Source organism: Scyliorhinus canicula, chromosome 16, assembly GCF_902713615.1.
Source record: "Scyliorhinus canicula chromosome 16, sScyCan1.1, whole genome shotgun sequence".
Classification (NCBI taxonomy): domain Eukaryota; kingdom Metazoa; phylum Chordata; class Chondrichthyes; order Carcharhiniformes; family Scyliorhinidae; genus Scyliorhinus; species Scyliorhinus canicula.
In genome coordinates, this window is record NC_052161.1 from 84,012,009 (window position 1) to 84,156,187 (window position 144,179).

Here is a 144,179-nt window from a genome sequence, read left to right on the forward strand (position 1 = left end):
AACTACAAAGGATCAGAAGCTGAGTCTACTGCACGCGAGGGTGAGCCATAGAATCTCAACGCAACTAAACTTGGCCAGTTCATATACTGCGACGCTAGCAGTTCTCGAAAAAATGTATATAAGGCCAATTAATGAATTTTACGCTCGCCATATGTTTACGACTCGCCGTCAGCGTCCTACGGAATCACTCGCCAAATTCCTAAGAGAACTTAACAATTTGGCCAATGACTGTAATTACCAAGCGGTTACCGCAGCTGAACACAGGGAATTGGCGGTACGCGATGTTTTTGTAGCAGGCCTCAGGTTTAACTATGTGCGCCAATGACTGCCGGAAAAGGGGGCCCAGGACTTGGAAACGACTGTGGAAGCTGCGACCACGATAGAGGTCTCCTTCGGCAGCCTTAACTCGTTCCCCGCAGACCCCGCGACCCCATCATGGGCCCCCGACCAGCGACTCCCCCAGGCCTGTGCTACGTGGCCGCCCAGCCACCATGCTGCCCCAGCCAGCCACCATGCTGCTCCAGCCAGCCACCATGCTGCTCCAGCCTGCCATTTCTGCGACCAGAATCAGCACCCGCGGCAGCATTGCCCGGCCCGCAACGCGACCTGCAGCAGCTGCGGGCGAAAAGGGCATTACGCTAGAGTGTGCCTCGCAAAAAGGGCCCCAGCTTCCAACTCCCCAGCGACTCGCAGTAACCGCTCCCCGCGCACTCAGCCCCGCGGGGCCCGATACGCTGCGGCCTATGCCCTGACTCCGCCCCCTCCAGCCACGTGCGACTCATGGGGGTCACCATCTTCCTCGCCGCCCACCATGTGCGATCCACGGACCCGATTGGCATCTCCGCGCTCGGATAACTCAGCGGAGGAATTCAAAAAAGACTACGAACTCAGAGGGCAGTCATCACGGGGTCACTCCAGCACAGCTGATCGAGGTGCCGACTACCCGCAACTCAGCACGGTCACCCTAGACCAATCCCGACCAAAGAATCTGCGAAACTCGATGGCAGAGGTCCATATCAATGGGTACAAAACGCCATGCCTCTTCGACTCCGGAAGCACAGAGAGCTTCATACACCCAGACCTGGTAAGACACTGTTCGCTCCCCGTTTTCCCCGCGCAGCAAACTATCGCGCTCGCTTCAGGCTCCCATTCGGTCCAGATCCAGTGGCGCACCGTCGCGACACTCACAATCCGAGGCACTAATTACTCGAAGTTTAAACTCTACGTGTTGCCCGAACTCTGCGCGCCACTTTTATTAGGCCTAGACTTCCAGTGTAACCTCAACAGCCTCACCCTCAGCTTCGGAGGGCCCCTGCCCCCACTCACTATCTGCAGCCTCGCTACGCTGCGAATACCCCCCCTCCTCTCTTTGCCAATCTCACTAAGGACTGTAAACCCGTAGCCACCCGTAGCAGGCGGTATAGCCTGCAGGATAGGGTATTTGTCAGAGCAGAGGTCCGAAGGCTACTCAGTGAGGGGGTTATAGAGGCCAGCAATAGTCCCTGGAGATCTCAGGTGGTGGTCGTTAAGACGGGGGAAAGATTCCGTATGGTGGTCGACTACAGTCAGACTATAAACAGATTTACGCTCCTCGATGCGTATCCCCTCCCCAGGATTGCAGATATGGTAAACCAGATCACCCAGTACCGGCTCTTCTCCACGGTGGATCTGAAGTCTGCATACCACCAGCTCCCAATCCGCCCGGAGGACCGCCAGTACACGGCATTCGAGTCCGATGGCCGCCTCTTCCATTTCCTCCGGGTCCCTTTCGGCGTCACTACTGTAATGGGGTCTCAGTATTCCAACGAGCAATGGACCGAATGGTGGACCAGTACGGGCTGCGGGCCACGTTTCCGTACTTGGACAATGTCACCATCTGCGGCTATGACCAGCAGGACCACGACGCCAACCTCCACCGTTTTCTCCAGACGGCACAGAAACTGAACCTCACGTACAACAAGGAGAAATGCGTTTTCCGCACATCCAGACTAGCCATCCTCGGCTATGTCGTGGAAAACAGAGTCCTGGGCCCCGACCCGGACCGTATGCACCCCCTCTTAGAACTCCCTCCCCCTCATTGTCACAAGACCCTCAAACGGTGCTTGGGATTTTTTTCTTACTACGCCCAGTGGGTCTCTCAATATGCGGACAAAGCCCGCCCACTCTTCAGGACCACACGATTTCCCGTCAGCCGAGGCACGCCAGGCCTTCGACGGCATCAAGGAGGACATCGCCAAAGCGGCCATGCGGGTGGTGGATGAATCCACCCCATTTCAGGTAGAGAGCGACGCCTCAGAGGTAGCTCTTGCAGCCACGTTAAATCAGGCAGGGAGACCAGTTGCATTTTACTCCCGTACCCTCTCCGCTTCAGAACTCCGACACTCTTCAGATGAGAAGGAAGCACAAGCCATTGTGGAGGCTATCCGTCACTGGAGGCACTACCTCGCAGGTAGGAGGTTCACCCTCATCACCGACCAAAGATTGGTTGCCTTCATGTTCGACAACCCGCAAAGGGGCAAAATAAAAAACGATAAAATTCTGAGGTGGAGGATCGAACTCTCCACCTACAATTACAATATTAAATATCGACCCGGGAAGCTCAACGAGCCTCCGGATGCCCTATCCCGCGGGACATGCGCCAGCGCGCAGATCGACCGATTAAAAAGTACCCACCTCTGCCACCCGGGGGTCACCCGGCTCGCCCACTACATCAGGGCCCGAAACCTGCCTTTCTCCAACGAGGAGGTAGAAGCGGTCACCAGGGACTGCCCGATCTGTGCAGAGTGCAAACCGCACTTCCATAGACCAGACAGGGCCCACCTGGTCAAGGCTTCTAGGCCCTTTGAACGCCTCGCGATTGATTTCAAAAGGCCACTCCCCTCAACTAACAAGAACATTTACTTCATAAATGTCGTAGACGAGTTCTCCCGCTTTCCATTCGCTATCCCGTGCCCCGACATGACCTCCCACACAGTTATTAGGGCCCTGCATAGCATCTTCACCCTGTTTGGTTTCCCCAGCTACGTACACAGCGACCGGGGTTCGTCCTTCATGAGCGACGAGCTGCGTCACTACCTGCTCGAAAAGGGCATTGCCTCGAGCAGGCCTACCAGCTCCAACCCCAGGGGGAACGGGCAGGTGGAAAGGGAGAACGCGACGGTCTGGAAGATCGTCCTACTGACCCTCCAGTCTAGAAAGCTCCAAGTCTCCCAGTGGCAGGAAGTCCTCCCAGACGCGCTCCACGCTATTAGGTCCCTCTTGTGTACGGCGACCAACCAGACCCCTCGCGAGAGGCTCTTCATTTTTTCCAGGGGCACTGCCACGGGGGTCTCACTTCCGGCATGGCTGAGGACGCCAGGCCCCGTGCTCCTGAGGAAACACGTCAGGGGCACAAAACCGACCCCCTTGTTGAGAAGGTGCGCCTGCTCCACTGCAACACCCAGTACGCATTCGTCGAGTTCCCTGACGGCCGTCAGGACACTGTATCCCTCCGGGATCTGGCACCCGCCGGATCCAGCACCCCCTCTGCCCCCACAGAAGGATCTCTCACCCTACACCCCATGCTGCCGCCCCCTTGCACTCCCGAGCCCACGAGCTCGCTCCACCAGTCCCGCGCACCCGCGCCGGCCAGCCCCCAGCGCCCCCAATCCCCGGTCGAACCACGAGAGTATGAAGCTCGAATACAACCCTCCCTGGAGTCCGCTATCGTACCCCAACACACTGCACCCGTCCAGCCACCGCAAGAGGCTGCAACCCCGGTGCTCCGTAGGTCTCAGCGGACAATCCGACCGCCGGACAGACTGACGTTATAAACTAGACCACCACCACCCCCGGCGGACTTGATTTTGTTTTGCAGGGTGTGAATGTGGTGAACGTAATATATGAATATATACTAATTCACACTGTTATTGTAAGCGCAGTAGAGCCATCCTACCACTAGGGGGAGTAGCGCTAGGAGCACTTAGGAACTTGTACTGGGCTCCACCCTTGGTTCCGCCCACGACTCCTGCCCCTAGTGCAGCTGTATAAGTATCTATGTCCAGAGTCAGCCTGGGTCACTACGACTTCATCGACAGGTAACAGGCTGGCTCTGAAGTAAGTCGATTAAAGCCTAGATTCACATCGGAAACTCGTGTCTGGTGAATTGATGGTTCCATCACCTGAAGCCCTCCCTCCTACATCATTCCTGCAGCCACGTGTTCAACTGCACTCTCTCCCTCTTCCTAGCCTCACTATCATGTGGCACCGGCAACAAACCGGAGATGACAACTCTGTCTGTCCTGGGTTTTAACTTCCAGCCTAACTCCCTAAACTCGTTTATTACATCCACACCCCTTTTCCTACCTACGTCGTTGGTATCAATGTGCACCACGACTTCTGGCTGCTCACCCTCCCCCTCAAGGATCTCTGTAACTTCTCCAGCTCCCAACAACCCTCCATTTCTCTGTAACCTCCTCCAGCAATGAAACCCCTCTGTATCTCTGCAACATGCTCCAGCCCCGACAACCTACCTATCTCTGTAGTCTCCTCTAGACCATACAACTCTCTCTATGTAAAAACCCTCCAGTCCCTACACTATTTATCTCTGTAACATGCTCTAGCCCCTGCAACCCTCCTTTACTGTGCCCTCCTCCAGCAGCTGCAACCCTCCCTTACTGTGCCGTCCTCCAGACCCTACACCCCTCCATATCTCAGCTACCAACAGCCTTCCTTATCTTTGTAACTTCCTCCATCCCCAAAAATCTCCATATTTCTCGAACCTTGTCTAGTCCCAACCACCCTCCCTATCTCTAACACCTCGTCCAGTGCCTACGCCCCTCGCAATCTTTGTACCTGTTCCAGGCACTGTAACTTCCTCCAGCCCTGACAATCCTCCCTAGCTCTGTAACCTCTTCCAGCCCCTTACTACCCTATCTCTGTAAACTCCTCCAGCCTCTACACCCCTATCTCTGTAACCTCCTACACCCCCTACACTCCTCCAATCCCCATAACCCTTGTCCGGGCCCTACAACTCTCCCTATCCCTGTAACCTCCTTCAGTCCCTACAACCATCACACCTCTGTAACTTCCTCCAGCCACTACAAGCCTCCCTATCTCTGCAACTCCCTCCACCCTTCCAGCCGTCTCTCTGATGTCTGGGGCTCCACAGTACTGGCCCTCCGAGACTCCGGCGCTCCCTCAGTACTGACACCCCCCCCCCCCCCCCCCCCGAGAGTGTGCTGCTCCTTCACTACTGACCTCAGTGCTGGGCACTGCTACCCCACAGTGCCAGGGACCCGGGTTCATCTCCAGTGTCAGGTGACTGTGTGTGGGTTTCTTCCGGGTGCTCTGGTTTCCTCCCACAGTCCAAAGCAGTGCAGGTTAGGTGAATTGGCCATGCTTAATTCCTCCTTAATATCCAAAAGGTTAGGTGTGGTTACTAGGTTACGGGGAGAAGGTGGGGCGTGGGCCTAGGTAGGGTGATCTTTCCAAGGGTCGGTGAAGACTTGATGGGCCAAATGGCCTTCTTCTGCACTGTCGGGATTCTATGATTCTATAACCATCCGAGAGCGGAGTGCTCCCTCAGTACAGGCCTTCCCACGTTGCTCTCCCTTAATCCTGACCCTCCAACAATGTAGCGTCCCTCAGCTATGGCCTTTCAACAGTGTGGCACTACCGCAGTGCTAACCCTCTAACAACGTAGCGCTCCCTCAGTGGTGACCCACTGATTGTATGGCAGTCCCTCAGTACTGACCCTCCGATAGTGCAGCATTCCCTCAGGCCTGACCCTCCGACATAGCGCCTCTCCCTCAATCCTGACCCTCCGACATTGTAGCGCTAACTCAATGCTGACTCTCCGACAGTGCAGCACTCCCTCAGTACTGACCCTCCAACAGTGCACGTCTCCATCAGTACTAACCCTTCGACAGTAGTGCTCTCCCTCAGTACCAAAGTGATGGCTGCACGCCATGAGATAAGAGCAGCGGGAGCTCCAGGCTAAGTCCAATTTTAGCATGTTTGTCTGACCATAAGTTGTAATGCAACAGTTTGCACAGGCCCAATCGTCAACAAGAATGGCTTTACTCCAGGGGGAGGGTGAAATGAGTTGAGCAGCTACTTCTGTGTGGTGAAATGCTCCTTTATTTCAGGAAAGTAGCGTGGTGCATACAAGTGAAGAGCGCAACCCCAGGGCCCCCTCAGAGGCCATAGCTGCTCAGCCCAGTTGGGTAAAGGCCGCAGTCACTTCAATCGCCACTCGGCCCCCGGCTGACTGGAGGAGGTCAGAGGTTATCGTCCGACTTCACCTCATCTTCTGGGGGATCCAATTTCCCGCTACATTGCTCCCACAATTGCCCTCATGCCACAAAACATATTTTCTACTCAAGCGCCCAACGGGGGAGGGAACCTACGGATGTAACATTATCAACACTTTCTGCTCTGATTTGCCCAATCCCTCGTGGGTTGTGCACGTGCAGGTTCACAGGCTCATGGGCGGTTTCTCGGCTTTGCGTTTGCAGATCCAGTGGTAAGCCTGGTTACAGGCAGCATTGGCCCAGGTTTTGCTCCGGACCAGGCCACAGTTCTTGAACTCCTCCAGATCGTAATCAAAGTAGTTGTCTGGGTAGTCTTTGTCCCAGTATCTGGAGATGGGAAGGAGGCAGACCAGTGATGCGTCGGGTGCAAAATGGGAGGGGGAGCGAGAGGAACAAATGGTGCAAAGCGGGACATAGAGAGAGAGAGAGAGAGACAGTGAGTTAGAGAGAGGGACAGAGAGAGGGAGAGAGTAAAATATAGAGGGAGAAATGAAGGAAGACACAAAATAAGACGGTGAGCATAAGAGGGGGAGAGAGACAGAGATAGAGTGACAGAGAGACAGACATTGGAGAGTGTTAGAGAGAAAAACAGAGAGAGAGAAAGAGAGGCAGATAGAAGGACAGATAGAGAGACATCAAGAAAGAGAGTTAGACAGAGGGGCAGAGAGGATGAAAGAGATTGAAAGATAGAGGGAGAAATGAAGGTAGAGAGAGAGAGATAGAGACAGGGAGAGCGCGAGAGAGAGAAGAGGGGGAGAGTGGAAGACAGGGAGATATAGATAAAGAGAGACAGGTAGAGAGAAAGCCAGATGGGGAGAGAGGGAGAGAGTCAGAGGAGGGTGATGGGGAGAGACAGAGGAGGAATGGCGAGCGGGAGGGAGAGAGAGGAAGTGATACAGGGAGAGGACATTGGAGGGAGGGTGAGGAAGGTAGAGAGAGAGATAGATTGAAAGGGGTGGAGATCGAGAGGGAGAGATGTGGGTAGAGGGGGAGAGAGAGGGGGATATACACGGGAAGAGGGAGGGAGAAGGAGAGGTGGAGTAGGAATGATGGAGGGGAAGGGAGAGAGCGAGAGATAGATGACAGAGAGAGTGAGATCAGTTCTCTAACATTAGAAACACAGCTGTCCAGTTAATGCCTGAGCAGATCACAGTCACCAACAACACAATCATCATTGAATATTCCCTATTTGGACCCAGGACAGAGAAGGGAACTTGCTCTTGATCTCCTCAAAGCTGCTCCTGCCGCCTTTCCCCGCATCTGACAGTCCATTCAGACAGGGACAGAGAGAAAAGGGAGGGAGAAAGGGAGGAGGTGGGATAAGGTAGGGGGAGAAAGGAGGGGGAAAGGGAGGAGGGAACGGAAGGGCAAGGGGGAAATGGAAGGGGGAAAGGGAGCGTCAAGGGAGGAAGGGGGAAAGGGAGGAGGGAACGGTAGGGCAAGGGGGAAATGGAAGGGGGAAAGGGAGTGTCAAGGGAGGAAGGAGGGGGAAAGGGAGGGGGAGAGGGAAAGGTAGGGGGCAAAAGGAGGGGGAAAGGGAGAGGGAAAGGAAGGAGGAGAGGGAAAAGGGAGGGGGTGAAAGGAGGGGGAAAGGGAGGGGGAAGGGAGAGGAAAAGGGAGGGGCAAGGGGGAATAGGGTGGAGGAAAGGGAGGAGGAGGGGGAACAGGGGGGGAACAGGAAGGGAAATGAGAGGAGCAAGGGGAAAAAAGGAGGGGGAAGGAGCATGATGAGGGAGAGGGGAAAAGGGTGGAGGAAGGGGGAAGGGAAAAGGGGGGATGGGGAAAGGGGGATGTGGGAGGCGAAAAGGCGATGTGGGGGGGAAAAGGGGAGGTGGGAGGGGAAAAGGGGAGGTGGGAGGGGAAAAGGGGAGGTGGGAGGGGAAAAGGGGAGGTGGGGAGGGGAAAGGGGAGGTGGGAGGGTAAAAGGGGAGGTGGGAGGAGAAAAGGGGAGGTGGGAGGAGAAAAGGGGAGGTGGGAGGGGAGTCGGGGAGGTGGGAGGGGGAAAGAAGAGGGGGGGAAGGGGAGAGGGGAAGGAGGAGGGGGATGGAAGGGGAGGGAGAAGGGGCAGGAGAGGGGGAGGAGGAGAGGGGAAGGGGAGGAGGAAACGGAGGGGTAAAGGGAACAGGGGAGGGGGAGAACGGGACAGGAGAGATGGGCAAAGGGGAGAATGAAAGGCGAGATGGGCAAAGGGGAGGGTGAAAGGTGAGGGGGAGATGGGGAAATGGTGAGGGGAGGAGAAGGGGGAGGAAGAGGGAGAGTGGGAGGGAGAGAGGGAGAGTGGAGGGAGAGAGGGAGGGGGAAAGGGAGGGGGACAGGGAGGGAGAGAGGGAGGAGGAGAGGAGGGAGGAGGAGAGGGAGGGAGGAGGAGAGGGAGGGAGGAGGAGAGGGAGGGAGGAGGAGAGGGAGGAGGAGGAGAGGGAGGGAGGAGGAGAGGGAGGGAGGAGGAGAGGGAGGGAGGAGAGGGCGGGGGAGTGGGAGAGGAGAAAGGGGGGGGGGAGAGGGAGGGGGAGGAGGAGAGGAAGAGGGAGGGGAAGAAGGAGGGGAAGAGGGAGGGGAGGAGGAGGGGAGAGGGAGGGGTAGGAGGAGGGAGAGAGGGAGAGGGAGAGGGAGGGGGAGAGGGAGGGGGAAAGTGAGGGGGAGAGTGGAGGGGGAGAAAGGAGGGGGAAAGGGAGGAGGGAACGGAAGGGCAAGGGGGAAATGGAAGGGGGAAGGGAGCGTCAAGTGGGGAAGGGAGGGGGAAAGGGAGGGGAGAGAGAAAAGGGGGCGAAAGGAGGGGGGAAGGGAGAGGAAAAGGGAGGGGCAAGAGGGAATAGGGTGGAGGGAAGGGAGGAGGAGGGGGAAGAGGGAGGGGGAACAGGAAGGGAAATGAGAGGAGCAAGGGGAAAAAAGGAGGGGGAAGGAGAGGGGGAAAGGGTGGAGGAAGGGGGAAGGGAAAAGGGGGGGAAGAAGGGGAAAGGGGAGGTGGGAGGGGAAAAGGGGAGGTGGGAGGGGAAAAGGAGAGGTGGGAGGGGAAAAGGAGAGGTGGGAGGGGAAAAGGGGAGGTGGGAGGGGAAAAGGGGAGGTGGGAGGGGAAAAGGGTAGGTGGGAGGGGAAAAGAGTAGGTGGGAGGGGAATAGGGGAGGTGGGAGGGGAATAGGGGAGGTGGGAGGGGAATAGGGGAGGGGGGAAAGGGGAAGGGAGGAAAGCGGAAGGAGGAGGGGGATGGAAGGGGGAGAGAGAAGGGGCAGGAGAGGGGGAAGAGGATGGGGGAGGGAGGAGGAAACGGAGGGGTAAAGGGGACAGGGGAGGGGGAGAAGGGGACAGGGGAGGGGGAGAAGGGGACAGGGGAGGGGGAGAAGGGGACAGGAGAGATGGGCAAAGGGGAGGGTGAAAGGTGGAAACGGTGAGGGGAGGAGAAGGGGGAGGAAGAGGGGGAGTGGAAGTGGGGGGGGAGTGGGAGGGAGGAGGAGAGGGAGGGGGAGAGGGAGGGGGAAAGGGAGAGGGAGGGGCAAGGAAGGGGGAGGGGGAGAGGGCAAGGAAGGGGAGGGGGAGAGGGCAAGGAAGGGGGAGGGGGAGAGGGAGGGGGCAAGGAAGGGGGAGTGGGAGGGAGGGGGAGGAGGAGGGGGAGGGTGGGGAGGGGGGAGGGCGGAGAGGAGGAGGGGGAGGGTGGGGAGAGGGAGGGGGAGGAAGGGGAGGGCAGGGGGAGAGGGAGGGGGCGGGGAGGGAAGAGGGAGGGAGGGGGAGTTGGAGGGGAGGAGGAAGGGGAGGGTGAGGGGAGGAGGAAGGGGAGGGGGAGAGGGAGGGGGAGAAGGAGTGGGAGAGGGAGGGGGGGAGAAGGAGTGGGAGAGGGAGGAGGAGTGGGAGGAGGAGTGGGAGAGGAGGAGGCGTGGGAGAGGGAGGAGGTGTGGGAGAGGGAGGGGAGTGGGAGAGGGAGGTGGGTGGGACTGGGAGGGGGAGAGTGAGGGGGAGTGGGAGACTGAGGGGGGAGGGAGGGAGGGAGGGAGGGGGAGGGAGGGAGGGGGTGGAAGGGAGTGGGAGAGGGAGAGAGAGGGGGAAAGGGAGGGAGAGTGAGGGGGAGCGGGAGAGGGAGGGAGAGAGGGAGGGGGAGAGGGAGGGGAGGGGGTGGAAAGGGAGGGGATGGAAAGGGAGTGGGAGAGGGAGGGGGAGAGAGAGAGAGGGGGAGGGGAGAAGGAGGGGGAGAAGGAGTTCTCCTGAGCTGCCATTCTACCAGCTGCAGTCAGAGGATTAACATCTCACTGTAATAAAGCCTCTTTTGTACCGATTCGAGTCTTTAAGTGCAATTGCTAGCGCATCAGGCACGGTAGCACAGTGGTTAGCACTGTTCCTTCACAGTGCCAGGGTACCGGGTTCGAATCCCGGCTTGGGTCACTGTCTGTGCAGAGATTACACGTTCTCCCAGTGTCTGCGTGGGTTTCCATCGGGTGCTCCGGTTTCCTCCCACAAGTCCCGAACATTGTGCTGGTTAGGTGAACTGGACATTCGGAATCCTCCCTCAGTGTACCCGAACAGGCGACTGGGGGCTTTTCACAGTAACTTCATTGCAGTGTTTAGTGTAAGCCTACTTGTGGCAATAAAGATTATTATTATCTAGTTGGTCCCAGTTCAGTTTCTGGCCAATGCTAACCCCCCAGAATGTTGACAGTGCGGGGGGGGGGGGGGGGGGGGGGGGGGGGGGGGAGGGCAAGGAAGGGGAGGGGGAGAGGGCAAGGAAGGGGGAGGGGGAGAGGAAGGGGGAGTGGGAGGAGGAGGGGGAGGGTGGGGAGAGGGAGGGGGAGGAAGGGGAGGGGCAGGGGGAGAGGAAGGAATGCCATCTTGTCGGAGATGGACATTACTTGGCACGTGTGTGGCATGAATGCAACTTGCCACTGGTCAGCCTAAGCCTGGATATTGTCCAGATCTTGTTGCATTTGGACATGGACTGCTTCAGTGTCTGAGCTGGACATTGTGGAATGATCTACGAACATCCCCACATCTGACCTCATGATGGAGGAAGGTCATTAATGAAGCAGCAATTCAAGATGCCGGCTCACCACCACTTCCTGAAGGGGCAATAGGAATCTGTGATAAAAGCTGGCCTTGCCATTGACTTCAAGAATAAACCAGGTCTGGTTCTTGCAAGGAAGCCCGTCCAATATACAATTATAACTGATTTTCGTTCCCATCCGAACTCTATGCAAAGTTATAATTAAACACTCACTTCAGCTCATCTTGGAGTTCAGTCCCATCGACCCACTTCCACCTCCCCCCTTCAGGGACCTCAGTCAATCCAATCCAGTACACTTTATGCAGATCATGGCCAGAGATGAACTTCTGAAAACCAGAACGGGTTAAGGTAGTGAGTAAATCAGCAACTACACGGTCCCCATAAAACACTCCCAGGACATGTACAGCTCGGGGTTAGATACATAGTAAATCTCCTCCACAGTGATCCCATCAAACACTCCCAGGACAGGTACAGCACGGGGTTAGATACAGAGTAAAGCTCCCTCTACACTGTCCCCATCAAAAACTCCCAGGAGAGGGACAGCACGGGGTTAGATACAGAGTAAAGCTCCCTCTACACTGTCCCCACCAAACACTCCCACGAGATAAGGCTGGTGCGTTTCAGGCTGTGCCGCCACCACCCGACTCTCTCACAATTGCTCACCTGCTCCTTCTTGTTGCGAATCACCAAGAGCTCAGAACCCTGAGAGATACAGTTTTGGCGGCTCTCCTCCCAGTCCAGGACATTGGTCGAGAAGTAGTAGCAGTTGCCACCGTATGGGGTCCAGAATCTGTGGCACAATTCACTGCTGCAGTCTTAGTATGTGCACAGGGTGGGAGTGGGGTGGAGGGTAGAGAGGAGAGATGGAATTAATTCATGAAATTCACTGTTCGAGTCTTTCCTATTTATTTCCTTTGTTCTCATTTCCTTTAATTACTTCGGTCCGCGGACCCATAATTCAGATGTACCTTTGAGCAGAAGACTCAAGGTTGAAGCAGTCTGCTTTGCCAGCACACTGCGTTCCCAGCATTTTTATTTTGGAAGGGAGAAGCCAACTGGGCACTGAGTGGACCTTAGGAACCAGGTGTGGAGGAAGTCGGTTTGGTGGTTAACTGGAAACTGGTGGGTTGGCAGGGACAGTGCTCTGCCTGACAACAGTCAGTGATTGGCTCCTGCATGATGCTTTCGGATTGAACTTAGCAGAGGCGTTTAGACCTTGGAAGGGGGAGAGGGGTATTATTGATCGAAGTTTAAGAGCTGGTAGGTTTAAAGGGGATGTGCGCAGGGCAGGCATGGACGCAAAGGACGTTAAAGAGCTGTTGGATCAGAAGGAGGCCTCAGGGGGACTTACTGACGAACTTGCAAAAGGAGGTCAACCAGCTGAGGAAGACATCTTGGAACTTGGCGCAATTGCCTGCGTTGTCCTGCTCAGCCATTTGGGTTATAAGCGAGTTTTTCTCAGATTCCATGCTCGCGGCAGCCGCCTTCTGCAGGGTCACTGAGCGCTGCACATCTGAGCCTGCGGAACAATCAGAGGGTCAGAGTTGAGGCAGAGCCGTACCGTCAGAGTCAGTAGAGGGAGCACCGCACAGTTGAACAGTCAGTACGAAGGGAGTGCTACACTATTGGAGGATCAGTTCTGAGGGAGTGCCACTCTGTCGTACTGAAGTAGTGCTGCACTGTCGGAGGGTCAGTACTGAGGGAATGCTGCACTGCCGGAGGATCAGCACTGAGGGAGGGCCGCACTGTCGGAGGGTCACTACTGAGAGTGCGCTACATCGTCGGAGGGACAGTACTGAGGGAATGCTGCACTGCCGGAGGATCAGCACTGAGGGAATGCTGCACTGCTGGAGGATCAGCCCTGAGGGAGCGCCGCACTGTCGGAGGGTCACTACTGAGAGTGCGCTACATCGTCGGAGGGTCAGTACTGAGGGTGCGCCGCATCGTCGGAGGGTCAGTACCGAGGGAGTGCCGCATCGTCGGAGGGTCAGTACTGCGGAAGTGCTGCACTATCGGAGGAACAGTACTGAGGGAGCGCCGCACTGTCGGAAGGTCAGTACTGAGGGAGCATTGCACTATCGAAGGGTCAGTACTGATGGAGAATGGCCACGTTGAAGTGACAAATACAGTGAAAGCAAGACCAGAAGTTGGGGGTGGAGCGGGAAGCTGTCGAGATGAGATAGTCGGTGACAAAGTCAATACAGGGAAATACGTGAGAAACCTCTCACGTACAGAGAATTGGGGGGGGATATGAAACTCACACCCACAGGGAGTGAATCTTTGTGGTGTGTTTAGTGGGTGTGGGGGGGGGGGGGGGGGGGGGAAAGAGTCGGATAAGGAGGTCGGAGGAGGGGATGGGTGGAAACAGGAACAGAAGGAGATGTTGATGGGGGGTAGATGCAGAGGGGATGGGCTGAGGACGTTCGTCTGCAGCACAGGGCATGGGGCCTGTCAATGGCCTCTCCTGTACCAGAGACCAGTTGAAACGTATGCAAGTTGAATTCTCACCCTCAAAGAATAACACCAAAGTCGTGACAGCTAACACTCCAGCGATTGCGAGCAAGGCCAGGGCCAGTTTGCTCCAGTTCGACCCCAGACCCTGGCGATTCTTCAAACCTGTAATGAACGTGAGGGGCAGAGAAAGCAGACAGGGTCAACAGGAAGCTACCCCGCCCTCATCCCATCCTACTGCCAACGCTTTCACATGGCAGACACCCTCCCCAAACCCCACAATCATAGATATCATAAAATTTACAGTGCAGAAGGAGGCCATTCGGCCCATCGAGTCTGCACCGGCTCGTGGAAAAAGCACCCTACCCAAGGTCAACACCTTGACCTTATCCCCATAACCCAGTAACTCCACCCAACACTAAGGGCAATTTATCATGGCCAATCCACCTAACCTGCACATCTTTGGACTGTGGGAGGAAACCAGAGCACCCGGAGGAAACCCACGCACACACGGGGAGGATGTGCAGACTCCACACAGACAGTGACCCAAGCTGGAATCAAACCTGGGAACCTGGAGCTGTGAAGCAATTGTGCTATCCACAAGGCTACCGTGCTGCCAATGAACTGGACCCCCTCCTGTTCCACTTGGATCAGAATCAATCTCCATGTAACCTCCCACACCCGCAGCATCCCTCCCTATCACACCCAAGGTACTGGACAAGAGTAGCTGGGTTACAGTCAGGGAAAAGAAAACTAACAGGCACACAGTGCAGAGATCCCTTGTGGCCGTTCCCCTTCAAAACAGTTTTGGATGCTGTTGGGGGGATGACCTACCGGGGGGAAGGCCCTAGCGGCCAGGTCTCTGGCACTGAGACTGGGGTTCAGAAGGGAAGGGGGGAGCATAGAAAAGCAATAGTAATAGGAGATTCAATGGTTAGGGGAATAGATAGGAGATTCTGTGGTCGCGAGCGAGACTCCCGGAAGGTATGTTGCCTCCCGGGTGCCAGGGCCAGGGATGTCTTGGATCGTGTCTTCAGGATCCTGAAGGGGGAGGGTGAGCAGCCAGAAGTCGTGGTGCACATTGGTACCAACGACATAGGTAGGACAAGGGGTGTGGAGGTAATAAACAAGTTTAGGGAGTTAGGCTGGAAGTTAAAGGCCAGAACAGACAGAGTTACCAGCTCTGGTTTGTTGCCTGTGCCACGTGATAGCGAGGCTAGGAATAGGGAGAGAGTGTAGTTGAACAAGTGGCTGCAGGAATGGTGTAGGAGGGAGGGCTTCAGGTATTTGGATAATTGGAGCGCATTCTGGGGAAGGTGGGACCTGCACAAGCAGGACGGGTTGCATCTGAACCAGAGGGGCACCAATATCCTGGGCGGGAGGTTTTCTAGTAGTCTTCGGGAGGGTTTCAACTAATTTAGCAGCGGAATGGGAACCGGATTTGTAGTCCAGCAACTAAGGAAGCCGATATTCAGGACGCCAAAGCGTGTAGTGATGCAGTGGGGAAGGTAACACTGACAAAGGAGAGTACTTGCAGGCAAGAAGAAGGGTTGAAATGTGTATACTTCAATGCAAAAAGCATCAGGAATAGGGTGGGTGAACTTAAGGCATGGATCGGTACTTGGGACTATGATGTGGTGGCCATCACGGAAACTTGGATAGAAGAGGGGCAGAAATGGTTGTTGGAGGTCCCTGGTTATAGATGTTTCAACAAGATTAGGGAGGATGGTAAAAGAGGTGGGGGGGTGGCATTGTTAATTAGAGATAGTATAACAGCTGCAGAAAGGCAGTTCGAGGGGGATCTGCCTACTGAGGTCATATGGGTTGAAGTCAGAAATAGGAAAGGAGCAGTCACCTTGTTGGGAGTTTTCTATAGGCCCCCAATAGCAGCAGAGATGTGGTGGAACCGATTGGGAAACAGATTTTGGAAAGGTGCAGAAGTCACAGGGTAGTAGTCATGAGTGACTTCAACTTCCCAAACATTGAGTGAAAACTCTTTAGATCAAATAGTTTGGATGGGGTAGTGTTTGTGCAGTGTGTCCAGGAAGCTTTTCTAACACAGTATGTAGATTGTCCGACCAGAGGGGAGGCCATATTGGATTTGGTACTTGGTAATGAACCAGGGCAGGTGATAGATTTGTTAGTGGGGGAGCATTTTGGAGGTAGTGACCACAATTCTGTGACTTTCACTTTAGTAATGGAGAGGGATAGGTGTGTGCAACAGGGCAAGGTTTACAATTGGGGGAAGGGTAAATACAATGCTGTCAGACAAGAATTGAAGTGCATAAGTTGGAAACATAGGCTGTCAGGGAAGGACACAAGTGAAATTTGGAACTTGTTCAAGGAACAGGTACTGCGTGTTTTTGATATGTATGTCCCTGTCAGGCAGGGAAGAGATGGTCGAGTTACGGAACCATGGTTGACAAGAGAGGTTGAATGTCTTGTTAAGAGGAAGAAGGAGACTTATGTAAGGCTGAGGAAACAAGGTTCAGACAGGGCGCTGGAGGGATACAAGATAGCCAGGAGGGAACTGAAGAAAGGGATTAGGAGAGCTAAGAGAGGGCATGAAAAATCTTTGGCGGGCAGGATCAAGGAAAACCCCAAGGCCTTTTACACATATGTGAAAAATATGAGAATGACTAGAGCGAGGGTAGGTCCGATCAAGGACAGTAGCGGGAGATTGTGTTTTGAGTCTGAAGAGATAGGAGAGGTCTTGAACAAGTATTTTTCTTCAGTATTTACAAACGAGAGGGGCCATATTGTTGGAGAGGACAGTGTGAAACAGACTGGTAAGCTCGAGGAGACACTTGTTAGGAAGGAAGATGTGTTGGGCGTTTTGAAAAACTTGAGGATAGACAAGTCCCCCGGGCCTGACGGGATATATCCAAGGATTCTATGGGAAGCAAGAAATTAAATTGCAGAGCCGTTGGCAATGATCTTTTCGTCCTCGCTGTCAACAGGGGTGGTACCAGAGGATTGGAGAGTGACGAATGTCGTGCCCCTGTTCAAAAAAGGGAATAAGGATAACCCTGGGAATTACAGGCCAGTTAGTCTTACTTCGGTGGTAGGCAAAGTAATGGAAAGAGTACTGAGGGATAGGATTTCTGAGCATCTGGAAAGAAACTGCTTGATTAGGGATAGTCAGCATGGATTTGTGAGGGGTAGGTCTTGCCTTACAAGTCTTATTGACTTCTTTGAGGTGGTGACCAAGCATGTGGATGAAGGTAAAGCAGTGGATGTAGTGTACATGGATTTTAGTAAGGCATTTGATAAGGTTCCCCATGGTAGGCTTATGCAGAAAGTAAGGAGGCATGGGATAGTGGGAAATTTGGCCAGTTGAATAACGAACTGGCTAACCGATAGAAGACAGAGAGTGGTGGTGGATGGCAAATATTCAGCCTGGAGCCCAGTTACCAGTGGCGTACCGCAGGGATCAGTTCTGGGTACTCTGCTGTTTGTGATTTTCATTAACGACTTGGATGAGGGAGTTGAAGGGTGGGTGAGTAAATTTGCAGATGATACGAAGATTGGTGGAGTTGTCGATAGTAAGGAGGGCTGTTGTCGGCTTCAAAGAGACATAGATAGGATGCAGAGCTGGGCTGAGAAGTGGCAGATGGAGTTTAACCCTGACAAGTGTGAGGTTGTCCATTTTGGAAGGACAAATATGAATGCGGAAAGTAAGGAGGCATGGGATAGTGGGAAATTTGGCCAGTTGGATAACGGTAGGGTTCTTGGCAATGTAGAGGTGCAGAGAGATCTTGGGGTCTATGTTCATAGATCTTTGAAAGTTGCCCTCAAGTGGATAGAGCTGTGAAGAAGGCCTATGGTGTGCTAGCGTTCATTAACAGAGGGATTGAATTTAAGAGCCGTGAGATGATGATGCAGCTGTACAAAACCTTGGTGAGGCCACATTTGGAGTACTGTGTGCAGTTCTGGTCACTTCATTTTAGGAAGGATGTGGAAGCTTTGGAAAAGGTGCAAAGGAGATTTACCAGGATGTTGCCTGGAATGGAGAGTAGGTCTTACGAGGAAAGGTTGAGGGTGCTAGGCCTTTTCTCATTAGAACGGAGAAGGATGATGGGCGACTTGATAGAGGTTTATAAGATGATCAGGGGAATAGATAGACAGTCATAGACTTTATCCCCGGGTGGAACAAACCATTACAAGGGGACATAAATTTAAGGTAAATGGTGGAAGATATAGGGGGCATGTCAGAGGTAGGTTCTTTACCCAGAGAGTAGTGGGGGCATGGAATGCACTGCCTGTGGAAGTAGTTGAGTCGGAAACGTTAGGGACCTTCAAGCGGCTATTGGATAGGTACATGGATTAGGGTAGAATAATGGAGTGAGATTAATTTCTTCTTAAGGGCAGCACGGTAGCATTGTGGATAGCACAATTGCTTCACAGCTACAGGGTCCCAAGTTCGATTTCGACTTGCGTCACTGTCTGTGTGGAGTCTGCACTTCCTCCCCGTGTGTGCGTGGGTTTCCTCCGGGTGCTCAGGTTTCCTCCCACAGTCCAAAGATGTGCAGGTTGGGTGGATTGGCCATGATAAATTGCCCTTAGTGTCCAAAATTCTATGATTAACCTAGGACAAAAGTTCGGCACAACATCGTGGGCCGAAGGGCCTGTTCTGTGCTGTATTTCTCTATCTCTATCTCTGTAACCTCCCCCGCCGCCTATTATCCTCCCTATCTCTGTAACCTCCTCCAGCATTGTTGGAACCAACAATTCTACGGACACGTGCTTGTAGGATTAGAATAGCGGTTTTAATATACTCACAACAGAGCCAGCCTATTAGCCATTGAACTTTCGGTGAACTGGCCGGCTGACCATGTGGCACTGATCTTTTATACAGCAGCTTCCGGGGGAGGAGTCCTGGGCAGAGCCAAGGGAAAAGCCCCGTACAACTCGAGCATTCCCAGAGCTACTCCCCCTGGAGGACAGGTAGTGCAACTGCACTTACAATACAGACACATGTATATACAGATTATAATCCGGTGTGAATCACATTCATCACATTCACCCCCTGTGAAAAAATCGATCCCAGCGGGGGTGGTGGCTCACAGAGTTATTCTGTCCGGTGGATGAATTGTTCTTTTCGATATGCGGAGCATCGGGGTTGCAGCCTCTTGCGGTGGCTGTGTGGGTGTTGAGAGCTGCGGTACGATGGCAGACTCCGGGGCGGGTCCCGTCCGAACTTTATACACCTCTGGCTCGACCGGAGACTGGGGGCGCTGGGGGCGGGCTGGTTCTGGCGTGTGGAACCGGTGGGGTGAGCTTGCGGAATCGGGGGCGCGAGGGGGCGGCAGCATAGGGAACGGGGTAAGGGGTTCCTCAGCGGGGGTAGGGGGGGGCTGGATCCAGCGGGTGCCAGGTCCAGAAGGGATACTGTGTCCTGGCGACCGTCCGGGAACTCCACAAATGCATACTGGGGGTTGGAATGGAGGAGGTGCACCTTTTCAACAAGGGGGTCAGTTTTGTGCCCCCTGACGTGCTTCCTCAGGAGGACCGGGCCTGGTGTCCTCAGCCACGCCGGAAGTGAGACTCCCGTGGTAGTGCCCCTAGAAAAAATGAAGAGTCGCTCGTGAGGGGTTTGATTGTACCTGTACAGAGGAGGGATCTGATAGCGTGGAGCGCGTCTGGGAGGAATTCTTGCCATTGGGAGACTTGGAGTTTTCTAGACGGGAGGGTCAGTAGGACGGTCTTCCAGACCGTCGCGTTCTCCCTCTCAACCTGCCCGTTCCCCCTGGGGTTGTAACTGGTAGTCCTGCTCGAGGCGATGCCCTTGTCGAGCAGGTACTGACGCAGCTCGTCGCTCATAAAGGACGAACCCCGGTCGCTGTGCACGTAGCTGGGGAAACCGAACAGGGTGAAGACACTATGCAGGGCCCTAATGACTGTGTGGGAGGTCATATCAGGGCATGGAATGGCAAAAGGGAATCGGGAGAACTCGTCAATGATGTTGAGGAAATAAATGTTCTTGTTAGTGGAGGGGAGTGGCCCTTTGAAATCGATCGCAAGGCGTTCAAAGGGCCTAGAAGCCTTGACCAGGTGGGCCCTGTCCTGGTCTATAGAAGTGCGGTTTGCACTCTGCACAGATCGGGCAGTCCCTGGTGACCGCTTTTTACCTCCCGTTGGAGAAAGGCAGGTTTCGGGCTCTGATGTAGTGGGCGAGCCGGGTGACCCCTGGATGGCAGAGATCAACGTGGATGGCTTTCAGACGGCTGATCTGCGCGCTGGCGCATGATAGGGCACCCGAGGGCTCGTTGAGCTTCCCCGGTCGATATTTAATATCGTAACTATAGGTGGAGAGTTCGATCCTCCACCGAAGGATTTTATCATTTTTTATTTTGCCCCTTTGCGAGTTGTCAAACATAAAGGCAACCGATCGTTGGTCGGTGATGAGGGTGAACCTCCTACCTGCGAGGTAGTGCCTCCAGTGACGAACAGCCTCCACGATGGCTTGTGCTTCCTTCTCGACTGAGGAGTGTCGGAGTTCTGAAGCGGATAGGGTACGGGAGGAAAAATGCAACGGGCCTCCCTGCCTGATTTAAAGTGGCTGCTAGAGCTACCTCTGAGGCGTCGCTCTCAACCTGTAAGGGAGTGGATTCATCCACCGCCCGCATGGCTGCTTTGGCAATGTCCTCCTTGATGCAGCTGAAGGCCTGGCGCGCCTCAGCTGACAGGGAAATCGTGTGGCCTTAAAGAGTGGGGGGGCTTTGTCCGCATATTGAGGGACCCACTGGGCGTAGTATGAGAAGAACCCCAAGCACCGTTTGAGGGCCTTGGGGCATGCGGTCCGGGTCTGGGCCCAGGACTCCATTCTCCACGACATAGCCGAGGATGGCCAGTCTGTTTGTGCGGAAAACGCATTTCTCCTTGTTATAAGTGAGATTTAATTTCTGTGCCGTTTGGAGAAAACGGTGGAGGTTGGCGTCGTGGTCCTGCTGGTCATAGCCGCAGATGGTAACATTGTCCAGATACGGAAACGTGGCCCGCAGCCCGTACTGGTCTACCATTCGGTCCATTGCTCGTTGGAACACCGAAACCCCATTAGTGACGCTGAAAGGGACCCGGAGGAAATGGAAGAGGCGGCCATCGGCCTCGAATGCCGTGTAGTGGCGGTCCTCCGGGCGGATTGGGAGCTGGTGGTATGCAGACTTCAGATCCACCGTGGAAAATAGCCGATATTGGGCGATCTGATTAACCATGTCTGCAATTCTGGGGAAGGGATACGCGTCTAGGAGCGTAAAGCGATTTATGGTCTGGCTATAGTCGACGACCATGCAAAATTTTTCCCCGGTCTTGATGACCACCACTTGAGCTCTCCAGGGACTATTACTGGCCTCTATGATCCCCTCACTGAGCAGCCGTCGGACCTCCGATCGGATAAAGACCCTATCCTGTAGGCTGTATCGCCTGCTGCGAGTAGCTACTGGCTTGCAATGTGGAGTTAGATTGGCGAAGAGCAGAGGGGGGGAGATGCGCAGCGTGGTTAGGCTGCAGCTAGTGAGTGGGGGCAGGGGCCCGCCGAAGCTGAGAGTGAGGCTCTTGAGGTTGCACTGGAAATCCAGGCGTAATAAGAGTGGCGCGCAGAGGTCGGGCAGGACATAAAGTTTAAATTTAGAATAACTAGCGCCTCGAATTGTGAGCGTAGCAACGGTGCGTCCTTGGATTTGGACTGAGTGGGAGCCCGAAGCGAGGGCGATAGTTTGGCTCACCGGAAAAAATAGAAGCGAACAGCGTCTTACCAGCTCTGGATGTATAAGCTCTCGGTGCTCCCGGAGTCAAAGAGGCATGGCGTGCTGTACACGTTGATCTGGACCTCCGCCATCGAACTTCATAGGTGCTTGGGGCGGGATTGATCCAGGGTGACTGCGCTGAGTTGCGGGTAGTCGGCGGCTCGATCAGCTGTGCTGGAGTGGCCCTGTGATGACTGCCCTCTGAGTTCGTAGTCGTCGAGGTGAGTTTCAGAGTTTTGAAGGGGATGGATCCCAAGATGGCCGCCCCCATGAGTCGCACATGGCCGGCCGCATGGAGGAGGATTGCCAAGATGGCTGCCCCCATGAGTCGCACATGGCCGGCCGCATGGAGGGGGATTGCCAAGATGGCCGCCCCCATGAGTCACACATGTCGGGTGGGGCCGGAGTCGGCATACAGGCTGCAGCATTTCGGGGCCTGCAGGCCTGTGAATTCAGGGAACGAGTGCTTTGAGCCGTGGGAGGGTTAGAGGCTGGGGCTTTCTTCGCCAGACACACTCTGGCATAGTGTCCTTTTCGCCCGCAGCCTGCTGCAGGTCGCGTTACGGGCCGGGCAGTGCTGCCGCGGGTGCTGGCTTTGGCCACAGAAATGGCAGGCTGGAGCAGCCGAGTAGCTGGCTGGGGCAGCAGAGTAACTGGCTTTGGCAGCGCGGGTAGCTGGGAGGCCGTGCGGCACAGGCTTGGGGGGACTGTGGTCAGGGGTCCACGATGAGGTCGCGGGGTCCGCGGGAAACGATGTGAGGCTGCGGAAGGAAACTTCCATAGTGGTAGCCGCCTCCACCAGTAGTGTCTAAGTCCTGGGCCCCCTTTTCTAGCAGTCTTTGCGCACATAGTTAGACCTAAGGCCCGCCACGAAAACATCCCGCACAGCAAGGTCCCTATGTTCAGACGCGGTGGGGTAACGGCTTGATGATACAGTCATTGGAAAGATTGTTCAATCCCTTACAAACTCGGCTAGCGTTTCTGTAGGCCGCTGACGACGAGTCGTAAACACGTGCCGTGCATAAACCTCGTTAATGGGCCTAACATACATTTTGTCCAATATTGCCAAGGCTGCGGTTGTAAGAACCGGCCGGATTCAGCTGTGTGGATATCTGTGGCTTACCCTTGCGTGCAAGTAGGCTGAGTTTTGTTTCCTCCGTTGTTCCGGCGGTGCTGGCTTCTGCCAGGTAGGCTTTTAAAACATCTCAGCCAGTGGGAAAAAATTTCCTTAGCCTCTGCATCCTCTGGGTCGAGTTCTAGGCGTCCGGGCTTGAGGGCTGCTTCCATGATTTCTTCGACTGTTTCCTGAGTATATTAAATTGTTGGAACCAAAAATTCTACGAACACGTGCTGTAGGATTAGAATAGCGGTTTTAATATACTCACAACAGAGCCGCCTATTAGCCATTGAACTTTCGGCGAACTGGCCGGCTGACCATGTGGCACTGATCTTTTATACAGCAGCTTCCGGGGGAGGAGTCCTGGGCAGAGCCAAGGGAGAAGCCCCGTACAACTCGAGCATTCCCAGAGCTACTCCCCCTGGAGGACAGGTAGTGCAACTGCACTACAATACAGACACATGTATTTACAGATCTATAATCCGGTGTGAATCCACATTCACCACAAGCATCTACACCCCTCCCTATCTCTGTAGCCTCCTCCAGCCCCTACAATCCCCCCTATCTCTGTAACTCCTCCTGTGCTACAACCTTCGTGTTGTAGATGGAGGCAAAGGACTCCACAAGAGGCCAGGCTGACAGAGTACAATCTCACTTTATTCAACTCTATTCACAATAATCACTCCTCTCCACATTCCACTCCCCACAAGGTCTCTTTCCCAAGTGCTTCCAGGTGGGGCTTATATCCTGTATCCAGCTCCTCCAATTAGGAGGGAGCTCCGTCCCCTAGTCACCTGAGTAGATAATTCTAAGTTATGTAGGAGCGGATGCAAATGTTATACAGCTCTGTCCCTGTTAGAGGGTCGTAACATCTCCACCCCCCCCCCCCCCACCCCTGAGAAATGTCCACTGTCTTCAGGTGGAAAGTTCCATGGCCACCTGGGTTGCGGGCGGAGTTCCAGGGGCAGTACAGCCACGTCTGGACAGCTGTGTAGAGTACCGGGGATGGAGCTTCATGTAGTTACGAGGGATGGGAGTTGGGCGAATCGCCCCGCACCTTTTCCTCCACTGGATGGATGGCCTCTGCTATCCACCCCAGTAACCGCGATACGTGTCCTCCCGACCACGTGGAAAACCACACTTATCCCTCCGGAGGCGGACCCTGGCCCAAGCAAACCGCTCGAGGACCCTCGGTTAGGTTCTCCCACGTGTTCTGGTGCGACAGTCTCGGTATCTGAGATATCGTCCAGGTAGACGGCCACCCTTGGCAATCCTCGCAAGCTGTCTCTCATAACCCTCTGGAATATCACACAAGCCGAGGAGGACTCCGACCAGCAACTTCATATACAATCCCCGATGGGTATTGATTGTCACATATTTCCGGGAACTTGTCTATTTCCGGGGAACTTGTCTCGAGCACGGCTACAAAGTACGCATGACTCATGTCCCGCTTAGTGAACGTTTCTCCGCCGCTGTGCCAGACGTGAAGATTTCTCGATCGAGGGGACCAGGGTAACGGTCAAGGTGGGATACCTAGTTCACGGTCATTTAATAGTCACCAGAGAGCTACAACGGCTTCAACACAGGGACCAAGGCGTGGCCCAATCGACATAGTGGACATGGGCGAATAATCGGCAGCTGCTCCAAACGGTCTAATTCCTGGTCCACCTTGGTGCGAAACTGCGTATGGCACAGGGCAGGCGCTGAAATATGTGGTTGAGTGTTTTTTCTCATTTATGTGGCCATAGCGCCTATAATGAAATGAAATGAAAAAATAAAATTAAATCGCTTAATGTCACAAGTAGGCTTCAAATGAAGTTACTGTTAAAAACAAGGTCCCGAGGCCTTGACGAAAACCGACCAGAACTTGGACAGAACTCCATCTGGTACACAGGGCTACATCGGGCACGCGTTGCAATACCAAATGTCGGTGACATAGCCAATCGTGCCCCAGGGAGGACCCGTTGCCTCGAACTACCACCAATGGTAGGCACGCGGACTGGTCTATGTATGGGTGGTGCCCTAGATTTCGAATAGTTCCCGGGATATGTGGCCAGTTGGGCCCCCGGGTTGCGAACCTCTCGTGGCTGAAGACCTGTCGGCAGGTGGTAAACGTTGCAAAGACTGACGACCGGGGACTGAGGCTCCATTTTCCAGTTCCATCTCGGTCGGGTGTCCAGTTAACAGCAGTGTTACCCGGGATAGGTGTCGTTTCTGGGGCCAGTCACACAGAGCAGCGGTAGGGTTGGCTCCTCAGTGCGAAGTCCTCCAGGAAATGTGTGCGGCCCTCTTGGGGGGAAATGGCAGCTTGTTCGTTGCCAGGGACGATGCTCCTGCGCGATTGTCCGGAGCTTCATTCCTGGCCTTGGTTTCCCACTCGATACTGGCGTCCGTCATCCTGGGAACGGTGAGCCGGAGGAAGCTCCGCGGTCAGTACCTGATCAAACAAAGGCATCGCCTCGATCAGGACTACAAGCTATAACCCGCAGGGAAACGGGCAGGTGGAGAGGGAGAACACGATGGTATGGAAGGCCGTCGTTCTTCTTGTCCCTTAGATCTAGAAGTCTCCGAACCCCCACTGGGGGTTTCTCCCCGATGCCCTCCACTCCATTAGATCGCTCCTCTGCACAGCCACGAATGAGGACCCCTCACGATCATTTGTTTATCTTCCCCAGGAAGTCCATCTCCGGGGTCTTGCTTCCAGCTTGGCTGAAAACTCCGGGACCAGTCCTTCTCGGAGGCACACGAGGAGCCATAAGAGCAGCCCCCGGTTGAGAGGGTCCAGCTGCCTCCATGCTAACTCCCAGTACGCTTACATCGTGCACCAGGACGGACGGCAAGATACGGTCTCCCTCCGGGACCTGGCGCCCAGCTGGTTTCCCCCAACGTGCCCCCCCCCCCTCCTGCTGCCCGGCGCCACCCACAGTGCCCCGTACGCTCCCTGGGTCTCCTGTATTGTACCGCACCGACACTGCCGTCACCCCCCCCCCCCCCCCCCCCCCGCACCCCAACCGCCTCCGACTCGCGGACTGAGGCTCAAGCTCCAGGCACAACGCCCCTGGAAACCCACCTGTGACAACTGTGCCCGCCGCACCGTCAGAGCTGCGGAGGTTCGAACGTGAGAACGATCCGGCCTCCAGATATGACTGAATAAGTAATTACACCACGTTCACCCCCCCCCCCCTGGATTGATTTTTTTAACAAGGCGTGAATGTATTCACCATATACATGCACGATACTGTAACATGTGACCATGACCTGGAAGTCGGTGATATGAACTGCTCCAGGTACTGCACTGTAACCCCGGTATGGCTGCGCCTCTGGCTCCGCCCTCACCAGGGCTATATATAGACCGGCCGCCTGTGGGCTGCATTCATTTGTACTACATACTCTGGCTAGGCAAGTTCATGATGAATAAAGCCTAATGTTCACTCGCTCTCTGTGCTTCAGTGAATCGAAGGCACATCACCTGCGCACCTCCGCGAAGCGGTATGGAACCGGTACCGGCAGGCCATAATCGGTGGCTGTGGATTTAGGTGACAACAAGCCGGTCGAGCAGCGTGGTGAACAGCAACACGTCCGGCTGTCTGGGTAAGACAAGTTCCTGATTAGTGCATACGTTGGTCCGCCCTGTCGTCTGTCAATCGTCACTGGTGATGGCGTTCGTGTGGAAAAAAAGTTGAAATCGTGCAACATTCTGGGTCCAATCGTCCGAGTCGGTGTCAAAAAGCTCAAGTTTACCGATGTATGGCGGTCGGACAGCGGCCTCCCGAAGTAGTCGAAAACGATCCAAGGTCGCAGCACTTACGGCAGCTCAACTTGGACTTCATCGCCAGTGTTACAGAGGAGGCAAGGACTCCATTAGAGACCAAACTGACAGGGTACAACTCACTTTATTCTACACTATTCATAATAATAAATCTCCACACTCCAATCCCCACAGGGTCTCCTTCCCCGAACTGCTTCCAGTTTGGGGTTTAGATTCTTGTGGGGAGCTCCTCCAGTAGCTAATTCTCAGGTGTGTAGGAGGGGTGTCATGTGAGGAGTACCTTTAAGAAAGGATGTTTAAGCACTGTCCCTTTAAGAAATGGAGCAGCTCAGACTACTGAAGTGATGTCAGAGTGTGGGTGGAGCTGGGTTTTTAGCTCAGCCATTTTGCAGTTGTTTAGGTTTCAGTTTTGAGAAAAGAGCAGCTGAAAAGGCCTGGCTGGTTTGCTGTGAGCCGTTTGAAAGGAAAAGCCAGTTTTGAGGGAAAATAGCTTGGGTTGTGTCTGTGTTTGCAGTGAGCTGGGAATCTGCGGTGATCTCTTGCCATGAAAGATATTCTGAATCATTTGGGTGACTTAACTCATAATAGTATGTCTTTAACCTGATGTGTTTCTGTTTAAAGGTGTTAAGTCTTTTGGATGTTTGAAGGAACATTGTGAGGAATATTTAGTGTTGTATTATTTTCGGGGTTATCTTTGAAGTAAGGGGTATTGAGGGATCCAATGTTATTTAAAAGATTAAGTTGAATCATGGAATAAACATTGTTTTGTGTTTAAAAAACCCACGTGTCCATAATTGTAGTCCACACCGGGGGAACAAGCCGTGTGCTTCAAAAGCAACAATCCATTAAAGGGAGAGGTTGGTGAACTCCATGGACATTTGGGTTTCTTGAAAACGCCGCTCCCATAACAATTGGGGGCTCGAGGGGGATAAATGTTATCTATTGGATTGGCTTTTGTGAACTTAAAGACAGTGAAGGATGTGTTGCTCTTCCGGTGTGGTATTTAGATTAAGGGGGAGACTGTTGTGAACAATGGCTCTTTCAGAGGCCGAGACGTTTTTGGGGGTGGAGAATGTCACACGCAGTACCTTACGGACAGAGACGAAACGCAGACTGTTAGATTTGGCAAAAACATTGTAGTTAACATTACCTGACAAAATGTGAAAAGGTGAGGTAATTATGGCGGGGTTAAGCATTTAAGGTTGCCTGAGATAGAGTCTGCCTCATGGAAATGGCAAAAATTCAGTTCCAAATTAAACAAATGGAACATGAGAAGAATTAAAGCGGAATGAATACGAAAGAGAGAGTGAGAGAGAGGAAAGAGAAAGAGAAGAGACAGAGCGAGAGTGAGAGAGAGAGGAAAAAGAAAAGGAGAGAAGAAAGGAGAAAAAAGAATAGCCCAAGCAGAACAAAAAGAAAAGAAAGGGAGATACAGATCAGGGAAAAAGAAAGAGAGAGAGTTACAACTTCAGAAAATGGCCATGAAACATGAAAGTCAATTAAAATTGGCAGACATAAAGGGGAACGTACAGTTGGATGATAGTGATGAGGATAGTGAGAAAGAGCATCATAGTCGAAGGCTGGTGGGGATCTATTTAAATATGTCCAAGCATTGCCAAAGTTTGATGAGAAGGAAGTGGAAGCTTTTTTCATTTCATTGAGAAGGTAGCTAAACAAATGAAATGGCCACAGGACATGTGGGTGTTACTGATTCAAACAAAGCTGGTAGGTAGAGCTAGTGAAGTGTTTGCATCACTACCGGAGGAGTTATCTGGAACGTATGAGGAGGTGAAAAATCCATCTATAGTGCATGAGCTAGTGCCTGAAGCTTACAGACAAAGGTTTAGAAATAAGGAAAGAATTTGGTCAAACGTACATGGAGTTTGAAAGGCTCAAACAGAGTAATTTTCATAGGTGGATAAGGGCTTTGAAAATAGATCAAACGTATGAAGCTCTCAGAGAAATTATACTTTGGAGAGTTTAAAAATTCAATTCAGATGTAGTGAGAACTCATGTGGAAGACACAGAGGGTTAAAACCTGCGAGCTTAGCAGCAGAATGGCAGATGATTATGACTTTGTCATAAATCAAAGCTTGGTTTCCGACATCAGTTTCAGCCGGTGAGGGATGAAACTGGGGCCATGAGAAATACTCAAGTGGGTAAAGGTAAAGGTGATCTGATGGGAGAGAATAAAGAGTGTGTGCCTCACATTAAAAAAGAAATCCAGGAGGGTGGAAAAGAGATGAAAATTTTCAAATGTTTTCACTGTAATAAACTAGGCCATGTAAAGTCACAGTGTGGTGGTGAGAAAAGCATTGGGAAGGATGATGTGGTAAAACAGGACAGACAGTGAGATTATTGGAGTGGTTTAAAGCAACGCCAGGGAAGCGAAAGGACGGTTGCAAACGATTGTACAAGAGTAATTGTTAAGGTGTCAGATGTCTTTCAAGAATTTACTTGTGTGGGTAAAGTTTACTCATGTGTATCAGGAGGAGCAGGTAAATAAGTCACAATTTAAGAGATACAGGGGCTAGTCAATCTTTAATGGTAAGTGATGAGGAATTATGTAGTTTGGGAAGAATGTTGCCAGAAAAGGTGGTGATATGTGGAATTCAGGGAGAGAGGAGTAGCGTTCCATTATATAAGGTACGGTTGGAAAGTCCAGTGAAGAGTGGTGAAGTGGTAGTAGGAGTAATAGATAAACTGTATTGTCCAGGAATACAGTTTATCTTGGGTAATGATATAGCTGGATCGCAGGTGGGAGTGATGCCTACTGTGGTTGATAAGCCAGTGGAAAATCAGACTTCTGACGTGTTGAAGGACGAATATCCTGGGATTTTTCCGGATTGTGTAGTTACCCGGTCGCAAAGTCACAGGTTAAGACAAGAGGAGAAATCAAAGAGTGAAGATGAAGTTGAAGTTGAAGTGCAATTATCAGAAACGATTTTTGATCAGATGGTTGAAAAGAACAAGAGCAGGTGGAGGATGAGGTGGATATTTTAGTTCAGGAAAATTGGCGGAGTTACAACAGAAAGATGTAGAAATAAAACAGATATCAGAAAGCATATACGGAAGAGGAATCTGAGAGTATACCAGTGTTATTACCGTAAAAGTGATGTCTTGATGAGAAAATGGAGAGCTGTACATATGCAGGCGGAGGAAAAGTGGGCAGACGTTCATCAAGTAGTATTGCCGGTAGGGTATAGAAAGGAGGTGTTGCGAGTTGCACATGAGGTACCAGTGGGAGGTCATTTGGAAATAAGGAAACTCAAGCTAAAATACAGAAACATTTTTATTGGCCTGGTCGATATAAAGATGTAGTTATATTTGTCAATCAGGGAAACCTCAAGCAGTGATAAAACCAGCACCCTTAATGCCCATGCCCATTCCAGCAATTGAGGAACCTTTACAAGGGTCCTAATCGATTGTGTAGGACACTTCCTAAAACAAAAAGTGGGAATCAAATCTTTTGACTATAATGGATGTGTCTACTAGGTTTCCAGAGGCCATTCCAGTCCGTAATATACAGCTAAAAGGATTGTGGAGGAGTTACTTAAATTCTTTACTAGATATGGAATACTGACAGAAGTTCAATCGGATCAAATTTTACTTCAAAGTTATTGAAAGAACATAAGAACTAGGAGCAGGAGTAGGCCATCTGGCCCCTCGAGCCTGCTCCGCCATTCAATGAGATCATGGCTGATCTTTTGTAGACTCAGCTCCACTTTCCGGCCCGAACACCATAACCCTTAATTCCTTTATTCTTCAAAAAACTATCTATCTTTACCTTAAAAACATGTAATGAAGGAGCCTCAACTGCTCACTGGGCAAGAAATTCCATAGATTCACAACCCTTTAGGTGAAGAAGTTCCTCCTAAACTCAGTCCTAAATCTACTTCCCCTTATTTTGAGGCTATGTCCCCTAGTTCTGCTTTCACCCGCCAGTGGAAACAACCTGCCCGCATCTATCCTATCTATTCCCTTCATAATTTTAAATGTTTCTATAAGATCCCCCGTCATCCTTCTAAATTCAGAGTACAGTCCCAGTCTACTCAACCTCTCCTCATAATCCAACCCCTTCAGCTCTGGGATTAACCTAATGAATCTCCTCCAGTGCCAGTATGTCCTTTCTCAAGTAAGGAGACCAAAACTGAACACAATACTCCAGGTGTGGCCTCACTAACACCCTATACAATTGCAAACATAACCTCCCTAGTCTTAAACTCCATCCCTCTAGCAATGAAGGACAACATTCCATTTGCCTTCTTAATCACCTGCACCTGTAAACCAACGTTCTGTGACTCATGCACTAGCACACCCAGGTCTCTCTGCACAGCGGCATGCTTTAATATTTATCGTTTAAATAATAATCCCGTTTTCTGTTATTCCTACCAAAATGGATAGCCTCACATTTGTCAACATTGTATTCCATCTGCCAGACCCTAGCCCATTTACTTAACCTATCCAAATCCCTCTGCAGACTTCCAGTATCCTCTGCACTTTTTGCTTTACCACTCATCTTAGTGTCATCTGCAAACTTGGACACATTGCCCTTGGTCCCCAACTCCAAATCATCTATGTTGTAAATTGTGAACAATGTGGGCCCAACACGGATCCCTGAGGGACACCACTAGCTACTGATTGCCAACCAGAGAAACACCCATTAATCCCCACTCTTTGCTTTCTATTAATTAACCAATCCTCTATCCATGCTACTACTTTACCCTTAATGCCATACATCTTTATCTTATGCAGCAACCTTTTGTGTGGCACCTTGTCAAAGGCTTTCTGGAAATCCAGATATACCACATCCATTGGCTCCCCGTTATCTACTGCACTGGTAATGTCCTCAAAAAATGTCACTAAATTAGTTAGGCATGACCTGCCCTTTATGAACCCATGCTGCGTCTGCCCAATGGGACAATTTCTATCCAGATGCCTCGCTAGTTCTTCCTTGATGATAGATTCCAGCATCTTCCCTACTACCGAAGTTAAGCTCACTGGCCTATAATTTCCTGCTCTCTGCCTACCTCCTTTTTTAAACAGTGGTGTCACGTTTGCTAATTTCCAATCCACCGGGACCACCCCAGAGTCTAGTGAATTTTGGTAAACCATCATTAGTGCATCTGCAATTTCCCTAGCCATTTCGTTTAGTACTCTGGGATGCATTCCATCAGGGGCAGGAGACTTGTCTATCTTTAGCCCCATTAGCTTGCCCATCATTACCTCCTTAGTGATAACAATCCTCTCAAGGTCCTCACCTGCCATAGCCTCATTTCTATCAGTCGCTGGCATTTTATTTGTGTCTTCCACTGTGAAGACCGACCCAAAAAACCTGTTCAGTTCCTCAGCCATTTCCTCATCTCCCATTATTAAAACTCCCTTCTCATCCTCTAAAGGACCAATATTTACCTTAGCCACTCTTTTTTGTTTTATATATTTGTAAAAACTTTTACTGTCTGTTTTATATTCTGAGCAAGTTTACTCTCATACTCTATCTTACTCTTCTCTATAGCTTTTTTAGTAGCTTATGAATAGTTTAGGAATAAAACAATTTAAATCAACTGCGTTATCATCCAGAATCGCAGGGAGCGTTAGAAAGGTGGCATCAGACATTAAAGACAATGTTGATGGCTTATTGTCAAGATTATCCAGAGGATTGGGATAAAGGAATTCCATTCGTATTGTTTGCAATTAGGGATGCACCTAATGAGTCTACCAAATTTAGTCCTTTTGAACTAATTTTGGTCATGAGGTAAGAGGACCACTTAAATTGATTAAGGAAGAATTGGTGGGTGAGAAATCGGAAATTACACTATTGGATTACGTGTCAAATTTTAGGGAACGATTAAATAGAGCAGGTGAATTGGCTGGACAACATTTGAAAGTTGCACAAATGTGATGAAACGGGTAGAGGACAAGAAATCCAAAGTTCGTAGTTTTGTCAGTGGGGATAAAGTTTTAGTGTTGTTACCAGTGGTAGGTGAGCTTTTAAAAGCTAGGTTTTGTGGACCGTATCAGATTGAAAGGAAATTAAGTGAGGTGAATGATGTGGTAAAAACACCAGATAGAAGGAAGACTCACCGGGTGTGTCATGTGAATATGCTTAAAAGGTACTTTGAAAGGGAAGGAGAGAAAAATGAAGTTTTAATGATTCTAACAAACCAAATCCAGATGACTTTGAATTTGACATACCCAAATTAAATTGGAAAATGAGGATGTTCTTAAAATTGGGATGAATTGTTAAATTACCTTCCAGAGGAAAAACAAACTGACTTGAAAGAGTTATTGATATCACATGGGCAAATTTGTAGACATAAATTGGGAAGTACTAAAATGGCTGCACATGATGTAGATATGGGAAATGCTGTTCCTATCAAACAACATCCATACAGACTTAATCCTTTAAAATTGGCACAGGTTAACAGAGATTGAGAGTATGCTGAAAAATGGCATAATTGAAGTGGGTTGCAGCCAATGGAGCTCACCCATAGTGAATGTGCCTAAACCAGACGGTACCCAACGGTTGCGTGTGGACTATCGAAAGGTGAATGCAGTTACAAGAATGGACTCTTATCCTATCCCACGTCTGAAGAATTGCATTGAGAAAGTAGGCAATCTGATTTTATTTCCAACTTCCAGATGTGGAAGAACATTTAAAACATCTGAGGGATTATTCGATCGACTTCAGGAGGCGGGTTTGGTGTGAAACCTAGCCAAAAGTGAATTTGGAGAAGCCTGAATCACTTTCCTTGAGGGGTTTCCGATACCCTCAAGACGAAGGGAAATAATGCGATTTCTTAGCATGAGTGGATTTGATCGAACCTTTGTGCAAAACTTTTGTGGGGTGATTGCTCCACTGATGGACTTGCTAAAGAAACGTCAAGAATTTCAACGGACAGCGGACTTTCAACAGGCATGTGACTGCTTTTGTGACTCAGTTTTAGAGAGAGCAGCTGAAAAGTGCCTGGCTGGTTCGCTGTGAGCTGTTTGAAAGGAAAAGCCAGTTTTGAGGAAAAGAGCTTGGGTGTGTCTGTGTTTGCAGTAAACTGGATCTGCTGTGATCTCTGCCATGAAAGATTATCTCTGAATCATTTGGGTGATTTAATCTCATAATAGTCATGTCTTTAACCTGATTGTTTCTGTTTAAAGGTTTAAGTTTTTTTAATGTTTGAAGGAACATTTTGAGGATTATTTAGTGTTGTATTATTTTCGGGGTTATCTTTGAAGTAAGGGGTGTTGAGGGATCCAATGTTTATTTAAAAGTTTAAGTTTAATTCATGGAATAAACATTGTTTTGTGTTTAAAAACCCACGTGTCCATAATTGTAATACCACACCTGGAGAACCAAGCCGTGTGCTTCAAAAGCAACAATACATTAAAGGGAGAGGTTGGTTGAACTCTATGATACATTTTGGGGTTCTTGAAAATGCCGCTCCCATAACAGGGGAAGCGGACATTAGACAGCTGTCCCTGTAGGGCGTCGTAACATCTCGCTATCTCGGGAAACTCCTCTAGCCCCACAACCCTTCCCATCTGTAACCTCCACCCGCGCCCACAATTTCCCCTATCTCTGTAACTTCCTCCCCCTATAACCCTCCCTATCTCTGTAACCTCCTCCAGCCTCTACAACCCTCCTCTCTCTAACCTTCCCCATCTACAACCCTTCATCTCTGTAACCTTCCCCACTACCTATACCCTTCCCTATCTCTGTAACCTCCACCAGCTCCTACAACCCTGCCCATCTGTGAAACCTTCACCAGCCTCTGTAACACTCCCTATCTCTGTAACCTCCTCCAGCCCCTGCAACTCTCCCAATCTTTGTAACCTCCTCCAGCCCCTACAACCTTCCCTTTTTCTGTAACCTCAGGCCTACCTGTCTCCTCGTCGGTGGGCGACTTGTCCTCTATCCGATGGCGCTCCCTGAATCCAATCTGGTCCAAGAACCTTGCTTGCATGCCCATCATGGCCTTGGCCAGGCGCTCTGAGTCCCGCCTGTCCAGTGCACCGGGTAGCCCGGATGTCTGCTCCTTGCCTGTCATTATGTGCATCCCGACCATGGTGCCCTCATACTCCTCCAGGTTGACTGAATTGGGGCGCCGGATATTGTCAAATTGTCCTCATCCAGCTCCTCATTGTCTTCCCTCTTCCCTCCCTGAAACACCTTCTTCAACTTATTAAAGCTGGCAGTAGCCATTTTCGCTCAATGATCTGAAGCAATTCTATCCAAGGTTTTAGTGTGAAATATTTTTCAGTTTCGCTGCCCAGAGGAATCTCTGATGATTTGGCCGATTGTTTAATGGTCACGATAAACAATCCAGTGCCAACAACGGGACTTGATGACAAGTTGACCAGCGAGACAAAATTTGCGTGGCGTTGCCTCATCTACAATAGTCTGCTGATAAATGAGCTCATAAGTGCTGAATCAAACTCCAATCCAATCCAAACAAATAATATCATTTTGATTATTGAGCAACAATTGAACGATTTTGCAACGGGAAAATCTTTGCAACGTTGAGCTAAACCTTCAGGAGAAAACCATTTCTCTTGAGTAGTAAAGTTTAGCCGATGTCCTGGGTTAAAAAGTCAAATCATTTCAATTGCATCTTTCAACACATTTTACAATTCAATAAATTCAATTCGAGGGCTGGGATTCTCCGTCTCCCAGCCGCGTATTTCTCGGCCGTGCATCGTTCGCTTGCGGCGGGATTGTATCTTCCCAACGCTTGTTAATGGGATTTCACTTTGGGAACCACGCCACCCCGCCGGGGAACCCGTGGCAGAGCCGTGCGCCAGCGGGAAAAGTAATCCCGCTGGAGAATTCTGGCCATTTCATTGACGAGATAGCTGATCGAAACAGGACTGGTCATTAAACGCGACAATAAATGTGTTAGTCATCAATTATTTCTGTCAATTACTGTGAATGGGACTTTTAGATTCATTCCAAAGTATAGTTTAAATTATATTATATTTCGGTTTAAATTAAAATTTAAACAACATACTCATTTAGAAAGTAATTCAATCGTTTCTTCTTTTTTAATTATGAACGAGTAATTAGTCATTTTTAAAATAATTTTCCAATTAAGGAGCAATTTAGCGTGGGAATCCACCTAACCTGCACATCTTTGGGTCGTGGGGGTGAAACCGAGACAGACACGGGAGAATGTGCAAACTCCACACGGAGAGTGGCTAATAACTAGTAAGTGATGGCAACTGCCAATTTATTATTAATGACTTAATTATTTGTCGATTTGCCAAAGGCAATAAATTAATCACAGGATATTTAAATAAATGTTGCATTTGAAGAGTCAATTGAAAAACATTATAACAATTGATGATATATTAAATATGGAATCAAGTGAGGGATGAATTCACCATAACCTATTAGGTAACATTCTCTAACAATTAAATTTAGTTAATTATTTATATCAATGTGAAAATTTATTTTGTTATTCTTCCAGCGATTGATTATTGATCAAGTATATTAACAACTGATTACCAAGACCAGTAATGCAAATGAATTATAATAATAGTTAATGTGTTGAGATATTGATTAGGTATATTAATACTGAATTATTGATAACAATAATATATCGTACGGAATGGGATGAGATCATTAATGATGAAGAATAATAATTTGGGTTTATTCATAATTTGGAGACTGAATTGTGGATTAAATTAGTTCATAACATTGGACATTAATATGTATTAAGGTTAATTAATATTAGGAATATTAATAGCAGATTATCATAAAAATAATGATTGGTTATATTGTAGTTGGATTGACAATTTGGTCAAATTAATTACTTATATATTCAATGTTTTGAATATGGTACAATACTACTGGATCTACTAATGAATTAATTAAATATATTTTTATGTTTTACATTAAGTTAACAAATATAAATAGAAATTGTGATTAATGAACTATCAGGTACGTAATGAAAAATTGATTACAACAGATTCAGTAAATATACATCACCATTTTAGCAAGGAGATCAATAAATAATGAATGTTGAAATAATGGATTAGTAAACACATTAATGATTAGCTTACTGATTAATTACTTATGGATAGAGTGAATGGGCAGGCGCTCCGTTCCAGAGTGGAGGGCTCAGTCACCAGGGGCATAGATTTAACGTCAGTGGGGCAAAGTTTAGAGGAGATTTGCGGGGCAAGTTTTTTTTACACAGAGGGTGGTGAGTGCCTGGAATGCATTGCTCGGGGAGGTTGTGGAAGCTGGTACATTAACGCCTTTCAAAAGACATCTCAGCAAATCATGGATAGGATGGGTCTAGATGATACGGCACTAGGAAATGCTGAGGGTTGGCAAAGGTTGGTATCATGACCGGTACAGGCTTGGAGGGCCGAAGGGCCTGTTCCTGTGCTGTATTGTTCTTTGTAAAGTAATATGCTGAAGTATATTAAAATAGATTACTTGTTCAATTAATAATTTATGATCAATAATGGATACTAAACTTAAAAATATGGCTAGGTTAATAGTAGACTGAACCTGAGAGAGCACAGGTGGACTGCTGCCTCACAGCACGAAGGGCCTAGGTTCAATTCCGGCCTCGCATGACTGTCTGTGTGGAGTTTGCACTTTCTCCCAGTGTCTGTGTGGGTTTCCTCTGGGTGCTTTGGTTTCCTCCCAGTCCAAAGATGTGCAGGTTAGGTGGATTGGCCATACTAGGTTGCCTTAGTGTCCAAAAGGTTAGGTAAGCCGTTGGAGGGGATGGGGGAAGTAATGCAAATCTTGGGGAATTTGGCAGTTTTTTCGGGGTATAAATTGAACATGGGAAGAGCGAGGTGTTTGTAATCCAGGCAAGAGGGCAGGAAAAGAACTGGGAAGCTGCCGCTTGGAATGGTAGGGAAGAGCTTTTGATATCTGGAATCCAGGTGGCCCGGAAATGGGAGGTACTACACAAGTTGAACCTATCCCGTTGGTAGATCAAATGGAAGGGGACTTTAATAGATGGGACATGCTCCCGCTATCACTGGCAGGAGGGTACAGACCGTGAAGATGATGGTCCTCCCCAGATTTCTATTTGTCTTTCAGTGCCTCTCCATCTTCAATCCCTAAGGCCCTTTTCAAGCGGGTGAATAAGATTATTTCGGGCTTTGTGTGGGCGAGTAAAACCCCCGAGTGAAGAAAGCGTTGCTGGAGCGCAGTGGTGGGGGGGGGGGGGGGGGGGCGGGGGGAAGAGTGGGTTGGCGCTGCGAACTTCTGCAATTACTACTGGGTGGCTAATATAGCCATGATTAGGAAGTGGGTAGTGGGGGAGGGGTCGGCATGGGAGCGGGGGGAGGGGTCGGCATGGGAGCGGATGGAGGCGGCGTCATGTAAAGACACTAGTCTGGGAGCATTGGTAACGGCACCTTTGTCGTTCTCGCTGGCCCAATACTCCACAAATCCAGTGGTAGTTGCGCCTCTGAGGATCTGGGGGAAATGGAGGAGGTAAGAAAGCAGAGGGAGCATTGATTTGGACCCGATTATAACAACCACAGGCTTGTTCTGGTAGGCTAGATGGCGGGTTCTGGAGGTGGCAGGGGGCAGGAATCAGAAAAATGGGGGATCTATTTATAGATGGGAGCTTTCTCAGCTGAAAGCTTTGGAGGATAAATGTAAATTGCCACCAAGGAATGGTTTTAGGTATTTGCAGGTGCGAGACTTCCTGAGAAAGCAGGTGCCGGCCTTTCTCCTGCTGCCGCCACAGGGGATACAGGAAGAGTTGTTTCCAGTACCTGGGTGGGGGAGGGGAAGTTATCGGATATTTACCAGGCGCTTTCGGAGGCGGAAGAAACTCCGGTGAAGGAGATAAAGGACAAGTGGGAGGATGAGCTAGGTGGAGAGATAGAGGCAGGTCTATGGGCGGATGCCCTACGCAAGGTTAATACCTCCTCATCGAGCGCCAGGCTTAGCCTGATACAATTTAAGGTAGTCCACCGGGCACACATGACATGGCTAGGGGGAGCAAGTTTTTCGGGGTAGAGGATAGGTGTGTGCGGTGCACAGGAAGCCCAGTAAATCATGTCCACATGTTTTGGGCATGCCCGAAGCTTAGAGGGTTTTGGCAGGTTTTGCTAAGGCAATGTCCATGGTGCTAAAAATACGGGTGCCGATTCTGGAGGTAGCGATCTTTGGAGTGTCAGAAGATCCGGGAGTTCAGGTGGCGAAAGAGGCAGACGTTCTGGCCTTTGCCACCCTGGTAGCCTGGAGATGGACATTATTAATGTGGAGGGACTCGAAGCCCCCCGAGTGTAGAGACCTGGGTTAGTGACAGTCTCGAGAAAATAAAGTTTGCCTTAAAGGGTCAATGTTAGGGTTCTCCCGGAGTTGGCAGCCGTTCATCGACTTTCTCGGGAAAAGTAAAATGTCAGCAGATGCAGTATTCCACAGGGGTGGGTTGTTGTTGTTGTTTGGTTGTGGTGCGTGAAAATTGGGTTGGGAGGGGTGGGGGAGGAAAATGTTCATTTTGCCATGTGGATGATATTGTTTTTGTTCATGTTATAAAATTTTCAAATACCCAATAAAATATAATTTTAAAAAAAGGTTAGGTGAGGGACAGGGCAGGGAGGGTGAGCCTGTGTGGAATGCTCTTTTGGAAGGTCGGTGCAGACTCGATCAACCAAATGGTCTCCTTCTGCACTGCAGGGATGCTATGATTGATTGTCAGGTATACTATCAATATATTTTTAAGTTTATCTAAAAGACTAATTAATAAAATGGTTTCAAGGAAATAAACAAACAATACTTACACATATGAAAGATAAAGTAATTAATAAAGAGCCAAATTAATGGATTGTTGACAATATAAATTGTTGATAATATTTAGACTGCCTCATGTTTATCCTATCATTAATAATTAGATCAATAGATTATTGAGGTGCACTAATCAGGAAACATCTTGATGATAGATTAAGATGAATTAATACTAAAATATACAAATGATCAAATTAGGACTCTTTAATATTCAAACAGATTATTGATAATTGAGAAATTGATCACTAGATGAATTAATAGCATCTCCTGATAATTGACGATTCAGATGAAATTGATTTTATCTGAAGTAATCGCAATCTCAGAATATTTAGATTTACTGTTTAGATATATTGATGGTGTATTAAGATGGAATAATAATTAGCTACATTAACAATGGATTACTGATATTTAATATTGAGACAGATAAATCATGGATTGGTAAAATAAATTAATATTTATTTTATTGAGGCAGGTTAGTTATAAATTAATTAGTCATGAGATAAAGATGTTGTACATTAGGGAGATTAATATTTTAAAAGATTACTAATATTCATTAATAATTAGATACATTAATGAGATTGGTGATTGTATTAAATATTTATTACTGATAGTTTAATTGATAATTAGATATATTAATATATTTAACATATAAAGATTAGTAATTGATAAAGATTAATTATAATTAGATATATTATTGATAGGTTTATTAAATATCTAAACACATTAATGATTTTTAATCAGGATTAATTAATACTCAGATGCATTATTATGGATTTATTAAATATTCAACAGGTTAGTCATAGATTAATATTTATTGATAATTAGATGTATTAATGGTGGATTATTGAGATTATTTAATATTTAAACAGATAGATGATCAGGATTTTCACATTTTGATATAATGATGGGTTTTCAAATTAAATATTTAAACAGAAAAATTGGATTAATTGATGAAATATTAATAGACTATTGAGATTTAATATTTCAACAGATGAAGATTATAGATAATTAGATATATCAGATGGATAACTAAAATTATATAATATTTAGACAGAGCCAATTGGGATTACTGATAATTAGACATATTAATAATGGATTATCGAGATTATTAATATTTAAACAGAGATCATTAGATTATTGGTAATTAGTTATATTAATGATGGATGATAACTTCTTTAATATTTAAAGAGATAATTATAATTAATAATTAGATATATTAAAGGTAGATTTATATTGCTAAAATATGAACAGATAATGAAGATCAATTGATAGATATATTAAGATGGATTATTAAGATTTACTATTTTAATAGATAAGATTAGTCAGATAAGATTAGTCAATAATTAGGTATATTAATCCTGAATTAGGAATTATTTGAGACATAATTACACTGATTGATACTTAAATTCATTAATGATGGATAATTGCGATTCTTTAATATTTAAAGAGATTAGAATTATTGAGCATTAGATATATAAATGGGATTGAGATTATTTAACATATAGACAGATAAATTGATAATTAGATATATCAATGATAGATTGAAATTCAATATTTAAACATAGAATGAAGATTAATTAGATATATTAATGAATTATTGAAACAATTTGCTCGATTAGAGCGAATATTTCTGATAATTATTAAAATTTGATGGATTTGATTATTAATATTTAATTTCAGATTTTCTCTGATTCGAGACACGATTTGAATTGAATTTTGTTAATAATCTATCATTCTGGGTTAACCTATCCACAATGACGATCATTAAGGGGTTAGAATGGGTTGTTTTTTTTCCAGCTCGGGGTAGGGACGTTTGCCGGGCAAAGTTGCTGATTTGGGGACTCCAGTTCTTCTCCTAGGCCCGATTTGAAGCCTCGGCCACTAGCAGCCTCACCGAGGCGCGCTCGAATGACCAGCTGCTGGCGGTGAGAGTCAGCACTTCCGGCAGGCGGCATCAGCCATTTGAGAAGAAGGCGCTAACCGGAAGTGATCTGCGTTGCCAGCGACTGCCGGACATCATCACTGGGAGGTCACCGTTTGAGGGGTGGGGGGAGAGAGAGAGAGAGAGAGACGCGTTCTCTCGCGCCTTCAAGCGATCACGTGATAGAGGCCTAATGGAGCAGAATAGGGAACAAATCAATATTAATATATTTAATAATCACTGCTACTCAATGGAGCAGAATAGGGAACAAATCAATATTAATTATTATTTAATCACTGATACTCAATGGAGCAGAATAGGGAACAAATCAATATTATATATTTAATCACTAATACTCGGAGAATAGGGAACAAATCAATATTAATATATTTAATAATCACCGATACTCAATGGAGCAGAATAGAGAACAAATCAATATTAATATATTTAATAATCACTGATAATGGAGCAGAATAGGGAACAAATCAATATTCAATAATTAATAATCACCAATAGACTCAATGGAGAGTGGAGAACAAATCAATATTAAATATTTAATAATCACTGATACTCAATGGAGCAGAATAGAGAACAAATCAATATTAATATATTTAATAATCACTGATATTCAATGGAGCAGAATAGAGAACAAATCAATATTAATAATTTAATAATCACTGACACTCAATGGAGCAGAATAGGGAACAAATCAATATTAATATATTTAATAATCACCAATACTCAATGGAGCAGAATAGAGAACAAATCAATATTAATATATTTAATAATCACCGATACTCATGGAGCAGAAGAGAGAACAAATCAATATTAATATATTTAATAATCACTGATAATCGAGGATAGCAAATGTGGTCCTCTTGTTCAAGAAAGGGGAGTAGAGATAACCCCGGTACTATAGGCCGGTGAGCCTAGACGTCTGTGGTGGGTAAAGTCTTGGAGAGGATTATAAAATATTACGATTTATAATCATCTAGATAGGAATAATAGGATTAGGGATAGTCAGCATGGTTTTGTGAAGGGTAGGTAATGCCTCACAAACCTTATCGAGTTCTTTGAGAAGGTGACTGGACAGGTAGACGAGGGTAGAGCAGTGATGTGGTGTATATGGATTTCAGTAAAGCGTTTGATAAGGGTTCCCCACGGTCGGCTATTGCAGAAAATACGGAGGCTGGGGATTGAGGGTGATTTAGAGATGTGGATCAGAAATTGGCTAGTTGAAAGAAGACAGAGAGTGGTGGTTGATGGGAAATATTCAGAATGGAGTTCAGTTATGAGTGGCGTACCACAAGGATCTGTTCTGGGGCCGTTGCTGTTTGTCATTTTTATAAATGACCTAGAGGAGGGCGCAGAAGGATGGGTGAGTAAAATTTGCAGACGACACTAAGTCGGTGGAGTTGTAGACAGTGCGGAAGGATGTTGCAGGTTACAGAGGGACATAGATAAGCTGCAGAGCTGGGCTGAGAGGTGGCAAATGGAGTTTAATGTGGCGAAGTGTGAGGTGATTCACTTTGGAAAGAATAACAGGAATGCGGAATATTTGGCTAATGGTAAGATTCTTGGTAGTGTGGATGAGCAGAGGGATCTCGGTGTCCATGTACATAGATCCCCTGAAAGTTGCCACCCAGGTTGATAGGGTTGTGAAGAAGGCCTAGGTGTATGGCCTTATTGGTAGAGGGATTGAGTTCCGAGCCATGAGGTCATGTTGCAGTTGTACAAAGCTCTAGTATGGCCGCATTTGGAGTATTGCGTACAGTTCTGGTCGCCTCATTATAGGAAGGACGTGGAAGCTTTGGAACGGGTGCAGAGGAGATTTACCAGGATGTATGCCTGTATGGAGGGAAAATCTTATGAGAAAGGCTGATGGACTTGAGGTTGTTTTCGTTAGAGAGAAGAAGGGTTAGAGGTGATTAATAGAGGCATACAAAATGATCAAGGGTTAGATAGGGTGGACAGCGAGAGCCGTCTCCCGTGGATGGAGGTGGGCTAGCACGAGGGGACATAGCCTTAAATTGAGGGGTAAAGATATAGGACAGAGGTTAGAGGTGGGTTTTTTACGCAAGAGTGTGAGGCCGTGGAATGCCCTACCTGCAACAGTAGTGAACTTGCCACATTGAGGTCATTTAAAAGTTTATTGGATAAGCATATGGATGATAAGGGCATAGTGTAGGTTAGATGGCCTTTAGTTTTTTCCATGTCGGTGCACATCGAGGGCCGAAGGGCCTGTACTGTCGCTGTATGACGATATGTGCTATGTTCATGGAGCAGAATAGGGAACAAATCAATATTAATATATTTAATAATCACCAATACTCAATGGAGCAGAATAGAGAACAAATCAATATTAATATATTTAATAATCACTGACACTCAATGGAGCAGAATAGGGAACAAATCAATATTAATATTAATCACCAATACTCAATGGACCAGAATAGAGAACAAATCAATATTAATATATTTAATATTCACCAATACACTCAATGGAGCAGAATAGAGAACAAATCAATATTAATATATTTAATATTCACCAATACTCAATGAAACGGCACGGTAGCACCGAGGATAGCACAGGTGCTTCACAGCTCCAGGGTCCGAGGTTCAATTTCCGGCTTGGGTCACTGTCTGTGCGGAATCTGAACGTTCTACCCGTGTCTGCGTGGGTTTCCTTCAGGTGCTCTGGTTTCCTCCACAGTCCAAAGATGTGCAGGTTAGGTGGGTTGGACATGCTAAATTGCCCTTAGTGTCCAAACTGGTTAGGTAGAGTCACTGGGATGGGGTAGAGGTGTGGGCTGAAGTAGCGTGCTCTTTTCAAGCAGACTCAATGGGCCGAATGGCCTCCTTCTGCACTGTAAATTCTATGTCAACATCAAAGCAGAATAGAGAATAAATCAATATTAATGTATTTAATAATTGAATAATGATAATTCGATGTATTGATTTGTTTTAATTTTGCTCCATTGAGTATCAGTGATTATTAAATATATTAATAATGATTTGTTCTCCACTCTACTCCATTGAGTATTGGTGATTATTAAATATTAATATTGATTTGTTCTCAATTCTGCACCATTGAGTATCGGTGATTATTAAATATATTAATATTGATACGTTACTTACAACTTGCCAGCCCAAACCTGGATATTCTCCTGCAAAATGGCTTCGTAAGCCACTCAGTTCAAGGGCAATTAAAAATGGGAAGAAATGATGGGTCAGTCAGCCACACTGAGGTCCCATTAAACAATAAAGAAAAACAAAATGAGATAATGCTCTCCACGTTTAAAATGAGTGGATGCGCTGGATTATTTTATTGTTGTAAACGGTTTTCCTGTGAAAATTACTTCCTGACACTGACACCTGAATTTACCTCGGTTCCTGTGGTAGATGTGGCAGTGCTCGTCACCTTGTTGCAGGCACACTCATCCCTGACACGAAACACAGCCTTTCTGATCGACGCCTCTCAGATGTGATTAGAGGATGCAGTCTCCAACTGGGGGCAGCATGAATCTTCGATAGTGCGGCACTTGGTCAGTGCTGACCCTCCAACAGTGCTGCACTCCATCAGTGCTGACCCTCCAACAGTGCAGCACACCATCAGTACTGACTCTCTGACAATAACAGCGCTCCCTCATTACTGACCCACTGGCAGTGCGGCACTCCCTAGTACTGACGTCCAACAAGTACAGCACTCCCTCAGTACTAACCCCCCCCGACCAGTGTGGCACTGCCTCAGTACTGACTCTCCAACGGTGCTTCTCTCCGCCCGTACTGACCCTCCGAAAATGTGCACGCCCCAGTACTGACCCTCCGCCAGGTACCAACGCTTCCTCAGTGCTGACCCTCTGATACTGCGGCGCTCCCTCAGTAGTGACCCTCCGACAGTGTGCCACTCCATCAGTACTGACTCTCCATCAGTACGGCACTCCCTCAGTACGACTCTCCATCAGTACGGCACTCCCTCAGTATGACCCTCTGACAGTGCAGCGCTCCCTCAGTACTGATCCCTGACAGTGCGGCGCTCCCTCAGTACTGACTCTCCATCAGTACGGCACTCCCTCAGTACTGACACTCCGACAGTACAGCGCTCCCTCACTTATGACCCTCCAACAGTGAGGCGCTCCCTCAGTACTGACGTTCCAACAGTACAGCACTCCCTCTGTACTGACACTCCGACAGTGTGGCACTCCCTCAGGACTGACACTCCGACAGTGTGGCACTCCCTCAGTACTGACCCTCCGACAGTGCGGCACGCCCTCAGTACTGACTCTCCGACAGTGTGGCACTCCCTCAGTACTGACTCTCCGACAGTGTGGCACTCCCTCAGTACTGACACTCCGACAGTGTGGCACTCCCTCAGTACTGACTCTCCGACAGTGTGGCACTCCCTCAGTACTGACTCTCCGACAGTGTGGCACTCCCTCAGTACTGACTCTCCGACAGTGCTTCTCTCCCTCAGTTCTGACCCTCTGACAGTGCAAACCCTTTCAATAGCCCCAAATGAATACAGTCACTGCAGATCAGATCAGTGAAGTTTTATTGCAAACAATGAACGCTGACATTTGATACTCAGGATTAAATACAAAATATTGAGGCATCTTTCCTTTACAGGCTGACAATTCCACCCCCCCCCCCCCACTCCCACCCCCACCCCCCATAAAACTACGACCTACGCCTTGCTGTCAACAGGGACGCACGTTAGGCGGACCACCAGGGAGTGGGGCGATGGGACACAAAGAAAGGTTTCAGTTGTGCCCCTGGAGCCCCAGTCCACCGATGGATGCATCGAGTGGTCACATGTTGTCGACCGCCCTGCATCGCCTCTCCACTCCCTCTCGCCCCCACGCTGGGAAAGGGCGCAAAACGTCAATCTATGACCCGAGGGCCTACACCCAGCTGCTTAGGAGAACGTGCTCCTTCTTTTGGTTGGGACCTGGGTTTTGCCCATTGGGTACCAGGCTCCACACTCCTGCCCTGCGACATCTCAGCTGCGTCACACCAACTCCAGGGATTCCCGTGCGGCCCCACTCTCCGCACCCCCCCCCCACCCCGCTCGTGATACAACCGCTCCTCGGGCTCAAACCGCAACCCAGCGAACAGAAACGCGGGCAAAGCTTAAACAAACGTTGCGCTCTTGCGCTCTTCAGCGCCCTCCAAGGCCCCCGGGGGTCCTCCGACTCCATTTCATAGTTTGATCGGGATTGGCTCCGACCTCCGTTTGCAGATCCAGTAGTGTGGCGAGCTGCACACGGCGTTGGCCCAGGTAGTTTTGCGCAGCGTGACGCAGTTCTTGAAAGCCTCCAATTCGTAGTCAAAGTAACTGTCAGGATTGCCTTGGTCCCAGAACCTAAGAGAACCAGGTGGGGAAAAGGTGGAACAAATGGCTGAATTTGTGAGTGATCGCCAAACTTTAATCCAATCTTTCCCAAACCCTCATGCGCTGAGAATATAGAATTACAGGATAAAGCTCGCACTACACCGTCCCCATTAAACACTCCCAGGACAGGTGTAACGCGAGGTTGGATATAGAAGCAATCCCTACAGTGCCGAAAGAGGCCATTCAGCCCATCAAGTCTGCACTGGCCCTTGGAAAGAGCATTCTACTTAAGCCCACACCTTAACCCTATTCCCGTAACCAGGTAATCCCATCTAACCTTTGGACTTTACGGGGGCAATTTAGAATGGCCAACCCACTTAACCTGCACATCTTTGGACTAAGGAGGAAACCAGAGCACCCCCGAGGAAACCGACACAGACACGGGGAGAAACTGCAAACTCCACACAGAGTTACCCAAGCTGGAATTGAACCCAGGTCCTGGAGCTGTGAGACAGCAGTGCTAACCACTTTCCACCATGCCGCTCATTTGGCTTCTTCTACAAGATCCCCATCAACCACTCCCAGGACAGGTACATCACAGGGTTAGATAGAGAGTAAAGTTCCCTCTATTCTGTCCACATCAAACACTCCCAGGACACGTACAGCATAGGGTTAGATACAGATTAAAGCTCCCTCTATATGTCCACATCAAACACTCACAGGACACGTACAGCACAGGTTTAGATTCAGAGTAAGCTCCCTCTACACTGTCCCCTCAAACACTCCCAGGACAGGTACAGCACGGGGTTAGAGTCAGAGTAAAGCTCCCTCTACACTGTCCCCATCAAACACTCCCAGATCAGGTACAGCACGGGGTTAGATTCAGAGTAATGCTCATAACGACTATTGGACACAGGAGCAGAAAGAGGCCATTCAACCCATCAAGTCTGTTGCGCCATTCAACGAGATCTTGACTGATTTGATGTGCTAATTCTCAACTCCACTTTCCTGCCTTATCCCCACTACTGTTGCAGGCAGGGCATTCCACGCCCTTGCTACTCTCTGAGTAAAGAACCTACCTCTGACATCTGTCCTGTATCTATCTCCCCTCAATTCAAAGCTATGTCCCCTCGTGCTAGACATCACCATCCAAGGAAAAAGGCTCTCACTGTCCACCCTATCTAATCCTCTGATCAACTTGTCTGCCTCAATTAAGTCACCTCTTAACCTTCTTCCTCTAACGAAAACAGCCTCAAGTCCCTCAGCCTTCCCTCATAAGATTGTCCCTCCATACCAGGCAACATTCTGGTAAATCTCCTCTGTACCCTTTCCAATGCTTCCACATCCTTCCTATAATGCGGCGACCAGAATTGCATGCAAGACTCCAAATGCGGCCGCACCAGAGTTTTGTACAGCTGCAACATGACCTCATGGCTCCAAAACTCAATTCCTCTACCAATAAAAGCTAACACACCGTATGACTTCTTAACAACCCTCTCAACCTGAGTGGCAACTTTCAGGGATCTATGTACATGGACACCGAGATCTCTCTGCTCATACACACTACCAAGAATCTTACCATTAGCCCAGTACTCTGTCTTCCTGTTATTCCTTCCAAAATGAATCACCTCACACTTTTCTGCATTAATCTCCACCTCTTAAATATATTTAATATTTTTAACATCAACTACTTCCTGTAGAAATGAATTCGACAGTCTCACCACTCTTCGGGTGAAGAAATGTCTCCTTATATTCTGTCCGAATGGTTTACCCTGAATCCTCTGACTGTGGACCTCTGGTTCTGGACACACCCATCCATTGGTACATCTTCCCTGCATCTACCCAGTCTAGTCCCATTAAAATTTATAAGTCTCTATGAGATCCCCCCCTCAGCCTTCTCAACTCCAGCGAGAACAATCTCAACCTAGTCAATCTCTCCTCATATGACAATCTCGCCATCCCTGGAATCAGTCTGGTAAACCTTTGCTGCCACTCCCCTCGAGAGCAAGAACATCCTTCCTCAGAGGAGACCCAAAACTGTACACAATACTTCAGGTATGGCCTCACCAAGGCTCTGTAAAATTGTAGCAAGGCATCCCTGCCTTCTATACTCGAAACCTCTTGCATGAAGGCCAACATACCATTAGTCTTCTTTACCACCTCCTGCACGTGCATGCTTACCTTCAGCCAACTGGGCACAAGACACCCAGGTCCCGCTGAACACTCCCATCTCCCAATTACAACCATTCAAGTAGGAATCTGCCTTCCTGTTTTGCTTCCAAACCTATTGCTTTAATGAGTTATAGTGTGCGTTCAAGAAACATACAGAACAGCCCTATCCAACATGGTGAGTGATGCACGTTCGGTCCCCATTTTCTTCACATTATATTAATTATATTAATCAGCCATTTGCACCTGAAACATTGCATAATTCTCAAAGCACAATTAAATAACATTCAGCTCTTTTTATTCTGCCTACCAAAGTGCATCACTCCACACCTTCCCTACATTACATTCCTGCATTTGTCCTCACTCATGTTTTTCTTTTTATATGTTGATCAAAGATTTTACAGACTGCTTTTGTGTTCTTTGCAATTTTATCTCATACACTGCTTTTCCCCTCTTAATCAATTGCTTGCCTTCCTTGCTGACTTTGAACCATGTACCTATTCCTCAGGCTTGCTACCTTTTTCAGCAATTTTATACAACTCTGAATACTATCCTTATTTCTTTGTGAGTCATGATTGGGCACTTTTCTTATTGTGTTTTTCACCAGATTTAACAGTCACAGGCACACAATCATTTCTTACATATAACTGTTGTCTGTCCACCATCATGCTTTTTAATGAAGATCCCCAATCTTTCTCAGCCAACTTATATAGTTGCAGCTAACCGCGCGGCTCTTAAAATCAAGCTCCCTGTTACTAAACGCTAACACACTATAAGCCTTCTTCACGGCTCTATCCACTTGAGTGGCAACCTTCGGAGATCTAGGACAAGAACCCCAAGATCTCTCTGTTCCTCCACATTCTTCAGAACCCTGCCGTTTGACTGTGTAATCCGCATTCAAATTTTTTCCACCAAAACAAATAACCTCGCACTTAGCAGGGTTAAACGCCATCTGCCATTTTCGGCCCAGCTCTGCATCGTATCAATGTCTCTTTGCAGCCTACAACAGCCCTCCACCCTCATCCACTACTCCACCAATCTTGGTGTCATCAGCAAATTCACTGACCCACCCTTCTGCCCCCTCTCCAAGTCATTGATAAAATCACAAATAGCAGAGGACCCAGCACTGATCCCTGTGGTACACCGCTGGTAACTGGTCTCCAGTCTGAAAATTTTACATCCACCACCACCCTCGTCTTCTATGTGATAGCCAGCTACTTATCCAAATTGGCCAAATTTCCCCTTTACCCCACACCTCCTTACTTTCTTCATGAGCCGACCATGGGGGAACCTTATCAAACGCCCTTACTAAAATCCATGTATACGACATCAACCTGCTCTACCTTCCTCTACACACTTAGTTACCTCCTCAAAGAATTCAATCAAATTTCTGAGCAAGACTTACCCTTCACAAATCCGTGTTGACTATCCCGGATTAAAGCTGCATCTTTCCAAATTGTCATAAAATCCTATCCTTCGGACCTTTCCATTAACTTACCGACCACCGAAGTAAGACTAACTGGCCTATAATTACCAGGGTCATTCCTATTCCCTTTCTTGAACAGAGGAACAACATTCGCTACTCTCCAGTCCTCTGGCACTATCCCCGTGGACAGTGAGGACCCAAAGATCCAAAGCCAAAGGCTCTGCCAATCTCATCCCTTGCCTCCCAAACAATCCTTGGATATATCCCATCTGGCCCAGGGAACTTGTCGACCCTCAGGTTTTTCAAAATTGTTAATACATCCTTCCTCAGAACATCTACCTCCTCAGCCTACCGCCTGTATCACACTCTCACCCTCAAAACATGGCCCCTCTCCTGATGAACACTGAAGAAAAGTATTCATCAACACCTCTCCTATTTCTTCTGATTCCATGCACAAGTTCCCACTACTGTCCTTGACCGGCCCTACCCTCACCCTGGACATTCTTTTATTTCTTACATAAGAGTAAAAAGCTTTGGGGTTTTCCCCTGATCCGACCCGTCAAGGACTCCCCATGCCCCCGCCTAGCACTCCTAAGCCCTTTTTTTTAAGCTTATTCCTTGCTACCTTGTAACCCTCAAGCGACCCAATGAACCTTGTTTTCTCATCCTTACATATGCTTCCTTTTTCCTCTTGACAAGACATTCAACTCTTTTGTGAACCATGGTTCCCTCACAGGGCCATTTCCTCCCTGCCTGACAGGGACATCCGTATCAAGGACAGCAGTATTTGTTCCTTGAACAAGCTCCACTTTTCATTTGTGCCTTTCCCTGATAGTTTCTGTTTTCCATCTCATAACTTTGTAGTTTCCTTCGCTTAGATTAAGGAACCTAGAATCAGATTGGACTTCCTCACTTTCCATCCTAATGAAGAACTCTATCATGTTATGATCACTGTTCCCTAAAGGACCCTGCACAACAAGATATTAATGAACCCCTTCTCATTGAATAATATCAAATTGAGGGTAACATGTTCCCTATTTGGTATCTCGCACATGCTCTAGGAATTCACCTCCACTATATTATTGCTAATTTAGTTTTCCCAGTATATATGTAGATTAGAGTCACCGATGATCACTTGTTACATGCATCTCTAATTTTTTGTTTAATGCCATCCCTGACATTACCACTAATGTTTGGAGGCCAATAGACAGCGTCCACTTCATGCTTTTCCACCCCTTGTTTTCTTAGCTCCACTCAGGACTGATTCTACATCTTTGTTCAAAATTTTCTGAGCCAATACCCAGGCTGGATTCTCCATTCTGAAGACTAAGTCCCCATGCCAGCATGAAACGGTGGCGTTTATGCCAGAAAAACTGGTGCAAAACGGCCACCGACTCCCTGTTCTGGGGGAGTGGGGACTAGCAGCCAGGCAGCGTAGAGCTCCCCGTTCTAGCTGCCGATACGGCCTGGAGAGTTGCCGGCTCTGTGGCCGCGCATGGCAGCGGCCTGGCCGTGATTCATGGGGGATGCCGCTCGCGGACCTGACCCGCGAAATAGTCCCCCCTTCAGCCAACTCGCATTCTCCGCACCGCCCCACCACAGTGCCCCCAGCCCGAATATGGTACCCCCCACCCATGGATTTGCCTTCCGCCGACTGTGGCAGTGCTGGACTGGGTCAGCAGCCGCCATGCTGAGTTCCCGACGGGTTAGACCACACGTGACCCACGTCGTTGGAACTCAGCCAGTCGGGGACGGAGCATTGTGGGTTCGGAGGCGTGGAGACGGTGTGCACTGTGCTCTTCGAAGTTCGCCGCTTTTCAGGGGGACAGAGCTCCCGAAAGCGGCGCTGCCCCCGATTTCAGCGTCATCAGGGATTCTCCGCCCGTCACCGAAAGTGATTTCGCCGTCAGGGATCAGAGAATCCAGCCCCTATCTCACCATTGCTTGGATTTTTGCCCTAAACCAAACAATGCCTCCTTTCCCTTTTTCCCTGTCCTTCCTAAATATCAAGCACCCTTGGATATTTAATGACAGGCTGGTCACCTGCAGCCATATTCCATAGTCGCAATCATATCATGCCGTGTATTCCAATTTGCTCTGTGAATTTATCCACCTTATGCAAATGATCCATGCATTCAGAATCGGTGACTTTAAATTAGTCTTTGTAACATTTTTACACTTTGGCTCTACTTGCTGCTAGCTCTTTGCTTTCTCTGCCTTCCACCTGTGCTTTCTACTTTTCTGTCTTTTCTGTCAATCTTTGTTCCATTCTCTTGTGTCTTCCCGCCCACCCACGAGGTGCACGACCAGTCACGGTCTGCCTGCTCCCCCAGACTTTGGTGTACTCACGTCTCGTCTTTGTGAAAAATGTCCCATCACCCCACATCCACGACGATTCCATGGATTATCATTGATTCCAATCCAATATGCTCGGCTCAGGTTGAACCCAGCCACAAATCCTGAAAAGGAAAGCAACCAGTGAGAATCATGCTCGCCACACAAGTGGCAGGCAATGACCATTTCCCTACAAGAGAGGATCTAACATCTCCCCCTGACATTCAGTGGCATTACATAAGAAGTTTGGAATGAGGAGCAGCAGTAGGCCTGCTCTGCCATTCAATAAGATTATGGCTGACCTTTTTGTGGACTCAGCCCCACCTATTCGCTCGCTCACCATAATCTTTAATTCCTTTACTGTTCAAAAGTCTATCTTTGCCTTAAAGATATTCAACGAGGTAGCCTCAACTGCTCACTGGACAGGGAGTTCCACAGATTCACAACTCTACGGATGAAGACGTTTCTCCTTAACTCAGTCCTAAATCTTCTGCCTCTTATTTTGAGGCTACGGCCCCAAGTTCTAGTTTCACGAACCAGGGAAACAACCTCCCTGCTTCTACCTTATCTATTTCCTTCATAATTTTATGTTTCTATAAGATCCCCCCTCATTCTTCTGAATGGGAGGACATGGTAGCACAGTGGTTAGCCACTATTGCATCACAGCGCCAAGGACCTGGGTTCCATTCCGCTTGGGTTCACTGTCTGTGCGAAGTCCGCATATTCTCCCTGTGTCTGGGTGGGTTTCCTCCGGGTGCTCCGGAGTCCCACAAGTCCCGAAAGACGAGCTTGTTAGGTGAATTGGACATTCTGAATTCTCCCTCTGTGTACCTGAACAGGCGGCGGAGAGTGGCGACTCGGGGCTTTTCCTAGTAACTTGTTGCAGTGTTTAAAGCCAAACTTTTGACACTAATAAAGATTATTATGATTATATAAATTCAAATGAGTATAGTCCCTGTCTACTTAGTCTCTTCTCATAAGCTAATCCTCTCAACTCCGGAATCAACCAAGTGAACTTTTTCTACACCCTGTCCACTGCCAGTAGATCCTTTCTCAAGTAAGGAGATCAAAACTGTACACCGTACTCAGATGTGCCTCACCAGCTGCAACATAGCCTCCTGTTTTTAAACTCCATCTCTCTCGTAATGAACGTCAAAATTCCATTTACCTTCTTAATTACATGCTGCACCTGCAAACCAGCTTTTTGCAATTCATGCACAAGGACGCCCAGGTCCCTCTGCGCAGTAGCATGCTGCAATTTTTTACCATTTAAATAACAGTCCAATTTGCTGTTATTCCTCACAAATGGGTGACCTCACATTTACCAACATTGTACTCCATCTGCCAGACCCTTGCCCACTCACTTGAACTATCTACATCCCTCTGCAGACTTGTCTTCTGCACACTTTACTCCACCACATCTTACTGTCATCTGCGAACTTTGACACATTACACTCAGTCCCCCAACTCCAAATCATCTATGTAAATTGTAAACAATTGCAGCCACAACACTGATTCCTGAGGGCACCACTAGTCACTGATCGCCAACCAGAAAAACACCCATTAATCCTCACTCTGCTTTCTGTCGGTTAACCAATCCACTATCCATGCTGATACATTACCCATAATGCCGTGCACCCTTAACTTATGCAGCAGCCTTTTGTGCGGCACCTTGTCAAATGCCTTCTGGAAATCTAGATAAACCACATGCACCGGTTCCCCGTCCACTGCACTCGTAATGTCCTCAAAGAATTCCAGTAAATTAGTTAAACATAACCTGCCTTTCATGAACCCAGGCTGTGTCTGCCCAATTGGACAATTTCTATCCAGTTGTCTAGCTATTTCTTCCTCGATGATAGATTTAAGCATATTCCCACTACAGAAGTTATGCTAACTAGTCTATAGTTACCCACCCTTTGTTACCTCCTTTTTTAAACAGTGGCATCACATTTGCTCTTTTCCAATCTGCCAGAACCACCCAGAGTCCAGCGAATTTTGGTAAATTACAGAGTGCATACTATTTCCCCCGCCACCTCTTTTAATGCCCTGGGATGCATCCCATCAGGGCCAGGAGACTTGTCTACCTTTAGCCCCATTAACGTGCCCAATATACCTCCTGAGTGATAATGATCATGTCTTGGTCCTTACCTGCCAAAGCCCCTTGGCATCAATTATTGGCATGTTATTTGTGTCTTTCACTGTGAAGACCAAATCAAAATACCTGTTTCAATGCCTCAGCTATTTCCTCATTTCCCATTATTAACTCCCCCTTCTCATCTCTAAAGGACCAATGTTGACCTTAGCCACTCTTTTTCTTTTCATATAGTTGTCGAACCCTTCGCTATCTGATTTTATATTCTGAGCTAGTTTACTCTCATCAGCTATCTTACTTTTCTTTATAGCTTTTTTTTGTTTCTGTTGACTTTTAAAGATTTCCAAATGCTGTAGTTCCAACTAATCTTTGCCACTTTCTATGCATTTTCTTTCAATTGATATCCCCCCTTTATTTCCTTAGATATCTCTAGCTGATTATTCTTTTTATTACAGTCCTTCCTCTTCATTGGTAGATACTTTTGCTGAGCACTCGTTCGTCACCCCCCAAGCAATTATCAACACCCTGGGGGGTTACCATCAACCAGAAAGTGAACTGGGACCAACTGGATAGAGAGAATCTAACCATCTCCGCATTTGACATTTAATGGCATACCATCACTGAATTCAGAATCTAGCATCTGCAGTAATTTGCTTTTATCCATCACTGAATCCCCCCACTATCAACATCCATTGACCAGGAACTGATCTGGAACCAGCCATATAAATACTGTGGCTACCCAGCAGGTCGGAGGCTTGGAATTCTCAGAAGAGTAAAAACCAGAGTCCCAAATGAAATGAAATGAAATGAAAATTGCTTACTGTCACAAGTAGGCATCAAATGAAGTTTACTGTGAAAAGCCCCTAGTCGCCACATTCCGGCACCTATTCGGGGAGGCTGGTACGGGAATTGAAACCGTGCTGCTGGCCTGCCTTGGTCTGCTTTCAAAGTCAGCGATTTAGCCCTGTGCTAAACCAGCCACAGGACTGCTTTCCGCTTTGAGGAGGAGAGCTGACTGGTGGTGATTTTAACCTGAGGATCACACCTCAGGTGAGGGGCAAGGTTGAGAAGGCAGGGGCTTCATGAATAACGTCAGCCAGCACAGGAATTGAGCCCACTATGTTAGCCTTGCTCTGAATCACAAACCAGCCGTCCGACCAACTGAGCTAAACCGGAGGACACTAAATGACATCCTGAGTTCCCACAAAACCTGTCCACCATCTGCAAGGCACAAGTCAGGAGTGTGATGGGATACTCCCCACTTGTCTGGAGGAGGGCAGCCCCCAAGAAAACTCGAGAAGCTCAACACCATCCAGGACAAGCAGCCCCGCTTGATCAACAAGCTAACCAAAAACGTTCACTCTTTAAAGTACTGATACACAGGGATTTCCAAAACAGGTACAGTATAAACAGGTAATTCATTTTGGTAGGTCTAACACAGAGGGGAAATATACCGTAAATGGCAAAACTCTTCGGAAATAGAATGTGAGAGAGATCTGGACATACAGGCCCACATATCTTTGAAAGTGGCAACACATGTGGCAAGGTAGTCAAGAAAGCATACGGAATACTTGCCTTCATTGGACAGGGCATCGAGTATAAAAACTGGCAAGTTATGCTGCAGTTGTATAGAACCTTGGTACGGCCGCGCTTGGAATATTGCGCACAATTCTGGTCGCCACACTACCAGAAGGCTGTGGAGGCTTTGGAGAGGGTTCAAAGGAGGTTTGCCAGGATGTTGCCTGGTTTGGAGGGTATTAGCTATGCGAAGAGGCTAAATAGACACGGACTGTTTTCATTAGAACGACGGAGGTTGAGGGTGACCTGACAGAGATCTAGAAGATTATAAGGGGAATGGATAGAGTGGATTAGCAGGCACTCTTTCCCATGGTGGAGGGGTCAATCATCAGGGGGAAAAGGTTGAAGGTTCGTGGGGCAACGTTTAGAGGAGATGTGCGAGGCAGGTTTTTTTACACAGAGAGTGGCGAGTGCCTGGAACGCGTTGCCAGGGGAGGTTGTGAAAGCAGATACATTAACGGCCTTCAAAAGGCATCTTGACAAATACATGGATAGGATGGGTATAGAGGGATACGACACAAGGCAGTGCTGAGGGTTTTGGCAAAGGTTGGTATCATGACCGGTAGAGGCTTAGGGGGCCGAAGGGCTTGTTCCTGTGTTGTATTGTTCTTTGTTCACGCAGTTAGATACAGATTAAAGCTCCCTCTACACTGTCCCCATCCAAACACCCAGGACAGGTACAGCACGGGGTTGGATTCAGAGTAAAGCTCCCTCTATACTGTCCCCATGAAATTCTCCCAGGACAGTACAGCACAGGGTGAGAATTTGCTTACCTGTTCCTCCTCACTGTGAATCACCAAGAGCTCGGAGCCCTGTAGGATACAGTTCTGTCGACTCTCCTCCCAACCCAGGATACTCCTTGAGAAGTAGTAGCAATGGCCCTTGTAAGGAGTCCAGTATTTGTGGCACAGGTCACTTGTACAGTCTGAGGGTGGCAGAGAGAGAATGTATACTGAAACAAGACATGATGAGGTGAAGGGACAGACATTATCAGTTTTAAATGGAGGTAAACATATCATCGCCACACCAAAACTAACCACCCTTCATCAATGACCAACTAATGGTGCACAATCTTAGTGTGTATGTAGGCGAGACGAGAGAGAGTGTGGGCGAGAGAGAGTGTGGGCGAGGGAGAGTGTGGGCGAGGGAGAGTGTGGGCGAGGGAGAGTGTGGGCGAGGGAGAGTGTGGTCGAGGGAGAGTGTGGTCGAGGGAGAGTGTGGGCGAGGGAGAGTGTGGGCGAGGGAGAGTGTGGGCGAGGGAGAGTGTGGGCGAGGGAGAGTGTGGGCGAGGGAGAGTGTGGGCGAGGGAGAGTGTGGTCGAGGGAGAGTGTGGGCGAGGGAGAGTGTGGTCGAGGAGAGTGTGGTCGAGGGAGAGTGTGGGCGAGGGAGAGTGTGGGCGAGGGAGAGTGTGGGCGAGGGAGTGTGGGCGAGGGAGTGTGGGCGAGGGAGTGTGGGCGAGGGAGTGTGGGCGAGGGAGTGTGGGCGAGGGAGTGTGGGCGAGGGAGTGTGGGCGAGGGAGAGTGTGGGCGAGGGAGTGTGGGCGAGGGAGTGTGGGCGAGGGAGAGTGGGAGTGTGGGCGAGGAGATTATGGGCGAGGAGATTATGGGCGAGGAGAGTGTGGGCGATGGGAGAGTGTGGGAGACTGTGACCGATCATGTGTGCGTGAGAGCGATCGTGTGTGTGAGAAAGAAATTGTGGGCGTGTGAAGGATCTGTGCGAGAGATAGATTGTCTGCGAGAGAGAGATCGAGTGCAAAGAGAGGATCGTGGTGCGAATGAGAAGATTGTGTGCGAATGAGAGATTGTGTGCGATAGAGAGATCGGAGATAGTGTGAGAGAGTGGTAGAGAGTGGGAGGGAGAGCATGTGTGAGGGAGAGTGTGTGAGAGTGAGTGAGAGCCTGCACGAGAGAGTGCGTGGGCAGCAGTGGTTAGCACTGTGGCTTCACAGCGCCAGAGTCCCAGGTTCGATTCCCCGCTGGGTCACTGTCTGTGAGGAGTCTGCATGTTCTCCCTGTGTCTGCGTGGGAGGGGTTATTGGGTTATGGGAATTGGGTGGAAATGACGGCTTAAGACTCGACGGGCTGAATGGCCTCCTGCAGCACTGTATGTTCTATGTTCTATGTAAGAGAGTGTGAGTGAGAGTGAGTGTGAGGGAACAAGTGTATGGCATTGAGTGTAAGCGTGAGCGTGTATGTGAAAGTGTATGTGAGTGTGTGTGCGAGTGTCTGTGAGAGTATGAGAAAGACAGAGTATGATAGAGCGGGTGTGAGAGAGGGCGTGAGAAACAGCCCGTCAGAGAGAGCCCGTGAGAGAGTGCGTGAGAGAGCATATGTGAGATCACGTGTGAGAGGTAGCATATGAGAGAATGCATGTGTTAAAGAGTGCATGTGTGAACATGTGTGAGAGAGAGCATGTGAGAAAGAGAGTGTGAGAGAGTGTATGAGAGGGTGACAGAGAGCGAGTGTGAGAGTATGAGAGAGGGACTGTGTGTGAGAGGCAGTGTGAAAGTGTGAGTACAAGATAGAGTGTTTGAGAGGCAGTGTGTGAGAGTGATTGTGTGCAAGAGTGACAAGAGAGCTTTTGCAAGAGATTAGATTAAGAGAGAGATTAAGAAAGAGAAAGAGAGCGCGGCACGTTAGCGCAGTGGTGTGCACTGCTGCCTCATGGCGCTGAGGACCCAGGTTCAATCCTGGCCCTGGGTCACTGTCCGTGTCAAGTTTGCACATTTGCCCCATGTCTGCATGGGTCTCACCCCACAACTGAAAGGTGTGCAGGTCAGGTGGATTGGCCATGCTAAATTGCCCCTTAATTGGAAAAATTAAAAGATAAATAAAGAGAGACTGTGTGTATTTTAGTTAGAAAGAGAGTTTGTGTGAGTGTGCCAGTATGTGAATGTGTGCACAGGACTGGAATATAAAGACACAGGGTTATGCTGCAACTATACAATATCCTGGTTAGACCCCACTTGGAGTCACTGTGAGCAGTTCTGGGCACCACACCTTCGGAAGAATAATAAATAAATAGCCTTTTATTGTCACAAGTAGGCTTACATTAACACTGCAATGAAATTACTGTGAAAAGCCCCTTGTCGCCACATTCCGGCTCCTGTTCAGGTACACAGAGGGCGAATTCAGAATTCTCAGCTGGTATGGGAATTGAACCCACGCTGCTGGCCTCGTTCTGCATCACAAACCAGCTGTCTAGCCCACTGAGCTAAACCAGCCCTATTTTGGCCTTGGAGGGAGTGCAACATATGTTTACAACAATGATAACTGAGTTAGCAGATACAATAAGGGAGGGGGCGGTGGGGGAAGGAGGGTAGGGGGAGATAGTTTAGGCATGATCAGTGAGTGGAGGAGGAGGGACTGGGGAACTGTGTGTGTAAGCCATGTTGGCTGGGGGGGGGGGGGGGGGGGTTATTTACTGTGTTATGCTTACATTTGAAATTGTTGTTAAAAGAAAAATCACAAGTGCCTTAATGAAATGTTTTTTTTTTAATGGTACCTGGGTTACAGGGTGTTGAGTTACGAGGAGAGATTACTCAAATTAGACCTGTTTTCGTTTGAATTTGAAGGCAAAGGAGTGATCTGATCAAAGTATTCAAGACAGGGAAAGACATGGTAGATAAAGATAAACTATCTTCACTGGCTAGAGATTCTAAAACTATGGGGCAGAGTCTAAATATTAGGGCCAGACTGTTCAGGAGAGATATTGGGAAGAACGTCTTCACTCAAAGGGTGGCAAAGGTTTGGAACTCTCTCCCACACACAGCAGTTGAAGCAAGATTAGTTGCTGATTTTAAATCTGAGTTAGATAATTTTGTTAAGCAAAGATATTAAGGGATATGGGTCAAAGGCAGGTATATGGAGTTAGGTTACAGATCAGCCATGATCTCACTGAATGGTGGGACAGACTCGAGAGGCTGAATGGCCCACTTCTGTTACTATATCCTATGTTCCAATATGAGTGTATGGAGATGTGTGTGTCCTTGTGATGCACATATTTGATGAGCTCAGAACAAGCTGTGTAGCCTGCTCGAGTACAGCATGGTGTGAGCGATGTTTAAAAAATGGTTATTTTCTTTTTACAGTAATTTTCATAAAACCTGGGTCAACATGCATGCAGACACTATGGCTGCTGAAACTGTGATTAAGGGGGTCATAAAAGTGAGGTAATCACTGATTTTGCAGCTGAAGCTGTTAATAGATTGGAGAACCATTTATTTATGTACAGCTAGGTAGCTAATGGAATATTATTTACTTTTAAAGGAAAACTGGGGTGTAGATAGTTTATGCGTTTGGTCCTGGTGAAATGGGTCCTGGGTGTTAAGTAATGGGTTAAGAGACATTCCAATTAGTTGTCTCATTTATGTTGAGTATCCAATAATTGACACTGATATGTAAAGGGGCTTTAGGTGGCCTTTGTGTCAGGTGATGTGATGTTAGAGTTTGTGCAGAGTCTGTTATCGTAAATTAAAGGTGTTTGTGAAGAGGAGCAGAATCTTTGACTCTTTATACAACAGCAGCTAAACGTCTAACAAATGGGAGCAGAGGATGGTTGCTGTGCAAATGTGAAGGGTTGAAAGATACAACTTTTCCAGACCAAACCAATGAGTGAGTGAGAATGAAAAAAAAAAGATATATGGCTGAACTAGGATAAAGATGTCCGGATATGACTATTCCCCCCCCCCCCCCCCGCCCCCCCTTATTTTCTGAAAGGGGATTGTACAACCAATGGAGAAGTGCAGTAGTTATGTGGACTAAGGTAACTGCTTTGGGAAAGAGAAAACAAGGTATGGCATTGGCTCTTTCTCTATCTTATGACAAAATCCGAAGCAAAGTGTTTTCTCAGCTGTAATTGGAAAAGTTAAATTCAGAGGAAGGTTTGGAGACTCTATTACGTTATATGGATAAGATTTATAAAAAGGATGACTTGTTAAGTGCGTATGAAGCATAGTCGGATTTTGAAAGGTTCCGGGTAATAGAGGATTTATCCATGGAAGACTATATAATGGAATTTGGCAGACGAGAGAAAAGGCTGCAGAAACACAGCCTGGAATTTCCACAGTCTGTGTTGGCCTTTAAATAACTTGACTGTGCTAGAGTGTCCAACATGGATAGGCTCCTGGTTTTGACAGGAGTTCAGTTTGCGGATAAGGATACCGTATTCGAACAGATGACAAAAGCTTTAAAAAAAGTTTCTGGGGAAATATTCGATTCCGATGGCTCTAATGACCCAAATAGGTCAGCCTGCAATAAGGTAGAATATGGAAGATACATTACTAACAGGATGGCGAAATTGTGCAGCTATGAACAGGTTCCAAGACTATAGAAGGAGATCAGGACGTGGAAATTATGAAGGCAGCAACCCAGTTGGAACCTACAATAGGAAGATGAAACCCAGAAATGCATGGGGTATAATAAACCCGTGTTTTCAATGTGACTCTCAATACCATTATGCTTTCAACTGTCCAACACGTTATAATAGTGCTTGAAGTGACGCATGACACGGAAGAGTCAGAAAAGGAAAAAGATAGTGACCAGAAAAAAGGCAATGTCCTATTAATCAACAGTTTTACCCCAGTAATTGAGGGTGTAGGTTGCAGAATCCTTCAATTGTGCTGTATTGGACAGTGGCTGCACATCTACTGTATGTGGAATTGACTGGTTAAAATGTTACCTGGACTCCTTGAATGCTGAAAATTGTAACAAGGTTAAGGAACTTGAAAGTTCCACAAGTTTCAGGTTTGGAGTTGATAATACTCTGAAGTTGCTGAAAAGAGTGGTGATCCCTTGCAAAATTGCCGGAGTGAATCATTTTATTAGCACAGATGTTGTATCAAGTGAGATACCTTTGCTTCTGAGTAGACCGTCGATGAAGAAAGCACACATGAAACTGGATATGGAACAGGATAAGGCAACAGTTTTTTGGAAAGACGGTGGACTTGCAGTGTACACAGTCGGGACACTATTGTATTCCATTACTGACAAATAATATTTCAAGTACAGTTGTTAAAGATGTATTAATGGCAGTTTAAAATGGGACTTTAGCAAATAAAAAGCTTGTTGTATTAAAACTGCATAGGCAATTTGTGCATCCGTCTCCTCGGAGGCTGAAAAATTGATTAAAGGATGCAGGGATAAGGGATGAAGAGTATACTAAGCTGATAGAACAGGTTAGTTATCGCTGTGAAGTTTTTAGGGAGTACAGAAGGACACCAGCACGGCCGATAGTAACCCTATAACGACATTGTGGCCATGGACCTTAAGACCTGGGATAAAGCCAATAATATATTTATTTTTCATTTGTAGATTTAGCAACCAGATTTAGTCAATCAACGATTACACGAAGTAAAGAAAAGAAATCGTGGAAAAATGGATAGGGACAGGAATGGACCCACCGGCAAAATTCCTTATGGACAATGTGGGAGAATTTGCTAATGATGAGTTTAGGGATATGTGTGAAAATGTGAATATCACAGTGATGAATACGGCTGCAGAAAGCCCATTTAGTAATGGTGTGTGTGAAAGAAACCATGCAGTAATAGATGACATGTCCCAGAAAATTTTGGCAGATAGAACAAACTGCAAGTTAAATTCAGCTTTAGCATGGGCGGTACATGCAAAGAATACATTGCAGATAGTTGGGGCTATAGTCACTATCAATGGTTTGGTAGAAATCCTAAAATTCCATCCATTTTGAATGACCAGACTCCAGCTTGGGAAGGGACTACAATTAGCTCTGCCTTTGTTCAGCATTTAAATGCCTTACATAGCAGTAGAAAAGCTTTTTGGAAGCAGAAGTCTCTGAAAGAATTCGCAGAGCTTTAATGCATAATGTACGGCCATCAAATACCGTTTTTCAGCAAGGAGACATAGCATACTATAAGAGATGATTTTAATGAATGAAAAGGTACAGGGAAGATCATAGGCATAGATGGCAAAACAATTATTTTGCAACATGGCAATCAAACTGTTAGGGTACATTCATCAAGGGTAATGGGTACAGATTACAAATTTTCAAATTTAGACAGAGCAGACAGACATGACGAGGAACCAGGGTCATCTGGTACAGAACTATGAGGACCAGTTAACTGATATAGACAGGGTTTCTGTAGAGGAACACACTTCTGATGAATTAGAACAGGCCATTTTTCCAAAAGGACAACTGCCAAAAGTTGGAACAAAAGTGACATACTTGCCTGAAGGGTCTAGTCAATGGAAGGATGCAACTGTTATTAGTAGAGCAGGGAAGGCCACTGGAAAGTATAAACATTGATTGAATGCACAGCATTCAGAGGAGGGAGTTAAGACAATGGATTGGGAACACAAAGTTCAAAAATGGAGGGCACAAAAGCGCAGTGCCAGTTCAGATAGTACACTGGAGTGAACAGGTCTGCAGGAAAAGGTCGAGAACTTTTGAAAGAACATCCACAGCAGAAGGGAAAGATCAAGCAGTAGAGAGTGGACGGAGATTATCAAGATCTCGGAACATGAGTAAGACTACGAATACTAATAAGAGTAGAAGCCTACATGCACGTGAGATTTTGGTGGTTTCCAATAAATTAGATGAAAAAGTTATCAAAGATGCCAAACAGCAAGAACTGCATACTTGGAGTGAATTTGGGGTATACACGAAAGTACTGGATAGGGGACAAAGAGCTCTATCCCACAGATGGATTTGCATGGAAAAGATTCTTCCGGATGGAACCTACAAGGCAAAGGCCAGGCTTGTGGCAAGGGGATTTGAAGAAACCTTAGATGATCAGGATTTAAGGGTAGATTCACCTACAGCAGGAAAGGTTATTTTAAAGATTTTCTTGGCTCTATTAGCCACAAAGGCATGGGAATGCAACTCTATAGATATAAAAGCTGCATTTTTCTCCATCCTCCTAAAGAGGCAGCTAACACAGAAGGGGTACTCTGGAAGTTGACCAAATGTGTATTTGGATTAAATGATGCGTCTAGAGTCTGTTATTTTTCGGTAAGGTCAGACCATTACAAGGGAACATAAATTTAAGGTGAATGGTGGAAGATATAGGGGGATGTCCGAGGTAGGTTCTTTACCCAGAGAGCAGTGGGGGCATGGAATGCACTGCCTGTGGAAGTAGTTGAGTCGGAAACGTTAGGGACCTTCAAGCGGCTACTGGATAGGTACATGGATTATGGTAGAATAATGGAGTGTAGATTAATTTGTTCTCAAGGGCAGCATGGCAGCATTGTGGATAGCACAATTGCTTCACAGCTCCAGGGTCCCAGGTTCGATTCTGGCTTGGGTCACTGTCTGTGTGGAGTCTGCACATCCTCCCCCATGTGTGCATGGGTTTCCTCCGGGTGCTCCGGTTTCCTCTCACAGTCCAAAGATGTGCAGGTTAGGTGGATTGGATATGATAAATTGCCCTTAGTGTCCAAAATTGCCCTTAGTGTTGGGTGGGGTTACTGGGTTATGGGGATAGGGTGGAGGTGTTGACTTCGGGTAGGGTGCTCTTTCCAAGAGGCGGTGCAGACTCGATGGGCCGAATGGCCTTCTGCAGTGTAAATTCTATGATAATCTATGATTAATCTAGGACAAAGGTTCGGCACAACATCGTGGGCCGAAGGGCCTGTTCTGTGCTGTATCTTTCTATGTTACAGAGAGACATAGATAAGCTGCAGAGCTGGGCTGACAGGTGGCAAATGGAGTTTAATGCAGAAAAGTGTGAGGTGATTCATTTTGGAAGGAATAACAGAAATGCAGAGTACTGGGCTAATGGTAAGATTCTTGGTAGTGTGGACGAGCAGAGAGATCTCGGTGTCCATGTCCATAGATCCCTGAAAGTTGCCACCCAGGTTGAGAGGGTTGTTAAGAAGGCGTACGGTGTGTTAGCTTTTATTGGTAGAAGAATTGAGTTTCGGAGCCATGAGGTCATGTTGCAGTTGTACAAAACTCTGGTGTGGCCGCATTTGGAGTTTTGCGTGCAGTTCTGGTCGCCACATTATAGGGAGGATGTGGAAGCATTGGAAAGGGTGCAGAGGAGATTTACAAGAATGTTGCCTGGTATGGAGGGAAGATCATATGAGGAAAGGCTGAAGGACTTGAGGCTGTTTTCGTTAGAGAGAAGGAGGTTAAGAGGTGACTTAATTGAGGCATACAAGATGATCAGAGGATTAGATAAGGTGGACATTGAGAGCCTTTTTCCTCGGATGGTGATGTCCAGCACAAGGGGACATAGCTTTAAATTGAGGGGAGATAGATATAGGACAGATGTCAGAGGTAGGTTCTTTACTCAGAGAGTAGTAAGGGCGTGGAATGTCCTGCCTGCAACAGTAGTGGACTTGCCAACACTAAACGCATTCAAATGGTCATTGGATAGGCATATGGACGATAAGGGAATAGTGTAGAGGGACTTTAGAGGGGTTTCACAGGACGGCACAACATCGAGGGCCAAAGGGCCTGTACTGCGCTGTAATGTTCTATGTTCTATGTTAGGCTGTTGCCAGTTGAAAGCAGATCCGGCAATGTTTTACTGGCACTATAAAGGAAATCTTTCTGGCATCTTTATGATGCATGTCGTTGATTTTTTGTGGGGTGGGGCTAGTGATTTAGAAGCTACTGTAATCTCTGGTTTGAGGAAAGAATTCAGGGCTGGAAGTCAGGCTTCCGGTGCATTTAAATATATTGGACTGGAAATCAGACAGACTAAGTTAGGGGCAACTTTACCTCAGCAATCTTATTTGGAAAGCATCAGCCCAATCGCAATTAGTCGTGGCTGGGTTTCACAAAAAGAGGCAGTGGTTTCAAAGATGGAAAATGAGCAACTGTTTAATTGGGCAACTGAATTGGTTAGGTAGATGGACAAGACCGGACGTGAGTTTTGATGTCTTAGAGTTTAGTACAAAAATGAATGATCCCAAAGTGGAAGACATAATAAGAGCAAATAAAGCGCCGGTCAAACTAAAAATGCAGGAGTGTGTTTTGAGGTTCCCGGTTTTCGGTGACCTTAGGCACTTGAAACAGTTTATAGTGATGCGTCCTATGCAAATTTATGTATGGGGTTTCAAGCGCAGGAGGTTTTAGGGAACAATGGTAAATGTTGCCCTCTTGTGTGCGAAACAAAGAAAATAAGGAGAGTGGTCAAAAGCACTTTGGCTGCTGAGACGTTAAGCCTTGTAGAGGCGGTGGTTATGGCCTTTTATATATATCTCAGATATTGACAGAAATTTTGGGATAATGGGATTTTGGGAAATATACCTATTGAATGTCACATTGACAATAAATCCCTGTGGGAAAATGTGCACTCTACGAAAAGTGTCAATGAAAAAAGGTTGAGGATAGACATCACAAGTTTGAAGCAGATGTTGGACAGAGGGGAAATAGCAAAAATTAAATGGGTCGACAGTAGCAATCAATTGTCAGACTGTTTTACAAAAAGAGGGGCTAGTACACAGAAACTTTTGGATATTGTTAATGAAGAGCGCCTGTTTCTGTGACTGTTATTTTTCTTCCCTTTTTTCTTCCAAAAATGAACTAAACAAAGGGGGGAAATTGCGTGTGTTTTTGAGTTTCTTGTAATTTTGTTTTCACCTAATCATTTTTTTTCTCCAAGGAAGGGGAGACTGTTAAGTAATGAGTTAAGAGACATTCCTCATTATTGTCTCATTTATGTTAAGTGTTCTATAGGCCCCCCAATAGCAGCAGAGATGTGGAGGAACAGATTGGGAAACAGATTCTGGTAAGGTGCAGAAGTCACAGGGTAGTAGTCATGGGCGACTTCAACTTCCCAAACATTGAGTGGAAACTCTTTAGATCAAATAGTTTGGATGGGGTAGTGTTTGTGCAGTGTGTCCAGGAAGCTTTTCTAACACAGTATGTAGATTGTCCGACCAGAGGGGAGGCCATATTGGATTTAGTACTTGGTAATGAACCAGGGCAGGTGATAGATTTGTTGGTGGGGGAGCATTTTGGAGGTAGTGACCACAATTCTGTGACTTTAACTTTAGTAATGGAGAGGGATAGGTGCGAGCAACAGGGCAAGGTTTATAATTGGGGGAAGGGTAAATACAATGCTGTCAGACAAGAATTGAAGTGCAGAAGTTGGGAACATAGGCTGTCAGGGAAGGACACAAGTGAAATGTGGAACTTGTTCAAGGATCAGGTACTGCGTGTCTTTGATATGTATGTCCCTGTCAGGCAGGGAAGAGATGGTCGAGTGAGGGAACCATGGTTGACAAGAGAGGTTGAATGTCTTGTTAAGAGGAAGAAGGAGACTTATGTAAGGCTGAAGAAACAAGGTTCAGACAGTGCGCTGGAGGGATACAAGATAGCCAGGAGGGAACTGAAGAAAGGGATTAGGAGAGCTAAGAGAGGGCATGAAAAATCTTTGGCGGGTAGGATCAAGGAAAACCCCAAGGCCTTTTACACATACGTGAGAAATATGAGAATGACTAGAGTGAGAGTAGGTCCGATTAAGGACAGTAGCGGGAGATTGTGTATTGAGTCTGAAGAGATAGGAGAGGTCTTGAACAAGTATTTTTCTTCAGTATTTACAAATGAGAGGGGCCATATTGTTGGAGAGGACAGCGTGAAGCAGACTGATAAGCTTGAGGAGATACTTGTCAGGAAGGAAGATGTGTTGCGCGTTTTGAAAAACTTGAGGATAGACAAGTCCCCCGGGCCTGACGGGATATATCCAAGGATTCTCTGGGAAGCAAGAAATGAAATTGCAGAGCCGTTGGCAATGATCTTTTCGTCCTCGCTGTCAACAGGGGTGGTACCAGAGGATTGGAGAGTGACGAATGTCGTGCCCCTGTTCAAAAAAGGGAATAGGGATAACCCTGGGAATTACAGGCCAGTTAGTCTTACTTCGGTGGTAGGCAAAGTAATGGAAAGGGTACTGAGGGATAGGATTTCTGAGCATCTGGAAAGAAACTGCTTGATCAGGGATAATCAGCACGGATTTGTGAGGGGTAGGTCTTGCCTTACAAGTCTTATTGAATTCTTTGAGGAGGTGACCAAGCATGTGGATGAAGGTAAAGCAGTGGATGTAGTGTACATGGATTTTAGTAAGGCATTTGATAAGGTTCCCCATGGTAGGCTTATGCAGAAAGTAAGGAGGCATGGGATAGTGGGAAATTTGGCCAGTTGGATAACAAACTGGCTAACCGATAGAAGACAGAGAGTTGTGGTGGATGGCAAATATTCAGCCTGGAGCCCAGTTATCAGTGGCGTACCGCAGGGATCAGTTCTGGGTCCTCTGCTGTTTGTGATTTTCATTAACGACTTGGATGAGGGAGTTGAAGGGTGGGTCAGTAAATTTGCAGATGATACGAAGATTGGTGGAGTTGTGGATAGTGAGGAGGGCTGTTGTCGGCTTCAAAGAGACATAGATAGAATGCAGAGCTGGGCTGAGAAGTGGCAGATGGAGTTTAACCCTGACAAGTGTGAGGTTGTCCATTTTGGAAGGACAAATCTGAATGCGGAATACAGGGTTAATGGTAGGGTTCTTGGCAATGTGGAGGAGCAGAGAGATCTTGGGGTCTATGTTCATTGTTCTTTGAAAGTTGCCACTCAAGTGGATAGAGCTGTGAAGAAGGCCTATGGTGTGCTAGCGTTCATTAGCAGAGGGATTGAATTTAAGAGCCGTGAGGTGATGATGCAGCTGTACAAAACCTTGGTCAGGCCACATTTGGAGTACTGTGTGCAGTTCTGGTCACCTCATTTTAGGAAGGATGTGGAAGCTTTGGAAAAGGTGCAAAGGAGATTTACCAGGATGTTGCCTGGAATGGAGAGTAGGTCATACGAGGAAAGATTGAGGGTGCTAGGCCTTTTCTCATTAGAACGGAGAAGGATGAGGGGCGACTTGATAGAGGTTTATAAGATGATCAGGGGAATAGATAGAGTAGACAGTCAGAAACTTTTTCCCCGGGTGGAACACACCATTACAAGGGGACATAAATTTAAGATAAATGGTGGAAGATATAGAGGGGATGTCAGAGGTAGGTTCTTTACCCAGAGAGTAGTGGGGGCATGGAATGCACTGCCTGTGGTAGTAGTTGAGTCGGAAAATTTATGGACCTTCAAGCGGCTATTGGATAGGTACTTGGATTAGGGTAGAATAAGGGAGTGTAGGTTAACTTCTTAAGGGCAGCACGGTAGCATTGTGGATAGCACAATTGCTTCACAGCTCCAGGGTCCCAAGTTCGATTTCGACTTGGGTCACTGTCTGTGTGGAGTCTGCACATCCTCCCCGTGACTGCGTGGGTTTCCTCCGGGTACTCCGGTTTCCTCCCACAGTCCAAAGATGTGCAGGTTGGGTGGATTGGCCATGACAAATTGTCCAAAATTCTATGATTAACCTAGGACAAAAGTTCGGCGCAACATCGTGGGCCGAAGGGCCTGTTCTGTGCTGTATTTCTCTATCTCTAAGTATCCAATTATTGACACTGCTATGTAAAGAGGCTTCAGGAGGCCTTTGTGTGAGCTGAAAGGAGCAGAACTTTTGACTCTTTATACAACAGCAGCTGAACGACAAACACTGGGACATCTTGTGGGAGGAAACAAAAGAATGCCTTATGTTTTGGATACAGAAGATGTAATTAAGGGGATGATCCAAGTCGGTCTGAAAAGCATGTGGGTATTGTTGATTCAATCAAAATTGGTAGCTAGAGTATCATTGTAAGCGGAGGTATCTAGGAATTATGATGAGATAAGAAAAGCCATTTTAAGTGCATTGAACTACTGCCAGAGACCTATAGATAGAAGTTTTGAAATGTAAGGAAAGAACCAGGTCAGACATATATAGAATTTGAAACCATCAAAAAAATTGACAGGTGGCTAAAAGCATTAAAGATAGATACGTAGCTCTGAGGGAAATTATTATTCTGGAGGAATTTAAAGATTTACTTCATGCAGTAGTGAGAACTCATGTGGAAAAACAAAGGGTTAAAATTGCTAGACTGGCACCAGAAATGGCAGATGATTTTGATGAAGTTCATATATCATGTTTTGGGTTTTAACATCGATTTTAACAACTGTGGAAATGAAAAATCCACAGGTGATCAAGGAAAAGGAGGTATAGTTGGAGGTATTCAAGAGATTTTGCCTCAGGATATAAAGGAAATTTATGAGGGTGGAAGAGAGATAACAAAACTTAAATGTTTTCATTGTAATAAAGTTGGATCCACAACGTCACAACATTGGCGGCATAAGACAATTATTGGGAAGACATAGTCCTTAAAAGAGGAAAAGCCAGTGGGGTATATTAAAAAGGTAAAACAAGGTGACTTCCGGTTGCGGCTATGCGGAGCTAAGCCGCACGTTCGGCAGCTCCCACTTTAAAAGGACTTGTGGGCTCTTTTAAGGGCCCCAAACGGCGCTAGTTCGACGATTCCCGGTGGATAAAGGGATCTGGAGCAAAACCTCCCGGGATTTATGGTTTGGACTCGAAGTGGGGCGAGGAGAAAAACGGCAGCAGCTCCACTGGAAAAGCGGGGGAAGGTGGACAAAATGGCGGCCGGTGGAGCCCCTGAGGAGCGGATGCAGTGGGCTGAGGAACAGCAGGCGGCCCTTCTGCGCTATTTCACGGAGCTGAAAGGGGAGTTGTTGGAATTTCTGAAGGTGACGACAAGTAAGCTGCTGGAGACCCAGACAATCCAGGGTGCAGCGATACTCGAGTTGCAGCAGCAGGCCTCTGAGCGCGAGGAGGAGGTTTCGGCCCTCGTGGGGAAGGTGGAGATACACGAGGCACTTCATAAAAAGTGGCAAGATCGGTTTGAGGAGATGGAGCTTCGGTCACGGAGGAAGAACCTGCGGATCCTGGGCCTCGAGGAGGGGCTGGAGGGGTTGGACCTGCCGGCCTATGTGGCCGCGATGTTGAACTCACTGGTGGGGGCAGGATCCTTCCATCTGCCCCTGGAGCTGGAGGGGGCCCATAGAGTGCTGGCCAGGCGGCCTAAGGCGAATGAACCCCCGCGGGCGGTGCTGGTGCGGTTCCATCGGTTCAGTGACCGGGAGTGTGTTCTCCGATGGGCCAAGAAGGTGAGGAGCAGTAAGTGGGAGAATTCGGTAGTGCGTATCTACCAGGACTGGAGTGCAGAGGTGGCCAAGCGGAGAGTCGGGTTTAACCGGACGAAGGCGGTGCTCCATGGAAAGCAGGTGAAGTTGGGCATGTTGCTGCCTGTGGGTCACCTACAAGGACCGGCATCACTACTTGGAGTTCCCAGAGGAAGCGTGGGCCTTTGTGCAGGCTGAAAAGCTGGACTTGAACTAAAGATTGGGGGCTGTGGGAGTTTTTCTATTCTATTCATGTATCATTGTTTATGCTGTAGCGGGTTATTCTGTTTGTTTTTGTTTTTTCTCTCGCTTTCGGACGATGTGGGTTATGGTTTCATGTTCTAAGGGGGGTACTGGGGTTTGTGGTTGATCTGTGTCTTTGTTTGTATGGAGTTGGTGGTTGGGTTGGGACTGCGGTTTGGGAGCTGCGTTGGTGGGGTGGGGCAGGGTAAAAGCGCGGGCTTTTCTCTGGTTTCCCGGGCTGCGGGACGAGGGGGTGGATCTGGTGGCGAGGGGCGTGGCTATTAGACCGGGTTTCCCGCGCTGAAGCGGTGCCCAGGAGCTGATGCAGGGGAGGAGGGGGGACCTCATATCGGGAGGGGTCGGAGTTAGAGCAGGAGCTGCCGGGGTCAGCAGAAGTCAGCTGGCTCACGGGAGTACAGTGGAGGGAGAGTCGCGGCTAGGAGGGGTCCTAGCCTAGGGGGGATACCGGGTTGCTGCTGGATTGGCCAGGGAGGAGTTCGGGGGGGGTCGGGATGAGGTTCTATCGCCGTGGGAAATGGGCCGAATGGGTGATGGCCAGGGGCGAGCAGTCGATGGGTTATGGCTAGTCGATGGGGGAGGGGGGGCGGGGTGCCCCCTGATCCGGATGATTACGTGGAACGTGAGGGAGTTGAATGGGCCGGTTAAGCGGGCCCGGGTGTTTTCGCATCTGAAGGAGCTGAAGGCGGACGTGGCCATGCTCTAGGAGACCCACCTGAAGGTGGCGGACTAGGTCCGTCTGAGGAAGGGGTGGGGGGAGCAGGTTTTCCACTCTGGGCTCGACTCGAAGAACAGGGGGTGGCGATCCTGGTGGGGAAGAGGGTGGCGTTTGAGGCGTCTGAGGTTGTGGCTGAAAGTGGCGGCAGATATGTGATGGTGAGCGGTAAGCTGCAGGGGGAGAGGGTGGTGTTGGTTAATGTGTACGCCCCAAATTGGGATGATGCTGGTTTCATGATCTCCATCCGAGCCCAAGGGAGAGGGGAGAGAGGAGGGAGAGGGAGAGACTGGTGGAGGAGCTGTTGAGTGTGGATAGAAGGTACACGGAGGCCCCGGAGGAGGGATTGCTGGGGGAACGGCGTAGCTTGCAGACCAAGTTTGATTTAGTGACCACCAGAAACGTGGAGACACAGTGGAGGAAGGCGCAGGGAGCGGTCGATGAGTATGGAGAGAAGGCGAGCAGGATGCTGGCGCACCAGCTGCATAAGCGGGACGCGGCTAGAGAGATTGGTGGAGTGAAGGATAGAGATGGGAATGTGGTGCGGCAGGGGGCAGAGGTCAATGAGGTCTTTAGGGACTTCTATAGGGAACTGTACCGGTCGGAGCCGCCGGCGGTGGGAGAGGGAATGGAGAATTGTTTGGACAGGCTCCAATTTCCAATGGTGCAGGTGGAGGGACTGGGGGCGCCGATTGAGTTGGAGGAGCTGGTCAGTGGGATTGGCCACATGCAGTCGGGGAAGGTGCCGGGACCGGATGGGTTCCCGGTTGAATTTTATAAGAAATATGCGGACCTGCTGGGCCCCCTGTTGGTCAGGACCTTTAACGAGGCATGGGAGGGGGGTGTTCTGCCCACGACGATGTCTCGGGCACTAATCTCCCTGATCCTGAAGCGTGATAAGGACCCCTTGCAGTGCGGTTCATACAGGCCGATTTAATTGCTGAATATAGACGCCAAGTTGCTGGCGAACATCCTGGCCACTAGAATAGAGGACTGTGTGCCGGGGATGATACATGAAGATCAGACGGGTTTTGTGAAGGGGAGGCAGCTGAACACTAACGTGCGAAGGCTGCTAAATGTGATAATGATGCCGGCAGCAGAAGGAGAGGCGGAGATTGTGGTGGCATTGGATGTGGAGAAGGCCTTTGACAGGGTTGAGTGGGGGTACTTATGGGAGGTGTTGGAGAGGTTCGGGTTTGGGGTGGGGCTTATTAAATAGGTGAGCTTGCTGTACGAGGCCCCGATGGCGAGTGTAGCGACAAATAGGAGGAGGTCCGAGTACTTCAGACTCCACCGTGGGACGAGGCAGGGGTGCCCCCTGTCCCCCTTGCTTTTTGCGCTGGCAATAGAGCCTCTTGCCATGGCTCTCAGGGGGTTGAGGGGTTTGGTGTGAGGTGGGGAGGAGCACAGAGTGTCGCTGTATGCGGACGACTTGCTGTTGTATGTAGCAGACCCGGTGGGGGGAAAGCCGGAGGTGATGGAGATTCTTGCTGAGTTCGGGAGTTTCTCGGGATATAAATTGAACCTGGGCAAGAGTGAGCTGTTTGTCGTGCACCCGGGAGATCAGGAGGAGGGGATTGGTAGGCTCCCGCTAAAGAGGGCAGTGGGGAGTTTTAGGTACCTGGGGGTTCAGGTGGCTAGGAGCTGGGGGACTCTGCACAAGCTCAATTTTACTAGGTTGGTGGAGCAGATGGAGGAGGAATTTAAAACGTGGGACATGCTGCCGTTGTCGTTGGCGGGTAGAGTACAGTCCGTTAAAATGGCGGTGCTCCCGAGGTTTTTGTTTTTGTTTCAGTGCCTCCCCATTTTCGTTCCGAGGGCCTTTTTTAGGAGGGTGAACAGCAGCATTCTGGGATTTGTTTGGGCGCATGGGTAAGGAGGGTCTTTTTGGAGCGGGGCAGGGATAGAGGGGGGCTGGCACTGCCCAACCTTTCTGGGTACTATTAGGCGGCTAATGTCTCGATGGTACGCCAGTGGGTAATGGAGGGGGAGGGGGCAGCATGGAAAAGGATGGAGATGGCATCCTGCGGAGGCACGAGCCTGAAGGCACTGGTAACGGCTCCGTTGCTGCTCCCTCCAACGAGGTACACCATGAGCCCGGTGGTGGCGGCCACCCTCAAAATTTGGGGGCAGTGGAGGCGACACGGGGGGAAGTGGGGGGCTCGGTGGAGGCCCCGCTGCGGGGGAACCATCGGTTTGTCCCAGGGAACATGGATGGCGGGTTCCTGGGGTGGCACAGGGCGGGCATTAGGAAGTTGGGAGACCTGTTTATTGACGGGAGGTTCGCGAGCCTTGGTGAACTGGAGGAGAAGTTTGAGCTCCCCCCGGGGAATATGTTCAGGTCAAGGCGTTTGCTAGGCGACAGGTGGAGGGGTTCCCTTTGCTGCCCCCGCGGGGGGTAAGGGATAGGCTGCTTTCGGGGGTGTGGGTCGGGGATGGGAAGGTGTCTGACATCTATCAGGTAATGCAGGAGGTGGGGGAGGCATCGGTAGAGGAGCTGAAGGCTAAGTGGGAGGTGGAGCTGGGGGAGCAGATTGAGGAGGGGACATGGGCGGACGCCCTGGAGATGGTGAACTCCTCCTCTTCATGTGCGAGGCTTAGTCTCATCCAGTTCAAGGTGCTGCACCGGGCCCACATGTCCGGATCTAGGATGAGTAGGTTCTTTGGGGGCGAAGACAGGTGTGTCAGGTGCTCGGGGAGTCCAGCGAACCATGCCCAAATGTTCTGGGCATGCCCGGCACTGGAGGAGTTCTGGAAGGGGGTGGCGAGGACGGTGTCGAGGGTGGTGGGATCCAGGGTCAAGCCAGGCTGGGGACTCACAATATTTGGGGTTGGGGTGGAGCCGGGAGTGCAGGAGGCGAAAGAGGCCGATGTCTTGGCCTTTGCGTCCCTAGTAGCCCGGCGGAGTATCTTGCTGCAGTGGAAAGATGCGAGACCTCCGAGTGTGGAGACCTGGATTAATGACATGGCGGGATTCATTAAGTTGGAAAGAGTCAGGTTCGCCCTGAGGGGGTCGATACAAGGGTTCTTTAGGAGGTGGCAGCCTTTCCTCGACTTTCTGGCTCAACGATAAGGTACTAGGTCAGCAGCAGCAGCAACCCGGGGGGGAGGGGGGGGGGGGGGTTTAGGGGGATAGTGTTTAAGTTAATGTGCTTATTGGTAATTTATTCTGTTGTTTATTGGGGGTAGGGGGTTTTTTATATGCGTTGTTACGGGTGCCGGGGGGGTGTTTATTATTATTGTTATTATTGTATTGTTTTGTTGATATATATTTTTCAAAAAATTTCAATAAAAATTTTTTTTTTTTTTAAAAGGTAAAAGAAACCATGGTTACAGCTGAAGAGTGGAAAAAGTGTGTATAACCTGTTCAGAGGTTGGTCGATAAGAAGGTATCAGATATTTGTAAGATTTTATTTGTCAGGGTCAAGCTTACTCATGTGTACAAGGTGGAGTCGGTAAGGATGTTAGAATCTTAAGGGATAGAGGAGCAAATCATTCTTTAATGGTGAGAGATAAGGAGCGATGTAGTACAGAAGGAGTTTTGCCAGCAAAGGTGATAATATATGGGATTAATGGCGGTGAGTCTCATTCCATTATGTAACGTAAGGTCAGAGGCCAATGAAAAGTGAAGTGGAGGTAGGAGTGATTGAACAAATTTAGCTTTTTAAGGGGTAGAGTTTATCCTGGGTAATGATATAACTGGATCACAGGTGGAAACGATATCTACTGTGAAAAACTGATGGAAAGTCAAACAACTAAGGTGTTGCAAGAGCATATCTTCGGGGGGGTTTCCAGATTGTGTGGTAACAAGATAAGAAAGTCAAAGGTTGAGATAGGAGGAGCAGAAATTAAAGAGCAAAGATAGGGAGGCTGAGGTTCAATAATCAGATAAATCTATGACCAGATTGTTGATAAAGAGCAAGAGCAGATGGAGGATGAAGCTGGATTCTTTCGTTCAGGAAAGTTGGTAGAATTAGAAAAGAAAAGAATCAGAGATAAAGCAGTTGTCTCCAAAATCATTCACAGAAATAGAATCTGAGTGTATACCGTGAGCATTAGAAATAATATATTAATGAGAAAGTGGAGAAAATGGGCAGAAGTTCATAAAGTTATATTACTGATGGATTATAGAAAGGGGGTTTTGCGAGTAGTGCAGGAGGCTCCAGTAGGGGGTAATTTAGGAGGAAGGAAAACTCAAGCAAAAACACAAACATTTTTATTGGCCTGTACTGCATAAGGATGTAGTTGAGTTCTGTCGTATATGTCATACATGTCAGGTGATAGAAAATCATGCGGTAATCAAACCAGCATCCTTAATACCCATTCCGGCATTTGAAGAACCTTTTACTCGGATCCCAATTGATTGCGTGGGACCGCTTCCTGAGACAAAAAGTAGGAATCAGTATTTGTTGACTATAATGGATGTGTCAACTAGATTTCCAGAGGCCACTCCATTAAGAAATATTATAGCAAGGGCAGCACGGTGATGCAGTGTGTTTAGTACTGCTGCCTATGGCGCTGAGGATCTGGGTTCGATCCCGGTCCCGGGTTACTGTCTGTGTGGAGTTTGCCCATTCTCCCAGTGTCTACATAGATCTCACTCCCACAACTCAAAGATAGGATTGTTATCACTAAGGAGGGAGTGATGGGCAAGCTAATGGGGCTAAAGGTAGACAAGTCTCCTGGCCCTGATGGAATGCATCCCAGAGTGCTAAAAGAGATGGCTAGGGAAATTGCAGATGCACTTGTGATAATTTACCGAAATTCACTAGACTCTGGGGTGGTCCCGGTGGATTGGAAATTAGCAAACGTGACGCCACTGTTTAAAAAAGGACGTAGGCAGAAAGCAGGAAATTATAGGCCAGTGAGTTTAACTTCGGTAATAGGGAAGATGCTGGAATCTATCATCAAGGAAGAAATTGCGAGGCATCTGGATAGAAATTGTCCCATTGGGCAGACGCAGCATGGGTTCGTAAAAGGCAGGTCGTGCCTAACTAATTTAGTGGAATTTTTTGAGGACATTACCAGTGCAGTAGATAACGGGGAGCCGATGGATGTGGTATATCTGGATTTCCAGAAAGCCTTTGACAAGGTGCCACACAAAAGGTTGCTGCATAAGATAAAGATGCATGGCATTAAGGGTAAAGTAGTAGCATGGATAGAGGATTGGTTAATTAATAGAAAGCAAAGAGTTGGGATAAATGGGTGTTTCTCTGGTTGGCAATCAGTAGCTAGTGGTGTCCCTCAGGGATCCGTGTTGGGCCCACAATTGTTCACAATTTACATTGATGATTTGGAGTTGGGGACCAAGGGCAATGTGTCCAAGTTTGCAGATGACACTAAGATGAGTGGTAAAGCGAAAAGTGCAGAGGATACTGGAAGTCTGCAGAGGGATTTGGATAGGTTAAGTGAATGGGCTCGGGTCTGGCAGATGGAATACAATGTTGACAAATGTGAGGTTATCCATTTTGGTAGGAATAACAGCAAACGGGATTATTATTTAAACGATAAAATATTAAAGCATGCCGCTGTTCAGAGAGACTTGGGTGTGCTCGTGCATGAGTCACAGAAGGTTGGTTTACAAGTGCAACAGGTGATTAAGAAGGCAAATGGAATTTTGTCCTTCATTGCTAGAGGGATGGAGTTTAAGACTAGGGAGGTTATGTTGCAATTGTATAAGGTGTTAGTGCGGCCACACCTGGAGTATTGTGTTCAGTTTTGGTCTCCTTACTTGAGAAAGGACGTACTGGCGCTGGAGGGTGTGCAGAGGAGATTCACTAGGTTAATCCCAGAGTTGAAGGGGTTGGATTATGAGGAGAGGTTGAGTAGACTGGGACTGTACTCTTTGGAATTTAGAAGGATGAGGGGGGATCTTATAGAAACATTTAAAATTATGAAGGGAATAGATAGGATAGATGCGGGCAGGTTGTTTCCACTGGCGGGTGACAGCAGAACTAGGGGGCATAGCCTCAAAATAAGGGGAAGTAGATTTAGAACTGAGTTTAGGAGGAACTTCTTCACCCAAAGGGTTGTGAATCTATGGAATTCCTTGCCCAGTGAAGCAGTTGAGGCTCCTTCATTACATGTTTTTAAGGTAAAGATAGATAGTTTTTTGAAGAATAAAGGGATTAAGGGTTATGGTGTTCGGGCCGGAAAGTGGAGCTGAGTCCACAAAAGATCAGCCATGATCTAATTGAATGGCGGAGCAGGCTCGAGGGGCCAGATGGCCTACTCCTGCTCCTAGTTCTTATGTTCTTATATGCAGGGTAGGTGGATTGGCCATGCTAAATTGCCCTTTAATTAGAAAAAAAATAATTGGGTACTCTAAATTTTTTTGTAAAATTATAGCTAAGATGGTTGTAGAGGAGTTAACCGAATCATTTACCAGATACGAATAACCAAATTAAATCCAATAGAGAGGATTGGGGATTTGTACTATTTGCAATTTGGGATGCACCTAATGAATCAACGAAATTTGGTCCATTCAAATTGATTTTCAGTCAGGAGGTAAGAGGACCACTTAAATTGATCAAGGAGAAATTTGAGAGTCAAGAATTCTGAGGTGGATAAGAAAGCAAAAAAGCAATTTTTTTGCAAGGACAAAGTATTTGTGTTATTACCAGTGGTAGATGAACCAGTAAAGGCAAAATTTAGTGGGCCTTATCAAATTGAAAGGAAAATGAGTGAGGTGAACTATTTGATAAGAACGATTGGTAGAAGAAAAACTCAAGAGCATGTCATGTTAACATCTCAAAAAGTATTTTCATAGAAAAGGAAAGCAGGAGGATTTGTTCCTAGTCATAACTCTGGGAGAAGCAATAAATCCAGATGACTCTGAATTTTACATTCCTCAAATCAGATTGCAGTGATTGAAGCAAGGGCAGCACGGTGATGCAGTGTGTTTAGTACTGCTGCCTATGGCGCTGAGGACCTGGGTTCGATCCCGGTCCCAGGTTACTGTCATAGAACATAGAACAGTACAGCACAGAACAGGCCCTTCGGCCCTCGATGTTGTGCCGAGCCATGATCACCCTACTCAAACCCACGTATCCACCCTATACCTGTAACCCAACAACCCCCCCCCCCCCCCCCCCCCCCCCCAAACCTTAGTTTTATTAGGACACTACGTGCAATTTAGCATGGCCAATCCACCTAACCCGCACATCTTTGGACTGTGGGAGGAAACCGGAGCACCCGGAGGAAACCCACGCACACAGGGGGAGGACGTGCAGACTCCACACAGACAGTGACCCAGCCGGGAATCGAACCTGGGACCCTGGAGCTTTGAAGCATTTATGCTAACCACCATGCTACCCTGCTGCCCTGCCTGTGTGGAGTTTGCACATTCTCCCAGTGTCTGCATGTGTAGCCACCTGGGGTGGCCAAGTCCCGATTCCAAAATGGAGGCCCGCTAAGAATACAGGGAAAATTGGCCAGCCACAGGAAAAACAAGCAGGTGCAAGGTTTCCTGTGTATTAAGATTTGCAGATCCCAGACAGAACCGAAACCAATAGCCATCTACATACTAATGAGCGATCCCCAGGAACAATTAGAAACATTGAATCAATCGGGACCAAACCAGACTCCCCGGCGCCAGTGGGAGCTAGGACAAAGGCAGGCCAACGGACATATAGGGCCCGTCCAACGATCAGGGAACAGCTCCAGTATTGGAGAAATCGATTAGAACGATTGGGACATGGTCCAATTGATTGGGACAAAGTCCGGGGTCCGCCCACAAGGGCGCAAACCCCCATGGGACTATAAAGTAGAGTCCCCAAGTTCAGTTCGCTCTCTTGGCAGCTCTCAGAGAACTCTTGACCATGACTCTCAGTGAGGAGAGACCTGCCTAGCAGCTGCATCAACCAAGTAAGTCTCCAGTCAACGCACGCTACATGATAGACGCTCCTAGCTACTATTCCGTACCAGCTTGAAGCCAGCAGATTCAAAGGCCATTGTTCCTCTGACCTGGTGGGCCATTTGAAAGCTAAGTATAGGCCTTTAGTAGCAGTGATAGTCTAGTAAGTAGAGTTTATGCATGAGTAGTGATTGACTGTGTGTATAATAAATGTGTATTGATTTGAAACTTACTAACTGGTGTATTAACTTATTGATCAGCACTTGGCTTTGAACCTCGTGGTGGTATCAGAAAGATACCTGGCGACTGTAGAGCAAAGGTTATTAAAACAGAGCAATTAAGTAAAAGCATAACGAGCAACATTTATTGGCGAACTCTGACGGGACTCGACTTAGAAGTGCCCCCCCCCCACTCCGAGAGAACCCAAAATTTGAATTAGAATCCAATTGGAAACAGAAATAACCACAAGGCTGAGGAAGTATAAGGGTTCATTTTTTATTTAAAGTCTAGTATTTCTTTTATTTAGTTAATTAACTTAAAAGTTGCTGTTTGGTCTATAAGAAGGTGAATTTTGAATCAGCTTTAAACAAGGTTCAACTTGTACTTACTTGCAGCTGGAGCTTGTTAATTAGTTAATTGCATTAGGCCAGTTTTCAGAAGCTAGAGTCACAGTATAAATAGGAGCTAGTTACAGTGCAGACTTTGTTTGCACTGAGTGCTGAACTGGTTGCATTTAAGTGCTACAGTGAGAGTTTGGTGACTGAGGAAGTTAGGTGAAGAGGGAGTAAGGTGCTCCTTACATTTCATTTCCTATATTTATCAAAGAGCGTGAAGGGAGCCAGGAGTTTAGAGTGCAATTGACTGGAAGCAGAGTCGGAGGGCGGAGGTCCAGTTGGTCTACCGGGCAGCTAATTCTGTAAAGTAAGAGGGGATGGAGGCTCGGGCAGTTGCATGCTCCTCCTGTAGGATGTGGGTGGTGAGGGATACCACTGGTGACCCGCTGACTATACCTGCGGTCCGTGCACCCTACTCCAGCTCCTCAGAGACTGTCTTACGGAACTGGAGCTGGAGCTGGATGAACTTCGGATCATCCGGGAGGCAGAGGGGGTTATCGAGAAGAGTTACAGGGAAGTAGCCACACCCAAGGTACTGGACAAGAGTAGCTGGGTTACAGTCAGGGAAAAGAAAACTAACAGGCAGACAGTGCAGGGATCCCTCGTGGCCGTTCCCCTTCAAAACAAGTAGACCGTTTTGGATGCTGTTGGGGGGTTGACCTACCGGGGGAAGGCCCTAGCGGCCAGGTCTCTGGCACTGAGTCTGGCTCTGGGGCTCAGAAGGGGAGCATAGAAAAGCAATAGTAATAGGAGATTCAATGGTTAGGGGAATAGATAGGAGATTCTGTGGTCGCGAGCGAGACTCCCGGAAAGTATGTTGCCTCCCGGGTGCCAGGGCCAGGGATGTCTTGGATCGTGTCGTCAGAATACTGAAAGGGGACGGTGAGCAGCCAGAAGTCGTGGTGCACATTGGTACCAATGAAGTAGGTAGGAAAAGGGGTGTGGGGGTAATAAACAAGTTTAGGGAGTTAGGCTGGAAGTTAAAGGCCAGGACAGACAGAGTTGTCATCTCTGGTTTGTTGCCGGTGCCACATGATAGCGAAGCTAGGAATAGGGAGAGAGTGCAGTTGAACACGTGGCTGCAGGAATGGCGTAGGAAGGATCGCTTCAGGTATTTGGATAATTGGAGCGCATTCTGGGGAAGGTGGGACCTGTACAAGCAGGACAGGTTGCATCTGAACCAGAGGGGCACCAATATCCTGGGAGGGAGGTTTTCCAGTACTCTTCGGGAGGGTTTAAACTAATTTGGCAGGGGAATGGGAACCGGATTTGTAGTCCAGCAACTAAGGAAGCCGATATTCAGGACGCCAAAGCACGTAGTGATGCAGTGGGGAAGGTAACACTGACAAAGATCCAGCAGAGGGCAGCAGAGCAGAGCTACTGATTGGCTGTTCCGGGAAAAATTGCATACGTGCAGTGCGGTCAGCCTAATTTGAAGTTGTACCTGCGAAAGAGACCTGAGTAGTTCGAGTGAAGGCAAGCATCCAGCAGAGGGGAGCAGAGCTACTGATTGGTAATTCCAGGGAAATCTGCATACGTGCAGTGCGGTCAGCCTAATTTGAAGGTGGTTTGTGGAGGGGCTGTTGCCAAGTGACCATTAAACCCGAAACACTTCCTCAGTGTTTCCCCCCCTACCTCCTCCTCTAACCAAAAAAAAACCCACGGTCATTGGGAAGCGGGAGCAGGGGCCTGTCGTGAAGGTGAGTGAGTGCCTTTAAATTTGCTTACCTTTCAGCGGGAGCAGGGTTTGAGGAAATATCAGGTAAGCTCTTCCTTTCTTTTTCTTGTTTTTTTTTAAATCTAGAGGTGATGTCAGGGAAGGTAGTACAATGCTCCTCCTGCAGAATGTTTGAGGTGAGGGACGCCGTCAGTGTCCCTGCTAATTTAATCTGTGGGAAGTGCACCCAACTCCAACTCCTCAAAAACCGTGTTAGGGAACTGGAGCTGGAGCAACTTCGGATCATTCGGGAGGCTGAGGGAGTCATAGATCGAAGCTTCAGGGAGGTAGTTACGCCAAAGAATAAAGATAGATTGGTGACGGTGAGAGGGGCTGGGGGTAAGCAGTCAGTACAGGGATCCCCTGTGGTTGTTCCCCTGAGTAACAGGTATACCGCTTTGGATACTGTTGGTGGGGGGGGGGGGGACTTACCAGGGGTCAGACATGGGGTATAGGTCTCTGGCACAGAGTCTGTCCCTGTTGCTCAGAAGAGATGGGGGGAAAGGAGTAGAACATTAGTCATTGGAGACTCCATAGTTAGGGGGATAGATAGGAGATTCTGTGGGAACGAGAGAGACTCGCGGTAGGTGTGTTGCCTCCCAGGTGCCAGGGTCCGCGATGTCTCAGATCGTGTTTTCGGGATCATTCAGGGGGAGGGGGAGCAGCCCCAAGTCGTGGTCCGCATAGGTACCAACGACATAAGTAGGAAAAGGGATAGGGATGTAAGGCAGGAATTCAGGGAGCTAGGGTGGAAACTTAAGAGCTAGAACAAACAGAGTTATTACCTCTGGGTTGTTACCCATGCCACGTGCCTTGTTAGTCAAGGACAGTATTACGGTGGCTGAGAGGACATTTGATGAGGACTCGAATACTGAGGTAGTATGGGCTGAGTTAAGAAACAGGAAAGGAGAGGTCACCCTGTTAGGGCTTTTCTATAGGCCTCTGAAAAGTTCCAGAGATGTAGAGGAAAGGATTGCAAAGATGATTCTGGATAGGAGTGAAAATAACAGGGTAGTTGTTATGGGGGACTTTAACTTTCCAAATATTGACTGGAAACACTATAGTTTGAGTACTTTAGATGGATCCGTTTTTGTCCAATGTGTGCAGGAGGATTTCCTGATGCAGTATATAGATAGGCCAACAAGAGGCGAGGCCGTATTGGATTTGGTACTGAGTAACGAACCAGGACAGGTGTTAGATTTGGAGGTAGGTGAGCATTTTGGTGATAGTGACCACAATGCGGGGCAGCAGGGTAGCATGGCGGTTAGCATAAATGCTTCACAGCTCCAGGGTCCCAGGCTCGATTCCCGGCTGGGTCACTGTCTGTGTGGAGTCTGCACGTCCTCCCCCTGTGTGCGTGGGTTTCCTCCGGGTGCTCCGGTTTCCTCCCACAGTCCAAAGATGTGTGGGTTAGGTGGATTGGCCATGCTAAATTGCCTGTAGTGTCCTAATAAAAGTAAGGTTAAGGGGGGGGGGGGGTTGTTGGGTTAAGGGTATAGGGTGGATACGTGGGTTTGAGTAGGGTGATCATGGCTCGGCACAACATTGAGGGCCGAAGGGCCTGTTCTGTGCTGTACTGTTCTATGTTCTATGTTCTAATTCGATTACGTTTACTTTAGCGATGGAAAGGGATAGGTATAAACCGCAGGGCAAGAGTTATTGCTGGGGGAAAGGCAATTATGATGCGATGGGGCAAGACTTAGGATGCATCGCCTGGAGAGGAAAACTGCAGGGGGTGGACACAATGGAAATGTGGAGCATGTTCAAGGAACAGCTACTGCGTGTCCTTGATAAGTATGTACCTGTTAGGCAGGGAGGAAGTGGTCGAGTGAGGGAACCATGGGTTACCAAAGCAGTTGAAACACTTGTCAAGAGGAAGAAGTAGGCTTATGTGAAGATGAGACGTGATGGCTCAGTTGGGTCGCTTGAGAGTTACAAGTTAGCTAGGAAGGCTCTAAAGAGAGAGCTAAGAAGAGCCAAGCGAGGACATGAGAAGTCTTTGGCAGGTAGGATCAAGGATAACCCTGAAGCTTTCTATAGGTATGTCAGGAATAAAAGAATGACTAAGGTAAGAGTAGGGCCAGTCAAGGACAGTAGTGGGAAGTTGTGCGTAGAGTCCGAGGAGATAGGAGAGATGCTAAATGAGTATTTTTCGTCAGTATTCACACAGGAAAAAGACAAAGTTGTCGAGGAGAATACTGAGATACAGGCTACTAGACTAGAAGGGCTTGAGGTTCATAAGGAGGAGGTGTTAGCGATTCTGGAAAGTGTGAAAATAGATAAGTCCCCTGGGCCGGATGGGATTTATGCTAGGATTCTCTGGGAAGCTAGGGAGGAGATTGCTGAGCCTTTGGTTTTGATCTTTAAGTCATCTTTGTCTACAGGAATAGTGCCAGAGGACTGGAGGATAGCAAATGTTGTCCCCTTGTTCAAGAAGGGGAGTAGAGATAACCCCGGTAACTATAGACCAGTGAGCCTTACTTCTGTTGTGGGAAAAGTCTTGGAAAGGTTTATAAGAGATAGGATGTATAATCATCTGGAAAGGAATAATTTGATTAGAGATAGTCAACATGGTTTTGTGAAGGGTAGGCCGTGCCTCACAAACCTCATTGAGTTCTTCGAAAAGGTGACCAAACAGGTGGATGAGGGTAAAGCAGTTGATGTGGTGCATATGGATTTCAGTAAGGTGTTTGATAAGGTTCCCCACGGTAGGCTATTGCAGAAAATACAGAGGTATGGGATTCAGGGTGATTTAGCAGTTTGAATCAGAAATTGGCTAGCTGACAGAAGACAAAGAGTGGTGGTTGATGGGAAATGCTCTGACTGGTGTCCAGTTACTAGTGGTGTGCCACAATGATCTGTTTTGGGGCCGCTGCTGTTTGTCATTTTTATAAATGACCTGGAGGAGGGCGTAGAAGGATGGGTGAGTAAATTTGCAGATGACACTAAAGCCGGTGGAGTTGTGGACAGTGCAGAAGGATGTTACAAGTTACAGAGGGACATAGATAAGCTGCAGAGCTGGGCTGACAGGTGGCAAATGGAGTTTAATGCAGAAAAGTGTGAGGTGATTCATTTAGGAAGGAATAACAGGAAGGCAGAGTACTGGGCTAATGGTAAGATTCTTAGTAGTGTGGACGAGCAGAAAGATTTAGAATTTAGAACAGTACAGCACAGAACAGGCCCTTCGGCCCTCGATGTTGTGCCGAGCAATGATCACCCCACTCAAACTCACGTATCTACCCTATACCCGTAACCCAACAACTCCCCCTTAACCTTACTTTTTAGGACACTACGGGCAATTTAGCATGGCCAATCCACCTAACCTGCACATCTTTGGACTGTGGGAGGAAACCGGAGCACCCGGAGGAAACCCACGCACACACGGAGAGGACGTGCAGACTCCACACAGACAGTGACCCAGCCGGGAACCGAACCTGGGACCCTGGAGCTGTGAAGCATTGATGCTAACCACTATGCTACCGTGCTGCCCCTTTCTCGTTGTCCATGTCCATAGATCCCTGAAAGTTGCCACCCAGGTTGAGAGGGTTGTTAAGAAGGCGTACGGTGTGTTAGCTTTTATTGGTAGAGGAATTGAGTTTCGGAGCCATGAAGTCATGTTGCAGTTGTACAAAACTCTGGTGTGGCCGTATTTGGAGTATTGTGTGCAGTATTGGTCGCCACATTATAGGAAGGATGTGGAAGGATTGGAAAGGGTAGAGAGGAGATTTACAAGAATGTTGCCTGGTATGGAGGGAAGATCGTATGAGGAAAGGACTTGAGGCTGTTTTCGTTAGAGAGAAGAAGGTTAAGAGGGGACTTAATTGAGGCATACAAGATGATCAGAGGATTAGATAGGGTGGACATCGAGAGCCTTTTTCCTCGGATGGTGATGTCCAGCACGAAGGGACATAGCTTTAAATTGAGGGGAGATAGATATAGGACAGATGTCAGAGGTAAGTTCTTTACTCAGAGAGTAGTAAGGGCGTGGAATGCCCTGCCTGCAACAGTAGTGGACTCGCCAACACTAAAACGCATTCAAATGGTCATTGGATAGGCATATGGACGATAAGGGAATAGTGTAGAGGGACTTTAGAAGAGTTACACAGGACGGTGCAACATCGTGGGCCGAAGGGCCTGTACTGCGCTGTAATGTTCTATGTTCTAAAGGAGAGTACTTGCAGGCAAGGAAATGGGTTGAAGTGTGTATACTTCAATGCAAGAAGCATCAGGAATAAGGTGGGTGAACTTAAGGCATGGATCGGTACTTGGGGCTACGATGTGGTGGCCATCACGGAAACTTGGATAGAAGAGGGGCAGAAATGGTTGTTGGAGGTCCCTGGTTATAGATGTTTCAAGAAGATTAGGGAGGATGGTAAAAGAGGTGGGGGGGTGGCATTGTTAATTAGAGATAGTATAGCAGCTGCAGAAAGGCAGTTCGAGGGGGATCTGCCTACTAAGATAATATGGGTTGAAGTCAGAAATAGGAAAGGAGCAGTCACCTTGTTGGGAGTTTTCTATAGGCCCCCCAATAGCAGCAGAGATGTGGAGGAACAGATTGGGAAACAGATTTTGGAAAGGTGCAAAAGTCACAGAGTAGTAGTCATGGGTGACTACAACTTCCCAAACATTGAGTGGAAACTCTTTAGATCAAATAGTTTGGATGGGGTAGTGTTTGTGCAGTGTGTCCAGGAAGCTTTTCTAACACAGCATGTAGATTGTCCGACCAGAGGGGAGGCCATATTGGATTTGTTACTTGGTAATGAACCAGGGCAGGTGATAGATTTGTTAGTGGGGGAGCATTTTGGAGGTAGTGACCACAATTCTGTGACTTTCACTTTAGTAATGGAGAGGGATAGGTGTGTGCACCAGGGCAAGGTTTACAATTGGGGAAAGGGTAAATACAATGCTGTCAGACAAGAATTGAAGTGCATAAGTTGGAAACATAGGCTGTCAGGGAAGGACACGAGTGAAATGTGGAACTTGTTCAAGGAACAGATACTACGTGTCCTTGATATGCATGTCCCTGTCAGGCAGGGAAGAGATGGTCGAGTGAGGGAACCATGGTTGACAAGAGAGGTTGAATGTCTTGTTAAGAGGAAGAAGGAGACTTATGTAAGGCTGAGGAAACAAGGTTCAGACAGGGCGCTGGAGGGATACAAGAGAGCCAGGAGGGAACTGAAGAAAGGGATTAGGAGAGCTAAGAGAGGGCATGAAAAATCTTTGGCGGGTAGGATCAAGGAAAACCCCAAGGCCTTTTACACATATGTGAGAAATATGAGAATGACTAGAGCGAGGGTAGGTCCGATCAAGGACAGTAGCGGGAGATTGTGTATTGAGTCTGAAGAGATAGGAGAGGTCTTGAACAAGTATTTTTCTTCAGTATTTACAAACGAGAGGGGCCATATTGTTGGAGAGGACAGTGTGAAACAGACTGGTAAGCTCGAGGAGATACTTGTTAGGACGGAAGATGTGTTCGGCGTTTTGAAAAACTTGAGGATAGACAAGTCCCCCGGGCCTGACGAGATATATCCAAGGATTCTATGGGAAGCAAGAAATGAAATTGCAGAGCCGTTGGCAATGATCTTTTCGTCCTCACTGTCAACAAGGGTGGCACCAGAGGATTGGAGAGTGACGAATGTCGTGCCCCTGTTCAAAAAAGGGAATAAGGATAACCCTGGGAATTACAGGCCAGTTAGTCTTACTTCGGTGGTAGGCAAAGTAATGGAAAGGGTACTGAGGGATAGGATTTCTGAGCATCTGGAAAGAAACTGCTTGATCAGGGATAATCAGCACGGATTTGTGAGGGGTAGGTCTTGCCTTACAAGTTTTATTGACTTCTTTGAGGAGGTGACTAAGCATGTGGATGAAGGTAAAGCAGTGGATGTAGTGTACATGGATTTTAGTAAGGCATTTGATAAGGTTCCCCATGGTAGGCTTATGCGGAAAGTAAGGAGGCATGGGATAGTGGGAAATTTGGCCAGTTGAATAACGAACTGGCTAACCGATAGAAATCAGAGAGTGGTGGTGGATGGCAAATATTCAGACTGGAGCCCAGTTATCAGTGGCGTACCACAGGGACCAGTTCTGGGTCCTCTGCTGTTTGTGATTTTCATTAACGACTTGGATGAGGGAGTTGAAGGGTGGGTCAGTAAATATGCAGATGATACGAAGATTGGTGGAGTTGTGGATAGTGAGGAGGGCTGTTGTTGGCTTCAAAGAGACATAGATAGGATGCAGAGCTGGGCTGAGAAGTGGCAGATGGAGTTTAACCCTGACAAGTGTGAGGTTGTCCATTTTGGAAGGACAAATATGAATGCGGAATACAGGGTTAACGGTAGGGTTCTTGGCAATGTGGAGGAGCAGAGAGATCCTGGGGTCTATGTTACATAGAACATAGAACATAGAACAGTACAGCACAGAACAGGCCCTTCGGCCCTCAATGTTGTGCCGAGCCATGATCACCCTACTCAAACCCCCATATCCACGTAACCCAACAACCCCCCCCCTTAACCTTACTTTTTATTAGCACACTACGGGCAATTTAGCATGGCCAATCCACCTAACCCGCACATCTTTGGACTGTGGGAGGAAACCGGAGCACCCGGAGGAAACCCACGCACACAGGGGGAGGACGTGCAGACTCCACACAGACAGTGACCCAGCCGGGAATCGAACCTGGGACCCTGGAGCTGTGAAGCATTTATGCTAACCACCATGCTACCCTGCTGCCCCTTGATCTATGTTCATAGATCTTGGAAGTTGCCACTCAAGTGGATAGAGCTGTGAAGAAGGCCTATGGTGTGCTAGCGTTCATTAGCAGAGGGATTGAATTTAAGAGCCGTGAGGTGATGATGCAGCTGTACAAAACCTTGCTAAGGCCACATTTGGAGTACTGTGTGCAGTTCTGGTCACCTCATTTTAGGAAGGATGTGGAAACTTTGGAAAAGGTGCAAAGGAGATTTACCAGGATGTTGCCTGAAATGGAGAGTAAGTCTTACGAGGAAAGGTTGAGGGTGCTAGGCCTTTTCTCATTAGAACGGAGAAGGATGAGGGGCGACTTGATAGAGGTTTATAAGATGATCAGGGGAATAGATAGAGTAGACAGACTTTTTCCCCAGGTGGAAAAAACCATGGGCAGCATGGTAGCATGGTGGTTAGCATCAATACGTCACAGCTCCAGGGTCCCAGGTTCGATTCCCGGCTGGGGCACTGTCTGTGTGGAGTCTGCACGTCCTCCCCGTGTGTGCGTGGGTTTCCTCCGGGTGCTCCGGTTTCCTCCCACAGTCCAAAGATGTGCGGGTTAGGTGGATTGGCCAGGCTAAATTGCCCTTAGTGTCCTAAAAAATGTTAATGGGGGTTGTTGGGTTACTGGTATAGGGTGGATGCGTGGGCTTGGGTAGGGTGATCATTGCTCGGCACAACATTGAGGGCCGAAGGGCCTGTTCTGTGCTGTACTGTTCTAATTCTAATTACAAGGGGACATAAATTTAAGGTAAATGGTGGAAGATATAGGGGGGATGTCAGAGGTAGGTTCTTTACCCAGAGAGTAGTGGGGGCATGGAATGCACTGCCTGTGGAAGTAGTTGAGTCGGAAACGTTAGGGACCTTCAAGCGGCTATTGGATAGGTACATGGATTAGGGTAGAATAATGGAGTGTAGATTAATTTCTTCTTAAGGGCAGCACGGTAGCATTGTGGATAGCACAATTGCTTCACAGCTCCAGGGTCCCAGGTTCGATTTCGACTTGGGTCACTGTCTGTGTGGAGTCTGCACATCCTCCCCGTGTGTGCGTGGGATTCCTCCGGGTACTCCGGTTTCCTCCCACAGTCAAAAGATGTGCAGTTTGGGTGGATTGGCCATGATAAATTGCCCTTAGTGTCCAAAATTCTCTGATCAACCTAGGACAAAGGTTTGGCACAACATCGTGGGCCGAAGGGCCTGTTCTGTGCTGTATTTCTCTATCTATCTCTATCTCTAAGTGTTCAAGTAGTTCTGATCAATCGTCCAGAATTCAGAAGTGTGTTACTGCATAAGTACTAACAGGGATATAATGTTAACCTGAGAGATTTTGTTGCAAAAAACTGTCGGGAGTTTGTATTCCGGAAATTAGCGAAAGCCGCACCCGTGTTTGCAGCATCGTGTTAGTACCCCTTGTTCCAAATTTAAAGAGAACTCAGATAGGAGAAATAGCAATGAAGGCAATGGAACGCCTTATGAACCCGCAGGAATTCGTGGTCGTAGCGACCAGCAGAGTAGGACAGTGTCCCGTTTGGGAAAAAGAGATTAGAAAGTACCACAAAGGGAAGGGATGGCCCCATTGGAGCAAATTTTATGCAAATGAGGAAACAGGTCCCGGGAGTATAGGACATACTTGATGGGAGAATCTGACAGAGATCCACAAGAGCAGCTTGGGAAAAGCTCGCAAGCCGATGGCAATCGTGTCCTGTCTGGCACAATTGCGAGGCACAGAGGAGGTCGTTAGGACGCTCTGTAAAGAGATAGATGAGAGAAATAGGATAAGCAAAGTCGATGTAAGCGAACTTGAGAAGGAAAACATAGAGTTCATAGAATTTACAGTGCAGAAGGAGGCCATTTGGCCCATCTAGTCTGCAACGGCTCTTGGAAAGAGCACCCTACCTCCTACCCAAGGTCAACACCTCCACCCTATCCCCATAACTCAGTAACCCCACCCAACACCAAGGGAAATTTTGGACACTAAGGGCAATTTTATCATGGCCAATCCAACTAACCTGCACATCTTTGGACTGTGGGAGGAAACCAGAGCACCCGGAGGAAACCCACACACACACTGGGAGGATGTGCAGACTCCGCACAGACAGTGACCCAAGCCGGAATCGAACCTGGGACCCTGGAGCTGTGAAGTGATTGTGCTATCCACAATGCTACCGTGCTACCCACTAAAAGGGAGGTTGGCAGCAAAAGACAGAGGGGTGGGTGATGCCAAGAGGGCACACCAGTCTTGTCTGGCGCACTTGTCAGACCCAATACGACAAGGCCTACCAGGACACACAACGTGCGGTCCTGGTACGACAAGAAACGGAACAGCAGGTAGAGGCATTGCAGAAGCAGTGCAGCGATTTAAAGGCAGCCCTACGAGCACTCCATGCTTCCACCATGGAACAAAGGCAGAGCTCGGTAGACCATGCAAAGTGCCGGAAGCAGATTGCAGAATTGCAGTCTCTGCTTTCAGTCTAGAATGGCTTCCAAAGCACATTCGGATCCCAATTAAATGAGGAAAACGGCCCCGATTGGCAAGAGTTAAATGAGACAGCGCATAGGTGTGTACATGGAGCATGTACGCAGGAGAAGCCCCAGAAAAGAAGAGCACCCCAACCCACCACAGAGCAGATAGATCACACCCCCCATGAATCCAGTAACCACCCACCGCAGAGCCGCACCAGAAGGAGACACGGATTTCCTTTACACGACCCTCTTAACCGTGACCCAATTACGGGACGCGTGCAAGAAAATCACACCGTTCCTCCCCACTTCAGACCCCAACCAATTCTTCGCAAAGGTTAAGCAGCAGTCCACCATGTACGGCCTGGACGAGCGAGAGCAAGTGAAGCTCACAGTTTTGAGCCCAGACCCTTCCGTAGCAGCAGCCCTTCCCGACCCACAGAATGTTGGAGGAGGCACCCTAGCAGAAATGCACACAGCGATCTTAGATGCGATCGGCTATAACCGAGGAGACCCGGTAGAAGGCCTGAACAAATGCAGGCAGAAGAAAACAGAACACCCCACAGCGTTTGCTGGACGCTTGTGGATCCATTTTACAGCAGTTTTCGGAGAATTAGCCCGCGCCCATTTGACCTCAGATAACACGGCCAAATGGACTTGAATCCTGATCTCTCATGCCACAGAGGCAGGACAGAGAGCTTGTGCGAATTATGACCCCTCAGATGAGGCCCACAACGAAAAATGGGTTTTAAAAAGGTTGTCCCGCGCTTGGGAGCAATCCGTGCTCAATAAAACCGCATTTAGGAAATCCGATGAAGAGCAGGCAGATGCAGATATACACGCAGTAAAAACGCACCAAAACCCCACATGGGTAAATGAAGGTAACAACAGCCCACCCCAGAAATCTCAAGAATGTTATAACTGTGGTCAATTAGGACACTTTGCACGAGCGTGCAATGCCCCACAGAAAGCACAGAGAGCCCAACAGACAGGCACCCTAAATAGGAATAGGACAAAGCCTATTCATAGTGTAAGCACCCGTTCACACTAGGGAGACTTGAACGGCACAGACTGATGGTGTTCGGGCTCCCCAACTTGGGTCTGCGACACCCTTTGGGATAGGTCCGGCCAACCGGTCGTTGCAGCAAAAGTACGGGGTCAGCCCGTTGAATTTCTTTGGGGTACAGGAGGGTCCCGCACCACACTTAATTCCTCCACCATGTTTCAGAAAGACACGTGGCCTACTACAGACACCATTACCCTCAGCGGCTTTACAGGCCACTCACAGCAGGGACACATCACAGCCCCTGTATCCATTCAGATTGGCAATATAACGACCAAACACCCCATCGTTTTAGTTGATCTACCCCACACAGCAGAACACATTTTGGGAATTGATTTCATGAGCTCCCACAACCTTTCCTTTGATCCAGTAAACAAATGTGTCTGGAGAATGGCAAGGACAGCAAAAGCCCCCGCCACGCTCACAGTAGGAGATTATGCTGATAGGATCAGCACAGTCGGCGAATACTGGTTTGACCCGAGTACAATTAGCACAGACAAGCAGGTTAGGGCAGTTCTGCAGGAAAACAGAGCAGCATTGGCACATCATAAGCACGACCGTGGCAGAATGGCTGGCTCGGTTCAGATTACAGGACCTGACCCCAGACCCCAGAAGCAGTACAGATTTCCCCAGGAAGCAGAGGGAGAAATCTCAAAAGTTATAGACAGCTTATTAGAACAGGGCGTACTAAGGTCAGTAGCATCCACTAATAATGCCCCGATTTTGGCCAGTAAGAAAACCCGATGGATCATGGCAACTGACCATTGATTACCGGGAACTCAACAAAGTCACCCCAGCCGCAGCCCCCACTGTAGCCACAAGTCCTGAGACCCTGCTCAAACAGGGACTCCATTCACGATATTTTACGGTTCTGTACATCAGCAACGGATTCTGGTCCATTCCATTGGCAAAAGCGTGCCAGTATAAATTTGCCTTCACTTTTAAAGGTCAGCAATACACGTGGACATGCCTTCCACAAGGATTCCACAACTCCCCCTCCATTTTCCAGACAGCTGGTAAATGGTTTAGCTAAATTTTCCCGCCCCGAATGTCTGGTCCAGTATGTAGACGACCTGTTACTGCAGACAGACACAAAGGCAGAGCACATCTCGCTTCCAGCAGAACTCCTGAAAGAAATTGGATGTAAGGTTAACCCCAAAAAGGGCCAAATTTTGGAAGACAAGGTGATATATTTGGGAACAATTATCACGCATGGTAAACGCGAGATCGCGCATAAAAGGATTGACTCGATTGTCAAATTGCCCCTTCCCCACAACGTCTCAGCCCTCCGGTCATATTTAGGACTGGTTGGCTACTGCCGAAACCATATCGCGGTTTCACCACTAAAGCAGCGCCCCTCTCCGACCTTGTCAAGAAAAAAGCACCTTGGGAATGGCTTCCACAGCATACAGATGCCGTGGACACTTTAAAAAGAGCACTCATCACAGGTCCCAGACCCACTTTCCCCGTACGCTATAGGAGTAGCAAGCACCGACCGAACCCTTTCGGCTGTGCTCCTCCAGGAATGACATGAACAGTTAAGACCGTGGCATACGCCTCAAGAGTTTTAGATCCTGTAGAACAAGGATTTTCTGCCTGTGAAAGGCACCTGCTCGCAGTTTTTTGGGCAGTACAATATTTTTCGTACATTACAGGACTCAACCCCATCACCATCCTCACAGAACACACCCCAACACAACTATTGTTAGACGGCCGACTTAAAGATGGCACAGTCAGCCAAATCCGAGCAGCCCGTTGGACCCTTCTTTTACAGGGATGGGACATCACTGTTAAAAGGACAAAAACCCACACTTTCCTTGCAGACAATTTACAGTACCCAGGCTCCCCTCATGAATGTGAGATCATCTCACCACACCACAACACTGGCCCCTTCATCGCAAAAACACTACCCAGGAAGATAGGTAGTTCACCCCAGAGACCCCAGCCCACAGACACGTGCGCACCCCTGAGAATATATGTGGATGGCTCCTCCACAGTATTAGATGGAAAACGCATAACAGGATGTGGAATTTATGTAGAGGACGCGCCCTAGAAGAAATCTCCTTAAAGCTACCAGGACACTTCGGCTCGCAGGCAGCAGAACTGGCAGCTATTGCTTATATAGTAGATCACCCCGATTCGTTCCCCAGCCCAGCAGACATATACTCGGACAGCCTGTATGTCTGTAACACCTTGACAGAATTCTTACCCCTGTGGGAAGCAAGGGGAATTGTTTCCGCGGACGGAAAACCCCTACCATCAGCCCCATTACTCCGCCATATTTTAGAACAGGCAAAGGACAGGAAATATATGGCATTATCAAAGTTCGGAGTCACCACCGTTCTTCCCCACCTGGAAACGTAAAAGCAGACGCCCTAGCTAAAGCAGGTTCCAGACATGGTTATTTTTGGGAACCCCCCCCCCCCCCCCGAAAGTGCCCCAGTACACGCAGCTCAGGTCCCACAGACCAACATCCAAGATTTAGCGCAGGCCCAGAAACAAGATGAAAAGCTCAGGGAAGTTTTAAAGGGAACCTTCCCAGCCCCTTACGACAAATTTAAGAATTCCATGACCACACATGACGGTGTGATTCTTAAAGACAGCCTTTATGTGGTTCCTGAGCAGGATAGGAACCAACTCATTTGTTTGTTCCATGACAGTCATGGACACCAGGGATTTGAGCCCACTGTAGCCCACCTCAGGCAGCTCTGTTGGTGGCCAAATTTAAAAGCAGATATCACCCACTGCATTGAGAATTGCTTGATCTGTGCCCAAAACAATCCGGACAGATATGCAAAGAAGGCTCAATTTAGCCACACCCGCCCCGTTAATGGCCCCTGGACTAACCTCCAGATTGATTTTATAGGACCCTTACCCCCTTGCAGAAATGGATATAAATATGTGTTGGTGGATATCGACACATTTACAAAATGGGTAGAGGCATTCCCATCAAGGACTAATACGGCGAAGACCACAGCCAAAATTCTGACCCACCACATCTTTACAAGATGGGGACTCCCCCGCAGCATAGAATCCGACCAAGGCTCTCATTTTACAGGACGTGTTATGAAAAACGTCCTGACAATATTTGGCGTTACTCAAAACTTTCACATCGCATACCACCCCCAGTCAAGTGGTATTGTCGAGAGAATGAATCGGACACTAAAAGCCACCCTCAGAAAAATGGTTCAACAGAACAGCACTTGGGACTCAGTCCTCCCATTTGCGTTGATGTTTTTGAGAAACAAGGCTTCCACATCCACAGGATACACCTCCCACACTCTCATGACTGGACGCCCCATGAAAGGCACAGAATATTTATTAGGTTTAGACTTGACCAGCCCCGAAGTGACAGCCCTCACCCACGAGAACGCTGTGCGACAGCTTGTAGATAACGTTAAAACGGCTCAGCTAGCAGCCGCAGTAAGATTCGGCACCAGAAAGAAACCGAGCAAGGCTTGTTTCGACAGGACAGTGCATGCGACTGAGTTTGCAGTAGAGCAGCAAGTGATGATATCCCTTTACAACCCCAGCACATTCCTGTCACCCAAGTACTCAGGTCCGTACTCCATTTTGGACAAAGTAAGCCCCTCTGTGTATAAGATTAAGTACCCCAATGGAAAGACTGCGTGGTTTCATATAAACCAGCTCAAGGCTTATGGCTCGCAGTCCAACCACGCACACCACGTCCTGCTCGCCGCAGCAGATGACCTCGCCCCGCCCACAGGAAACGCGTTCCTACCCTCCCCTAGCCACTCCAGCCCGTCCACGGACTCTACCTCGACTCCGCCCCTACACGCCCACAGACAGCAGCTACAGCGACAGTGACTGCGGAAACACTGACGACAGCCACAGCACACCTCGCTACCATCCCCCTGCAACAGGCCCCACTCCCAGCGACTCTGAACACGATTCGAGTGATCCCTTCGTGATCACATACCTTAACGCCCCACACCCAGAACCACCACCCTACGATGACGACCCCGACTCCATTACCACCGAACTTGACACCCGTATATGGCACCGCGACAATTCGTTCAGGCTCATCCGGAACGATGAGATGAACCCCAAGTCACACCATGCAGCTTTGGCGAACCTTATCCACACAAGAGTATGGCATCCGGGAGAAGAAGCTGACATTGAGTCTGACTCCCACCACGCGAATCCCTTTGCGACCTTGTGCGCAACAGATAACGCAGGTGTCCAGATGATGTTTTAAAAAGGAACCGTTAGAGAGAAACAGTGTCCTTTCTGATGGAACCTGCACGATTTTCGTTGCATGTTTGTTTGTTTGTGTTTGTCAAATGTTCTTTGTTTGAATTTAAACAGCATCCACAGCCCCACGCCAAATTTGTCTGCAGATACCTCTGAGAACTTGACGGCATGCCTATCAGCCGAAACCGCTAAGACCTTGCCAGAACCCAGTTCGTAACTGCCCTTCCGATTTGACGTATATCTCCTCGAAACCTTGCCCCTCGCACCTTAAACCTAGTAATTGACTCCTCTACCTTGGGAAAAAGCCTCTGACTATCCACTCTGTCTATGCCCCTCATAATTTTGTGTTCGGCTACTAAATTTGAGAACTATATACTTGTTTATAGCTAGATAGCGAATGGAATATTGTTTACATTTATTGGGCAACAGTGGTGTAGATAATTAATGATGGGCATTGTGTTTGGTCCTGGCTAAACAAGTCAGGGATCATCTTGTGGGAGGAGACAGAAGAATGCTTTATGCTTTGGGTACAGTTGATGATATTAAGGGGTGGAGTCAGATATGTCTGAAAAGTGAGTTCGTCTTATGACTTTGATCTGAACAAAGGTGTTTCAGGTTTGGTCCTGGAAGGTTCTCTCTCTAAAGACTCTGCACAGAGAAAAGCAAATGTTGTTGTAACTGTTAACTGTAAAGCTATTTTTCTGTTGTTAATGTGTTTACTTCTGTGTTTAAATTAAAGTTTGTGGTGCAGAAGTAACCTTTCCTCATAGTTTTACATATTGCAAAGAGTTGGGTTCTCTTCCGTGATCCTAACAATGTAGAAAGAATTGGAGGTGGGAGGGAGTGAGAAGAGCGTTAATTGGCAAGGTGTAATAGCGGGATGTCTGGTGTTGGGAGGTGGGGGTTGGTGGGAAGAGGGATGGAACAACAATAGCACAAAACGTACTGATAATCTTGCAGAAGGATTGGAGCCAATTCATGAAGGTGTCTTCGTAGCGAGCACACTCAGACTGCTTGACCTCACGCTGCATGCTGTCACTGACCTTGTTGTAATTGTGGACGGCATAGTCGAGGGCTACCTTTTTGGACAAGAACTCACGTTTCATCCGGGATCCTGTTGATAGAGAAGACATGGGAATGCAAGAAGCGGGTTTCTGAGGCACCTCGGGACACGCGTGAATTGCACTCAGATGCTCCACATCAGGACAGAGCCATGCAAGGACGAAATGAAGTACTTCATTGCAAAATTACAGAGGCAGCTGTGAGATCACGAACATATGAGTTGTTTTTGCAGACAAGTTGCTGCATGGGTAACTATTGGCCCCAAGACATGTAGAGATTTGGCTCCATGCTCCGAGTTGGAATGATTTCTTCCAATACTTCTGAGAATGGTTTCATATCTCATCAATTGTGCCTCAGTACTGAGCCTCCGACAATGCAGCGCTCCCATAGTACTGACCCGCCGACAGGGCGGCATTCCCTCAGTACTGAAGCTCTGACAGTGCGGTACACACTCAGTACTGATGCTCCTAAGGTGCGTCACTCCCTCAGTATTGACCCGCTGATCAGTGTGGCACTCCCTCAGTACTGAATCTCGGACAATGCGGCACTCCCTCACTCCTGCTGCTCCAACAGTGCGACGCTCCCTCGGAACTGACCCTCTGATAGTGCGGCTCTCCCTCACTCCAGACCATTCAACAGTACGGAACTCCCTCAGTACTGACCCTCCAAAAGTGCAGCACTCCCTCAGTACTGACCCTCCAAAAGTGCAACACTCCCTCAGTACTGACCCTCCAAATGTGCAGCACTCCCTCAGTACTGACACTTTATTCTTCAAAAAACTATCTATCTTTATCTTTAAAACATTTAATGAAGGAGCCTCACCTGCTTCATTGGGCAAGGAATTCCATAGATTCACAACCCTTTAGGTGAAGAGGTTCCTCCTAAACTCAGTCCTAAATCTACTTCCCCTTATTTTGAGGCTATGCCCCCTAGTTCTGCTTTCATCCGCCAGTGGAAACAACCTGCCCGCATCTATCCTATCTATTCCCTTCATAATTTTATATGTTTCTATAAGATCCCTCAGTACTGACCCTTCGACAGTGCGGAGCTCCATCAAATTCTGACCCTACGACAGTACAGCTCTCCCTTAGTACTGACCCTCCAACAGTGTGGTGCTCCCTCGGTACTGACTCGTCGACAGTGCAGTGCTTCCTAAGTAATGACCCTCCACATTGTGGCAGTTGTCTGCCAGACTGCTCAAGCTCCCTTTAACTCAGTATCCCTGCCCAATTCCGGCTCTCCGACTCCCGCTCATTAACACTGTATCTGTAACTCATGCAAAGAACAATACAGCACAGGGACAGGCCCTTCGGCCCTCCAACGATCAAGTGTCCTATCTTGACAAACCGCCTGTATCCTTCTATACCCTGTCTGTTCATGTGCCTATCCAGATAAGTCTTAAAAGGTCGCTAACGTATCTGCCTCAACCACCTTACTTAGCAATGCATTCTAGGCCACCACTCTCTGCAAAAAACATGCCCCGTACATCTCCACTAAACCTATCTCCCCTCACCTTAAACTTGTCCCCCCCTTGTGGTTAGCACTGCTGCCTGATGGCGCCGAGGTCCCAAGTTCGAACCCGGCTCTGGGTCACTTTCCGTGTGGAGTTTGTACATTCTCCCCATGTTTGCGTGGGTTTCACCCCCACAACCCAAAGATGTGCAGGGAAGGTGCATTGGCCACGCTAAATTGCCCCTTAATTGAAAAAAATTAAAATTATATAAGAAAAAATAACTTGTTCCCTGCTAGTAATTTTCAATTCCGCCCTGAGAAAAAGCCTCCAACTGTTCTCAAAAAAACAGCGGTATCTACACCCCTGATAATTTTATAAATTTCTATCAGGGCGCCCCTCAGTCTCCATCTCTCTACAGAGAACGATTCCAGTTTATTCAATCTCTCCTCACACCTGGTAAACCTTTTCTGCACTCGCTCCAAAGCCTCCACGTCCTCCTGATAGTGTGGTGATAAGAATTGGACACAGTATTCCAAATGTGGCCCAACTAACGTTCTATATAACCGTAACATAAGTTTTGAGCTTTTATACTCTATACCCCCCTCCTGTGAAGGCAAGCATGCCATATGCTTACTTTACCACCATTTCCACCTGTGCTCCACTATTAAGGATCTGTGGACCTGCACTCCCAGATCTCTGTGTTTCTATGCTCCTGGTGGTTCTGCCATTTATTTTATAGCTCCCACCTGAATTGAATCCACCAAAATGCAGCACCTCACATTTGTCCGGGTTAAATTCCATCACCCATTTCTCGGCCCAATTTTGCAGCCTATCTATATCCTGTTGTATTCTCTAACAATCTTCATCCTGCAATCTTAGTATCATCCGCAAACTTGCCACTTGCTGTCCTGCTCACCTCCTGTATCTCTGCTCTGTTCACTTGCCCTGTCCTGCTCATTTTCTGTGCCTCAGCCTTCTTCTCTCTCGCTCTGCCCCGCCCATGCTTATCGCCTCATCGCTGTTACTGGCCATACCTTCAGTGTACAGGATAACGGAGACAATGGCACATACAGCAGCGATCGTCAGGAAAGCGATTGCAACTTTCTTCCACGTGGCACTGTATAACGTTTTCTCTGTAAGGACACAATCATAGGCAAGCTGAGATCCAGGGAGAGGGATGGATATCATCCAGAACAATTCATGGTTTGCATGTGCTGGGATAGCACTACTGGATGTGCCAGGGTTGGAAAGCCAACCGCTCCATGGAATAATTACAGAATTAAACCGCTTTATATTGTTCCCATCAAACACTCCCAGGACAGGTACAGCATGGGGTTAGATACAGAGTAAAGCTCCCTCTACACTGTCCCCATCAAACACTCCCAGGACAGGTACAGCATGGGGTTAGATACAGAGTAAAGCTCCCTCTACACTGTCCCCATCAAACACTCCCAGGACAGGTACAGCACGGGGTTAGATACAGAGTAAAGCTCCCTCCACACTGTCCCCATCAAACACTCCCAGGACAGGTACAGCACGGGGTTAGATACAGAGTAAAGCTCCCTCTACACTGTCCCCATCAAACACTCCCAGGACAGGTACAGTATGGGGTTACATACAGAGTACAGGTCCTTCTAAATTGTGCCAATCAAACATTCCCAGGACAGGTACAGTACGGGATTAGATACTTTGCACTGCCCCATCAAACACTCCCAGAACAGACACCGCACCAAATTAACTGCCGAGAAAAGCTCCCACAGCACAGGATTAGGTGCAGAGTATAGCTCCCTCTGCCCACTGTCCCCATCAATTACTCCCAGGACAAATCCAGCACGGAGTTAGATACAGAAAAAGGTCCCTCTAGCAGCCACCCCTCCCCACTGTCACTCCCTTGCCTTGTCACATGAGCTCAACTGCTGTCCGTACCTTCCTCGGACTCGGTCGGCGACACACTATTCTCGTCCACACTCATCTGGTCATCCTCCCATTCCGACTCCCTGTTTCTCTCACTCCACCTCAGCCTTCGCTTCGTCTGTCTCTGTAAATCGTCCTCCAGTGAGCTGCAATCCTCTTGCTGCCTCCATCTGTCCCAGCCCTCCTCCTCGTCCTCATCCGCCATGTAGGGGGAACTGTCCTTCCCTTCTGCACCCCACTGACGGATTTACCGATCAGTTCAGAGTAATTGTCCAAGGTCTCTTTTCACAAGTTGCTTTGCATTCTTCACGCCAGCATCTCACCTGCACTGTCTGTCAGAAATATAGATTCTTCCACAATAAAGGCTGAGATTATTGTTCGATACTTGCAATCGCCCAGAAGAAATCGCTCTTCAAAATGAACCAAGCCCTTTCCCTCAGTTTGCAATTAAAGGATTTCACCACCAACTGCATCGGCAGAATTATTAATTTTAATTCTTGGCGTTGTTTGAACTGCAGGTATTAAAATTAATCATTCACTTCAATTATTTTCTCTGTAATTAACAAATTATTTGTTAGTATTGAAAACCGATGTCTCTTAATTGATGCATATTTAATGAGTTGCTTAACAAATCAGATTAACATATATTACGCTCATTAGAGGCTCATTATTTCGGTTTAACCATAGATTATTAATTACCAATTTGGGTTTATTCCCCCAAAATGCTTGGGATTATTTCTTTAAGATTATCCTGCAATTGGAACTAATAATCAATAGTTAGAATCGTGATATTATTTGATTTGATGTCAATTTTTTTTTAAACGCAAACTGATTAACTATTTGTCAAATTAATTAGTTTAAGTAAACGCAGGTTAAATATACAGCGTCATTGCTGGATCAGGGATTCTTTCAACATACTTAACAAAGATTTAGCTTGCTTTCTAAGCATTGAGATAAATCCTTAAACACTCACCTAAATCATAAAATATTTCGACTGTTCGATTATTAATTATTACTAGTCAATTCAGAACAATTAATTGAACTGCCAGATTATGAAATAGGATGATTAAGTATTAAATACTTAGTTAAATTGCTGGAAGAGGCCCAATGGAGTATTTAGATAGTGCAGAGGATGATTGATTACTTTGGGGTAATTAATAAAGCAATAATTGATAAGTTTGCGTGTATTAATTACAGTAAAGGAGTTAAGTTTAAATAAATTATATATATATAGTTATTATTTGGATTGTTTACTGATTATTTAGTGATTACAACAGTATAATAAATATGTATTGAACACAAAGATTAAGTGTGATTCTTAAATATTGGGTCAAATTCTTAAATATGTACATAAAGTATTAAATATTTTGATTGTTGAATGAACGGATTATTTACAGAATCTCTTTTAATTTAGAGAGCAAATATAAATGTTGATGAAGTCGTTTTATTTACTAAGTATATGGTGAATTAGACAGAGAGAAAGGGGAGCATTATATTATTATTATTAAATATTAAGGTGAGTTATTATGTAGATTGTGTCAATGCTCGAGGTTATTACAGATTTAATCAAGGTAATAAACAGTTGTGCTAATTTATTGGAACAATAATAGAAGTTTTGCATAACTATGGGTGTTAAATATTTAGCCAAGGAACATCGAAACTATGCCGATTCTTACCGGGACTAAAAGATCAGTTGTTTATTGAACATTTGTGATTGATAGAAAAATCATAAATTTAGAAAAATGAAACAATTTTTATGTATGCAACCAAGTTATTCTTAAATGCAAGCTTTTTTTTATTTCAAATGAGTGTTTACAGATTAATACAGATTAATTCAGATAACCTAATGGATTATTGATTGAATGTTCCTTAATTAACAGAACAAATGTACGGTTAGATTAACTAATTTGTGTTAATTGATGGAATAAAGACAGAAAATTAAATATTTTTGCACAACAAAAGGTTGACCAGAATCTGTCAATTGATACAAACGCAAGTTTAGATCAACTAAATATTAACATTAAATATGTCAATTGACAGAATACACACGTTTAAATCTGATTGAGTGTGTTCATCAACAAGGAAAAACAAAACCTTAAATGAAACTAATATTAAATTAACAGAAGGTGCACACAAATCTAGGTAAGTTAAATATTAATACCAAATGTGTTAAGTGGCAGAATAACCACAGGTTTTGGTAAAGTAAATCTGATTCTTAAATATGTTAACAGACAGAATGTTGAGATAACATAAATCTGATTATTAAATATGTTACAGAGCAAAACTGGAGTTGCTTATTAAACCTGCCGATTTGCAGAACAAATGCTAAATTAGATCAACCAAATCTGCAGAACAGATTGTCGGCCAAATTATTATTTCCGCTGCGTCAGTCTTTCACTGATTGCTTGTGGTTTAGCAGATCAAGAAGTGAATTATTTGCTGAACATATACTAATATTTTGAAGGAATTGAGGAGCTGAAGATAGTGATTTATGAAAGGAAATTGACCAATTATTAAATTTAATATTGCAAATGAATCTCCCGAAAGCTATTAAACTAAATATTAAAAATAAAATTGCTGATATTAAATTTAATTTGAACTAAATAACAAATTAAATATATCTATCAAAAGATATTAAATTTAATATCAAAATTAAATAAATCTGAAAGTTAAGTATATTAAGTGGCATGAGTGTAGATAAGTTGAATATTATCATTAAATGTTTTCAGCGACAAAGAAGTCACAAGTGTAGAGAATGCAAAAGTGATTATTAAATATGTTAGCTGACAGAAATATCAAAATTAAATAAATCAGCCAAAAGCTATTAAATTTTAAACTGAAATTAAACAAATCTATCAATAGATATTAAATTGAATATTGATAAATCTGCCCAAAGATATTAAATAAATTAACAGAACAGTCCCGAGTTTAAACTATGGTTATTAAAGCTGTCAATTGATACAATTTAAGTTTTGATAAATTGAATATGTTAACAAACAGAACAATCAAATCCATTTAAACATGATTTTTCTGTTAATCAAAGTAAAAATCACAAGTTTAGATAGATTTAGTGCTGGTACAAATTATATTAATTGGCAGAAGACACAGATAACTTGAACATTAAAACTAAACGTGTTAACTGATGGAACAACCACAAATTTAGATAAATTAAATACTAACGTCAAATAGGTTAATTGCCGGGACAAACACACAGTTGAATGGGATTATTAAATGCGTTAATTGACAGCAGAAATGCACCTTCAGACAAATTTAATATTCGTAGAGTATGTTAATTGACATAAAAAAAACACAAGTTTAGGCAACTTGAATGTTAATAATAAATATGTTAAACAACCGAACAAATCCCAGATGAAGTCAATCTGATGATTAAATATGTTACCAAACAGGACAAATTAAAGTTTAGGAAAATCTGTCAATCAATATTAACGCAAGTTTAGATGAAGTCATTTGAAGATTAAATGTGTTAACGAACAGGACAAATGCAAGTTTAGGAAAGTCTGTCAATCAATATTAACGCGAGTTTAGATGAAGTCAATCTGATGATTAAATATGTTAATGACTAGGACTAATGCAAGTTTAGGAAAATTCGCAAGTCGATATAAACGGGAGTTCAAAGTTGACCTGACGATTCATTAAAGGCGTTCGCTGACAGGGAAAATACGATTTTAGGAAAATCCATCTACCGACGTGAACACGTTTTCGGATGAAAACGACCTGATGACTGACTGATAGTGGACTCTGACGGAACAAGCGCAAGATTAGCGCGATCCGTCAATCGACGTGAGTTCAGGTGAAGTCGACCTGACAGCTGGCGGAAGGCACCTGCCAACGGGATGAATCGAACGTTCAGTGGCAGGGGTTGGATGTTGTCGCTGTCTGTCGAGCAATCTGAATGTGACAGGCCAGACAGAATCAACACCGGAGACACCGGCGGGACGTTTCAGGCCACAAACAACGGAAGCGCTGGTTGAAGTGCCAGGGATGTGGGAGAGCGGGGATGGTTCAACCCGAGCTTGCCCTCAGTGCCACCGAGGGGTCCCACCCAGGGAGGAGGGGTGGACGGTGAATTAAAACCCAAGTTGGCAGGACCCGAGGCGAAGGTGGAAGCAGACGTGAGGGATGAACCTGTCGATTTGAGGTGAGGACACGTTAAGTTGAATTTTGACACACGGATTTGATCAAAATTTGATCGATGGCGATCCGATGATTGAAATCGAACTGACCCGGTGTGCAGTTTGGGTTTTTTAATTCTTTCGGTCGGTCGGTCAAATGGGCTGAAATTGGGTGAGCACTAATATTAAGTTAATTAATCAATATTATTGATAATTAATGGGCTCAGGGTTAATTGCTCAATGCTGGGTGAGTTCTGGGTTACTGCCCCCTCCTTGGCTGGCTCTGTTCTCTCTCTCTCTGCTTGCCCTTCCACAATGGGAGGCCGCAAATGAAGCCTCGGCCTCTCCCCACAGTGCCAGACCGCCTTAGGCCGCGACCCGCCCCGGCCGCCCGACTCCTTGGAAGCCCGCTGCCGCCGCCATCTTGGATAATGGTGGAGGAGGGGAGGCTGGACCGGGCCGTGACGCCAGGGCGTTAAGCGCTGCCGGCCGGCACCAGCGTCGGACGTCACATTGAGGCGGGGCGCCATGCTGCACGCGCAGTTCTCCCAGGGACTGCAAAGTGGAGGCAACCCAGAAACGAGAAGGAAATGCAATTAACAAATTAAACAGAAAGAGACAACAATCCTGTGTGCAAAATAGAGGGGGAAATGCAATTAACAAATTAAACAGAGCGAGAGAGAAAGCAATGTATGCAAAATAGAGACAGCAATCCTGTGTGCAAAATAGAGGGGGAAATGCAATTAACAAATTAAACAGAGCGAGAGAGAAAGCAATGTATGCAAAATAGAGACAGCAATCCTGTGTGCAAAATAGAGGGGGAAATGCAATTAGTAAATTAAACAGAGAGAGAGACCCAGTGTGCAAAATCAAAGGGGAAATGCAATTAGCTAATTCAACAGAAGCAGCAACCCAGTGTGCAAAATAGAGGAGGAAATGCAATTAGCAAATTAAACAGAGAGAAAGCAACCCAGTGTGCAAAATAGAGGAGGAAATGCAATTAGCAAATTAAACAGAGAAACAGCAACTCAAGTGTGCAACATGGAGTGTTGTGTTAAGCACACTGAGATAACACGGGCTGAAACTGGATGCAGCTTCAACTGAAAGATACTTGAAGTTAGTTCAACTTGATTTATTGAACCTGTCACACAGCACAGTTCTCTGTGAGTTCGACTCTGCTAACCTAAATGTGATTACTCTGACTGAACTTAGCCACATGCTGGAGATGCTATGTGATATATACAACCTGTAGTTGACTCCAGGAGCGTGCGAAATGGCCACTTTCATCAATGCTGAGGCGCTGCATCAGGGCGATAGCCTGCACTTTCTCTGCCTCGTGGGAGGCAATTTTCTCATTTTCAGCCAATTTATATTGGGAATACCAACTTTTGGCATGCTCATGCACTGTACGTGTTTCAATTACGACTGACAGGGTCATATGCTTGATTTTTGAGAGGATCAGAGTGCACTCCAAAAACGATTTGGTCTCTGATCATGGAGTCAGCAATATCACCAAAGTTACAGGACTGTGCTCGTAGACGGAGATTAGTTAAGAAGGAGTTGAAAGATTCATCTTTACCTTGTAGGCGTTGTTTGAAAATATAGCACTCGAAGATTTCATTGGTGTCCACTTCACAATGACTATCAAACCTGTCCAGGATAGTCTTAAACTTTGACTTTGTGGTAAACCACTATTATATTGTACTTACAGTTCTTATTGTACTTACTGTTCTTACTGTTTGTTAAATTACTGGGTTTGTCCCTGCTGGCTGTGCCCCTCGGGCTCAAGTATAAAGGTAGCTAACCTCCAGCTCTGCCCTCATTCTGGGACCGGCTGCCAGCAGGTATCTTTGGCTGATTATAGCCACAGTTTACTCTTCCGACTCTCGTCTGTCGTCATTGATGGTACATCAATTTAATCAGCTAAAATTTTAAGATGGATCCATCGCTCAAGCCTGATCGCCTGGGGCTGGACCCTCAAGCAGCCGCGCCACTGCCACGTTTGAACACTGGCTAAGCTGCTTCGAATCTTACATTGATTCCTCCGCAGCCACCGTCGCTGAGACCCACAAGCTGCGAGTCCTCAACTCCCGGGTGAGCCCGCAAGTTTTCCTTCTTATCAGGGACGCTACCTCGCATGAGGATGCGATAACGCTGTTGAAGAGGCAGTATGTTAAGGGAGTCATCGAGGTGTATGCTAGGCATCTCCTTGCCATGAGGCGACAACGCCCCAGAGAACCACAAGCCAAATTTCTGCGCGCCTTGCGGGTACTCGGCTGGAACTGCAGTTGTAAGGCTATATCGGCTGTCAAGCACACCGAATTGCTGATCCGGGACGCCTATGTCGCAGGCATAAACTCGAATTACATCCGCCAGCGCGCCTACTACAAGGGGGTACATTCGACCTCCAAGACACAGTACAGCTCTCGGACTTGTTGGAAGTGGCCTTCCATAACATAGATGCCTACACCTCAGACCACGCGGTACCCTCATGGATGTCGTGGGCGCCGCCATCACCCGACCCAGGGACGCCACAAGCCTGTGCCACGTAGCGACCCGCCAACTCCGGAGGCCCGAAACGTTACTTCTGTGGCCAGGGTAAGCACCCCACACAACGCTGCCCAGCGAGGAGTGCGATCTGCAACGGGTGCGCAAAGAAAGGCCACTTCTCTAAAGTCTGCCAGGCCTGACCTGTTTCTAAACCCAGCAGCTCTGCGTGTAGCTTGCGGGGACCGCCCCCATCTTCCACGTGCGGCCCGTGGGGGCCGTCATCTTCGACACCACCAGCTTCCTATCTGTCCGGAGGACCGCCAATACACTGCCTTCGAGGCAGATGGCCGCCTCTACCACTTCCTCAGGGTCCCCTTCGGCGTCACCAATGGGGTCTCGGTCTTCCAACGGGAGATGGACCGAATGGTTGACCAGTACGGGCTGCGGGCCACGTTCCCGTATCTGGATAATGTCACCATCTGCGGCCATGACCAGCAGGACCATGACGCTAACCTTCAACATTTCCTCCATACAGCCAAGCTCCTTAACTTAACATACAATAAGGAGAAATGCATTTTCCGCACAACCCGCCTAGCCATCCTTGGCTACGTTGTGGAAAACGGAGTCCTAGGGCCCGATCCCGACCGCATGCGGCCCCTTCTGGAACTTCCACTCCCCCACTGCCTCAAGGCACTGAAGAGATCCCTGGGGTTCTTTTCCTATTATGCCCATTGGGTCCCTAATTATGCAGACAAGGCCCGTCCACTCATTAAATCCACCATTTTTCCCCTGACGGCTGAGGCCCGCCTGGCCTTCAACCGCATCAAGGCAGATATTGTCAATGCCACGATGCACGCAGTAGACGAGTCCATTCCGTTCCAGTTGGAGAGCGATGCGTCTGACTTCGCTCTGGCCGCTACCCTCAACCAGGCGGGCAGGCCCATGGCTTTCTTCTCCCGTACCCTCCATGCCTCTGAAATTCGACACTTTCCATCGAAAAGGAAGCCCAGGCCATTGTGGAAGCTGTGCGACATTGGAGGCATTACCTGGCCGGCAGGCGATTCACTCTCCTCACTGACCAACGGTCGGTAGCCTTCATGTTCAATAACACACAGCGGGGCAAGATCACGAATGACAAGATCCTAAGGTGGAGGATCAAACTCTCCACCTATAATTATGATATCTTGTATCGACCTGGGAAGCTGAATGAGCCCCCAGAATCCCTACATGTACAGGGGCTGGTTTAGCTCACTGGGCTAAATCGCTGGCTTTTAAAGCAGGCCAGCAGCACGGTTCGATTCCCGTACCAGCCTCCCGCGACAGGCGCCGGAATGTGGCGACTAGGGGCTTTTCACAGTAACTTAATTGAAGCCTACTCGATATGCGATTTTCATTCATTTCATTTTCATGTGCCAGCGCACAAGTAGATCGACTTCAGACCCTCCACAATGACCTCTGTCACCCGGGGGTCACCTGTTTTTTTCATTTTATCGAGGCCCGCAACCTGCCTTACTCCATCGAGGAGGTCAGGACCACGACCAGGGACTGCCAGGTCTGCACGGAGCTGAATAGAGCGCACCTGGTAAAGGCCTCACGCCCCTTTGAGCACCTCAGCATCAATTTCAAAGGGCCCCTCCCCTCCACTGACCGTAATGTGTACTTTCTCAACATCATTGAGTACTCACATTTCTCTTTCGCCATCCCGTGCCCTAACATGACCTCTGCCACTGTCATCAAGGCCCTGCACGGCCTCTTCACGTTGTTCGGTTTCCCCACTTACATCCATAGTGATCGGGGTTCCTCCTCCTTAAGTGATGAGCTGCGTCAGTTCCTGCTTAGCAAGGGCATTGCCTCCAGCAGGACGACCAGCAACAACCCCCGGGGAAACAGACAGGTGGAGAGGCAGAATGCAACGATCTGGAAGGTCGTCCTCCTGGCCCTACGGTCTAGAAGTCTCCCTGTCTCCCGCTGGCAGGAGGTCCTTCCCGATACGCTCCACTCCATCCGGTTGCTCCTGTGTACCGCCACCAATGCGACACCTCACGAGAGAATGCTTGTCTTCCCCAGGAAGTCCACCTCGGGGGTCTCGCTCCCGTCCTGGCTGACGGTTCCAGGGCCCGTCTTCCTCTGGAAGCAGGCGAGGAGTCACAAGTCGGATCCCCTGGTCGGACAGGTCCTTCTCCTGCATGCTAACCCCCAATATGCCTACGTAGCACACCATGACGGGCGGGAGGACACAGTCTCCCTTTGGGACTTGACACCCGCAGGTTCCCCAGCGACCAGCACCACTACCCCCGACTCTGCACCGTCTCCCTCCATTGCTACCCCCGACTCTGCACCATCTCCCTCCATTGCTACCCCCGACTCTGCACCGTCTCCCTCCATTGCTACCCCCGACTCTGCACTGTCTCCCTCCGTTGCTACTCACTACTCTGCACTGTCTCCCTCCGTTGCTACTCACTACTCTGCACTGTCTCCCTCCGTTGCTACTCACGACTCTACACAGTCTCCCTCCGTTGCTACTCACTACTCTGCACCATCTCCCTCCATTGCTACCCCCGACTCTGCACTGTCTCCCTCCGTTGCTACCCCCGACTCTGCACCGTCTCCCTCCATTGCTACCCCCGACTCTGCACCGTCTCCCTCCGTTGCTACTCACGACTCTACACTGTCTCCTTCCATTGCTACCCCCAACTCTGCACTGTCTCCCTCCGTTGCTACTCACTACTCTGCACTGTCTCCCTCCATTGCTACCCCCAACTCTGCACCGTCTCCCTCCGTTGCTACTCACGACTCTACACTGTCTCCTTCCATTGCTACCCCCAACTCTGCACTGTCTCCCTCCGTTGCTACTCACTACTCTGCACTGTCTCCCTCCATTGCTACCCCCAACTCTGCACTGTCTCCCTCCGTTGCTACTCACGACTCTACACTGTCTCCTTCCATTGCTACCCCCAACTCTGCACTGTCTCCCTCCGTTGCTACTCACTACTCTGCACTGTCTCCCTCCGTTGCTACCCCCGACTCTGCACTGTCTCCCTCCGTTGCTACTCACGACTCTGCACTGTCTCCCTCCGTTGCTACTCACTACTCTGCACTGTCTCCCTCCGTTGCTACTCACTACTCTGCACTGTCTCCCTCCGTTGCTACTCACTACTCTGCACTGTCTCCCTCCGTTGCTACTCACTACTCTGCACTGTCTCCCTCCGTTGCTACCCCCAACTCTGCACTGTCTCCCTCCGTTGCTACTCACTACTCTGCACTGTCTCCCTCCATTGCTACTCACGACTCTGCACTGTCTCCCTCCATTGCTACCCCCAACTCTGCACCGTCTCCCTTCGTTGCTACTCACTACTCTGCACTGTCTCCCTCCGTTGCTACTCACTACTCTGCACTGTCTCCCTCCGTTGCTACTCACTACTCTGCACTGTCTCCCTCCGTTGCTACTCACTACTCTGCACTGTCTCCCTCCATTGCTACTCACGACTCTGCACTGTCTCCCTCCGTTGCTACCCCCGACTCTGCACTGTCTCCCTCCGTTGCTACCCCCGACTCTGCACTGTCTCCCTCCGTTGCTACCCCCGACTCTACACCGTCTCCCTCCGTTGCTACTTATCCGGAAGACGGCACGCTCCTGGACATGCAGGCCTTAACACTTCATCCAACACCAGTGTCCTCACCACAGCCGGGACTGAGGCGATCACAGCGGAAGGCCAAAGCCCTTGACAGACTCAATCTCTAATTCAACCCGTCCACTTCACCCCTGCCAGACTCTTTTTTTTTAACAGGGGGTGAATGTGGTAAACCAATGTATTATATTGTACTTACTGTTCTTACTTATTGTTCTTACTGTTTGTTACATGTCTGGGTTTGTCCCTGCTGGCTGCACCTGTGGCTCTACCCCTCAGGCTCAAGTATAAAGGTAGCTAACCTCCAGCCCTGCCCTCGTTCTGGGATCGGCTGCCAGCAGGTATCTTTTAGCTGATTAAAGCCACAGTTTACTCTTCCATCTCTCGTCTCTCGTCATTGATGGTACATCACCGAAAGCCAGGACAAGACTGAAGTTAAACAAGTTGAAGAGTTGGATGGCTTGATCCCCCGCTGTTGAGAGGAGAAGCGCAATCTTCCTGGCATCAGATGCAGCCACAAGGTCTGAGGCTTCGATGTACAGCAGAAATCTTTGCTTGAAAGTCCACCAGTTGGCACTGAGATCGCTGGAGGTCCACAGTTGTTGAGGAGCCTGGATCTTCTCCATGGTGGGGGGATACATTTGCTGGTCATCACGGAACAGATTGAGGTAAACCACCTAGGGATAGCAGCATTCTGGTACCATGTTGTGTTAAGCACGGGCTGCAACTGGATGCATCTTTAACTGAAGATACCCCAGACCTTGAAGTTAGTTCAATTTGATTTATTGAACCTGTCACACAGTTAGCACAGTTTTCTGTGAGTTCGACTCTCTGCTAACCCAAGTGTGATTACTCTGACTGATTACTAAGTCTGACTAAACCTCTGGGACAAGAAGTCAATGATCCAATTGCAGAGGGAGGAGCAAGTCCTAGGTTTTGGAGTTTTGATATGAGTTTGGCTGGGATTATGGTATTGAAGGTGATGCTGTAGACAATGATTAGGAGTCTGACAAAGGAGTCCTTGTTGTCGAGATGCTCCAGGAATGAGTGAAGGATTAGTGTGAGATAGCATCTACTGTTGACCAGTTGCAGCGGTATGCAAATTGCAGTAGATCAAGGCATTCTGGGAGTATGGAGTTGATGTGTCTCATGACCAACCTCTCGAAGCACTTCACAATGATCGATGTCAAGGCCAATGAATTGTTGAGTCGTGTTGCCTGGTTCTTCTTTGGCACCGATATGATTGTGGTCTTCTTGAAGCAGGTGGAAACCTCGGAACAGAGTAGGGAGCATGTTATAATCTCAAAACAATTTCCCGTGACCTCCGCGAAATATGAACGTCCCCTTTCAGGCAAGCAGGCCTTCCCCTTTAAGGGGCTGGGGTTTCCCTTTGTTATGGGCCAGGGCTTACAAACTTCAAAGTGTAGAACATAGAACATTACAGCGCAGTACGGGCCCTTCGGCCCTCGATGTTGCGCCGACCCGTGAAACCATCTGAAGCCGATCTGACCTACACTATTCCATTTTCATCCATATGTCTATCCAGTGACCACTTAAATGCCCTTAAATTTGGCGAGTCTACTACTGTTGCAGGCAGGGCGTTCCACACCCCTACTACTCTCTGAGTTAAGAAACTGCCTCTGACATCTGTCCTATATCTATCACCCCTCAATTTAAAGATATGTCCCCTCGTGTTGGTCATCACCATGCGAGGAAAAAGACTCTCACTGTCCACCCTATCTAACCCTCTGACTATCTTATATGTCTCTATTAAGTCACCTCTCAGCCTTCTCCTCTCTAATGAAAACAACCTCAAGTCCCTGAGCCTTTCCTCGTAAGACCTTCCCTCCATACCAGGCAACATCCTAGTAAATCTCCTATGAACCCTTTCCAAAGCTTCCACATCCTTCCTATAATGTGGTGACCAGAACTGCACGCAGTACTCCAGGTGCGGCCGCACCAGAGTTATGTACAGCTGCAGCATGACCTCGTGGCTCCGAAACTCAATCCCCCTACTGATAAAGGCTAGCACACCATATGCCTTCTTAACAGCCCTATTAACCTGGGTGGCAACTTTCAGGGATTTATGTACCTGGATGCCGAGATCTCTCTGTTCATCTACACTACCAAGAATCTTGCCATCAGCCCAGTACTCTGCATTCCTGTTACTCCTTCCAAAGTGAACCACCTCACCCTTTTCCGCATTAAACTCCATCTCCCACCTCTCAGCCCAGCTCTGCAGCTTATCTATGTCCCTCTGTAACCTATAACATCCTTCAGCACTATCCACAACTCCACCGACCTTTGTGCCATCTGCAAATTTACTAACCCATCCTTCTACACCCTCTTCCAGGTCATTTATAAAAATGACAAACAGCAGTGGCCCCAAAACAGATCCTTGCGGTACACCACTAGTAACTGAACTCCAGGATGAACATTTGCCATCAACCACCACCCTCTATCTTCTTTCAGCTAGCCAATTACTGATCCAAACCGCTAAATCACCTTCAATCCCATACTTCCGTATTTTCTGCAATAGCCTACCGTGGGGAACCTTATCAAATGCCTTACTGAAATCCATATACACCACATCAACCGCTTTACCCTCATCCACCTGTTTGGTCACCTTCTCAAAAAACTCAATAAGGTTTGTGAGGCATAACCTACCCTTCACAAAACCGTGTTGAGTATCGCTAATCAACTTGTTCTTTTCAAGATGATTATAAACCCTATCTCTTATAACCTTTTCCAACATTTTACCCACAACCGAAGTAAGGCTCACAGGTCTATAATTACCAGAGTTGTCTCTACTCCCCTTCTTGAACAAGGGGACAACATTTGCTATCCTCCAGTCTTCCGGTACTATTCCTGTCGACAAAGACGACATAAAGATCAAGGACAAAGGCTCTGCAATCTCCTCCCTGGCTTCCCAGAGAATCCTAGGATAAATCCCATCTGGCCCAGGGGACTTATCTATTTTTACACTTTTCAAAATTGCTAACACCTCCTTCTTGTGAACCTCAATCCCATCTAGCCTGGTCGACTGTACCTGAGTATTCTCCTCGACAACATTGTCTTTCTCCAGTGTAAACACTGACAAAAAATATCCATTTAACGCTTCCCCTATCTCCTCTGATTCCACACACTATCCTTGATTGGCCCTAATCTTACTCTAGTCATTCTTTTGTTCCTGATATACCTATAGAAAGCCTTAGGGTTTTCCTTGATCCTATCCGCCAATGACTTTTCGTGTCCTCTCCTCGCTCTTCTTAACTCTCCCTTTAGGTCCTTCCTGGCTAACTTGTAACTCTCAAGTGCCCTAACTGAGCCTTCATGTCTCATCCTAACATAAGCCGCCTTCTTCCTCTTGACAAGTGCTTCAACTTCCTTAGTAAACCATGGTTCCCTTGCTCGACAACTTCCTCCCTGCCTGACAGGTACATACTTATCAAGGACACGCAGTAGCTGTTCCTTGAAAAAGCTCCACATTTCGATTGTACCCATCCCCTGCAGTTTCCTTCCCCATCCTATACATCCTAAATCTTGCCGAATAGCATCATAATTGCCTTTCCCCCAGCTATAATTCTTGCCTTGGGGTATATACCTATCCCTGCCCATCGCTAAGTAAACATAACCGAATTGTGATCACTATCACCAAAGTGCTCACCTACATCTAAATCTAACACCTGGCCGGGTTCATTACCCAGTACCAAATCCAATGTGGCATCGCCCCTTGTTGGCCTATCTACATACTGTGTCAGAAAACCCTCCTGCACACACTGCACAAAAACTGACCCATCTATAGTACTCGAACTATAGTATTTCCAGTCAATATTTGGAAAGTTAAAGTCCCCCATAACAACTACCCTGTTACTCTCGCTCCTGTCGAGAATCATCTTTGCCATCCTTTCCTGTACATCTCTGGAACTATTCGGAGGTCTATAGACAACTCCCAACAGGGTGACCTCTCCTCTCCTGTTCCTAACCTCGGCCCATACTACCTCAGTAGACGAGTCCTCAAACGTCCTTTCTGCCGCCGTAATACTTTCCTTGATTAACAATGCCACACCCCCCCCTCTTTTACCATCTTCTCTGTTCTTACAGAAACATCTAAATCCTGGAACCTGCAACAACCATTCCTGCCCCTGCTCTACCCATGTCTCCGAAATCGCCACAACATCGAGATCCCAGGTACCAACCCATGCTGCAAGCTCACCCACCTTATTCTGGATGCTCCTGGCGTTGAAGTAGACACACTTCAAACCAGCGTCTTGCTTGCCAGTGCCCTCTTTCGAACTTTTAACCCTATCCCTGACCTCACTACTCTCAACATCCTGTACACTGGGACTACAATTTAGGTTCCCATCCCCCTGCTGAATTAGTTTAAACCCCCCCCGAAGAGCACTAGCAAATCTCCCCCCCAGGAAATTGGTACCTCTCTGGTTCAGGTGAAGACCATCCTGTTTGTAGAGGTCCCGCCTACCCCAGAATGAGCCCCAATTATCCAGGAAATCAAAACCCTCCCTCCTGCACCATCCCTGTAGCCACGTGTTCAACTCCTCTCTCTCTTTATTTCTCACTTCGCTAGCACGTGGCACGGGTAACAACCCAGAGATAACAACTCTGTTTGTTCTAGCTCTCAGCTTCCACCCTAGCTCCCTGAATTTCTGTCTCAAATCCCCATCTCTCTTCCTACCTATGCCGTTGGTACCTACCAACCTATTATGAAGTTCACCTGAACTATAACTTTTATGTTGAATTTGGCGAGGATGGGCACAAAAGCCTTCGCCTCAGATGTGATTCAGCAGACTTCCGAGACACTTTAATCCAAACAAGATTTATTCTAAGAATGTAGCTAACACATATATATCTATAAACACAGCAAGAATTTTTATTAATTACAAACATAAAGACACCATACAGCCACAGTAATCATAGAATTCATAGAATCATTGAATTTACAGTGCAGAAGGAGGCCATTCAGTCCATCGAGTCTGCACCGGCTCCTGGAAAGAGCACCCTACCCAAGGTCAACAACTCCACCCTATCCCCATAACCCAGTAATCCCACCCAACACTAAGGCCAATTTTGGACACTAAGGGCAATTTATCATGGCCAATCCACCTAACCCGCACATCTTTGGACTGTGGGAGGAAACCGGAGCACCCGGAGGAAACCCACGCACACACGGGGAGGATGTGCAGACTCCGCACAGACAGTGACCCAAGCCGGAATCGAACCTGGGACCTTGGTGCTGTGAAGCGATTGTGCTAACCACAATGCTATAATCTATGTATAGCACTTAATGAATTCCCTTTAGCTGTTCCAATTCAATAACAAAATCCAATTAAACCCAAACCCCTTTACACGGGCGTGGTCCAGCACACTGGATTCTCATTTCATAGATTATCATAGAATTTACAGTGCAGAAGGAGGCCACTTGGCCCATCGAGTCTGCACCGGCTCTTGGAAATAGCACCCTACCCGAGGTCAACACCTTCACCCTATCCCCGTAACCCAGTAACCTCACCCAACACTAAGGGCAATTTTGGACACTACAGGCAATGTATCATGGCCAATCCACCTAATCTTTGGACTGTGGGAGGAATCCGGAGCACCCGGAGGAAACCCACGCTCACACGGGGAGGAAACCCATGCACACACGGGAATTTTTTGTATGGGATTGATCTTTTTCATGAAATTCTGATCCAGTTCCAAACAGATTCAAACTCCTTCCGGAAAACAACTATATATTTAAAGTTAACAAGGCAGTTAGCACACCCCCCGTGCCTCTACTGGATCAGCCTTTAAAATGAAGACAGAGAAAATACTATTTTTCACTTTCTGTAGTCCACAGCAGTCGAACTAAAACTGAAACCCTCTCTCACCTCACAGCCACAGAGCAATGTGCTACTCGTCACATGATAAGAGACTAAACATTTCTTAAAGGGACACTCACACATGACACCCTTGACAAGGAGAGGCCAGCTGTATAGAAACACCAGCCTGGGTGCAGGTTGGGGAGTGAAGGAGTATTGTAATTGTATCAAAATAAATCTTGTTCAGTAATTTGGTCCATGCAGGATCTGAGTGCATGACTAGGGACTCTGTCAGGACCAGTTCACTTTCAAGAACGGTAGCACGGTAGCATTGTGGATAGCACAATGGCTTCACAGCTCCAGGGTCCCAGGTTCGATTCCGGCTTGGGTCACTCTCTGTGCGGAGTCTGCACATCCTCCCCGTGTGTGCGTGGGTTTCCTCCGGGTGCTCCGGTTTCCTCCCACAGTCCAAAGATGTGCAGGTTAGGTGGATTGGCCATGATAAATTGCCCTTAGTGTCCAAAATTGCCCTGAGTGTTGGGTGGGGTTACTGGGTTATTGGGATAGGGGGAGCGGTGTTGACCTTGGGTGGGGTGCTCTTTCCAAGAGCCGGTGCAGACTCGATGGGCCGAATGGCCTCCTTCTGCACTGTAAATTCTATGATCTATGATAAGAAGGCCGATCTGACTTCTGAAGCTGTGACGGTGGGTATGGGTGTGTCTGAGGTTGTTGGGGCTGTTGAAAATGGTTTGATGGTTTCCTGCTCGAAATGAGCATAAAATGCATTGAGATCATTGGGGAGGGGTGCTCCGCTGCCGGCGATTCTACTCAACTTTGCTTTGTAGCCCGTTATTGTTTAAGACTTATCACAAGAGCAGCACAATAGCATAGGGGTTAGCACTATGTCTTCACATTACCAGGGTCCCAGGACCAAAGGAGAAAATGCTGGAAAATCTCAGCAGGTCTGGCAGCATCTGTAAGGAGAGAAAAGAGCTAACGTTTCGAGTCCAATGACAGTCAAGAATGAGGGGAATATTTATACTGAGGAGTGAGAATGAAAGATGAGTCATAGCCACAAAAACCCAGGGAAACGGGGTGCTAATAGCCACAGAAGCCACGGGGAAAGAGTGCTAATGGCAGTCCCCAGCGAGAACAAAAGATGTGAAAGGCCAAACAGCAGAGAAACTAACATCAGAGGATAAACTGTGGCAGATGGAGATGTGGGGGGAGGGGAAGGGGGAAGCAAAGGGGAGAAAGGGTAAGAAAAGCTGGATAAGATGGGGGAGGTTAAATATATATTAAGAAAGACAAGACAGAAAGAAATGGTAAGAGACAGTTGAAATCAAATGGGATGAAAACAAATGGGTCGAGGTGGGGTAGAGCGAATCATCTGAAGTTGTTGAATTCGATGTTCAGGCCGGAAGACTGTAGCGTGTCTAACCAGAAGATGAGATGTTGTTCCTCCAGTTTGCGTTGAGCTTCACTGGAACATTGCAGCAGGCCAAGGACAGACATGTGGGCATGGGAGCAGGGTCTTGTGTTAAAATGGCAAGCAACGGGAAGGTCAGGGTCCTGAATGCGCACAGACTGAAGGCGCTCAGCAAAGCGATCACCCAGTCTGCGTTTGGTCTCTCCGATATAGAGGAGACCACATTGGGAGCAGCGGATGCAATAGACCAAATTGGAAGAGATGCAAGTGAAACGCTGCTTAACCTGGAATGAGTGTTTTGGGCCTGGAATGTTAAGCATGGAAGAGGTAAAGGGACAGGTGTTACACCTTCTGCGATTACATGGGAAGGTGCCATGGGTGACGGGAGAGGTACTGGGTATGGTGGAGGAGTGGACTAGATTATCTCGGAGGGAACGGTCTCTACGGAATGCTGACAGAGGAAGTGAAGGGAAGATGAGTTTGGTGGTGGCATCACGCTGGAGTTGGCAAAAATGGCGGAGGATTATGCTTTGCATACAGAGGCTGGTGGGATGAAATGTGAGGACGAGGGGTCTCTATCCTTGTTCTGGGAGGAGGGGAGAGGACGAGGGTAGTGGCACGGGTGATAGTCCGCACACTGTTGAGGGCCCTGTCAACAACTGTAGGTGGGAAATCACGGTCGAGGAAGAAGGAACACATTTTCGAAGCACCATTTTGCAAAGTGGCATCATCGGAACAAATGCGACGGAGGCGAAGGAGTTGAGAGAAAGGGATGGAGTCCTTACAGGGTGTAGGGTGTGAGGAGCTGTCGTCCAGATAGCTGTGGGAGTCGGTGGGCTTGTAGTGGATATTAGTAGGTAGTCTATTGGAGACAGAAAGATCAAGGAAGGGGCAGCACGGTGGCCTAGTGGTTAGCACAGCTGCCTCACGGCGCTGAGGTCCCAGGTTCGATCCCGGCTCTGGGTCACTGTCCGTGTGGAGTTTGCACATTCTCCCCGTGTCTGCGTGGATTTCGCCCCCACAACCCAAAAATGTGCAAGCTAGGTGGATTGGTCACACCAAATTGCCCCTTAATTGGAAAAAATAATTGGGCAATCTAAATTTAAAAGTTTTTTTAAAAAAAAGAAAGATCAAGGAAGGGAAGGGACCACTGAACATCAAGCCATTATCTCAAACACCGTCACTTCCTCCGGATCCCTTCCCCCCACAGGTTCCAACCTCATAGTCTCCCAACTCCGAATAGCCCGCTTTTCTCTAATTCCCAAAATCCACAAAAAGGACTGTCCCGGCAGGCCCATTGTGACAGCATGCTCCTGCCCCACCAAACTTATTTCCTCTTGTCTTGACTCCATCCTCAATCCCCTGGTCCATTCCCTCCCCACCTACATCCGGCATTCCTCTGATGCACTGCATCATATTGACAGCTTCCAATTCGCGGGCCCTAACCGCATTCTATTCACCATGGATATGCAATCCGTCTACACCTCCATCCCACACCAGGATGGCCTGAGAGCTCTTAGCTTCTTTCTCAAAAAGAGGTCCAGACAATTCCCATCCACCACCACTCTCCTCCGCCTGGCTGAACTCGTTCTATCTCTCAACAACTTCTCCTTTAACTCATCCCATTTTCTCCAAATCAAAGGTGTAGCAATGGGTACCCGCATCAGTCATTGTACTATTGACTACAGCTCAGCCTTCAACACCATTATTCCTACAAAACTCATCTCCAAACTCCGTGGCCTTGGCCATGGCTCCTCCCTCTGCGACTGGATTCTGAACTTTCTAACCCACAGGCCACAATCAGTAAAGATAGGCAACAACACCTCATCCACGATCATCCTCAACACCGGTGCCCCACAAGGCTGTGTCCTCAGCCTCCTACTATACTCCTTATTCACCTATAACTGTGGCCAAATTCCCCTCCAACTCGATTTTCAAATTTGCTGATGACACCACCATAGTGGGTCGGATTTCAAACAATGACGAGACAGAGTACAGGAATGAGATAGAGAATCTGGTGAACTGGTGCGACGACAATAATCTCTCCCTCAATGTCAATAAATGAAGGAAATTGTCATCGACTTCAGGAAGCGTAGTGGAGAACATGCCCCTATCTACATCAATGGGAACGAAGTAGAAAGGGTCGAGAACTTCAAGTTTTTAGGTGTACAGATCACCAACAGCCTGTCCTGGTCCCCCCCATGCCGACACTATAGTTAAGAAAACCCACCAATGACTCTACTTTCTCAGAAGACTAAGGAAATTTGGTATGCCAGCTACGACCCTCACTAACTTCTACAGATGCACCATAGAAAGCATTCTTTCTGGTTGTATCACAGCTTGGTATGGAGCCTGCTCTATCCAAGACCGCAGGAAACTACAAAAGGTTGTGAATGTAGCCCAGTCCATCACGCAAACCAGCTTCCCATCCATTGACTCTATCTATAATTCCCGCTGCCTCAGAAAGGCAGCCAGCATAATTAAGGACTCCACGCACCCCGGACATACTCGCTTCCAACTCCATCCATCAGGAAAAAGATACCAAAGTTTGAGGTCACGTACCAACCGACTCAAAAACAGCTTCTTCCCGACTGCCATCAGACTTTTGAATGGACCTACCTCGTATTAAATTGATCTTTTCTCTACACCTTGCACTGAGTGCTGCATTTGGGTGCATTTGAGTGCTGCAGTGAGAGTTTGGTGCCTGAGGGAGTTCGGTGAGGAGGGACAAAGATGCTCCTTTCATTTCACTTCCTACATTCCCTCAAAGAGTGTGAAGGGAGCCGGGAGTTTACAGAGTGCAGCTGACTGGGAGCAGAGTTGGAGGGCGGAGTTCCAGTTGGTCCACAGTGAAGCTATATTCTGTAAGGTAAGAGGGGATAGAGGCTAGGGCATTTGCATGCTCCTCCTGTAGGATGTGGGTGGTGAGGGATACCACCGGTGTCCCCGTTGACTTCACCTGCGGGAAGTGCACCCAACTCCAGCTCCTCAGAGGCCGTGTTAGGGAACTGGAGCTGGAGCTGGATGAACTTCGGATCATCCGGGAGGCAGAGGGGGCAATATACAAGAGTTAGAACATAGAACATAGAACATAGAACGATACAGCGCCGTACAGGCCCTTCGGCCCTCGATGTTGAAATGAAAATTGCTTATTGTCACGAGTAGGCTTCAATGAAGTTACTGTGAAAAGCCCCTAGTCGCCACATTCCGGCGCCTGTCCGGGGAGGCTGGTACGGGAATCGAACCGTGCTGCTGGCCTGCTTGGTCTGCTTTAAAAGCCAGCGATTTAGCCAGCGATGAGCTAAACCAGCCCCTATGTTGCACCGACATGGAAAAAAACTAAAGGCCATCTAACCTACACTATGCCCTTATCATCCATATGCTTATCCAATAAACTTTTAAATGCCCTCAATGTTGGCGAGTTCACTACTGTTGCAGGTAGGGCATTCCACGGCCTCACCACTCTTTGCGTAAAAAACCCACCTCTGACCTCTGTCCTATATCTATTACCCCTCAATTTAAGGCTATGTCCCCTCGTGCTAGCCACCTCCATCCGCGGGAGAAGGCTCTCGCTGTCCACCCTATCTAACCCTCTGATCATTTTGTATGCCTCTATTAAGTCACCTCTTAACCTTCTTCTCTCTAACGAAAACAACCTCAAGTCCATCAGCCTTTCCTCATAAGATTTTCCCTCCATACCAGGCAACATCCTGGTAAATCTCCTCTGCACCCGTTCCAAAGCTTCCACATCCTTCCTATAATGAGGCGACCAGAACTGTACGCAATACTCCAAATGCGGCCGTACTAGAGTTTTGTACAACTGCAACATGACCTCATGGCTCCGGAACTCAATCCCTCTACCAATAAAGGCCAACACACCATAGGCCTTCTTCACAACCCTATCAACCTGGGTGGCAACTTTCAGGGATCTATGTACATGGAAACCGAGATCCCTCTGCTCATCCACACTACCAAGAATTTTACCATTAGCCAAATATTCCGCATTCCTGTTATTCTTTCCAAAGTGAATCACCTCACACTTCTCCACATTAAACTCCATTTGCCACCTCTCAGCCCAGCTCTGCAGCTTATCTATGTCCCTCTGTAACCTGCAACATCCTTCCGCACTGTCTACAACTCCACCGACTTTAGTTATAGGGAGGTAACTGTTTAGTTATGCTCTTGACGTAGCATAAGCTGCTTCCTTGATGTGCACTCTGACAAAGGAAGGTTCAGACTTGGAGATAGCTTTAACACATTTATAAACTGTTAACAATTCTCCTACTTGGATTCGACTCTCCTGTTAATCCTGCTGTAGGTACTCAAACTGACGAACCAGTCTGCTACAATCCAGGTGGTGGGTGTAATTTGTTTCAAATCAACCCTGTGTAGTCATTGAGAGTCTCCACTGGAAAGAGGAAGATCATGTGTGCTGTGTCCTTTTATATGGGTTGGTGTAATGCCCTCCTGTGGCAGTTTCAGCTCTGTGTGTCTTGAATGCCCATTGGTCGTGTCCTATCTTACTGACCTATTGGTTGAATGTCTGTGTGTCATGTCTCTGGTGCTCCCTCTAGTGTCTATATAGTCTACGTGTACTTACATTAACCCCTTGTGTATTTACAGTGATGCATATCACCACAGTAACCACACCCAAGGTACAGAACAAGAGTAGCTGAGTTACAGTCAGGATAAAGAAAACAAACGGGCAGACAGTGCAGGGATCCCTCGTGGCCGTTCCCCTTCAAAACAACCGTACCATTTTGGATGCTGTTGGTGGGGATGACCTTCCGGGGGAAGGCCCTAGCGGCCAGGTCTCTCGCGCTGAGTCTGGCTCTAGGGCTCAGAAGGGAAGGGGGAAGAATAGTAATAGGAGATTCAATGGTTAGGGGAATAGGTAGAGCACATTGGTACCAACGACGTAGGTAGGAAAAGGGGTGTGGATGTAATAAACGAGTTTAGGGAGTTTGGCTGGAAGTTAAAACCCAGGACAGACAGAGTTGTCAACTCTGGTTTGTTGCCGGTGCCACGTGATAGCGAGGCTAGGAATAGGGAGAGACTGCAGTTGAACACGTGGCTGCAGGAATAGTGTAGGAGGGAGGGCTTCAGGTATTTGGATAATTGGAGCGCATTCTGGGGAAGGTGGGACCTGTACAAGCAGGACAGGTTGCATCTGAACCAGAGGGGCACCAATATCCTGGGAGGGAGGTTTTCTAGTACTCTTCGGAAGGGTTTAAACTAATTTGGCTGGGGAATGGGAACCGGATTTGTAGTCCAGTAACTAAGGTAGCCGATGTTCAGAACGTCAAAGCGTGTAGTGAGGCAGTGGGGAAGGTAGCACTGACAAAGGAGAGTACTTGCAGGCACGGAGGTGGGTTGAAGTGTGTATACTTCAACGCAAGAAACATCAGGAATAAGGTGGGTGAACTTAAGGCATGGATCGGTACTTGGGACTACGACGTGGTGGCTATCACGGAAACTTGGATAGAAGAGGGGCAGAAATGATTGTTGGAGGTTCCTCGTTATAGATGTTTCAACAAGATTAGGGAGGATGGTAAAAGAGGTGGGGGGGGTGGTATTGTTAATTAGAGATAGTATAACAGCTGCAGAAAGGCAGTTTGAGGAGGATCTGCCTACTGAGGTAGTATGGGTTGAAGTCAGAAATAGGAAAGGAGCAGTCACCTTGTTGGGAGTTTTCTATAGGCCCCCCAATAGCAGCAGAGATGTGGAGGAACAGATTGGGAAACAGATTTTGGAAAGGTGCAGAAGTCACAGGGTAGTAGTCATGGGTGACTTCAACTTCCCAAACATTGAGTGGAAACTCTTTAGATCAAATAGTTTGGATGGGGTGGTGTTTGTGCAGTGTGTCCAGGAAGCTTTTCTAACACAATATGTAGATTGTCCGACCAGAGGGGAGGCCATATTGGATTTGGTACATGGTAATGAACCAGGGCAAATGATAGATTTGTTAGTGGGGGAGCATTTTGGAGATAGTGACCACAATTCTGTGACTTTCACTTTAGTAATGGAGAGGGTACGTGCGTGCAACAGGGCAAGGTTTACAATTGGGGGAAGGGTAAATACGATGCTGTCAGACAAGATCTGAAGTGCATAAGTTGGGAACATAGGCTGTCAGGGAAGGACACAATTGAAATGTGGAACTTGTTCAAGGAACAGATACTATGTGTCCTTGCTATGTATGTCCCTGTCAGGCAGGGAAGAGATCGTCAAGTGAGGGAACCATGGTTGACAAGAGAGGTTGAATGTCTTGTTAAGAGGAAGGAGGAGACTTATGTAAGGCTGAGGAAACAAGGTTCAGACAGGGCGCTGGAGGGAACTGAAGAAAGGGGTTAGGAGAGCTAAGAGAGGGCATGAAAAATCTTTGACGGGTAGGATCAAGGAAAACCCCAAGGCCTTTTACACATATGTGAGAAATATGAGAATGACTAGTGCGAGGGTAGGTCCGATCCAGGACAGTAGCGGGAGATTGTGTATTGAGTCTGAAGGGATAGGAGAGGTCTTGAACAAGTACTTTTCTTCAGTATTTACAAACGAGAGGGGCCATATTGTTGGAGAGGACAGTGTGAAACAGTCTGATAAGCTCAAGGAGATACTTGTTAGGAAGTAAGATGTGTTGGGCATTTTGAAAAACTTGAGGATAGACAAGTCCCCCGGGCCTGACGGGATATATCCAAGGATTCTATGGGAGGCAAGAAATGAAATTGCAGAGCCGTTGGCAATGATCCTTTTGTCCTCACTGTCAACAGGGGTGGTACCTTGGGATTGGAGAGTGGCAAATGTCGTGCCCCTGTTCAAAAAAGGGAATAAGGATAACCCTGGGAATTACAGGCCAGTTAGTCTTACTTCGGTGGTAGGCAAAGTAATGGAAAGGGTACTGAGGGATAGGATTTCTTAACATCTGGAAAGACACTGCTTGACTAGGGATAGTCAGCACGGATTTGTGATGGGTAGGTCTTGACTCACAAGTCCTATTGAATTCTTTGAGGAGGTGACCAAGCACATGGATGAAGGTAAAGCAGTGGATGTGGTGTGCATGGATTTTAGTAAGGCATTTGATAAGGTTCCCCATAGTAGACTTATGCAGAAAGTAAGGAGGCATGGGATAGTGGGAAATTTGGCCAGTTGGATACGAACTGGCTAACCGATAGAAGTCAGAGAGTGGTGGCGGATGGCAAATATTCAGACTGGAGCCCAGTTACCAGTGGCGTACCGCAGGGATCAGTTCTGGGTCCTCTGCTGTTTGTGATTTTCATTAATGACTTGGATGAGGGAGTTGGAGGGTGGGTCAGTAAATTTGCAGATGATACGAAGATTGGTGGAGTTGTGGATAGTGAGGAGGGCTTTTGTCAACTGCAAAGAGACATAGATAGGATGCAGAGCTGGGCTGAGAAGTGGCAGATGGAGTTTAACCCTGAAAAGTGTGAGGTAGTCCATTTTGGAAGGACAAATATGAATGCGGAATACAGGGTTAACGGTAGGGTTCTTGGCAATGTGGAGGAACAGAGAGATCTTGGGGTCTGTGTTCATAGATCTTTGAAAGTTGCCACTCAAGTGGACAGACCTGTGAAGAAGGCCTATGGTGTGCTAGCGTTCATTAGCAGAGGGATTGAATTTAAGAGCCGTGAGGTGATGATGCAGCTGTACAAAACCTTGTTAAGACCACATTTGGAGTACTGTGTGCAGTTCTGGTTGCCTCATTTTAGGAAGGATGTGGAAGCTTTGGAAAATGTGCAAAGGAGATTTACCAGGATGTTGCCTGGAATGGAGAATAGGTCTTACAAGGAAAGGTTGAGGGTACTCGGCCTTTTCTCATTAGAACGGAGAAGGATGAGGGGCGACTTGATAGAGGTTTATAAGATGATCAGGAGAACAGATGGAGTAGACAATCAGAGACTTTTTCCCCGGGTGGAACAAACCATTACAAGGGGACATAAATTTAAGGTGAATGGTGAAAGATCTCGTGGGGGATGTCAGAGGTGGGTTCTTTACCCAGAGAGTAGTGGGGGCATGGAATGCACTGCCTGTGGAAGTAGTTGAGTCGGAAACATTAGGGAGATTCAAGAGGCTATTGGATAGGTACATGTATTAGGGTAGAATGATGGGGTGTAGATTAATTTATTCTTAATCTCGACAAAAGTTCGGCACAACATCGAGGGCCGAAGGGCCTGTTCTGTGCTGTATTTTTCTATGTTCTATAATTGTAGCATTATATTCTGCAGTCTCTCCTTCCCTATGTACGGTATGCACTGTTTGTACAGCATGCAAGAAACAATACTTTTCACTGTGTACAAATACATGTGACAGTAATAAATCAAATCAAATCATATCAAGTCAAAGACTCGAAACGTTAGCTCTTTTCTCTCCCTACAGATGCTGCCAGACCTGCTGAGATTTTCCAGCATTTTCTCTTTCGGTCCTGGGACCTTGTACTGTGAAGCCATAGTGCTAACCCCTATGATGAAAGATTATTGTGCTAATAAAAGATTATTATAAAGAAAAATACTTATAATAATAATCTATTAATAATCTTTATTGTCACAAGTAGGCTTACATTCACACTGCAAATGAAGTTACTGTGAAAAGTCCCTAGTCGCCACATTCCGGCGCCTGTTCGGGTACACAGAGGGAAAATCTAGAATGTCTAAATTGCCTAACAGCACGTCTTTCGGGACTTGTGGAAGGAAACTGGAGCACACGGAGGAAACCCACACAGTCACGGGGAGAACGTGCAGACTCCGCACAGATAGTGACCCAAGCCGGGAATCGAACCTGGGACCCTGGAGCTGTGAAGCAACAGTGCTAACCACTATGATACAGTGCTGCCCACCTTGTCACAACTGATGAGAGTTTGTGTTGTTTGTCTTTGACTCTAACTTCGTCTGGTATTGTCTCTTGGCATCATAGATTATCATAGAATTTACAGTGCAGAAGGAGGCCATTCGGCCCATCGAGTCTGCACCGGCTCTTGGAAAGAGCACCCGACCCAAGGTCAACACCTCCACCCGATCCCCATAACCCAGTAACCCCACCCAACACTAAGGGCAATTTTGGACACTAAGGGCAATTTATCATGACCAATCCACCTAACCTGCACATCTTTGGACTGTGGGAGGAAACCGGAGCACCCGGAGGAAACCCACGCACACACGGGGTGTATGTGCAGACTCCGCACAGACAGTGACCCAAGCCGGAAGCGAACCTGGGACCCTGGAGCTGTGAAGCGATTGTGCTATCACAATGCTACCGTGCATCCCTGATGGCTTTGTGTAAGTCATACCTGGATTTCTTGCACGGGTCTGCGTCGCCTGTCTTGAACGCCTCAGACCTGGCTTTCAGTAGGGCGTGAATTTCCCAGTTCAACCATGGTCTCCAGTTGGGGAACGTACGTACTACCTTCTTTGGCAGGCAATCTTCATCATACTTACTGATGAATTTATGAGATTGGTGGCATACCCGTTTAAGTTGGCCACTGAGTTCTTGAATATGGACCAGTCCCCTGACTCCAAGCAGTCACCCAGGAGCTCTTCTGTTGCCTCAGACCAGCATTGACGACCTACTTAACCGGATTCTCCCACTTGAGTTTCTGTTTGTGGAGATTCCGGCGGTGGCCATGGTGTGAGTGGTCGCACATTTGGTGGCTCCCACTCATGGCGGTGTTTTTGGACCTGTTCCCTGGCTACTGAGTGGATTTGTTGAGGAAAAAATGTGCAGGGTTTGTGGAAGGAGAGGGTGACCCACCGGTGGATGGATTCGTCAACCAGGAGTAGTTTTAAAAGAAAGGAGCAGTTGTGAGAAACTGCACCTGCGACCAGAGGAATATGGCAGCGGGTAAGGGTCCGGCCCTAACATCGGAGTGGTCAATGGAGCAGTTGGCAGACTTCTTGAACGAGAAGTTCAGACAACAGAGAAAGGAGGCTCTGGAGGACCTGGCGAGGACGGTGGATCCCATTAAGTCGGGGATTGACCACATGGAGATGAGGCTGGAGGCTTAGAGCCAAGCGATCCAGGAGGTGGAGGAGATGGTGGGGGGCACGAGGAGCAGCTCACCTCGCTGGCGGCCGAGATGGGGGTGATGCAGGATATTCAGGGGCGGCTGCAGGAGGAGGTAGAGGATTTGGAGAACCGGTCCCGGAGTCGGAACATGGGGGTCATGTGGTTCCCAGCGGCATTGGGGGAGTGGACTCTGGCTCGTACGCGGCTCAGATGTTTGAGATGTTGCTGCGAGAGGGGGCCTTTGTATGGCCCCTAGAGTTGGACCGGGCGCACAGGCCCTGATGAGGAAGCCACAGGGTAACAAGCTGCCGAGGGCGATGGTGGTGAGGCTGCACTGGTTTCTGGATAAGATGCAGTTCCTTAGGTGGGCTAGGAGGAGGCGATGTACCTTGGGGGGCAGTGAGCTCCAAGTTTACCAGGACCTGGGTGCGGAGCTGGCCAAGAGGAGAGTGGGGTTCAATAAGGTGAAGGCTGCCCTCTATAAGAAGGGGGTGAAGAATGGAATGCTGTACCTGGCACGCCTCTGGGTGACCTACAATGGCCGGGAAATTTATTTTGGGACGTTGGAGGAAGCAATGGAATTTATGAGGGACAATGGACTGGCAGGAGAAGGACATTGAACTTTGGATGTGTTAATTTTTCTTCCTTTTGTTTTTTTTCCTTTGGGGGTCATTGTCCTGCGTTCCTCTGCGGGGGATGGGTGGTTGCTTGTTTCTTTGTTTTTGGGGTTTTGAATATTGGTTAAGTTGTTTGCACTGGGATAGTGTTTGTTCGGGGGGAGGGGAATCAGTGGGGAGGGGGTGGGGGGTAGGATGACAGGCACCATGGGCGGGCGCCACCAGGCTAGCTGGGCAGGCTTAGTTCACAGAAATGCAGTGGGGGGTGAGCAGATGGTTAAGAGTGTTAATGGGGGGTTGGGATTGTTGTTTTGTGGGGGGGCGGGGAACTGATGACAGGGAGGGGCTTCTGAAATGTGGTATGGGGAGGGTCGATGACGGTGGACAACTGAGGGCGGGCCAGAGGGAGTGTGGGACGCGAGCTGGAGACTGACCCAGGAGGGAATATAGTTGATCGGCCGGGGGACTGGGCTGATTACATGGAATGTGAGAGGGTTGAATTGGCTGGTCAAGAGAGGGCTCGTGTGTTCGCACATCTGAAGAGTCTAAAGGCGGACAAGGGTCGGTAGGGCAGGTATTTCACTCAGGATTGGACTTGAAGACGAGGGGGTAGCGGTATTGATAAATAAACGGGTAGGTTTTGAAGTGGGGAGCATAGTGGTGGATTTTGGGAGGAAGATTGTTATGGTGAGTAGGAAATTGGAAGGGATGCTGGTGGTATTGGTTCATGTTTGTGCCCCAAATTGGGCCGATGTCGAGTTCCTGAAGTGGGTGTTGGGGAAGATCCCAGACCTGGACTCGCATCGGTTGATGAGGGAGGGGATTTTAACGCAGTTTTTTGATCCAAAGTTGGACCGGTCGAGTCCAAGGTCGGGGAGAGTATCGGCGGTTGTGAAGGAACTGAGGGGGTTTATGTAGCGCAATGGTGGGGGGGTTGGACACGTGCATAGGGCGTACTCCCGAATCGACTATTTTGTGTTGGATAGGATGTTGCTGGCGGGGATGGGGCATGCACAAAGGAGGTTAACTTGGATGTGTGACTGTTGGCAGATGAGGAGATCTGTGAGCGGGTGAGGGCTGCCATTCGGGGATATGTGGAGTTGAATGACACGGGTCAGCTGTTGGCCGCTATGCTATGGGAGGCACTGAAGGCAGTAGTAAGGAGGAGTTTATTTTGATACGGACACACAGGGACAAGACGGAGTGGGTGGAAATGGCGAGGGTAGTGGAGGAGATCTTGCAGGTGGACAGGAGGTATTCGGAGGCCCCGGAGGCGGGGTTGTTGAGGGTGCGACAGAAGCTGAAGATGGAGTTTTATAATAATCTTTATTGTCACAAGTAGGCTTACATTAACACTGCAATGAAGTCACTGTGAAAATCCCCCAGTCGCCACATTCCGACGCCTGTTCAGGTACACTGAGGGAGAATTCAGAATGTCCAATTCACCTAACAAGCACGTCTTTCAGGACATGTGGAAGGAAACCGGAGCACCTGGACGAAAGTCACACAGACACGTGGAGAACGTAACACAGATAGGTTACGTTCTCCTGCTGCCCCAGGCCCCAGGTTCGATTCCCGGCTTGGGTCACTGTCTGTGCAGATTCTGCACATTCTTCCCATGTCTGCGTGGGTTTCCTCCGGGTGCTCCGGTTTCCTCCCATAGTCCAAAAATGTGCATTTTAGGTGGATTGGCCATGATAAATTGCCCCTTAGTATCCAAAAGGTTAGGTGGGGTTACTGGGGTAGGGAGATCGGGTTGAGGCTTGGGCTTAAGTGGGGTGCTCTTTCCAAGGGCTGGTGCAGACTGGATGGGCCGAATGGTCTCCTTCTGCTCTGTAAATTCTATGATAAGAGCTGGGTAGGGGGCTGGAGGCTGGGTTATGGGAGGAGGCTCTGAGGAGGGTGAATGCATTCTCTTTGTGCGCTCGGCTTAGCCTCATTCAATTTAAAGTAGTCCACAGGGTGCATATGGCGGCGGGCAGAACGAGCAGGTGTTTTGAGGGGGTGGAGGATAGGTGTGGGTGGTGTATGGGGGGGGGGTTAAAATGGAGAGACAGAGGAGTTGGGAGGTTGGACGGAGCGATGGTGGGGTATTTTGTTGAGTTTTTTATTTGCAGCACGGTTGGTTTGTTTTGATTTGTGATTATGTTTGATGTGTGAAATATAAATGCCTCAATGAAACATACATATTTTTTTAAGTTTCTGCTTGTATACCAGGAGAAGGAGCAATGTCTTGTGGTCCTATTTTCCCAAGGGAGGTCAGGGGATGGATCAGTAAGCGCCCTTGATGTTTTTGTAGCAGTGCTCAAGGATGTTGGGGCCCTGGTGGGACAGGAGATGTGATGGTGGAATTTTGGCAGTACACTCTTGAGGTTGGCCTTGTTGAAGTGCCCGGCCACAATGAACAAGGCCTACGGGTGTTATGTTTCATTGTGATTTATAGCGGAGTATAATTCATCAAGTGCCTTCTTCACTTCCGCCTGGAGTGGGATGGAGAAGTGAACTCCCGTGGAAGATAGTATGGGCAGCACTTCATGGTCAGGTATTCCAGATCCGGGAAGCAGTAAGTTGCCAGGGTCACCACGTCTGACCTCCAGGATGACGTTGTGCGGTCTATCTGGTATATTAAACAGAGAGAGCGACAACAACTCAGTGCGCAAATAGAGGAGGAAATGCAATTAGCAAATTAAACAGAGAGGGAGGGACCCAATGTGCAAAATGGAGGAGGAAATACAATCAGCAAATTAAACAGGGCTGGTTTAGCACAGTGGACAAGATAGCTGGCTTGCAATGCAGAACAATGCCTCCCCTAATAGGCGCTGGAATGTGGCGACTAAGGGCTTTTCACAGTAACTTAATTGAAGCCTACCTGTGACAATAAGCGATTATTATTATTAAATAGAGAGAGAGAGCAACCCAGTGTGCAAATCGAGGAGGAAATGCAATTAGCAAATTATACAGAGAGCGAGACAGCCACCTAGTGTGCAAATAGAACATAGAACATACAGTGCAGAAGGAGGCCATTCAGCCCATTTTGTCTACACCGACCCACTTAAGCCCTCATTTCCACCCTATCCCCGTAACCGACCCACTTAAGCCCTCACTTCCACCCTATCCCCGAGACCCAATTGTCATGTGAGAGTACCTTTAAGAAATAGGTGTTTATAAAATAGCTGTAGTGGGTGTACCTTTAAGAAATGGATGTTTATCGGATGGCTGCAGTGATGTCATAGTGTGGGTGGAGCTGCGCTGGCTGTCTGCTTTCACTTTAGCTTTGGGCTGTCTGCTACAGGGTGTCCTTTAGTTTCATTTTGGGAGCTGGATAGCTGCTGTCACAGCAAGAAGGTGTATTAGTCTCTCTCTCTCTCTCTCTGCAATCTAAAGACTGTCTCCAGATCCTTTGGTGATTTCAAAATAATACATGTTTCTGTAGAGAAGTTAAACCTGATGTCTTTCTGTAAAAGGTTTTTTTTGTCTTATGGATGTTGCAAGGAAAGATTAAGAGTTACTTAGAGAGTACTGTATTCTTTTGGGGGATTTATTGGTGTTGATAGTTGTTAAGATGTTTACTGGGGGTTTATAAAGTGTTAACTGGATTTCAAAAATTAACATTGTTTTAATTTAAAAGTACTGTAGCGCTCTGTTGCATCACACCTGTAAAGTGGGCTCCTGTGCTCCCCATAACCACAATCTATTCAAAGTTGTGGATCTGGTGAACTCCATGATACACTTTGGGGTTCTCAAAACCCTGACCCTGGTCCATAACAAAGACAGTGAGGGGTGAGCATATTGTGGTTGCTTTTCAGGTGTGGTATTCCAGTTTAAGTAGGGAGTGTGTTGTGGACAATGGCTCTCTCTGAGGCCCTGAGGTTTTTTGGGGTGGAGATGGTCACACTCAGTACCTTACGAACAGAGACTAAAAACAGGCTTTTAGATTAGGCAAAAATATTGCAGTTAACATTACCTGGCAGAATATAAAAAGAAGAGATACTTACTGTGGCAGCTGAACATTTAAAATTGCTTGACTCGCTCGGACTCATTGGAAATGGCAAAGATCCAGTTGCAGATTAAGCAACTTGAACATGAAAAAGAATTAAAGCAGCTTGAATATGCAATGAAAGAAAAGGAGAGAGAAGAAAGAAACAAAGAAAGAATAGCCCTAGCAGAACAAATAGAAAGAGAAAGGAAGATACAGATCAGGGAAAACGAGAGAGAGAGGAAAGGGAGAAAGAGAGAGTTTGAACTTCAGAAAACGGCCATGAAACATGACAGTCAGTTAAAATTGGCAGACGTAGGGCAGCACGGTGGCCTAGTGGTTAGCACAACCGCCTCACAGCGCTGAGGTCCCAGGTTCGATCCCGGCTCTGGGTCACTGTCCGTGTGGAGTTTGCACATTCTCCCCGTGTCTGCGTGGGTTTCGCCCCCACAACCCAAAAATGTGCAGAGTAGGTGGATTGGCCATGCTAAATTGCCCCTTTAAAAAAATTTTTTAAAAATTGGCAGACGTAAAGGGAAATGTACCGTTGGACGATAGTGATGAGGATAGTGAGAAAGAGTGTCATAGTTGAAGGCTTGGTGGGAATCTATTTAAATATGTCTACGCATTACCAAGGTTTGATGAGAAGTAGGTACAAACCTTATTCATTTCATTTGAGAAGGTGGCTAAACAAATGAAATGGCCGCAAGACGTGTGGGTATTACTGATTTAAACAAAGCTGGTAGGTAGAGCTAGTGAAGGGTTTGCATCACTATCAGAGGAGGTATCTGGGACGTATGAGGAGGTGAAAAAATCCATCTTAGGTGCATATGAACTAGTGCCTGAAGCCGACAGACAAAGGTTTAGAAATTTAAGGAAAGAACCTGGTCAAACATACATGGAGTTTGAAAGGATCAAACAGTAATTTTGATAGGTGGATAAGGGTTTTGAAAATAGATAAAACGTATGGAGCTCTCAGACAAATTATACTTTTAGAGGAGTTTAAAAATTCAATTCCTGATGTAGTGAGAACTCATGTGGCAGAGCAGAGGGTTAAAACTGCGAGGTTAGCAGCAGAAATGGCAGATGATTATGAATTAGTTCATAAATCAAAGCTTGGTTTCCGACATCAGTTTCAGCCTGTGAGGGATAGAGACTGGGGACATGAGAAATACTCAAGTGGTAGAGGTAAAGCAGATCTGATGGGAGATAATAAGGAGAGTGTACCTCAGATTAAAAACGAAATCCAGGAGGGTGGAAGAGACATGAAAAGTTTCAAATGTTTTCACTGTAATAAACTAGGCCATGTAAAGTCTAAAGAGTGGTGTAACGACAACAATCTCTCCCTCAATGCCAGCAAAACTAAAGAGCTGGTCATCGACTTCGGGAAGCAAAGTACTGTACACACCCCTGTCAGCATCAACGGAGCCGAGGTAGAGATGGTGAGCAGTTTCAAATTCCTTGGGGTGCACATCACCAAAAATCTATCCTGGTCCACTCACGTCGACGCTATCACCAAGAAAGCACAACAGCGCCTATACTTCCTCAGGAAACTAAGGAAATTCGGCATGTCCACATTAACCCTTACCAACTTTTACAGATGCACTATAGAGAGCATCCTATCGGGCTGCATCACAGCCTGGTATGGCAACTGCTCGGCCCAGGACCGCAAGGAACTTCAGAGAGTCGTGAATACCGCCCAGTCCATCACACAAACTTGCCTCCCATCCATTGATTCCATCTACACCTCCCGCTGCCGGGGGAAAGCAGGCAGCATAATCAAGGATCGCTCCCACCCGGCTTACTCACTTTTCCAACTTCTTCCATCGGGCAGGAGATTCAGAAGTCTGAGAACATGCACGAACAGACTCAAAAACAGCTTCTTCCCCACTGTCACCAGATTCCTAAATGACCCTCTTATGGACTGACCTCATTAACACTACACCCATGTATGCTTCATCCGATGCCAATGCTTATGTAGTTACATTGTATATATTGTGTTGCCCTATTATGTATTCTCATGTATTTTCTTGTATTTCTTGAATTCTGTTTAATTCCCTTTTCTTCCCATGTACTGAATGATCTGTTGAGCTGCTTGCAGAAAAATACTTTTCACTGTACCTCGGTACACGTGACAATAAACAAATCCAATCCAATCCAATCCAATCCAAGTCACAGTGTTGGTGGTTGAAGAAAAGGACTGGGAGGGCTGATGTGGTAAAACAGGATAAGACAGTGGGGGTTTGTTAAAGTGGTAAAGGAAAGCCCAAGTAAAGCGAAGGAGGTGCAAATGATTGTACAGCCTGATCAAGAGGTGATTGATAAGGAGGTGCCAGATCTCTTTAAAGGATTTACTTTTGTGGGTAAAGTTTACTCATGTACCAGAAGGAGCAGGTAAAGAAGTCACAATTTTAAGAGATACGGGAGCTAGTCAATCTTTAATGGTAAGAGATGAGGAGTTACGTAATTTGGGAAGAATATTGCCAGAAAAGGTGGTAATATGTGGAATTCAGGGTGAGAAGAATAGTGTTCCATTATATAAGGTAAGGTTGGAAAGTCCAGTGAAGAGTGGTGAAGTGGCAGTAGGAGTAATAGAGAAACTATCTTGTCCAGGAATACAGTTTCTCTTGGGTAATGATATGGCTTGATATCAGGTGGGAGTGATGCCTACTGTGGTTGATAAGCCAGTGGAAAATCAGACAATTGAAGTGTTGAATGACGAGTATCTTGAGATTTTTCCGGATTGTGTAGTAACAAGGTCGCAAAGTCACAGGTTAAAACAAGAGGAGAAATCAAAGGGTGAAGATAAAGTTGAAGTTCAATTATCAGAAACGATTTTTGGCCAGATGGTTGGAAAAGAACAAGAACAGGTGGAGGATGAGGTGGATATTTTTAGTTCAGGAAAATTGGTGGAGTTACAAAAAAAAGATATAGAAATAAAACAGATATATCAGAAAGCATACACGGAAGAGGAACCAGAGTGTACATCGGAGTTTTATTACCTTAAAAATGATGTCTTGATGAGAAAATGGAGACCTTTACATATGCAAGCGGATGAAAAGTGGGCAGAAGTTCATCAAGTAGTATTGCCAGTAGAAGGTGCTGCGAGTAGCACATGAGGTACCAGTGGGAGGTCATTTGGGAGTGGGGAAAACTCGAGCTAAAATCCAGAAACATTTTTATTGGCCTGGACTACATAAAGATATAGTTAAATTTTATCGATCATGTCACACATGTCAAGTGATAGGGAAACCTCAAGCAGTGATAAAACCAGCACCCTTAATACCCATTCCAGCATTTGAGGAACCTTTTACAAGGGTCTTAATTGATTGCATAGGACCGCTTTCTAAAACGAAAAGTGGGAATCAATATCTTTTGACTATAATGGATGTGTCTCCTAGGTTTTCAGAGGCCATTCCAGTACATAATATTACAGCTAAAAAGATTGTGGAGGAGTTACTTAAATTTTTCACTAGATATGGACTATCCACAGAAATGCAATCGGATCAAGGATCAAATTTTACCTCCAGGTTATTCAAAGAAGTTATGGATAGCTCAGGAATAAAACAATTTAAATCAACTGCGTACCATCCAGAATCGCAGGGAGCGCTAGAAAGCTGGCATCAGACATTAAAGACAATGTTGAGGTCTTATTGTCAAGATTATCCAGAGGATTGGGATAAAGGAATTCCATTCGTACTGTTTGCAATTAGGGATGCACCTATTGAGTCAACCAAATTCAGTCCTTTTGAATTAATTTTTGGTCATGGATGCGTAGTGTTGAATAAAGAACAGAAAGCTTTGTTAACAAACAAAACTATAACATTTTTACAGTACTAAGACTCGTTCACATTCCTAAAGTAGAAGGTTTCTATATTAAACTATGCTATCCCCAGCTACGGAATTCTGAAATATACAACTGCTCTCTCTCTCTCATACCATCATCTCCCAGCATCCCAGAAGTCACATGATATATATATGACTGTTCTGTCATTTCCTCTAACATTAACTTGTTAACTCTTTACATCCCAGTCAATATACATATCATGACAAGAGGGAGAGCTGTAAACCACCCGAGAGTCACGGGGTATGGCCTGTGTGGTTTCCCGTGATCTTGGACGAATACAAGCTTCCCCGATAAGGGGGTGGGGCTTCCCCTTAACAAGTGGGCGCAGTGGACTTAAAAACCCCTGACTCAGGTGTGGGTCAGCGCACAGACCCTTTGGGGAGTGGGGTTGTCGGTGGTAAGATTGTGTAATTAAACCTTTTGTCCTGACTCGACCATCGCTTCCTGGTGGTCACTCTGTCAGGATCCAACAAGGAAGGAATGCAATTCGCAAATTAAACGGATGACTTTGGGTAGCTGCCACAGAGTGCAGCCACCTAAGATGGGCACTGGGCTACAAAATGGAGAACTGCTAAGGCTGCAGGGAGAAAACAGTCTTAGCAAGGACAAGCAGTTTGCAGAAGGCTAATTAGCATTCTGCACGTACAGAAACCAGTTTGTGGCCAGGTGCAGAATCTCAGCCAAAGGTGTAAATGGCAACAACGATTTACATAGTAATGAGGTGATCCAGATCCAGGCCCACATAATAGGAACATTTAGGTATGAATGGATACTTTGAGTAGACGCCCAGATGAAATGGCACCATTAGTATCCATCACAAAGAACCATAGAGACCGCCCCACCCATCGAGAAACGACCCTCAGATTGGGGGGTTTGGAAAATATCGATTGGGAGAAGGCCCAATCGATACACAGCAGGTAGAGAACCGCCCCGAAGAGGCACGGACTTTGGGGGACCTATAAAAGTAGACCCCGCACATGGTCCGGTCTGTTGTTTTTGGCTCCGGCTCTCTGCTGTTTTCACCGCTTTGCTGATACATCGCATCCTGACTCCAGTTCCATCACCAGCCGTTGAGCCACCAGCCATCGAACTGTAAGTGTCACCACAACGATCGCTACGTGATCCAGACTTTACTAGACCCTGACGATTTTAAGACCCTGAGAGTTGCAGACCAAGAACGGGACGAAGGCCTCACTCCCTGACCTTGCCTGTTCCTGTCTAGATAAGTATTTTAGTCGTTTAGTTTAGAAGTAACTTAGTCTCTTTAGCGTATGCATGTGTATTTATTATATTTGTTGTAATAAATATCAATCGTTTGAACTTACTAATCGGTGTACAGATTTATTACTTTGAACCTGACCTTGATGTACTTGTGAGGTGTCTAAATACGGCACCTGGCGACTCCTGAGCAGAATTACATACACAGAGCCGTTGTAGTGTTAAGCACACGGCCTTTAAACTGAGGCGTGTTAATACACTCCAATAAAACGCGTAACACTCAAGTAAAACGTGCAACAAGAGTGAGTGGTCGCACATTCGGTGAATCCTGCTCGCGGCGGTTTTCGGACCTTTTCCCTGGTTAAGAGAACATAGAACATAGAACATTACAGCGCAGTACAGGCTCTTCGGCCCACGATGTTACGCCGTCCTGTGAAACCCCTCTAAAGTCCCTCTACACTATTCCCTTATCGTCCATATGCCTATCCAATGACCACTTGAATGCGTTTAGTGTTGGCGAGTCCACTACTGTTGCAGGCAGGGCATTCCACGCCCTTACTACTTTCTGAGTAAAGAACCTACCTCTGACATCTGTCCTATATCTATCTCCCCTCAATTTAAAGCTATGTCCCCTCGTGCTAGACATCACCATCCGAGGAAAAAGGCTCTCACTGTCCACCCTATATAATCCTCTGATCATCTTGTATGCCTCAATTAAGTCACCTCTTAACCTTCTTCTCTCTAACGAAAACAGCCTCAAGTCCTTCAGCCTTTCTTCATATGATCTTCCCTCCATACCAGGCAACATTCTTGTAAATCTCCTCTGTACCCTTTCCAATGCTTCCACATCCTTCCTATAATGTGGCGACCAGAACTGCACACAATACTCCAAATGCGGCCGCACCAGAGTTTTGTACAACTGCAACATGACCTCATGGCTCCGAAACTCAATTCCTCTACCAATAAAAGCTAACACACCGTACGCCTTCTTAACAACCCTCTCAACCTGGGTGGCAAATTTCAGGGATCTATGGACATGGACACCGAAATCTCTCTGCTTGTCCACACTACCAAGAATCTTACCATTAGCCCAGTACTCTGCATTTCTGTTATTCCTTCCAAAATGAATCACCTCACACTTTTCTGCATTAAACTCCATTTGCCACCTGTCAGCCCAGCTCTGCAGCTTATCTATGTCCCTCTGTAACTTGTAGCATCCTTCTGCACTGTCCACAACTCCACCGACTTTAGTGTCATCTGAAAATTTACTCGCCCATCTTTCTACGCCCTCCTCCAGGTCATTTATAAAAATGACAAACAGCAACGGCCCCAAAACAGATCCTTGTGGCACACCACTAGTAACTGGACACCAGTCAGAGCATTTCCCATCAACCACCACTCTTTGTCTTCTATCAGCTAGCCAATTTCTGATCCAAACTGCCAAATCACCCTGAATCCCATGCCTCTGTATTTTCTGCAATAGCCTACCGTGGGGAACCTTATCAAATGCTTTACTGAAATCCATATACACCACATCAACTGCTTTACCCTCATCCACCTGTTTGGTCACCTTCTCGAAGAACTCAATGAGGTTTGTGAGGCACGACCTACCCTTCACAAAACCATGTTGACTATCTCTAATCAAATTATTCCTTTCCAGATGATTATAAATCCTTTCTCTTATAAACCTTTCCAAAACTTTTCCCACAACAGAAGTAAGGCTCACTGGTCTATAGTTACCGGGGTTATCTCTACTCCCTTTCTTGAACAAGGGGACAACATTTGCTATCCTCCAGTCTTCTGGCACTATTCCTGTAGACAAAGATGACTTAAAGATCAAAGCCAAAGGCTCAGCAATCTCCTCCCTAGCTTCCCACAGAATCCTAGGATAAATCCCATCCGGCCCAGGGGACTTATCTATTTTCACACTTTCCAGAATCGCTAACACCTCCTCCTTATGAACCTCAAGCCCTTCTAGTCTAGTAGCCTGTATCTCAGTATTCTCCTCGACAACTTTGGACAAAATGTATATTAGGCCCATGAACGAGGTCTTTGCCCGCCATGTGTTCACGACTCGCCGACAACGGTCTACTGAAACTTTAGCTGAATTTGCACGCGAGTTGAACAATCTCTCAAATGACTGCAATTACCAGGCCGTAACCGCGGCTGAACATAGGGAGCTTGCTGTGCGGGATGCTTTTGTAGCGGGCCTTCGATCTAGCTATGTACGCCAGAGACTATTAGAAAATGGGGCCCAGGGCTTAGAGACTACCGTAGAGGCTGTTATCACGATGGAACTTTCCTTCCGCAGCCTCAACTCGTTTCCCGCGGACCCCGCTAACCCCGCATGGGCCCCCGACCTGAGGACCCCCCAAGCCTGTGCCGCAAGGGCCCCCAGCTATCGCGCTGCCACAGCCGATCCTACTATCCAGCTGCTCCAGCTAATTACTCAGCTCCCCCAGCCAGCTACTCAGCTCGCCAAACCAGTTATTCAACTGCTCCAGCCTGCCATTATTCAGCTCCCCAAACCAGTTATTCAACTGCTCCAGCCTGCCACTTCTGTGGACAAAGCCAGCACCCGCGGCAGCACTGCTCAGCCCGATCCGCGACCTGCAGCAGCTGCGGGAAGAAAGGCCACTATGCTAGAGTGTGCCTCGGCAGAAGGGCCCCAGCCCTCAACACCCCAACAGTCCAAAAACATCACCCCAGCACCAGCAGGCCCGCGGGGCCCGAATCGCTGCGGCCTACGCTCAGGCTCCGCCCCCTCCCGCCACGTGCGATCCATGGGGGCCGCCATCTTGGCAAACCTCCACCATGCGGCCGGCCACGTGCGATTCATGGGGGCCGCCATCGTGGACGCCATCTTCATCACCACCCTCCACGTGCGGTCCACGGGCCCTAGCTGCATCCCCAGACTCAAACAGCTCATGGGAGGAGTACGACCTCCTCGGGCAGTCACCACAGGGTCCACAACTCAGCGCAGTGTTCCTGCATCAAGCTCGCCAGAACGCAGCGGCATCTACTCGACAGGACGCCTGATCGGAAGAATTTGACTCCCCCGGGCACCCACCACGCGGCCTGCAATGCAACACGGTCACCCTCAACCAATCTCGCCCCAAGCATCTGAGAAATTCGATGACGGAGGTCCAGATCAACGGGTACAACACGTCGTGCCTCTTCGACTCCGGGAGCACAGACAGCTTCATACACCCAGAGCTGGTAAGACGCTGTTCCCTCCCTATTTATCCCATCAACCAAACTATCGCCCTCGCTTCGGGCTCCAATTCCATCCAAATCCAAGGCCGCACTGCAGCAATGCTAACGATTTGAGGCGCTAGCTATTCCAAATTTAAACTGTATGTCTTGCCCGACCTCTGCGCGCCACTCCTCTTAGGCTTGGATTTCCAATGTAATCTCAAGAGTCTCACCCTCAGCTTCGGCGTGCCCCTGCCCCCACTCACTATCCGCAGCCTCGCCACGCTGCGCATCGCCCCCTCTCCTCTCTTCGCCAACCTCACCCCGGATTGTAAACCGGTAGCCACCTGCAGCAGGCGGTACAGCCTGCAGGATAGGGTATTTATCTGAACGGAGGTCTGAAGGCTGCTCAGTGAGGGGATCATAGAGGCCAGTAACAGTCCCTGGAGAGCTCAGGTGGTGGTCGTCAAGACCGGGGAAAAATTCCGCATGGTCGTCGATTATAGCCAGACCATCAATCGCTTTACGCTCCTAGACGCGTATCCCCTACCTAGAATCGCAGACATGGTAAACCAGATCGCCCAATATCGGGTATTTTCCACGGTGGATCTGAAGTCTGCTTACCACCAGATCCCAATCCGCCCGGAGGACCGCCACTACACGGCATTCGAGGCCGATGGCCTCCTCTTCCATTTCCTCCGGGTTCCCTTCGGCGTCACTAACGGGGTTTCGGTGTGCTGTTGATATGGTGCTGATATGGTGGCTTTGAAGGAGGACCAGGCGCTGTGGACGTTCTGCGGCTCTGGCTCAGTGGTTGTCACCAGGTTAGCTGTGAGATGCTGGCTGAGTCATTATTTCACCTCGGGCTCTGAGTCCAGCAACATTGAATGTCCTGTGGCAGAGTTTCTTCTGCCTGTGTTGGTTTGGGGCCAGGGTGATGGAGATGGTCGAGCTGATTAGTGGATTGTCAGTCCAGCAGTCACCAGTTCCGGTCGTGGCGTGGGTGATGTGGGTATCTCTGCGGTCCCTTGCCCGGGTGATGATATAGTCTATTAGGTGCAGCTTCTTTAGCACAGTCAAAGCCATCTGCAGTCCGAGTAGTAGGAGCCCACATCACTGAGAGCCAAAAACAGAGAGATGCTCATCAAAGACAGAGAGGTAGCCAATGGCCACTGGAGAAAGCACTTCGAGGACCTCCTCAACCAAATCATTGCACCCTCGCTGTTCTCCATCTTCCTTGCAGCAACACTCCACCCCGTCTACCTGAATCCCCGCTGGAATGGAGCTAACCTACCGCACTCCTAAATGACCCTCTTATTGACTGACCTCATTAACACTACACCCCTGTATGCTTCACCCGATGCCGGTGCTTATGTAGTTACATTGTGTACCTTGTGTTGCCCTATTATGTCTTTTCATGTATTTTCTTGTATTTTCTTGAATTTTGTTTAATGAATGATCTGTTGAGCTGCTTGCCGAAAAATACTTTTCACTGTACTTCAGTACACGTGACAATAAACAAATCCAATCCAATCTAATCCACAAGCGGGAAACTGTTCAACCACTGACACCTCCAGGCCAGAGCCAAGACCCCACCCCCAAACCAACCCAACCTCTGTCATCGAGCTGCAGTACGCAGACAGAGCCTGTGTGTGCACATTCAGAGGCCGAACTACAAACCATGTTTGACACATTCACAGAGGCGTACGAGAGAATGGGCCTGAGGCTAAACATCTGGAAAACAAAGGTTCTCTATCAACCTGCTCCTGCCACACAAACATCCCCCCCCCCCCCCCCCCACCCACCCCCCTAACCATCCAGATCCATGGTGAGCCCTTGGCCAACGTGGATAATTTCCCATACCTTGGGAATCTCCTCTCGGTGTGAGCAGACATTGACAACAAAATCCAACATCAACTCCAATGCGCCGGTGCAGTCTTTGGATGCCTGAGGAGCAGTGTATTTGAAAACCGAGACCTCAAACCCAGCACCAAGATTATGGTCTACAGAGCAGCCATGGTCCCCACCCTGCTGTGTGCATCAGAAACATGGACAATGTACAGCAGACACCTCAAATCCTTGGAAAGATATAGTCAACGTTGCCTCCGTAAATCACTGCAGGATAGACATACCAACATGAGCATCCTCTCCCAGGCCAATAATCCCAGTATCGAGGGACTGGTTGTAATGATATGCAGACATGTAGATAACTAAAGGGTTAATTATAACATCTAGCAGTAACACTACCACTAGGGGCTGGTTTAGCTCATTAGGGTCTGGTTTAGCTCACTAGGGGCTGGTTTAGCTCACTGGGCTAAACCGCTGGCTTTTAAAGCAGACCAAGGCAGGCCAGCAGCACGGTTCGATTCCCGTACCAGCCGCCCCGGACAGGTGCTGGAATGTGGCGACTAGGGGCTTTTCACAGTAACTTCATTGAAGCCTACTCGTGACAATAAGCGATTTTCAATTCAAATAGAGGGCACCACTAGATCCCACTATAAGTATCAGCTCCCAGAGGATCTTAGTCTCTTTCAACCCAGGAGTGACTAGACAGCAGTCATGTTCATAGCGTAGTTAGCACATGTAGTTTTGAATCAGTTAATACATTGATATTTAATTACTTGATTACTAGTGATAGTTCTGTAGAGTGTCAAACTCAATTATAATTAATCGTTACTTAATAAATGAGTTTGCTTTAAGCTGAAGACTCGTGGTTTCTTTAGGATCACACCATCAGACCT

At 47.7% G+C, this 144,179-nt stretch overlaps 3 protein-coding genes across 4 annotated transcripts in view; all 3 read right to left on the reverse strand.

The window, feature by feature from the left end:
* Positions 1 to 6,109: 6,109 nt before the first annotated feature.
* Positions 6,110 to 39,573, reverse strand: LOC119950893 (C-type lectin domain family 10 member A-like). Of its 2 annotated transcripts, XM_038773802.1 has the most exons (7): positions 39,119 to 39,573; positions 34,236 to 34,932; positions 13,786 to 13,893; positions 12,629 to 12,796; positions 11,941 to 12,092; positions 11,491 to 11,603; positions 6,110 to 6,620 (listed from the first exon to the last, which is right to left on the reverse strand). In XM_038773802.1, exons 2-7 carry the CDS (start codon positions 34,417 to 34,419, stop codon positions 6,458 to 6,460), a joined length of 888 nt encoding a protein of 295 aa, XP_038629730.1. In that variant the 5' UTR covers positions 34,420 to 34,932; positions 39,119 to 39,573; the 3' UTR covers positions 6,110 to 6,457. The 2 variants fall into 2 exon arrangements, with proteins under 2 accessions (XP_038629730.1, XP_038629731.1); XM_038773803.1 differs by lacking the exon at positions 39,119 to 39,573 and having other exon boundaries at positions 34,236 to 35,695.
* A 6,138-nt stretch (positions 39,574 to 45,711) lies between these two features.
* Positions 45,712 to 105,653, reverse strand: LOC119979770 (C-type lectin domain family 4 member A-like). The gene is made up of 6 exons (XM_038822403.1): positions 105,319 to 105,653; positions 101,087 to 101,627; positions 100,195 to 100,293; positions 97,592 to 97,759; positions 56,748 to 56,899; positions 45,712 to 46,405 (listed from the first exon to the last, which is right to left on the reverse strand). Exons 2-6 carry the CDS (start codon positions 101,277 to 101,279, stop codon positions 46,382 to 46,384), a joined length of 636 nt encoding a protein of 211 aa, XP_038678331.1. The 5' UTR covers positions 101,280 to 101,627; positions 105,319 to 105,653; the 3' UTR covers positions 45,712 to 46,381.
* A 25,969-nt stretch (positions 105,654 to 131,622) lies between these two features.
* LOC119951001 (calsyntenin-3-like) overlaps positions 131,623 to 144,179 on the reverse strand; it is a 45,602-nt gene continuing 33,045 nt past the window's right edge. Inside the window, exon 7 of the mRNA XM_038774033.1 lies at positions 131,623 to 131,819. Coding sequence (XP_038629961.1) covers positions 131,623 to 131,819 — 197 coding nt within the window. The remainder of the gene's footprint in view (positions 131,820 to 144,179) is intronic.

What these genes read in the sequence shown, in the direction of transcription:
- LOC119950893 (XM_038773802.1), bottom strand. Translation starts at nt 34,419, where the DNA reads ATGGTCGGGATGCACATAATGACAGGCAAGGAGCAGACATCCGGGCTA. An exon ending in GCCCACCGACGAGGAGACAG is followed by an intron (nt 13,894 to 34,235) that starts GTAGGCCTGAGG and finishes CGTTCATTACAG; the next exon opens with GTTTGAAGAATCGCCAGGGT. An exon ending in TTCGCAACAAGAAGGAGCAG is followed by an intron (nt 11,604 to 11,940) that starts GTGAGCAATTGT and finishes TCTGGTTTTCAG; the next exon opens with AAGTTCATCTCTGGCCATGA.
- LOC119979770 (XM_038822403.1), bottom strand. Translation starts at nt 101,279, where the DNA reads ATGGCGGATGAGGACGAGGAGGAGGGCTGGGACAGATGGAGGCAGCAA. An exon ending in CGTTATCCTGTACACTGAAG is followed by an intron (nt 97,760 to 100,194) that starts GTATGGCCAGTA and finishes CTCTATCAACAG; the next exon opens with GATCCCGGATGAAACGTGAG. An exon ending in ATCCTTCTGCAAGATTATCA is followed by an intron (nt 56,900 to 97,591) that starts GTACGTTTTGTG and finishes TGCCACCCTCAG; the next exon opens with ACTGTACAAGTGACCTGTGC.